This window comes from Sphaerodactylus townsendi, linkage group LG03 (assembly GCF_021028975.2).
Source record: "Sphaerodactylus townsendi isolate TG3544 linkage group LG03, MPM_Stown_v2.3, whole genome shotgun sequence".
In the NCBI taxonomy this organism is placed as follows: Eukaryota; Metazoa; Chordata; class Lepidosauria; order Squamata; family Sphaerodactylidae; genus Sphaerodactylus; species Sphaerodactylus townsendi.
Genome location: NC_059427.1, coordinates 91,296,862 through 91,441,040, shown reverse-complemented (window position 1 = coordinate 91,441,040; position 144,179 = coordinate 91,296,862). Strand labels below are relative to the sequence as shown.

The 144,179-nt window shown below is 40.9% G+C and overlaps 4 protein-coding genes and 1 non-coding gene across 9 annotated transcripts in view; 3 read left to right on the top strand and 2 right to left on the bottom strand.

The window, feature by feature from the left end:
* Positions 1–35,510, bottom strand: part of HSPA4 (heat shock protein family A (Hsp70) member 4) — a 44,252-nt gene extending 8,742 nt beyond the window's left edge. Inside the window, exons 1-13 of the mRNA XM_048488093.1 lie at positions 35,108–35,510; positions 27,253–27,310; positions 24,044–24,184; positions 15,175–15,297; positions 13,518–13,617; positions 12,228–12,361; positions 10,677–10,921; positions 8,861–8,937; positions 8,311–8,462; positions 6,767–6,873; positions 6,339–6,472; positions 3,640–3,821; positions 2,994–3,086 (exon numbers count right to left, since the gene is read on the bottom strand). Of these exons, the coding sequence (XP_048344050.1) occupies positions 2,994–3,086; positions 3,640–3,821; positions 6,339–6,472; positions 6,767–6,873; positions 8,311–8,462; positions 8,861–8,937; positions 10,677–10,921; positions 12,228–12,361; positions 13,518–13,617; positions 15,175–15,297; positions 24,044–24,184; positions 27,253–27,310; positions 35,108–35,214 (1,653 nt within the window). The 5' untranslated portion in view covers positions 35,215–35,510. The remainder of the gene's footprint in view (positions 1–2,993; positions 3,087–3,639; positions 3,822–6,338; positions 6,473–6,766; positions 6,874–8,310; positions 8,463–8,860; positions 8,938–10,676; positions 10,922–12,227; positions 12,362–13,517; positions 13,618–15,174; positions 15,298–24,043; positions 24,185–27,252; positions 27,311–35,107) is intronic.
* Positions 35,511–60,871: 25,361 nt separating this feature from the next.
* On the top strand, positions 60,872–74,508 carry ZCCHC10 (zinc finger CCHC-type containing 10). The gene is made up of 4 exons (XM_048491172.1): positions 60,872–61,010; positions 68,407–68,565; positions 70,859–70,900; positions 72,512–74,508. Exons 1-4 carry the CDS (start codon positions 60,940–60,942, stop codon positions 72,780–72,782), a joined length of 543 nt encoding a protein of 180 aa, XP_048347129.1. The 5' UTR covers positions 60,872–60,939; the 3' UTR covers positions 72,783–74,508.
* Positions 74,509–76,478: 1,970 nt separating this feature from the next.
* TRNAR-CCU lies at positions 76,479–76,550 on the top strand. The gene has a single exon. It is a non-coding gene; the product is annotated as a tRNA-Arg (tRNA).
* Positions 76,551–78,009: 1,459 nt separating this feature from the next.
* On the top strand, positions 78,010–139,959 carry AFF4 (AF4/FMR2 family member 4). Of its 5 annotated transcripts, XM_048487883.1 has the most exons (25): positions 78,011–78,355; positions 87,599–87,650; positions 98,277–98,338; positions 99,263–99,351; positions 99,755–99,881; positions 106,719–107,519; positions 108,576–108,620; positions 109,011–109,097; positions 112,782–112,818; positions 114,680–114,728; positions 115,428–115,448; positions 117,224–117,278; positions 117,659–117,696; positions 118,943–119,105; positions 119,641–120,555; positions 124,018–124,106; positions 125,699–125,933; positions 126,723–126,820; positions 127,794–127,857; positions 127,968–128,104; positions 128,404–128,475; positions 130,113–130,206; positions 131,685–131,728; positions 132,273–132,493; positions 133,825–139,959. In XM_048487883.1, exons 4-25 carry the CDS (start codon positions 99,347–99,349, stop codon positions 133,941–133,943), a joined length of 3,516 nt encoding a protein of 1,171 aa, XP_048343840.1. In that variant the 5' UTR covers positions 78,011–78,355; positions 87,599–87,650; positions 98,277–98,338; positions 99,263–99,346; the 3' UTR covers positions 133,944–139,959. The 5 variants fall into 5 exon arrangements, with proteins under 5 accessions (XP_048343843.1, XP_048343840.1, XP_048343839.1 ...); XM_048487882.1 differs by lacking the exon at positions 87,599–87,650; XM_048487886.1 differs by lacking the exons at positions 87,599–87,650; positions 115,428–115,448 and having other exon boundaries at positions 78,010–78,355.
* A 641-nt stretch (positions 139,960–140,600) lies between these two features.
* On the bottom strand, positions 140,601–142,996 carry LEAP2 (liver enriched antimicrobial peptide 2). Its single transcript, XM_048490526.1, has 3 exons — positions 142,894–142,996; positions 141,590–141,726; positions 140,601–140,960 (listed from the first exon to the last, which is right to left on the bottom strand). The coding sequence occupies exons 1-3, from the start codon at positions 142,948–142,950 to the stop codon at positions 140,924–140,926; spliced, it is 231 nt and encodes a 76-aa protein (XP_048346483.1). The 5' UTR covers positions 142,951–142,996; the 3' UTR covers positions 140,601–140,923.
* Positions 142,997–144,179: the final 1,183 nt, after the last annotated feature.

The window sequence follows — 144,179 nt, the reverse complement described above, 5'->3', positions numbered from 1 at the left end:
CAGAAAGGGAAATTTCTCAAAGATGAGGGGGATAGTGCGCAGGAAGCTGAAAGGGAAAATCAAGAGAGTCAAACATGTCCAAGATGCTGGAAGGTTATTTAAAAACACAGTCTTAAAAGTTCAACTGGAATGTGTCTCCACAGGTTAGGAAAGGCAGCTTCAGTCCAAAAGAAAGCCACCATGGTTACCACACGCGGAGGAAATTATTAGGGGAAAAAAGAGGTCTTTTAGAAAATGGAAGTCCAACTGAACTGATAAAGAATACCTCAGAGAGAACACAAAATGGTGGCAAAAGAGAAGCAAGTTAGCTGTAAGGGAGGCAAAAAAGGATTATGAGGAACGCATGGCTGTGAACATCAAAACCAGCAACAAACAGTTCTTCAAGCACATCAAAAGTTAGAAGCCAGCAAGGGAAGCGGTAGGCCCGTTAGGATGACAAGGGAACAAAGGGTGTGCTAAAAGATGACAGGGAGATTGCAGAGAAGCTGAATGAATTCTTTGCATCTGTCTTCGACCTAAGAGTGAGGTGGAGGAAAATTCCTGCACCTGAACCAAGCTTCTTAGGAGGCTTAATCCCCAGGAACTAACTAAGATAGTGGTAGATTGGCGAAGAAGTTCTGGCAGCCATTGATAAACTAAATGCCACCAAATCCCCTGGTCCAGATTGGCATTCACTCCAAGAGTTCTTAAAGAGCTCCAAGCATGAAATTGCTGATGTTCCTCACTTTAATATGCAACTTTATCCTTGAAATCAGGCTCCATCCCTGAAGACTGGAAGATGGCCAATGTCACACCAATCTTTTAAGAAAGGATCTAGGGGACCCGAAATTAACAGGGCCAGTCAGTTTGACATCTGTTCCTGGTAAATTAGTAGAATCTGTCATTAAAGATAAAATTATAAAACATGTAACAAAAAGCAAAACCTGCTGAGAAAAGAGTCAGGCATGGCTTTTTTTGCAGAGGCAAATCCTGTCTTACAAAACTTACTAGAGTTCTTTGAGGATGTAAATAGGGCATGTGGATAAGGGGGAACCAGTGGACATTGTCTACTTGGATTTCCAAAAGAAAGCTTTTGACAAAGTTCCTCACCAGAGACTATTGGAGAAAAAACCTCAGCAATGAAGGAATAAGAGGGGAAGTCCTCCTATGTGATTACAAAAACTGGTTGGAGAAACAGGAAGCAAAGAGTGGGTGTAAATGGGAAATTCTCACAATGGAGAGATGTGGGGAGTGGTGGGGTCCCCCAAGGATCCCAGTGATGGGATCCAGTGCTCTTTAACCTATTCATAAAATGACCTGGAAGTAGGGTGGGTAGCGTGGTGGCCAAGTTTGCAGATGATACCAAATTATGTAGGTGGTGAGAACCACAAAGTGATTGCGAGGAGCTCCAAGCTGACCTTTGATAAATTAGGTGAGTGGGCTAAGAAATGGCAAATGCAGTTCAATATAAAGCAAAATGCAAAGTGATGCAACATAGGGCAAAAAATCCAAACTTCACATTAAGCTATCGCCTACAGGGTCAGTGCTATCAGTCACAGACCAGGAAAGGATTTGGGCGCCTTTAGTTGATAGTTCCATGGGAAATGTCAACTCAATGTATGGCAAAGCTGTGGAAAAGGCAAACTCTATGCTGGGGATAATCAGGAAAGGAATTGATAATAAAACTGCAAAGATTGTCATGCCCTTTTATATAAAGTCATAGTGGTGCTAACCACACCTTTGGAGTAACTGTGTTCAGTTCTGGTCACCACATCCTCAAAAAAGGATATTGAAGAGATAGAAAAAAAGTGCAGAGAAGAGCAATCTGAGGGGATGATTGAGGGACTGGAAGTTTCAATCTTCCTATGAGGAAAGGCTGCAGCCGCTTGGGACTCTTTAGGTTTGGAGAGGAGACGTCTGAGGGGGGGGATAATGATTGAAGTCTATAAAATTATGCATGGGGTAGAAAATGTTGACAGAGAGAAATTTTTCTCTCCTTTCTCACAATACTAGAACCAGGGGCATTCATTGAAAAATGCTGGGGAAGAATTAGGACTACTCAAAAGGAAACACTTCCTCTTCACGCAACGTGTGATTGGTGTTTGGAATATGCTGCCACAGGAGGTGGTGATGGCCACTAACCTGGATAGCTTTAAAAGGGGCTTGGACAGATTTATGGAGGAGAAGTCAATTTATGGCTACCAATCTTGATCCTCTTTGATCTGAGATTGCAAATGCCTTAACAGTCCAGGTGCTCGGGAGCAACAGCCGCAGAAGGCCATTGCTTTCACATCCTACATGTGAACTCCCAAAGGCACCTGGTGGGCCACTGCGAGTAGCAGAGAGCTGGACTAGATGGACTCTGGTCTGATCCAGCTGGCTTGTTCTTATGTTCTTATGTTCTTAAATAGTTGTAACCTGATCACTTTTGGTGAGCCATGTTGTACATGTTACCTAGCTTCTGATGCTTTTTTACATTGGTTTCCTTTTCCAGAGTTCAGTTAAAGTTGCTACTTCTTACTTTTAAGGCTCTTTAACAACCTGTCTCCACATGAACCCACCCAGCAGCTTTGCTCCTCCCAGAAGGCTTTTTTTTACTTGACATTTACCTAAAGATCTGCAACAACTGTCATTTTTTCAAACATGAGCTTAAATCACAGCAGCTGCTATATTATGGAACAGCCTTCCAGAGGCTCCCATGAAGCTGTTCTCTCTCAGGAATGGATACAAGAGGGAGTACTCAGCTTCAGAGTATATTTCATGGCATTTGAAATAAAAAATAAGCCTGGCCTGCATCTTGTCTTTGTCCTGTGTATATGCTATTTTAGTACTGTAGTTTCAATTTCACTGTAATTTACTTTGGATTCCTTGTTTTTATTGAAATATATTTCCCAATATGCATGCTTGGGACAACAGCATAAAGTAAATGGAAACCCATGGATCTGAAAGTCTTACCTTCTCAGTATTACTTAAATAATCTGAAAAGCAAAATTTACTCCAAACAGCATATTCACCTCCATTTCCTCTGATTCAGCCTTGTTTTCAGGTTGTGCTGATGGTGGATGTTCCTCACTCTTTTGTTGTTCTTCTTGATCTACTTGCATCTTCTGAAAACATAAAGAAAGCCTTGTGTAGACTAAAGACAATTACTCTTGCACACATGGAAAGCTATTTTGCCCTATTAGAGAAGTATAACTCATTAAACCAAAGGAGGCCACAGCTATCTTAACTTTTGGGAAAGCGTGCTGTGTTTCCAGAGGACAAAGAAGGCTTACTTATGGTGTAGTCCCTGTCCTTTCAGTATGAGATACAACAAACAGTTCTAGAAGTTCAACTCAGCTGGAAAAACACTGGTGCAGTACTTTAATAGCAGCATATAATCTCTTGGCTTTTAGAAGGAACTGGTGGCAGGGGAAGACAGGAGGAGATTGTGGCAAAGGCTGAAGAGAAGTAGGCTGGAAAAGTCATGGATATCAAAATACTAGCTTACTAGCTCCAAAGGCCCAAGCACTCCTTTCTACTACAAGCAATGGGGTGGTAGTGTACACCTCGTGTATTTATTTCCTACAGATTTACCTGCATGAATTTTTATTCAGTAGTAGGAAACAAGAAGCTATTCCAAGTCTTTGCAAAAGCCATATTACAACCCAAAGGAATTACCTCCTCTTCTTTCGGGTGCTGATCTGTTTCCATGGGCTCTTCACCATCTTCTGATTTGTGAACCTCCACTAAAGATGCACTTGAAACACTGAAAATACCATGGATGTTAACTCGGACCTTAACTTTCACTTTTGAACTGGATCCATCCGCTTGTGGTGTTACCTTCTGAATTAAAAACTGACCTAAAGGAAAGCCAGACAGTAAATTATACATGGAACTATGGGTTATTACCTGAAAGTATGTGCTGAAATCAAACATTTACCATCGTTTCACTTTAGTATTTGTAAAGTTTCCTCTTTCAGCACTAATCCCTTGTTTGTGGCATGCATTCAAAAAACCCAAATATCTACAACTGTAGCACTGATAAAAGATGGGTCATGTGACAGTCTGCTTTAGAATGATCTCTGGTTTCAATTTGGGCAATGTATTCCTTCTGATTTTGTAAGATCAGTCTGCTATTTTAACAGAAGTAATCAGATTTTGTTGAACCAAATGGAGCAGGATTTTTGTGTGTCTGGGACCTCACTCCATTCATTTCAATTTCTTCTATCAGAGAAATGATAAGATTTTCATTGAGTATAATTCAGTAGCTAAGATGTGACATTCATTTATGGTACTGCTGCACGAAAGGCCTCTTGTCAATGATGAGGCAGAGACCATGTTTGCAGCTGAAGAAGCAACTGCCATGGAAGGCCAGAGCTAAAAAAAAACATAGCAAGGGAAGAAAGGCTGTTTAAAAAGAGATAGCTTAGAGATACAAGAATGAGGAAAGACGCATGAAGGAAAATACAAGCTGAGAGAGTTCAAGGAAAAAGGAATACCACAGACCTCTCTGAAAAAAAACTAAGTTGGCAGGATTAAAAGTCTATGAGTTCCCCAGGATGGGGAGAAAGATGCTAGCAAGGCCAGCCTAGATGTTGGCTTTCTTTATTACTTTGGTGGTTCTTTCTGTATGGTTCATGTCTGTCAGTGGATTTTTTTTCTGAGCTGAAGGCCATGGATTCTGGTTTCCGAGAGACACACCTAATGGTTAATGGCTGAGTTGCAGAAGTCTGTCAACTGAAGATGGTAGACACTCCCTCCAAACTGGAGATGGAAACAGCATCCTATTTATATTTATGTTTTATACTATATACTTGTATATATAGTCCATTGCCTCCCTGCATACCAGAGGATAACAATTTAAAATACACTACATAAATAACATAGATTGAACTGAATTAAAAACAGCACAATAGATAATGCTAAAAAGCAACATAGTACTTAGCGCATAATTTGCGGGGGCAGGGGAGATACAAGGTTCAGGATGACTGACAGATTTGCTGTGTATACCATTGCTGCCTTCAACTATATATGTTCTGCCTGGCAGAACAGCTCTACCTTACAGGCCCAACAAATCTGGACTAGATTGTTTAAAGATCAGGCCTCCCTAGGTTGTGTGTTATATCAGGTAGGGGTCAGGGCTGAGAAAGTCCTGCCCTTAGGCTAGGACACCTGGATAGCTATCAGGCTTTGGCCACCAGTAGATTTTCAGGTGATGACCAGAAGGCTCTTGAAGGCATGTACTGGAGAAGGTGGTCCCAAAGGTACAAGAATCCTAGGTCATGTAGGCTTTCAAGGTCAGCACCAAAACCTATTCCTGCTTCCAGGGATCGTGGGAAGGACAGTGCCTACACATCCAGACTGTCCTCTTCTCTAAGTGAAGAAACAGGCTTTCTAAAAGGGACTGATATGTCACCATTAGGTGAACTTAATGGGCAAAGCATTTGGAGGTGTTTGCTGACAGCTTCTCTGCTAAGAAAAAGCTTTCTAGAAGTAACTTTTATTATTGAAATCCAATTCAAAACCTTCACCCCAAACTGTTGACAGATCCAACAATGATCCATCCTAACATAAATTTCTGTAAGGTACCGTGTGTTGGGTTGTCTTGAAAACAAACTGGAGACTTGAGACAGGATGCAGCAACCCATACTTAATAGGCATTGAATACATTGAACACCATTCTTAGAGTAACTGCAATGGTTGCCTGTTTGTTTCCAGAAACAATTCAAGGTGTTGATTCTTTCCTTTAAAGCTCTTCGTAACCTGGAACTCATATACTTTTAAAGACTGCCTTGCCCTACATAGAACTGCATGACAGCTCAGGATCACTCATCTGCTTTTTGCTATGATTTCCTTCAAGCAACTCTGAACCTCTGAGGCAAGGTCATCTGCCTTTTCAGTAGCATTTGCCATTTTTGGAACAGACTTTCATAGGGGGTTTCCTCACATTCGGTTTTACAAACACTGCGAAGGAGTTCTTCAGCTAACTTTAGCAACATAATTTTGACAGACTTAACTACTGTGCTTATTAAGCAACAGATTATTTAATAGTATTTTATAATGGGAGGTTGACTATTCTAATGGAATCAGAATTTCTAAACCACTTTATATAAGCAGAACTTTTCAAATAAAGGTGTATTGGTTAGTAGCTCATCCTTGGCCCTTTCCATTTAGCATGAATCCTTCCACCAACCTATATCTGAGAAAATGCACATTCTTTTTCTATTCACCTGACAGTGGCAACAAGTACTTCACTCAAGCCTTGAGAAAACATGTAGCAACAAAAAAGAAAACTCCCAACAACAGATTGCATGGAGGAAGAGGGCAAAAATAACTGCCTGTGTCACACCAATGTTGCTTCCTATTGCTTTACATACCTATGGCAGGATCTGGATATGGCAATTCTTTAGGACAACTGTAATAAGCCTCCAGGCGGAAAGGTTCCTTTCGGTAGAATGTGAGAACCTTGGAAAACGGTGCAGCATGGTTTTTAGGGAAGACTTCACAATCACTGCAAAAACACAGATTGTGCAGATACAAAATATATTTACTTAGCTTAGCTACAAGCTATCAGAGATAAATATTATATTTTAGAAAATATTTGTTTGCTTATAAAACACTGCCTGCCAAATGGCATTCATGTGAAGGAAAATCACGAGCTTTGAATAAAACTGTTACTTGAAACAATTTCAAAAGATAAGGATTTAGCTCTCAAGTAGTTTCATATGAATATCCACATAAACAGATAGATCATTAGCTATTACTGTTGGCAGTAAGTTCTTCGCAAGTGCTTTTAAGATTTTACCTTGCTCCTTCTTCTGCTGGGGAATTCCATGTCAAAGAAATAGGATATGGTACCAAATCTGTGATAGAAAATTCTCTCACTTTAAAAGCTGGGGATAAAATAGCACACTGTAAGAAACAAAACATTAAGTTGTGTCAGATAAAAAAACACATGCCAGCTGTAAGGTCAACAGTTTGCTATTAAAAATGCATTTGGAAGCCTGAATTTAAAACATCCTGCTCATGTAGATCCTGATCGCAAACATGTCTATAAAACAGTAAGTGCAGTTCATTACGCTTCCAAAGAAGGAAAAGATTTCTGTTTTAGTCCATGAATCATAAGTAACTTTACACTTCTGTTCATTTGTGTTTGTGGGGGATGAGGGGAAGAGAGCAATTGTATAATTAAAGGTCATTAAGTAGAAAACTTATTTTATTGGGGCATAACTGTGCCAGCTGTGCTGTACATTGTAGTAGCTTGTATTCCACGCAACAGTCTACAAGAGTAACCGTCCAACAGAAAAACACAGAACTGTGAAGAGCTAGAAATGGACCCAGGAAGATTACACTGAACACTGTTTAAAGTACAAGCTGCAATTCAGAACCCTACAGTACCTCAGCAGGGCTACTATTTTCCCTGCATTACTTATTCCTTCAGTTTTAAATAATCTTGGGCTGCTGTGAACTGCATGAAGCATTTGAGCTAGCAGCAGCAGCTTCCAGACTGAATTCTATTCAGCAGTAACGGAAGATGCTATACCTTGTCTCACCAAAAGATACAAGTTCAATTGTGACCAAATACTCTTCTTCCTGTGGAATGTTCTTCAGTGGGTGTGATTCTTCAGGAGCAGACCTACAACCAGACCATTCCATAGGAAGAAGAGGGGTATTTGGTCACAATTGAACTTCTATCTTTCAGTGAGACAAGGTATAGCAGACAGTTCCTACCTCCCGCAGCAACCACCTTAAATCTTTAAAGCCATGAACACAGGAAGACAAACACCACCCTGCTATTTGTCTTGTAAGCACATCCTGAGAAGCATTTTTAGTACAGGAAGGACTGGTTCACAGTGCATTCCACAAAGGGGGGACGGGACCAAAAGGGCTCAGGAGACGGAGTGACCCCAATGCCAACATAAATGACCCTTACACTGGCGCAACTGACATTTATGCCACCACCAGCATTATACCACCACCTGAGTCCTTTCTGCCCCCATGCCCACCCCCCCACCCCCAGTGTATTGCAGTGTCAGTGTAGCAAGTCACAGAGCAAGGCTTTTCATGCATGCAAGTCCCCCAATTTTCCGCATCATTTTTTCAAGGCTTCTAAACCTCTCCTTGGACTAGGGCCGTGGTGGCGAACCTTTGGCACTCCAGATGTTATGGACTACAATTCCCATCAACCCCTTCCAGCATGACCAATTGGCCATGCTGGCAGGGGCTGATGGGAATTGTAGTCCATAACATCTGGAGTGCCAAAGGTTCGCCACCACTGGACTAGGGGAACAACCGGAAAAAACTGCCTCTTGTCAGTGCCCTGTCAGAAAATCCTGCCATAGTTTTTACCTGCAATGCACTGCCTCGAGCAACCGCTTCATCTGCATTCAAAGTTGTGCTGATTTCTTTTCCAAAAAATTTACTGACACGCTCTTTTACAATGGGTATTCTTGTAGTCCCTCCTACTATTTCTACTGCATAGATATCTTCCTTCTTTAATTCTGTAATGAAAAAGACATTTGAGACATTCTAAAGCTGAGTACAAACATCAGTATCAGTTCCACTCTGCCCACTCATTCACAATAAAAGTCTCACATCAAAATGAAAACTGCTGGCAATCAAAGCTGACTTCAAACATCCAACTGAGGAAGAATATGCTACACTGAACCATTGTTTAAGACAATGTAGAGGATAAAATAAAATATTCCACCTATTCCATGTTATTTTTTTGTTTTTTTTTAAAGTCCTTGAGATGACAGTCTTGAAGCATTTAAATGTTTGGCAGTCTGACCACTCAGAGCAACAATTATTGCTAACTTTTTCAATATACCAATTCCTATACAATTTATTTCAGACTACAGTTATGTGTAATGTTCTGGACACTAAAAATTCCACTTACTAGCTTGCTCCAAGACAGTGCGAAGAGGTGGTTCTATCCGAGCCAAGAGATCATCACACATTTCTAAGAATTTGCTCCTGGAGAGTTTGGGGGGAAAAGAAGGTTAAAATATATTTTATGGAAAAAGCAAAATATTGAATAGAATACAACTGTTAACATGGTATACACTGGAAAATTATATATGTAAAAGCAAAAATATATGTAAAAGCAAAAGCATGGACCCAGGGGCATACCGCCCACAGGGACTGGGGGTGGGGGCAGTTCAAATGACCCTGGGCGCAACGACGGGGAGGGGGCAAAATCACCCCCCACCCCGACCCGGCTTGGAAGAGCTGAGTTGGCACGGGGGAGGTGCCTAAAGACAGAGCTGGCCTGCTGCTGCGGCGCCTGTCCAAGCTGCCTCCTTCCCTACCAAGACAGGGGCGGCTTGGATGGCACTGCGGCGGCAGGCTGGCTCCTGGGCCACCCACCTTAGCACCCTGCCCCCCCCCCCGCCTCCCTACAGGCTAGCTTCTGTCCTCCCCAGAGCCAGGGGAGGGCAGGAGGTCGCCTGCAGGGAGGTGGTGGTAGCTTGGATGGTTGCCGCTGCAGTGCCCATCCGAGTCATGCACGCCCCCAAGCGCGGGGGGGGGGGCACCCGGAGCAGGTGTTGTCCCTGGACACCATTCCCGCCCCCTTTAAGCCTCTGCTTGGACCCCACATAGCTTTCCATGAGTGGAAGGGTGGATGAGATTTTTGCCAGTCTCCTAGTTATTCGGGGGGGGGGGGGGGGGGTCCATCCATCAGGCCCAGCATTTCATTTTGAGCAGGAGGGAACGATTGGTGACACATACACCCCTCAATTTGAAATGTTATAGTCGTCTTTTATCTTTTGCATATAATTAAGATGGATGTCCATTATTTCTTTGCATAAGAAGTTTCAAAACGAAACTGCATGGCAAAAAGTCTACTAGGAACAGCAAACATGTGAAAAGTATGCCCCCCACCCCCAAAAATACTATTACAACATGGTATAAATACCAGTTCATACAGGGATCATAATTTAATTAACAATACAGCAGAAATTCATTTCAGCTATTGAAATAGTGTGGGTTTTTTAATTTTATGTTTTTAAATGTTGTGTGTTGTGGGTTTTCCAGGCTGGATGCCTGCGCTCTGGTAGGTTTTATTCCTAAAAATTTGCCTGCATCTTCAGAGGTATGTCATGGTGAGATGTGTGTCTCTCTGTGACACAATCTTGTGCAAAGAAAATACATTTTAAAATGTTTTTAATTGCCCAAATGTTTTAATGTGTGCCGCCTTGGAGACTCTGATCAGGTGGAAAAGTCATAAAAATATTGTTAATAAATAAATACTAATACCTCCTTCTCGCTACAGTCACAGATGCAATATGGCCTACTATTTTGGACAATACCCCCTTCACCTAACCACAGAAGCAACTTTTAAGGGTACAGAATGATACTGGGTGAAATAGAAAGCAGTAAAAAGACAACTGTCTTACTTGTGAAAGCCTTGAATTAAACTGAAATTTGTGAACCCCACCATCATGAAATTCATAATGTGTTGGTTTATATCATTTAAGAACTAAAATAATGCTCTCCTGAAGCTTCTCAATACACAAAAGTTGTTGAAGCAAGAAAAGTGTTTTGTTCTAAAATTAGGATCTACTTCTCCTACCCTTTGTCCACTGGCTTTCAGCCTAATAGATATGTATACATTTGGAGCAAAAGAGGAACGCAAGGCAAAATGTTCACTTTGGTAAAGGAGAAAGATTTAAGAAAGAAGTTCTATTCAGAAATTAAAATATGGTACCTACCTGTTCATAGTCCCAGAAACATCAATATCATTCATGAAGCATTCGATGTTCATTGGCAGATCAGAGGCATTTGCACTCATTAACTTCTTCAGTTTCTCACATTCCTGAGACAGCCTCAACAGTGCACGAATTTTGGACTTTATGTCTAGTTTATATTTTTTCCCAAATTCTTCACAAAAATAATTTACTAACACTTCATCAAATTTCCTGCCGCCAAGGATGGAATCAAATGCTGTTGCAAGAACCTTCACAGTAAAGAGGAACAAAAAGTGTCCATTAGTCATTCCTCAGGAATCACTTAAGAACTAGATTACAAATGACAATTTTTTGTTATACACAAAATTCTACAAAGCAATTCTACAGTAGCAATGATACAATATCTCAAATAGGACACAACTCAAAGGCCCCCTCCACAATTACCGCCATACATTTTTAATCAACTTGCCAGGTTCAAAGCTTGTGTGTTAGCAGTTCTAGTCAGTGGTGAAACAGCCTTTCACATATTTAAAAGGTCCGCTGTCTTTCCAAAGACCTTCTTCACATTTGAAGAATCAGAGTTTTAAGAAATATACTGATTGCTTCACTACAAAGTATATAGTTGGGAATATCTTGAGACTGCTCCACCCTTGGAAGCTTAACGGCCACTGTATGTGGGTTTTAGAATATACACTATTGATTTATTGTATATTGTAATTTTATTGTTTTATGTTTTGAGCCACTCTGATCCCGCTACAGTGGAGGAGAGCAGGGTAAAAAATAATTAAATAAATAATAGAATAGGAGCCTCTTGTAAGTCAGCTTTTTATTCATATTTCAATGTGGGACTTACTGATTATCTATGAACCTGAGTTCAGGCCATTATTGAGCTATATTGTTAAATCTATTCAAAAGTATGGAGCAGTTGCCTACACTTTTTTGCTACAGTCTGTCTCTTTCATTAACCAGTATTTGGTATATACTTATAGCAGAAAAGAATGAGCATAATAACATTTTATTATTGCCTATGTATTGCATTTCTGACATTTTAATTTGGCCTTTTAATTTGGCTTATCTGGTGAATTAGATTAGTGAACTAGATTAATTTGGCTTATCTGGTGAACTAAATTAGTTTGTGCACTCCAATACATGTCAGCTGGGTGACCTTAGGCTAGTCACAGTACTTCACAGCTCTCTCAGCCTCACCTACCTCACAGTGTGTTTGTTGTGAGGGGGGGAAGGGAAAGGAATTTGTAAGCCCTTTTGAGTCTCCTTACAGGAGAGAAAGGGGGATATAAATCCAACTCTTCTTCTTCATGTATGACCAAAATGGGCAACAAGCCAGCAATGTAACTGAATAGGACTGGATGATTTGTGGAAATGCATGACCTTAAGAACTTATGCATTTTCTACAAGTGGAATACATTTATACAGGAAGGGAACAGGTAGCTATTCTTCATGCCAGAACTATGGCTCAATTTTGAGTTATCTTCATGCCCTACTTCATGGCTATTTCTGTTACTGCATACTGGCCAAAGCAGCAATGCCCTTCTTCAACATGTAGTTAGCCCTTACCTTCAGCTTCCCCTTGTTGAATGCACATACAGAAACCTGATAAGCTGAATGCCCTATGTCGACAAATACCACATTTCTTGGTTTTTCTTCAAGCGCAGGCAGATCTTGTTTATAGATTCCATATGCCAAAGCAACTGAAGAAAGAATTCAGATCACTATAAGTAGAAGTCATTCTTGTTCTTGGCTAGGTATACAATTTATAAAACAGTTTATGATATGTAATACAACTATCCAACAAACCTAAGGTGTGTACAAATGGTTCCTCATGATAAAATGCAAGCACCGTGTAAACATATGAGGCTGACTTGTATGAAATCAGAGCACTGAGTACCTAATTCAGGCACTGAAGCCTCTTCACACCTTAGCCAAAAAAATTTATTAGCCACAGGCCATGTGCGTGAATTCCCTTCAGGTTGGATTCTCAGTTATGCACACATTTCCCTCTTTTCAACTCACCGCACCCACAGATTTGAGAAGTTTATGAAAGTTTATGAAAGCTCTCAAAGTGCAACTTTTCAGAGAAAGCAAAGAGAATCAATAATGCATTTGGCTTTCTTTGGGTTTTCTTGTTCCTCCCAGCTTCCCCACCCACACAACAGCAGTTTCTCCTCTACATATTAAACAAGATAGTGGGGGGAGGGAGGGCCAAATGGTGGCTTGGCTGGGCTATGGACACTTAGCAGTGGGAGAAGCCCATAAAACAGAAAACCATGGGGAAAACTTCCTGTGAAGTACACAGTCACAAGTAAGCAGTGCACGCATAAAAACCCAGTGTGACTCCTCATATGATGCGATCTTCCACTGGCCCTCAGTATATTCCTTATCCTAGTATAGGATGATATCAAACTTTAATAGATATTCCTGAGAATGCTGCAAAAATCTCCTTCAGATTTAAGAATTTTCATTGGAATGCACCCCAAACAAGATTCACTGTTTAATACAGTTCAGATGAAACTACAAAAAAGCAGTTGTATATTTATGAAGAACCTAGAGAACCAGTTTAACATTGTGTGTTGGCTATATGTCCAAGTGAAGACTATGCATGAACTGAGAGCTGAGTTTAATTTTTTTCCATAGAAATAATTCATACACACCTACGTTAGGATCAGTCCTATAGTATTGTTTTCAAACTGTATCTAAACTAAATCAAACTAGATTTATTAAGAGATCATTCCTCCTTTGAAGCCAGTCCCGATGTCAGAAACTTTGTTGAAAAAATTGAACTTGAATGCTGGAAAATTTATGGAAAAAAGTACTGCACTTTATTTTATTTGGAAATGAACTAGCTACCTGCAGTTGTTTCATTAATTAATCGCAAACAGTTGAGTCCAGCAGTTTGTGTAGCATCCATCACAGATCTCCGCTCAGCATCAGTAAAGAAACAGGGAACCTACAAGACACAAACCATTTGTTTTAAAAAAAGAGATGCTTCTTTCCAGCAGGTTGAAAGATTGACAATTTTAAGGTTACCTTTTAGAAATGAAAAAGATAAAGCTGCAATTGGAATATGAAGAAAAGAAAAACAGTGTAGGCAATTGAAAGCAAGTAATTTCTCATTTTAACTATCCTATAACATAACTGCCTAAGGCTTAGAATGTCATTTATTTATTTATTTATTTATTTTTTAAGCTTTTATACCGCCCCATCCCCGGAGGGCTCTGGGCGGTGTACAGCAGAGGGAAAACAATGTAAGTACTTAAAACATTTTAAAAGCAGCGACAACCATAAAACATTCCTAATAAATATAATAATTTACAGTAAAATAGATGGCGTTCAATAATCTACTATTGTAATCTCATCCCCTCCCCCCAAAAGGGGGGGGAGGCGTCCAGCATTCTAACCTAAAAGTTCCCTCCCCCCTTCCAAAAGGGAGGAATGGCGAGTCTGAGAGGGCAGCTAGCCCAGATGTCATGACAACACATTCCTAGCCAATCACTATGCAGCCATGTGTGGAACTGATTCCTCTGCGGTGATTGGCCCATCATCAGTTCCCTGCTACCCTCCCCCTGTCCCAAAAACCAAGCCAGGCCCGGCATGTGGCAACTTGCCGTCCGCTGTCCCATTGGGCCTAGCACCAGCCTCCTAATTTTTCTGCCTCAAATACCACGCCGGGCCCCTTGGGGCAGCAAAACTTTGCCACCTGTTTCCCCACCAGACCTGGAAGAAGTCAAGTGATGATTATGCATGAACTGAGAGCTGAGTTTAATTTTTTTCCATAAAGATAATTCATACACACTCATGTTAGGACCAGTCCTATAGTCAGCCCCCACCCACCATCTCCCCAAGTGCATCTCCATCACCCTGGCCCAGCTGGACTCTGTGTGGCCCCCTGGGCCTGGCAATTGCTGCTCTCGCCAGGTTCCCACCGCAGTGAACACTACCCAACTGTCCCACACCAGCTGTGGACTGGGACCACCAGTCTTCGCAAGTCTCTCCCCCACACACCAACAGGCCCCCTGAAGCCCCACCAGCAGAGACTCACCATTGAGGGAGAAGGAGCCACATGGTACTGCAACAGGGGAAGGGCGCGAACGGTACCTTCTAGCCCAGAAACAGGCCTCATTGTCTATGTGAGGTATGGTGGCAGGGCACGGAGGTGGTGGTGTGGGAGGTGGGCTGCAGCCCAAAGGGACAGCCCAGAGAGCCACCCTGGGCCCTGAGGAAAGGGCCAGGAAGTGAGTCAGGGTCCTGATTGGCCAGGGTCCACACATCAGTTCCATAGGGTCCACACATCAGTTCCACACATGGCTGCACAGCGATTGGCTAGGAATGTGTTGTCATGACATTCCAAGTCAGGGCCCTGATTGGCCATATATTATTCATTTATAAATAAATTGAGTTGTAATAGTGTTCTTGTGCCTAAAAATATAATATTAGTTAAGTTGCTGAAATATCAAGCACAGACTGCTGGTGTTTTAAAAAAATAATATAAAAGTTATCTACTTACAGATACAACACAATCAACTACAGGTCTCTTAAGGGCATTCTCTGCTGTTTCTTTTAGTTTTGTGAGAAGCATTCCTGTTATCTGTTCAATGGTGAATATTCGTTCTTCTTCCATATACATAACCTTTAGTATAAACAACAATAAGGGATTGATATTAGAAGTTATAAAAGTTTTAATTTTTTAAGAATATCTATAGTGATATTTTACTGATGCCAAACTTAGGCTGAATTCAGATATCATACCTAATTGCGATTAAATAAAACTGTACACAGAAGTGACTTGATGTCTGCCTCACATACACATCTCATTCCTGAACCTTTTGTCTCATGCAGAGAATCCTTAAAAAAAACTAACAATGATTATCTGAGTCTCACAAATGTAGTAGCCACATGGGTCAGTATGAGGGAACAAAGAAGGGCTATCTGAAATTCTAATCCTGGATTCAATTCTGGTTACCTTATACATTTCAACTGAATGTCACTGATAACTGATGTTAGCTTTTAACTGCAATTCTCAGCACAAGGAGGGGAAGGAGCAAAGCATGTACACAAGTCAGGCAACAAACCAGGTCAGTGCATTTTCATTTAACCATATTTAAGTGTGACATTTAAATGTAGTACTAAAGCATGTACAGGTTTCTTCCATATTTTGTAAATACATATTAAACTTTTGAACATTTTAAAATATTTCAGAGTAAGTATGACAACAGATGGTACTTTGAATTAAATAGTATATCTTGGACAGTGTAAAAACAGAATCTTGGATATTTTCCATGAAGGTTCCTTCCGCTCTGAGGTAAGGAGAGCATTTTCTATCTAGGGTTATTCCTACTGGCTACTTAGGAAGAGAGGACTAAAACGTGCACTTCCTGTACCCCTGTTGTGAACTCGCAGATCAGTTTAGACTTTCCAAGCAAAAATTAAAAACAACTATAGGCAACAGAACAACATAGAACTGAGAGAACATTAAATAAGTGAAAACTGTATCATGATGGGATCAAGGCAAGCAAGAAGAAGACAGGACAAATGTAGATAGAGATAGGATCTCTCTTTTTTATAAGACATTGCTCCATATCAAATAATGATATGTCACTAAGTGAATGGTCTGTATCCTGTTTTTAGTATGAAGGATGTCATCTAGGAAGTCTTCTGGGATCCTCCTTCAGATGGGTAAGATGCCCTCCTTATTTCAGAGCAGAAGGAACCTTCATGGTAAGTATCCGTGGTTCCATTCTCGCTCTGAGGGCATCTTCTATCCAGGGAGTTCCAAGAGTGGTGTCCATGGTGTTCTGGGTGTGCATTACATCTCTTCCACCACTTGTTGAAGAACTCTACAACCCAAACTTGTGCAGGCAGAAAAAAAGGAGTTTATCTTATAGTGGTTGACAAAAGTAGAAATGGATGACCAGGTGGCTGCTTTGCAAATTTCTTTAATCAAAGCCTGGTGACCAAATGCTGTTTGTAGCTGAACTCTGCATGGAATAGGCAGTGATGCCTTTGGAAATGGATAAATTGCTGGATGTGTAGGCTAGTGTGATGTACTGTCTAATAGTGCAACTAATGGCTTCCCTGAACATCATTCCTACTTTGTTAGTGTGGTTAAAGAAATTAACAGGAAATTCCTTTTCCTAATGTATGCCACATGTATTATATAGATTCTAAGAGCCAGTCTTACATCCAGCATATGTCATGCCTTCTCCTCAGCATGTTTAGGATTTGGACAAAAGGATGGTAAGTGGATCTTTTGTCTTCTATGGAAGATGGAACTGACTTTCAGAATAAATGTAGGATGTGATCTTAGAACTACTTAATCTTTGTGGAAGGAACAAAGGCCATTTCTAGCTGAAAGTGCTCCCAGTTCTGACACTTTTCCAACGGAGGTAACTGCTGAAAAAAGTTTTCATTCATAACCACTTAAGAGGAACCTCTCTTAGTGGCTCAAAATAAGATTTGGTGAGCACAGAGAGTACCATATGCATATGGGGAATCTGTGGATGACTGGTGGATTGGTTTGGGTGACTTGTTTGAGAAAGCAGATGATGTGCAGATGTTTGGTTGCTGGTAAATTGGCTATTTGTGGGACAATGGTTGCAATTGCTGCATTTTGCTTATGTAAGATAAGATGCCTTCAGGCACTGATGGACCCTATCTTGAAGGAAACCTACAGCTGTCTCAGGGCGGGGTTCAGCAGATCAATCTTCTTACGACTACACCACCTGATTGCATCAGGCCTTACACAATGATAGCATCAGGCCTTACACAATGTGTTGCAGACATGGTGATTCAAAGGTTTCCTGGAAGCCTAGATGATCTCTGTCACTTCTGATTCAAGGTCCAGAACCAACAACCTATGACTTTCAATAGCCAAGAGGTCATACTGGGTTTGGATGTCAAACGAGACCTTGATGTAATAGACCTTGGCTCAGTGGAAGGCACCAGTGTAATTCGATGGAAGAGTTCCATAAGGTCTCTAAGGCTACTCCAGAACAATGAAGATGACCAAGATGCTCTCCAGTCTTACCTTCCTCAAGACTTTTGGGATAATTGGTAGGTAGCCAATGTGGAAAGATCCACTTTGGGCATTCTGAATCTTTCCATGACCACTTGTTTTTGCCCATCCAGTCAATCCGTCTGAGTATTGAGGGATCTCTGAATATGCTCTGCGGATATCAAGAGATGAGATTCTGCACACATCAGAATTTTCCTGGCTCAAGACCTGGCGCCCCCCTGCTTCTTTATGAGAGCTTTGGCCAAGATGCTGTTCATCTGAATCATGATGGATGGATTGTCAATCAGGTGTTGAAAATGAAGAAGTGTCAGTCTGATGGCCTGTAGCTCTAGAACACTGATGTTCAACCTCATTTCCTGCTGTAACCAGGATCCCTGAGCTGGTAGGTTGTGCACGTAAGCCCCCCATCAGATCAAGCCACAGCATGCTTCTCCTGATCACCAGGGTAAGGATCAGCATTCTGTCTTTCTGCACTATGTCCAGTTAGTGTGGCCGAACAAACAATTGCAGAGGACTTTCATGAAGTCAAATCCATGGGACCAAGTCTAAGCAAGAGATCACACAACCTTGGAGAAATGTCAGAGTCACTAGTTTCACTTGTTTGGCTATATAGATGGCTTTGGTTAGGTTCCCGTTGTTTGCAAGCTTTCTCCATGGGGAGACATGATTTGTCCTTTCAGGTGCCCATTAACACTTCTAGATGTTGGATCCTCTGAGAAGGAGACAGGTGGCTTTTGTCTCTGCTGATCAGGTATCTATGGTCCTCCAACATCTGGATGACAACTGTCATATTCTTGATGACCTTTTGCTTTGATGGAGAGCAGATCAAAATGTCTAGATACTGGTGGATTTGGATGCTCTGCTGATGAGTAAAGGACATCAAGGGACCAGGATTTTGCTGAATATCCTTGGAGCTGATGCCAACTAGAAGGGAAGGGCTGTGAATTGAACGTTTTTCACTTGGTATGAGAACTGAAGAAATCTTTGATGGTCCGGAAAAATTGGGATGAGGAAGTACAACTCTTGAAGGTCAATGAAGTTCATGAAGGCCTTAGTATCAGTGTCTGTTACTAATTTTAGAGGTTCCATGCAGAACCTTTTGGGGATCACAAAGCCGTTTATGTACTTTAAGTCAAATATCGCTCTCTAGTCCCCATTCTTTTTGGAAACAGTGAAAAAGATGGAGTACATTTTGGTTTGCCTTTTGTGGAAAGGTACCGGTTCTATGACTGCTAGCATTCTATTGTGCTTTCCTTTCTTTAGGGACCTTAAAGAGATTAAAATTCAGTCTGGGGGGAGACTGAAGAATTGTATGATGTAACCCATCTGAATAATCTGAAGCATTCAGCAATCTGGTTGTGAGTGCATCCATAGGCTTAGAGGCTGACCTGACGTAAGTGCATCCATAGGCTTACCAGCCCTGACCTGACGTAACTGTTTTTGCTTGCAAGTTCATTTAGGCCTGACAGGCCAAAATGACTGGAATTGGGAAGCTCTGTTAGGTCTGGACTACTGGTGAAATCTACCTCTGTTGCTGGACCAGTGTGATCTTGTCTGATTGGGTGCAGCATCTAGGCAAGGTATGTTAAGAATGAAAGGAAGACTGATATACAGATCTCCTGTCATCTCTCCTCAATCTTTTCAGCATGATCTTTTTTATCCTTAATATCCTCCCCCTCAAAAGGGGTATGCCATTAGACTGCCATGCCCTTAGCCATAGGGCTCATCTAGTGGACGGTGATGCTGTCATGGATCCAAAGAAGCATCTGCTAAAAAAGAAACAGCTTTGAGAATCCAATTTACCCCTTCCAAGACACTCCAGTTTATGGGGTGGTGATAAGCAAACAATAGAATTCCTGGAAATTAATGCTGAAGTGGCCACTGTCCTAATGACTAGAACCAAGGTTTCATGAGCCTTTATGGAGGCAAAATCTGCCTTCTTATCCAAGTAATCTCTCATATTAGGATGTTGTGGGTTTTCTGGGTTGTATGGCTGTGTTCCAGTAGTATTTTCCCCTGACGTTTTGCTTGCATTTGTGGCTGGCATCTTCAAAGGATCTGTTGGCAGTAAAGGAAGTGGAGTATATACCTATGAAATAGCCAGGGTGGGAGAAATACCATTTGCAATTGTTACATGTGTTAAAGGTGCAGTTTGCAAGTGTAATTTGCATGTGTTAAGTGGAATTCCCCCATTTTAGCATTTGTATGTAACACTGAAGGTGCATAATCAATTAGTAAGGGCATTCACATAGTAGTTCACCTGTGAATTTAAGTAATTTAGAATCCATTTTATTGTTTCCTGCAGAGAAACATCCTGAATCTGGGTGGTGTTCATTAACCATTTTCTTGATTCTAGTGTTTTTAAGTATTGGTAGCCAAATTTTGTTCATTTTCATAGTTTCTTCCTTCATGTTGAAATGGTCCATGTGCTTGTGGATTTCAATGGCTTCTCTGTGTAGTGGTTGTCAGGGTGGTCCAGAATGCCTGTGTTTTCAAATAATTTGGTGTACTGCTTGGTTTATAACATGTTCTGCTACTGCTGATTTTTCTGGCTGAAATAGTCTGACATGCCTTCTTTGATTCGTGTCTGGATGCTGCGTTTCGTGGTCCCTATGTAGACTTGTCCACAGCTGCAAGATATGCAGTAAACTCCTGCAGAAGTTAGAGGATCCCTCTTATCCTTTGCAGAACGTAGCATTTGTTGAATTTTCTTGGTGGGTCTGAAGATTGTTTGGAGGTTATGTTTCTTCATCAGTTTCCCTATTTGATCAGTGATTCCCTTGATGTATGGTAAAAACACCTTCCCTTTGGGTGGCTGTTCATCTTCATTCCTGCGGTTTGTTCTTGGTCTTGCAGCTCTTCTGATATCCATTGGCCTGTAGAGCCCAGTTTAGATGATTCAGTTCATCTTGAAAGAGGTAGGTTTTTCAGATTCTTTTTGCACCAACTACCAAAGTTTTTATTGTGCTCCTTTTTTGTCCTGGGTGATGACTGGAGTTTTTATGTAGACATCTATCAATGTATGTAGGTTTTCTGTAGACCGTGTGGCCCAATTGTTGGTTGGGTTTGCAGATGACTAAGACATCTAGAAATTGTAGTTTTCCCTCATTTTCTTTTTCCATAGTAAATTAGATGTTTGGGTGGATATTATTAATATGATCCAGAGACTTGTTTAGTTCTTCTCAGTGGTTCCAAATTGTGAACGAGTCATCCACATAAACGGAACCATTTAGTGGGGGGTTTTGGTGCTGTTTCCAGGGCTTATTTTTCAAAGTATTCCATGTAAAAATTTGCTATTACAGGGCTAAGGGGGCTACCCATGGCTACTCCATCTCTCTGTTCATAGAACTCATTATCCCATTGAAAGTAGCTTGTAGTGAGGCAATGTTGAAACACAGCAGTGATGTCCTTAGGGAAACTCCAGTTGATGAGTGCGATGATGTCTGCTGTAGGGACCTTGGTGAACAGGGAGATCGCATCAAAGCTGATCAGTTTGTCATCGGGGTTGAGTTTGAGGTTGCTGATTTTTTCTATGAAATGGGCTGAGTCCTTAATGTAGTGTGTAGTAAGTCCAATATGGATTTGTAATTGGGCAGCTAGAAACTTTGCCCAATCATATGCAGGGGATACAATGGCACTCACAATGGGTCTGAGCAGAGTGGAGTCCTTATGGATTTTTGGCAATCCATAAAGTCTAGGAGAGCTTAAGATTTGCATAGATGTTAGCTGAGCCCTTCGGGGGAGAATGGTTTATTAAGTAGAATGAATAAATAGAATGTGTTAGGATGAATTGAGGAGTTCTTGATAAAAGTGTTGGTTTTCCTGGCGATTTTGTTGGTCAGGTCCTGTTTCAGTTTTTTGTATGCTGTGGGATCCAGAAGTTGTCTGATTTTTTCTTTGTATTGTTCTGTTTTCATGATTATTGTGGCATTGCCTTTGTCTGCTGGGAGAATGATGATTTCTGAATTAAAATTGAGATCCTTAATGGCTTTTCTTTCTTTCCTTGTAATGTTACTGTAGGGAAGTTTTGCCTTTCACAGAATCCTTGCTGGTTCCCCTCTTACTTCCTCCGTGTCTTCTTCAAGGACATCTTTTTTCCTACTCTGTAACCAAAAGGTCAGAAGACTGCAATGCAGCAACTGTGATGTCTACTAGTGGTAACTGTAGCAACTCCATGGCATGAGGCACAAGAAACTATAACTTTTTGGTATAATTGGAGAAATGCCTGTTAGGTGGAGGCTTTTCCCATTCAGCCTCAATTATCTTTTGAAATATTCTGGGTGTTCCTTTATCTGAAGAAGTGAGCCTTGAGAAGAATTCCTTTGCCCCTTTGGGTCTTGTTGTTCATCCTTTAGGTCTTTCCAGGGACTGAGCTGCCTCCCAGCACCCGGGAGCCTGTTCCACCTCCCCACTTCTTGACACAAATGTGCACCCAGGGATCCTGGAGCACCCCACAACCGACAGCCCTGCCCCTGGAATCACCACAAGGAGGAGGGACCTTCAGGAAGCCAGCAGCAAGAAGGAACAGCAGAGAAATGGCAGGAGAGCCTGAGCAACAAGAGCAAGCCTCGGCAGTTTCAGTGGACAGGGTGGAGGCCCTAGCCAAGCTGCAACTCAGCAGCCTTAAGAGAGTGAGGTGGGGCTGGTACAGTCCCAGCCAGGCTGCAATCAAGGAGGAGGGCCAGGCAGACTGAAGAGCCATTTTCAGGCCTGGAGGGCAAGACAGACAGCTCGCCAGCCACTAGGAGGCTGGAGGAAACCTCCAGAAAAGGATTAAAGGGAGGCAGGGCAAGAGGGAGGAGGCTGGTGTGGTGCAGGGCTCAAGCTTGCCAGAGTGCTGTCAACTACCTGACAGCCGAGTTACCGGTATGTCCTGTTTGTTCCATAAGGGTAGCCCAGCTCCTGCGAGGCCAAGGTGGCCTACCCTGCAAGTGGCCAACAAAGGGGGGGGGCTCACAAGGTTCCTCAGCTGTATTCAGCTCTTCATATAGATCTAGGACTTTAATGACCTTGAAGAGGAGGGACTGGAAGTATTCCCCAGTGAAAAGCCTTGAAGGATGCCTGGGAGGGGAATTTCCTTCTCCTCAGGGGAGAACTCTCCCTCAATTTTCTCCTTGTCTGAATGGGAAGAAATAGTTGTATTGTCTGTGTTATGCTCAGGAGAAACACCTGAAGAGGAAGCCTTCCTGGCTACCTTGGTGGGTCATATTCTCCATGTCTGATCTACTTGAAAAGAATTGCCCTTCCTGAAGCCCAGATCAGTAGGATGGGAACTGGGAAGAAGTTTAGAATGGGAACAGTTGTAACCTCAAATTAGAGTTCTGTGAGGCAGATGCTTGGAGGCCCTGAAATTCCTCCCTTATAGCTCTCTGAACTGTTTCTGATATATTTATGACACAAGAGCCTTGAGAAGAATTCCTTTGCCCCTTTGGGTCAACTGTGAGGGGGAGGTCTGTACATTCCCCCTGGAGTCTTCCAGATCATTGAGCTCAAGTGAGGAGATATTTTCCTGAGAATAAGGCCTGCCATCATTGCTACCACGAGCAAAACTGGCTGTCGGGGGGGGGGGGGGGGCTTTCTCCAAGGGCTTTTTCACACCTTTTTAAACAGGCACAATAGCTGCTTTCATCTTTGCAGCAGAGAGTTTGTCCCCTGCTCTCCTTCGTCCTCTCCTGGATTTCATAAAGCCGAATCAGCTACTGACTGATGTGAAAACAGCAGACCTGGGCCACTGTCTTCATCAAATTAATTCATCTCTGATCCTAGTGCTGGGATTATTCTATGACTCCATGAGAGTGAGAGCAGGGGGTGGGAAGGAGAGACAAAAAGGCAAGAAAAGGGAAATCTGAAGTAAAAGACAGAGGTTCAGAGAAGGCATTAAAAGAGCCTTGGAAGATTCTACAGCAGAAAAGCAACTCCAAGGTATTAAAAGGTTGCAGAGCTCTTTCGAGGCTGCACTTCCTGTATGAGACAGGAACTGAAACTTCCATGAGCTTCCAACAGAGATACAGGAATTGGTTGTTTCCCCTCTAAGCAGCCAGTGGAAATAACCACAGTTAGAAGATGCCTTCCTAAGAGCAAGAATGTACTTCTCATATCAATTAGACATTGCCATATTTTACCTCAAAAAAGAAAAGAACACAACCAATAGCTGTTTGGGATGAATTTTCATGACTATCTGGATGGAAAGCATTTATGAAAAAAACACATTCACATATATTTCATTGACCTGATTTTTCTACAGTGCTACCATTTCCACTCCCATTAAATAGTCAAACACTGTTTTTGCACAGGCAAATGACATGGCCATACATTTTAAAGCAATTTAAACAGTTTGCTACTTTTTGTAGAACTGACTCACCTTGACACCAACTGAGCCAGTTGGTAACTGGGCAAGTTCATAAGCAAGTTTTGTTTTTTCATCTTGAATAACAGGATCCAAAAACGCACGCCCATGAAATCTTTTAAAACCTTGTACTGCATTCTTCGCATTTGAAATTACCTAAAAGGAGAGAAGAATTCAGTCACATCTGGCAGGATTTTCCTCTCAAAAATTCTAACATTGCTTCTTGTTCACTCATACTTGCAGTTTTTCTGGTCTCACAAAAATATATACAAACAGATTTCTTCTCTAAAGCCCTGTAATGTCCAGAACATTAAAAAAAGCAACAGAATACACAGCTAAAGACTATTGAGAGATATACTGAAGGACTATATAAAATGATTATCTTGACAGTTGTACTTAATTTTTATCTTTACTTGTGCTGAAGTGATATCCTTTCCCTTGAAGAACAAGTTATGATAAAGCCTTATCCAATGAACTATTTCACAACAAAATAGAGTATTGGATTGGCAATTTCACTCTCAGTCCTAATGAGCCCTTATCCCCCTCCTCAGACAGTTTGCTCTGTTCTCTTGGTCTGAATGAGAAAGGGGTATAAAACAATGACTGCACAGTTTTTAAAGCAGACAACCAACTCCAAATGCTAGCACACTATTTGGACATATACATTCAACTGTTTGTTGAAATCCACTGCATTTCAGCTCTAAGCAACCATCAATGACAGCGGTGAAAGTCAAATCTCTTATATAAATATATGTTCTCAGATCACAACTTTAACAAAAACATGCAAAACATGTTCATCAAGATTTTCAAAGCATAGCACAGAGTTCTTGAACCAAGCATAAATATCTAATGCAGGAGTCTTCACTTCTGCCAAGTTAGCTAGTACTTCTACAATTCACAGTTGTGAAACAGCTGCCAAAATGCAAAGCTGCTCAAGAAATGGTTACTGGGGAAGGTAGAGAATCACAATATTGGGAAGTTCTAAGTTAAGCATCTATCTATGACAGAGGCAGCTACTTCCAAATGGTTATTTTTTAAAGATGCAAAGGTGAAGCCTTCTTGGCTCTCCTGAAGCTCCTTGTCCACCAATCAAGTACGTATATACTCATGTATAAGTCGAATTTTTCAGCACATTTTTAATGCTGAAAAAGCTCCCCTCGACTTATATGCGGGTCATTAAATTTTTTGGTGTGTTTTTACTTTGCCGGCCAGCAGGGGGCGCATTTTTCATGCTAGCGGCACCAGAATTTCAGGGTACCCTCAGAAGACACTCCTGATGATACCAGCCAAGTTTGGTAAAGTTTGGTTCAGGGGGTCCAAAGTTATGGACCCCCAAATGAGGTGCCCCCATTCCCCATTGTTTTCAATGGGAGCTATTAGTAGATGGGGCTACCCTTTTGAGGGTCCATAACATTGGACCCTCTGAACCAAACTTCACCAAACCTGGCTGGTCTCATCAGGAGAGTCTCTTTATGATACCAGCCAGGTTTGGTGAAGTTTGGGTCAGGGGATCCAAAGTTATTGACCCCCAAAGGGGATGCCCCCATTCCCCATTGTTTACAATGGAAGCTAATAGTAGATTTTCCATTTCTGATAATATCCCTCTTAAAATCTAAGTTGGGTTACATTTGGACATACAGATGATGATGAGGAATCCAGTTTTGGAGGATTTTAACTCTTGTGTTTTAGCTTGGTTGCTGGTTTTAGCTAAGGTTTTTGTACTTTTAAAGTTATTGTTGATACCATATTGTTCTTGTCGACCCACTTTTCCACTTACAGAGTCAGTTTACTGTTTTTCTTTGAAATAAATATTCAAAAACATTTAACCTACTGATGCCTAAATTGATGTAATTTTATTGGCATCTATTTTTATTTTTGAAATTTACCAGCAGCTGCTGCATTTCCCACCCTCGACTTATACGCGAGTCAATAAGTTTTCCCAGTTTTTTGTGGTAAAATTAGGTGCCTCGACTTATATGCGGGTCGACTTATACGCGAGTATATACGGTAGTGGAAAACTGAAACTGCTTCCTTGCTTTGGAGAAATTATGCTATTTTGTTTCAGATTCCAAAGAAAATGGAAGGTTTGCTCCTGCAAGGCCATAGGGATAAATTAAGCTGCCTTAAGTCGCTAGAGAGATGGCGGGATATAAATACAATAAATAAATAAAAACCTAGTCGCAATATCTACATCCCTGTTTAAGCTGAGGTCGTGTAGCTATGATGATCCTGCCTGGGAACAATTTGGTGCTTTACTATACCCTTTTCAACAAAAATAACTAAGTAGAATTGTAACTTCATCTGCCATGTGATGGACCGCCTTTGTTTTAGAATGTTCCCCTTGGGTCCTAGTGCCTACCTAGTTCTTTTTGTTAAAAAGGGTACAGTAAGTCAACTGGTAGGAAGCAACCCAAATATCCCTTTTCTATTCCATTCAGGGATTTTTAAAAATGTTATTCCCCAAAACTCAAGAAGTAAATACACACCAGCAGGTTCCAGGCTGTTAATCTTTAGATTAGTGATTCTTAATGCCAGTTTCCAACTCATAAAGGTATGATTTCTTTAAAAGCCAAAACTTTAAAAAGAGACAATTATTTGTGTAAATAAAACATCAGCCATATACACTGTGAGAATTCAACAGGGAATTATGATAACTGTGTCACTAGCCTAGAATAAAAGCCAAGGAGAACCTCACAATGTAGAGTTTCTCAAATATGGGGATTGACAGACAGAACATATTTCTTTTGACATTCACAGTGTAGTTCAACAGACCCTCTGATATCTGTACATGGAAACAGAAAAAAAAGGAAATACAAAGTAATGGAGGGCATGATATGTTGACACAAACTGTTAAAGTAAGGTATGGTGAATTTATTATGTGTCTGCTTAAGTATCTATTAGAACCTTAGCAAGCACATTAATTCATTTATACCCCATCTTTCTCCTCAGTGGAGACCCAAAGTGGTTTACATTGTTCTCCTCTATTATATCCTGTGAGGTAGGTTAGGCTAAGAGTGTGTGGCTGAACCAAGATCAACCAGCAAACTTCCATGGCACAAGTGAAGATTCAAACCTGAGTCTCCCAGAACCTAGTCCTAAGCACTTAGGAACTGCACCTTAAAGTGTAGGGGTTTTTTTTTGAACTGCTGTTCTCTTTATGATTACATAAGTCCAGGTGCTTGGGGACCTTGCACAAAACATTCTTGAACACACAAAATCCTTACTTGGTTTTTAGCTGCAGCTCCAATTGAACGATTCTTAGGCCCAAAGGCTATACAAGACCTGGAATGATAAGAAATAGTTGAACAAAATCAGTTTATTTACAAACCAAAATAAAGTAATGAAAGAAGCTTAAAGAAGATCCAGTAAAATGAAATCTATTTACAAAGATGCTATGTAATACCAACCAATTCCACACGAGTTCATCATCTTAATAAACGAAAGTTGCAACAAAAAAGCTTTCAGTTTCTATAGATGTGAACTATGAAGTACTGAAAGATCAATGTAACCTATCTACAGTTTTTTTTCGAAGCCAAATGTCCTCTACTGTGTCTTATGAACTTAATGCTGCTGAACAAGCATATTGTAAGGAACAAGTAGGGATCTATGAAAAACTCATGGGGGGAGGGGAAGATGCTACCCACCTAAGCAGGACTTCACTTCCTCCTGGGACCTTCCTGAAAACCTGGAGATCCCCCACCCCCATCAGTAGATAAACACTCCTATTTTAATATGAGTTTATTTTATGGACTTTTCAAGATCAGTATTCAGAATTCAATATGACATCATTATATTGATGCTAGTGTAAAGAAAAACACTATGTTTTATGAAGGGAACATTACATTATATACCGCTTACAACATTTGAACAACACTTGCCAAGAATCTAAATGTTAATTAATGTAACCTGTCCTTAATAGAAATTATATAAGTAGTAAACTGAAGATACCACTCAAGATCCCTTCCACATGGGCCAATAAATGCGGGTGAAAGGCAGGTTACATGAACCTGCTCTTGCCCCAGCCTGTTCATATGGCTGACTGTCCTGTGGACAGTGAGCGCACTGGTTGGGATATACGCCTCTGCATGTAGGCACATCTTTTTTTGTTTTTTTTTTACCTGCCTCCGATGCGTAATCCTGCAGGCCACAATAAGACCCTGTGTGCCTTCGTGGCTGTGCAGATGGGAGCAAGGGAACACCAAACACACCAGAGATTCTTCTGTTTTAACATGCCTCCTGCCCGGTCATTTGTTCAGCCACAGCTGCGAAGTGCATTAAAACAAAAGAATCGCGATTCTTGAATAACTTGGGTTGGGGGGAAACATGAAGTGGATCCGCATTAGGAACGTGATCCATGCAAAGACACACACACACACCCATGCTGGTTTTTTTATCAGTGTTATCCTGGTGTAATTGGCCTGTGTGGAAAGGGCCTCACAGGCAATTGCAAAGTTGAGCAACCATCACCAATTCATCTGCAACTCATCTTTCCAAAATTAGATATGAACATATTGCTTTTCTAAAACGCTAACAGATCTTCAGGCTCTGAAACATTTTTTTAGATCTACATACTTTTTACCATAAGCATCAGTACAGTAGATGATTCAACACACTAGAACAGTGATGGCGAACCTTTTCGAGACCAAGTGCCCAAACTGCAACCCAAAACTCACTTATTTGTCGCAAAGTGCCAACACGGCAATTTAACCTGAATACTGAGGTTTTAGTTTAGAAAAAATGGTTGGCTCCAAGGTGCGCGTTACTCAGGAGTAAGCTTGGTGGTAGTTGGTGGCTTTGCTTTGAAGCAACCGTGCAACACTTCGAATGGGTGAATCATTTATTTATTTTTATTTATTTTATTCGATTTTTATACCGCCCCATCCCTGCCCCATACATCATGACCCTAGGAGGGTGAATCATGACCCTAGGAGGGTTTACTCAGAAGCAAGCCCCATTGCCAGCAACCGAGCTTACTCCCAGGTAAAGGATCATGCTTTAGTTCTTCCCATGAAAATCAGTGGGGTTTAACAGTGTTTAACAGGGTTACCTACACTGCTTCCCCAAAACTAGGTCTGAGGTTTAATGCTAATAATCTCCCTGAAATAATTACACTATTATCACACTGGGGGAGAAGGGGTGCAGGGAGAGAGGGAGAGGGAAGTAAAACTTTCGCTTTCTGAAACTCAATAACCCCACCACCACAAAATAGAAGTAAAAAGGCAGTCAAGGAAGGCAATCCTAAGCAAGAATGCTGTGTGAGGGGTGGAATAACTTCAGGAAAGCTAAATTTGTGGAGCAGCCATCTGATCTGCGGTTTTTCCATCATGCCATCACAGAACTTGACTTCCCACAAAAATGCAACAGGAACAGAAAAAAAAAGCATGGAGGATATTTTGAATTGGCCCCCTCTGTCCCACATTTGCCTCTGTCAGAATGGCTCTAATTCTGACAAGGGTGGGGTGGGGAAGGGATGCTCAGGGCAGTAAGGGATGCTCCTCTTCCTTTCCTGCCAGTTGGTTGGGGCCTGGTTTAGCTCAATTCTTTATCAGTGTGAAATGCCTTTTGTCCTTTTTCTTTGATCCTGTGGGAATGGGATTGGCGTCACGAGCCTAGGGACCTTTCAAGATCTCTCCACTGATTGCGGCATTTTCATTAATATATTTTCACTGCTTACTCATCTTATCTACACACAAACATATATAATGTTTAACTATAATACATTATGAAACCATTCAGTGTTTGTAATATTATAAAGTTTAGCTTAATATCCAAATACCCTGGTTATTCTACCAACTGTGACAGAGATTTAATGTCCAAACACTTTTTCACTGCAGGGTTTCCCCCCTAATTTCAAGTATTTTTTTCCTTATCTTTCAGATGGCAAAGATTTGCAACTCAGAAGTACTGGACATATTTGCAATTTTTCTTATAGAAAAGATATTTATACTATTTAATTTCATAAAATATGGCAAATGCTACAATTTTATATTCTAAGTTATACATTAGTCATTTTACTGTTAAATTAGTAAAGTAGTTCAGATTTAATAGAACTGCATATTTTTCAGGTTTTGCCTAAATTTGATTTTTTTTTCCTGGAGAAAACTAGAAAACACACTTCCCCATGGCCTTGAAATTTCCAACTATTTTACATATCTAGACAGACCACTGCACCATTTGCTAAGTTCAAAGAATGCTTAAACTGTGTGCTTTTTATGCAAGGCTAGCTTCTAGTTAGTCATAAAACAGTCATAGTTATCTCAGGGTTAGACTATTGCAATGTACTCCATGGTGGTCTGTCCTTAAAGACAACTTGAAAACTCCAGTTGGTTCAGAATGTTACAGCTCAGCTGCTATTGAGAACTTGACTTTAATGGCCTTGGTCCTACATACACATAGGATTATCTTTCCTGTCATGCCCCACTACTAGAGCTTTGCACATCTGAGCACCCTGGAAATGGGTAACATTGGCAACTGCCTGTTCATGTGCATTTTTTGTAATGGCTCCCATATTGTGGAACTGTGACTGAAGTTATCAGGACGGTCCTCAAAATTCTAGAAAAATGTGGAACACATAAATGTTGAGGAGGACATTTTTACAAAGGGATTAGGACTACAGTATGAAACAGCTCAGGGGGCTGCTTGTCTTCTACCTTTCTAATGAGCTTTATGCTTTACACTTGTCTTCCCCGGGGGTTTTTATGTGCACTGGTCTCCAATTCTGCAATCCTGTTCTGTATACTGGAGGCCTTTGCTATTTTTATACTTCTTAATCACTATGAATCCCAATGAGAAAGGCAGACAATAAATGAAATTTCTGTACATTTAAATTCCAGCAAGGAAGAATTCAAACAGGGAAAGAACATGTGAACTTGAAGACTTATGGCTCATTCTAGTCCTGCACAGGTTTGTTCATGGCATCTGAATGCCATGACTTTGTCAAATTAATATGCCTCACTATTACTGTTGATAGCCACCTTGGCAGAATGAGCAGCAATTTTTCCCAGGCCATTGTGTTACAATACAGTGGCATATGCATAACGGGCTTCTTCAGTACAATAGGCAAACAAGCCCCCACAGATGTTTAGGAATATGCTGCCAACCTTGCAACTCCCACTTACTTGCATTCACAGATGGCTTTTGCCACTACATGGTTACAATTCAGGACTCTAGCCCAACACAGGGGACTCTAAGACTTACTTATGTTGAAGAAATTTACTGAAGTCAACAGAACTTTATAGCTTTAGAAGTGTGCTGTAATTTTATTACAGCTAAAATCAAAGTAAATCCACTATGCAAAGAAACAAGACTGCTAAGTATTTACTTATTTTGCTTTCTTTTATACCAAATCAATGTTGCTCAAGTTTGAAGAATACTAGTGAAAGATCTGTGAACTCTGCTTACAACCTTCCAGTCTACAAATGACACGTTCTTGAGAACTCACTCCCTGAGGTTCCCGCTACATTATGTTGACATAAACTACCCATTTAGTAGTTAAGGGTTGGAATGTCGTGACAATGCACTTCCAACCAATTGGCATACAAGCCTGTTCATACAAGATAATCTCAAGAATACGTACCTCTGTTCACACAGATTCCACAATGTGTAGATTATACCAGAATATGTTTATTTAAATTAGCAAAAAACCCATCAATTAAATATGTATTTAATAATAATATTTATTAACTGGTTATTATATCCATAAAATATATTTTAAAATGGAATGCTGCCTTTATACAGCCTCGGAGAATAATTAATTTGTTAAATGTTTAGTTTACTAATTTTTACTATTTTGTAAATTAATTCTTAACACACTGCTTCTAACTTGAAATATTAACACAGTCATGACAGATCTTTGTAGAGACACACTGGTTGTAATCTATACTAGACAGTGCTACTTCTATTCAGTGCTAGTAAACAATCTCAACTAGAATCGAAGACAGACAATAGGATCAGGTTAGATCCTTGCTCTCTATGAAATGGAAGATAAATGTCAATTTTCTATGATTACCGGTAATACTTTCAAATGGGTATTAACATACTGAGCTAACTATACAGAGTAAGTTGTTCCTCAGCATAAAGTAGAAATATACAGATCTGCAGATGACATCTCAATTAATTTGGCATTTGTTGAACCCCAGTATCAAGCAATAATACAATCATAATGTTCCTTTATGAAATTAAATACACTGTTTTCTCAGTTTTTTATTAGCAAAGAAAAACAGTTGTCATTAGAAGGCCATATGAAATTACATGCTTGCATATACCGGAGAAAAATTTCTGTCCGCATGAGAAGGGGTGCAACTGGAGATGAAGACATAGAAGGAGGAAGCTGTTAAAAGGACAGTGAAATAGGAACAAACAGAAGAAACAGCCCTAAAGCACCAGGCCTACCATTCTGCTTAATCAAGTGTGGAGCTGCCCTCTAACAGAAGGGATTTAATAAAATAGTAGGATACAACCTAGTCCAATATTTTAAGATAGTTCACCCTATTAAATTCAATCCCATCTTTATTTGTTTTAATGCTGCACTATCACCACTTTGCCTGACCACCCTAAATAATTATAGGACAACACACACAATGTGTGCAACTATAATAAACTAAGCCTGGTAGTAACAGCAAAAGATTTTGTCAAAAAGTGACCATACAGATAGTTATTTTCTGACAATCTCTACTTATGCTAGAATGAAACCTTTTTAGACTTTAAGATCCTACTAAACCTCTGCCCATTTGTGCCATAACAAACGAACACAATATGTGAATAATCACTGTGTGAACTGGTGTGCTGATCCAGCACAAAGATAAAGTCTACTGACAATCTGCTGCAGGGTGGATAAAAATCAGTTATTCTTTCTACTAAAAAATTGAATTTTTTATTTAAATCAGATGTTTAAACTATAAAATGCTTTTGGAAGAAAAATCTAGACAGTAATTCTATTTAAATTGCATTATAGTTCAATTGTTATTCATCAAGAAATAAGGATCAGTTTTTAATTATGTAGCATGAGGTTGTATATTCATGCATGTTTAAATGTTTTGGTAAATGAATTTCATAAATCCATACATAATGTCATGTTCTTTCAGAGGTTTCAGGCATTTTTCTTTCTAGAAGATATTATCAGTTGCTTGGTTTTGCAATTCTCAAAACTGTGAATTTGTGTATGCAAAAATATCATGCCTCTTCTTCACAGAAAAAAATAATAAAATAAATAGTGTTGAGAAAAAGACCTTCATTCCATTGTTCTTTTGTAAATCGGTGTATACAGATCCCTTACCTTTTAAGTGGTAAGTTTCAAGAGGTTCACTGACTGGAAAATTGTTTGAATTGAAACAGATCTGCACAAGGAACTAAGTGTGAGGAAGGAGGGGCTAGAAGTAAAAATGCAAGTGAAACCTTTTAAGCAGAATACTCCACAAGTCTTGGGATTTTTGTATGTATAACCTGAGGTTTGTCATATTACTGTCTCCTTGGAGGAGAAAACCTGTAACAGCAGAAGTGAATAGTTTAATGAAGTTCTCCTACCTATGGGTAAGGCAGGCATGCATGCAAAATGCATACACTGTAATAAACACATGCAAAGCCTGATGGCCTGAATAAAACAATGAGAAGTGCTGTATATGTAGAAAACCATGACTAGTGATTTAAATAATGATTTAAATTGTTCCGATTTAAATCAAATCCACCCTGATTCAGAGCCAGCTCATGGCAACCCCATGAGGTTCAAACAAAAGAGATGAGCTGAGGTGCTTTGACATTCAACTCTGCATAACAACCCCAGTGTACCTAAGTACTGACCATGGGCAACACTGCTTAACTTCCAAACTCTGATAGTATCGGATTAGTCTGGGTTATTAGGACTATTAGCATAGCTGCTCTTACGTTAAACTGAAATGGTAGGCATAAGCTGTATGTCTTTCACCCTCCAGAGATTCTCAACATGAGCCTTCTGAAGGTATGAGTAATAAAGTTTTAAACTTTGCAGTTTGCATTTATGTTAATTTCTTTTTTCAGCTTCTGACAAATCAATAGAGCCTTATGCTAGTATTACAGAAACACATACCACAGATAAACAAATTAAGTCCTGTGCTAAAACCCTGGCACATCCCTGGGAATGTCAACCTTAACCCTGATAATGGGTTAAATGTTGATTTACAAATGTTTTCTGGATTAGGAAGAGTAACTGAATAACACATGAATTTGCAACAGAAGTCCTTCAACACACTAATAAAAGTGGGAAGGCCAGGCCAGCTGGCTAGCAGCAACTTAGTAAGACCTGGGATCCCTGCAGTGTAATCCTATGCAAAGTTACTTCTGTACTACAGTGTAATCCTATGCAGTGTAATCCTATGCAAAGTTACTCCACTGAAATGAATGGGTTTAGACTGGAGTAACTTCCCTTAGGATTTCACTGTTAGTTGCTCCTTTGTTACAAGTATTTAAGGCCCACTGGGTATGACCAGAAGCATAGCCAAGAGCTGAAAATAAGATCCACTAGCATAGACAGAGAAAGCACCTTCAGTACTGAGAAGACCCACCCAACACATACACATATTTTAAACTACTTTAAGTCCCTATGGGGTGAAAAGTAAATAAATACCTCCCAAATCCTGGACGAATAATTCAACAAATATTGAGAACTACACACTTAAAAGCACCCATGTCTCCACCCTCGCCTTATTAGGCACATCCCCCAAACGAACAGCACAGATCATGCTGAACCATTCACCATCTTTCTCTACGCTCACCCACGTGGGGGAGGGCACTTCCTTCCCCTCCACTGCGTAGTGGCTTTTATTATACCCTGATCAATCCAACAGCCGCCACTTATTTTTTTTCCCAATCACTCTGCTGTTCAATGTCGAAAACCACCAGCCCCCATCTCAACCAACCAGAAAGCAGCAAATAGGATCCGTGGCTGGGCTAGTCCCTTTCTCTACAAACTTGATTTAGGGTGATCGAGGTTGAAAAGTTCGCCGCTCTATGTCGACGTCTTCTGCCACCACAGAGCCCTTCGGCTCTTCCCTCTCGGCTTCAGCCCGCAAAAACTCCCCCTTCGCCGACCCAGGGCCCGTCACTTACGGGGTGCTCCGGTCGCTGTACTCGTTGGCGACCGTCTCGATGCCCCCTGCTCGGGCCACGGCCACATAACAGCTCTGGAAGCCCAAGTCGAAGCCCACCACAGACATGCCGAGAAGGGAAGTGGTTGCGGCAGCGAGGCGGGGGACTGAGAGGGCCAAAGAGCGGCGGGAGCTCGGAGCCGGCTGCTAGGGGCAGGCAGAGATGCCACCGGGAAAGCCGCGCTGTGAGGAAACGACCCGTCCGCCGCCAACTTTCCCTCCACTCGGAGCGACCGCGGCCCAGGCGGACCGTTTAAATGAGCGGCGGCGGCGCGCGACTCCTCACGATGAAAGGGGGCAGGGGGGGCGAAGCGGCAGCAAAGGAGAGATCTCGAAAGATCCTGTCCTGTCCCGTCAAGGGGCGGGTGGGAGAGAGGGATTGTCTCGCGAGATTTCCTATGGAGGCGCGTTAGCGTCATGACTGAAAGTCTATTGCTCCGCCTCTAGCGTCATGGTTAAAAAAAGACAGCAAGGTGGGATAGCCCAGTAGGCCGTCGGCCAAGGTTGGTTTTTGCGCGTGCGCCCATCATTCTTTTTGTAACTGGGCAAGGCAGAGTGTTGCACCTTCGTATGAAACCTTCATTGCGGCTAGGAGGTAGTAAGTTAGTCCAATGCAAAGAAGTCGGATGATACCTTCTTATTAGTTAATACAACGTCGACAGAGACCAAATAGGGTTTTCACTGCAGTGCTTTGCAGGTTTATTCAAAGTCCTTCTGAAGTCTATTCAAAGACGCTGACTCCCAGGAAAGCATTTTTGGATTTTAGTATTTGAGGAATAACTGCAAAGAAATTAAACTTCCAGGTTCTTTTCCTTCTAACGGAAGTATCTCACAATTAGCATTTACCTGCAGCAATAACAATATTTCCCACTGTTCTTGTGAGTTGCTGAGGTCCTATAAGGAAACATTTCCTTCCACCCCATGCTGGGCTCACCCAGCTCACCCATGAAGGGGATATCTCCTGATACCAGATGGATGGCAAAATTATGCTCATAATCAGTCATGCCTTGGCCAGTGAAATCTCTACACTAATCTGTCACACTGAAAAAAATAACATTCACAAGGCCCTAAGTTTGCTGTGAGTTGAAACATATCCTGACACTACCCTAACACCAAAGGGAATTTTAATGAATATATTAATTGATTTATTCTCCATTCTGGATCTTCACAAGGTAGTGTGAAACCCTTCGGGGATCGGGCGGTATAAAAGCCGAAATAATAAAATAAATAAAAATAGTGCATGGCTAACCTCAGTACAGCAATGCCTCTTTTAACGCTTCCTGAAAACAAAGTGCTAACTGACTCAGATCTCTATAACTTCACAGTATGGCCATGCATGAGTGACATTTGAGGCAGAAACCACAGGCTGACTGTCTCTAGTAGGGTCCAGTAATGGAGCATCTCAGGAAGCCTATCCAGGTTGCTTTCCACATTGAGTCTTCCTCCAGGAAGAACTACAGCTGCCTTTTTTCAACTCCATGACTCCTAAAGCCCTGGTCCTTGGCTGGTCCTTGTTCATTTCTTTGCAACTGCAAATTCATTCCACTGAACTTTGCAAATAGAATCAAAGTTATGACTGATCTCTTTGAGTTCATCACTGAGCAAAGTATTTGTGTCTTCAAAAAACTCCATAACAGTGACAATAAGATCAAAACATCATACAGTAGCCTTTTGATAACCAATGAACTTCTGTGTGAAGCAGTAAACTTTCAAAATCTTCATCATTCTCAACACAGAGCTTCTAAACTAGTGGATCATTGACAGTATAGTAATGACTTGTGGAGGCAATGACTTGTGGAGGGGTTTTTTGCAAGCAGATACTGGCGATGAATTACACAGTAAATGGTAAAAACATTCAGGACCGCCTGGTCAATCATACATAAGTGAACAATGTGGTTGAAGGGGCCTCCCTCCAACCCCCTCCTGCCATTGTTTTGCCTCTTAGAACCCCCACCCAGGTAATCCCAGCCCACCCAGGAAACAGTACCATTCACCTTGGGAACGACTGCTTTCAAGTCACTGAGGTTGAAGACTGCAATAATGAAACAATTTTCTAGGAAACGTACTGCATTTTTTTTTCTGTAGTAGAGGTTCTGCCCTCCCTTAGCAGTGTCTCCAGTCCAAATAGACCAAATCCAGAAATTGACTAAAGTGAGATCCTATCTGTGGGTCATAAAGTGAATGGACCTGAACAGCATAAACAAAACTGTACAAATGTACAGTTATTGTCCATTTTAGCTGGGTACATCGCCACAGAGAGACATTGGTGAAGAGGTTCTGGCGGGAAGTCCATTAACTGAAAGGAGCCAAACCATTGTCCCCTTAGAACAGTGATGGCAAACCTTTTCTAGACCGAGTGCCCAAATTGCAACCCAAAACCCATTTATTTATCGCAAAGTGCCAACACGACAATTTAACCTGAATACTGAGGTTTCAGTTTAGAAAAACTCAGAGGCATGTGTTATTCGGGAGTAAGCTTGGTGGTAGTTGGTGGCTTTGCTTTGAAGCAACTGTGCAACTCTTCCAATGGGTGAATCACAATCCTAGGAGGGTTTACTCAGAAGCAAGCCCATTGCCAGCAACCAAGCTTACTCACAGGTAAAGGATCGTGCTTTAGTTCTTCGCATGAAAATCAGTGGGGTTTAACAGCGCTTAACAGGGTTACCTACACTGGTTCCCCAAAATTAGGTCTTAGGTTTAATGCTAACTATCGAGCCCAGCGGCCCAGGCCAGCCTAGATGTGGGGGGAGGGGTGACTCTGTGCGTGCCCGCAGAGAGGGCTCTGAGTGCCACCTCTGGCACCCGAGCCATAGGTTCGCCACCACTGCCTTAGAACCATCTGAAAGAGTAACAATGGCCATTAGATAGGAGGACCAGGCACCTCAATAGCTTGAGTGTTGCTGCAGTTATTGTTCTCTAGAGAGTTAAAAGAAACTAGATTTGCAGCTCAAATTTTAATATGTCTATTCAACACTAATTCCCTTGAATTAGTGGAGTTTATATACTAGTAAATATGGTCAGCATTGTAACTTGATTGATTAATGTTTGTGAGTAATCAGAATTTTAATTAAAGTGTAAAATTTACCTTCTGTCAATCAGGGAAGAAGAGGCAGATTAAGGTAAAGATTGAATCCAGGTTTGAAACTTCTTAAATATTCAGGCTGCACAGACATGCTGTGTCTCTTCAACCCCCCAAATGAGAAGATTATGTTTTCTTTTCATTTGTATTCAAAGCAAGCAGGTAGCTAAAGAAGGGAGTATTCCTTCCTGTATGTGTGCTCCAGTGGGCCAGGAAAATTTCAGCTCTTTTTACCACCCCTTCATATGCAGTGCAATGTGAAGGTGAATAATGGCGGCCTTACTTATAATTAATTTTTCAATTCTAGGAGAACTAATAAAATACTACTGTAAGTACTCTTACAGCCCTGGTTTGACCATTAAGCAAAATAAGCCATGCTTAGGGCCTCAAGTAAAGAGGGCCCCATAGAGTTTTTTTCCCTCCTTATCTCTGCTAAGTATTGAAGCAAATTCGTTACAACATATTAATTTTGAGGCTATGATCAAAGACTTTACTTTTTAAAAAGGCAGGAGAAATTTTTTTGTAGTATAAAGTTGTAAGTAAGCAACAGTAAACATTATTTTGCATCTTTGATTTGTGTAAGTTAAAATGTTATATATCTTCAAGGCAAGAAAGCAATGGAATAACACATTTTGTTTCATAAAATAATGATATTTGTTCATTAGAATATATATTTTACAGTTTACTATTGTTAGTATTTTGAATTACATTTACTGTATATGGGGGTACCATAATCTTTTCAGTGCTTAGGACCTCTAAAGGTCTTAATCTGCCCTGTACTCTTGATTGATACTGGGATCAATCCTAAATGAGTCTACTCAGAAATAAGTCACATGTGACTGTCAGGAAAGTGTCCTTACTATTGCAGCCATTATAGCATGAAGCATGCTTCAAGAAATTCTAGGGGCAGCACTGACCATGGTGCTTTGAGAGATGGAACACTGGGTTCATTACTGATTATTACTGCAGTGACCTGGTCTTCATGCAGTTTGCTGTAATGCTTTCCTATCAATGAAAATGAAAAAAATTGGAACCATGAACATATTTTCATCTTTGATCATTCACCAGTAATGCAAGAACAGGTACCTTAGATAGTTGACATTTCTATAAACTTTTGCCAGTAGAAGCATTTTCTGGTAGGTGCTCTTTGAAACCTGTTCCACTCAATGGACTAACATCTGCTCAAAATCTTACAACAAATACTGCTTCCATATACATAATGAGTGCAATTTTCCTATGATAAACCAATTGAAACTGGGATAGCAATTCTTTACAAATTGCTGTTCTTGTGCTGGACTGCAGTCATCTGATTGCTGTCAGATTAAGTTCCTATCAACTGATGGGTGGCAGGAGAAGGGAGACAAGGTGAAGGGAAGGTAGTAGCTGATATATATCTGCATGACTTGCTGGAAGTTCTCTCCCTGGCTGTAGCTTCTCTAGTCAGTCTTTGCAGATGTGTCCCTGATGGTCTTTAAATACAGTACTTGTTTTATATTAATGCCTTATTTAGAGTATTTAAAAACAATCCAGACAGCAGGAAAAGTTATTCCTGTCCTTCAAAAGTTTTAGTTACTCACAAGATAATCCTAGACAGAATTTACAACCTTCTAAGGCAGCCCATGTTTTCACATTTGTGACCTCACTCTTCCTGTTTGCCTTTTTATTTTTATCATTTTCTGTGGATTTTTGTTGTTGTCATTTGGTTGAAATCAACGCAACATCAATTAAACAGCTACAGAGTATCAAAGGAATTAATCAATGAAGCATGATTTCAATTAATAAGAAAAAAATTAAAAATCTCCTCACAGCTGCCATGACACGTTTGGAGAAGGTGAGTGCAGATAAGCATTGTGGTAAAAAATGGGAATTGACTGGAAATGTTCTAGGTGACTTGTGTGGAAAATAGATAGATAATGTTAATTAATCAAACTCATGATTATGTAAACAGTCCCATCTGTCAGATAAACCAGACTTATTCCATCTTTAAAATGTAAGGTTTTTTATACATATTTGTACATATTTTAACAGCTTTAGTAATTTTTCATTGTTCCATTGGTCCTGAAATGTTTCCCTCTCTGAAAAACTCAGAGCACCAAATATAGACTCATTTCTCCAGCCAAATCTGTTTCAGATGAATAGTTGTGATTTACTGGTGAACATATCAATTAAAGATTTCTCAAATAGCGTCAATGGCCTCTGTGGGAAAATGGGGGAATGTTTATGCATATCTTGAAATGCACCAGTCCTTTATCAGCTTTTGGGTGCACTCCTAAGAACACTTTCCTGGAAGTAACCCCCACTGAAAAAAATGGGAACTACTTCTGGCCATTTCCCCACTTTGGTCGTTTCCCCTTTGCTGCGTGCTACTCTCAGCGCGCGTCATTTCTGGCGCGCACCAGGGCTTCCCCACGACCCCGCGCTCTGCGTGGGGGTCATCAAAAGGCGCCGTTTTGAAGAGCGGCAAGAATGACGCGCGCGGAGGGGGCGCGAGAGCGACAGCTTCGGGGCGGCTGCGTTGTCGCCGCCCCTGTAGTGGGGAGTGTCGCGGGACCCTGCGCTATTTGGGGAGAGTAGCGCGCAGCAGAAGGTAAGTGGGGAAAGGCCCTCTGACAAAAGCTTCATAGACTTAGCTATCTAAAAGGGGTATGAATCCTGGCCCGTTGGCATAACATGCCGAATGTCCAGAAGAGAGCCAACTAGCGTCAGCTCCTTCCTCAGCCATACTCTCACCACGTGAGTGTCAGGGGCAGGGATACTGGGATGCTGGCATCGCGCTCCATGTTCCAGTACCAGGAGGAGGGCAGTGGTGGGATCCAAAATTTTTAATAACAGGTTCCGATGGTGGTGGGATTCAAACAGTGGAGCCGCCGCCCACACGTACCTCCAGTCTCTATTGGGCAGGGAGGTTGCTTTAGTAACCCCTTCTCGGCACTCAGAAAAAATTAGTAACCACTTCTAGAGAAGTGGTGAGAACTGGTTGGATCCCACCTCTGGAGGGGGGGATGTGGTGGCTGCATGCCACCGGTTCTCCCCTCTGCCGAGGCGTCCCAGAAAGGATAGATCTGCTTGCGCGTCCGGCACCCTGCTCCCAAAGCAGATAAACCCCCTCCTTTGGAGGGGGCTGCAAGTCTGTTAGCAGTACCAAAAAAAAGCTTATCTGCATATGGACCACCACATGGAATTCTGCACCATCCCTGCTAACCCATGATAATCAAAGAAGAGGCACTGGTCACAGTCTTTATAGCAGGGCTCCGCAATCTTTTTGATCCTGTGGCACATTTGGAATTCTTGGCATGGTATGGTGGGGATAGCAACAAAATGACTTCTATAAAATGGCTGTCACAGGAGGCAGAGCCAGCCACAAAATGATCACTGTAGCTTAACTTCAGTAACAAGGCAGATCCTTGTGCTGTGGTGGCAGTTGCTGCCAAAACATTTTTTTTAAAATCTGCACAGCCAACATCCAATAGAAATGGTGTTGGTGGGTTCCATGGCATCCATGGCCACCACATTGGGGACTTCTGCTCTGCAGCAACACCAAAGTAACTACTGTTACCGCCCAGGAAAATAAACAAAATATTTTCCTGAGTCAGGTTGCCTGACTACACTGGCTCCATGCTAGGACACAGAGATTTGTGTGGTTCAAAAGCCTCCATAAGGTTAACAGAAAACGTATATGTATGACTGTGCCAATGCTATATGGTTTCCCTCTTGCTTATGCCATTCTAGGGTGTAATAAAAGCCCCTTTAGAGTTGAATTTATGATTTTCTTACTGCTTAGGATTTTAGTTTGACTAGGTCCCCCAGTTAGTTTAAGGTTTTGTTATTGTTAAGTTAGGAGAGTCTTTCCTATAAGCATATGTGTTTATCCCTTAAAGTTTCCCTAATTTTTAAGTTTAGAAATGTTATTTTTGAAATTTGTGTCTGTCAGCAAAAGCAGTAGCCTGTAAAGGCTGATATTAAGGGACAAGAAAGTTGGCTCTGGAATGCAGCTTAGACCAACACCCAGCCGACTCCTTAGCAAAGACAAAGACCCTCTTTGGACTTGCAAATCAAATCTGTTGCCAGCACCCAGAGGTCCCCAGCCGTTGGAAGACGTGCAGGGACCACCATTGGACAGTTTGAACTTTTCTTTGTTGCAACGATGAGAGGCGGGAGCCTCAGGGTATTACTGAAGGAAACAGCCATCTGATAAAGAAGATAGCTGGGTGCGGTAGCGAGCCCACCTGGATTTCCTGAATGAACTGTTATCTGCTCTCCCTTCAGCACCATTGCGAGATTGCGCGAGAAGACATTTGACAGCGGGATTTGGTAATCCCATTCAGAAGTTGTAATTGTATCTTGCTTTTGTATTGTTGTTTTCTTATTGGTGTTTGGTGAGGGACTTGCCCCCTCACCTCCCCTTTTACCTGCCCCTTTGCCCCTTTGAAGTTTGGGAATAAAAGTTCTTGCACTGGGTTGCAAGAGCGCGATTCTCCTGCCCGAGCTGTGACCATCACCTGCAAATAAAATCCTTTTGCTTTGAAGAACGTCAGCTTCCTGCGCCTCATTAAGTTGCTGAGCTGAAATCACTTATTGTTACCCGAGCAGCAGTTAGGTTTGCCAACCTCAGGTTTGCCTTGAGATCTCCCGGGATTACTGATTTCCAAACCATAGAGATCAGTTCCTCTGGAGAAAATGGCTACTTTGGAAGGTGGACTCTATGACACTATACCATGTTGAGCCCCCCACCCAGGCTCCATTTGTCAAATTGCCAGGAATTTAGTAACTTGAGCAGACAATTCAGTTCTCATATTCTGGCAAAAGCTGATAGGAATTCCAGTCCATTATAACAATAAAAGCTGCAAGGAGTACATGAGACACAGCAGCAGTGGCAGAAGATGGAAAGGTTAGCCTGGAAGAGCCCCCATCTACTCCAGGAATTATATACTTAACGAAGAGTTGATCAAGTCAAATGGTTGGTAACCAAAGAGTGAAAATCTTGAGTACAATGGAGCCAAGAAGTTATCTGACTTCACTGAGGAAGACTAAGACCATTGGCTTTGTCCCAAAAAAGATAAAACTGGAACATGTTTCCAGACTCCAGCAGAATCAGTCAGTCTCTACACCAACATCTTGGATTTACCGGGCAGCACCGTTCACTGATATAGTCAGAAAACTGTCTGCAGGCTATGGACCAGACACAGTGGACCAGACACCTCCCCACATTATGGAGGATAATACTGTCTAGAAAAATCATGAATATCATGGGGAGGACCACACATGAGACAGACCTCCTGAAATATTAAAGGTAGTCAAAAAGCAACAACAATGGTGTTTCAGACCTTTTCCAGATTCTGGATGTAGTAAGTTGAGTCTCCTCATCTGAAGAGAATATGTAATTTTCTTGTTGAATTTCTTAATATTCTTTAAGCCACCTTCATTTATTCATGATCTAGGAAGAAAGTATTTGCAAGATTAGTGTTTCTGATAAAGAAGATGAACTCTTCCTCACTCAGTTTTCTCACATGGCAAAAAGCATAACACGGCAGAACCATACTTAAGGCTTGCCTGCCCTCTACCTTCCTGGTTTACCTCCAGGCATTTGTAGCATGAACTGAAAAGCACTAATAGAAGCCAAATGTCAAAACAAATGTGACCCAAATATAAACCACAGTTAATGCTGGTCTCATGCAGTCCTGATGTCACTGATGTCTTAGGGTATCATTTAATGTATTGCTCATAGTGCTATTCTGAGATGTTCATGGACAAGTGGACTTAGGAGTGTCATGTTTCTCAGATGCCGTATTCAGATCATACTGTGACTAAGGTAATGCAGTAAACTGAATATCCTCACTGTCAGTAAAACTGAGTCTGTGCAAACTATTTCCCTCCAATACAAAGTTTCAACAAACTGGTTAGAAAAAGTAGACTAATTTTTTTTAAAAAAAACATGATTTCGACATTTCCCTCATGCTTTCTCTGTGTTTTAAGGGAACAATACAGGATACAATTATATGCAAGGCTGATTTATAGTGCCACAAACGAACTGATTAAAAAGTAAGTTCTAGATCAAATTAAGCCTAAATTCTCCCTAGAAGCGAAAATGACCAAACTGAGGCTAAGTTGAAGTCACAGCCCTCATTTTCCAAGATCAAAGCAAGGTTATTAATGACGGGATGTTTTGGAGGTCCTTAATTCACAGGATTGTCATACTGTTGAGTTCCCTGCTCTCCTCAAAACTCCCCTTCCCTATGCTCACATTTCTAGGAACTTCCTACCCCTGAGTTACAAACCCTAGCTGCAGCTTCTAAGTAGTTTTACATCTTCTACTAGTTATGGAGAAAGGCAGTTTGAAAAATCCAAGGACAAATGCAGCATGGGATAGGAAATAATTCACCCAGCAAGGGAAATCAGAATAATATTTTTAAATTAACTAATTAACACTTCCCTATGTTATCTAGCCAGCATGGTATATGGAAAAACTACCTCAGGGCTGAGGTAAGATTTTGGCCATTTCCGCAGTGAACATTCAGTGAAATTGTTTGCAAAATGTTTTCAATACCTTCCCCCGTCTGTTCACACTCACCTCCTTGAAACAATTCTTGACCACCATTTTGTGTGCACACAGGACGTTTCGCCACTCACCCCGATCCCCCCTATGCCACGCGCTGCTCTCAGCGCGCAGCATCCCTGGCGTGCGCCCGGGTGTCCCCACGACCCCACGCTCTGCGCGGGGTCATCAAAAGGCGCCCTTTGCAAGAGTGCCAGGGATGCCACGCGCTGAGGGGGTGCGACAGCGGCAGCGTCGGGGCGGCTGCGCTGTCGCCACCCCTGTCGTGGGGAGTGCCCCGGGACCCCGCGCTACTCTCCTCAAGTAGCACGGGGCTTAAGGTAAGTGGGGAAAGGCTCACAATTTTTAAAAAAGCCTTTGTGGATTTGATGCTTGAATGCCTCATGCTGTGATTTGCCACTGCACATGTAATTGAAGCTTCAAATAAGTAACCCTGCAAAATAATAATTAAAAAACCAGAACAGACAAAATAAACAGATGAGACAGCTAGCGTGAGCACAGAAAATGGTACCAAGGAGATGCGTTGGAAAGGTTTTAAGATATGCACAGCAAATTAAAATGCGGTTATAAATATAATCTTTGCCTATATAATTCACTAACATGCCTGGTGTTGTGACAGTGAACCCTCAGCCAGTGGCCATGCAGGTCTGTCCTGTGTGCCCATTTCAGGTTTTGGCATCATGTTCAAAAGACAGTGAGAGGCTGCCTGGGCACTGTGAAAAGGAAAATGAGAGGCTGGCCACCCTGTCATGCCATGGAAAGAACACAGTTGCCCTCCTGACAGGATGGCTTACAACATGGCTGCTAGGATGCCATGGAAAAGGCATGCCTGCTGTGAGTCTGCCTGGCAGAGAGTGAAAGGCTGGCCAGCCACCATGGAAAAGAGGAACCTGCCACAAGGCCACCTGTACACAATGGAATGGAGGAAGTGGCGTACCTGGGCAAACTGGAGCCCTCGGCAAAACCTGAGTTTGATGCCCGCCCCACCATGGGCGGCCACCCTCCCCCACCATGACCAAACAATGATTTTTTCCACCAGGTCGTTTCAAAGTCACCATCACATTATAGAACATGCCCCAACTCACAAATCTGAACACAGCAATGGGCCATGCCACACAGCAGAAATATTTTTGAAAACAATTTCAAAATGCTTTCAAAATGTTTTATTACTGCTATGAAAACATTTTATGGTGTTGTATCCAGTCCCCCCAATTGGGGGAAACAGCATCACTTTCAATGTTATTTAAACTGGGGACCTCAGATTCTCCCTTCAAGGTGGATTTAAAAGGGGAATCTGGGCTCCCTAGTTTAAACAAGTGATGCTGGAACCCACCCCCAAACAGCATCCTTTTCAATGGTGTTTAAACTAGGGAGCCCAGATTCTCCTTTTAAATCTTCCTTAAAAGGAGAATCTGCGGTCCGCAGTTTAAACAACATTGAAAGTGATGCTATTTTGGGGTGGATTCTCCCCCACCCTGAAACAGCATCACTTTCAATGTTTAAACTGGGGACCTCAGATTCTCCCTTTAAATTCATGCCGAAGGGGGTGGATTTAATAATAATAATAATAATAACCACCTTTATTAGGCATTGAGAGAATAAAAGAAAGAAAGAAAACAAGCATTGGCAGGAAGGGGTGGATTTAAAAGGAGAATCTGGGGAAATGTAGGGGGTGCCTGCTGTCAGGGGTGAAATTATTAAGATAGCAGCATCAAAATTTCAGAGTATCTTCGTGAGCCCCTATTGATGATACCATCCAGGTTTGGTGAAGTTTGGTTCAAGGGGTCCAAAGTTATGGACCCTCAAAGGTGTAGCCCCCATCTCTTATTAGCTCCCATTGGAAACAATGGGGGATGGGGCACTCCCTTTGGGAGTCCATAACTTTGGACTCCTTAAACCAAACCTGGGTGATATCATCAGGAGAGTCTCCTGAAAAATCCCTGAAATTTTGGTGCTGCGAGCCTAAAACATGCGCCCCCTGTAGGCCAGAAATGAGGAAAAAACCACTGAAAATACAAAAAAATCCCACAAACGAACCTGCATTTTTGGCGCCCACCACAAGGGAGCGCCCTGGGCAAATGCCCACTTTGCCCAATGGGAGGAACACCTCTGAATGGAGGCAGCCTGGAAATGCTCCCCCCAGCTCTGGCAAGAGCCCATTGCATTTCCCCCTGCAATAGGGTTGACTGCTAGTAAATAATAATAAAAGAATTGCCAAAGAAGAGGATGCAAATAAAATGTTTCCAGGCCAAAAATAAAACATTTTTTTGAGGGGGAAATCCAGAACTCCATGAAAGAAACATTTTATTTCCTGCCTTTTGGTTGTACGAAAAGGGCTTCCAATTCAGTGAATTCCAGTTCACATTCTTTAGGCCAAAGGCGTTCTTTTTGAGGCTGGAATCACAATTTGGGTAGCTTTCCAAATTGTAGATCGAGTCCTGCAGATACTTCCTGTAGTGGTTCCTCCTTTCTTTAATGCAAAGAAACTTTCCCCAGTGCAAGAACAAGTGGACTTGGGCCAGTCTTTCAATGTATCCAACCTCACTGGGTTCTTTTAAGCATGTTATGAAAGGCAAATGCACTCTCCTTGACAGGATAGCAGACCCAGTTTCTTCCAAGATAGTCTTAGCCAAAAACACCCTTGAGCATGCTGTTCTGAGGCTCATGTCAGCCCATAGAGTTTGTTGTTTTGGGTTCCAAAATGGGAACTTTCCTTCATTGGGCCAAATAAGGGGATGAAAAATAGCAAAGGAGACCAGTGCTTTTGACTTACTTCTTCTATTGCAACAGAGGGTCTTCAGATATGTGACTGTCTCAGTTAATTCAAGAGGTACTGAGTCCTTTCTGGTTGCTGCCATGTCCACTAGATGTCCCTGTTTCCATAGTTTTCAGTCATTTACTGTAGGGCTCAAAGTTCCTCTCTGGTTGCCTACCTAGAGGTAAAGTTGTTTCTTTTCTAGTTTTGTTTTGGCAACCCGCCAATGGCAAGGGAAAAGATCTGGAAATTTTTTTGCCTTAAAACAGATATCTCAAATGCCTTCTTCTCTGGGATTATATTTTAGTAAAGTATAGCTATATATAGCTTTCTTTAAACTCCTTTTCTACATTCTGCAGTCACTCATCATTCTGTACTTTGTAGGTTTTTGTCAGGCTTATCAGCAGCAGGATAAGGACTCCTCTTTCAATCTTTTAAAATCTTTATTCCATATGAAAGGGATAAAAGGCTGGGATGTTTCCTCCCAAAGGAAGTCAACGGCTCCATTTGGAAAAGACAGCTGCGTCCAGCTTCTCAACATCAGTGGACCACTAGGACCACAGGCTTTCCTGGCTCTCTCCTTCATCTGGAGAGGCTTATGCAGCTCTTTTCAGAACTTGAGCTTCAGTGCCTGACAAAGCTAGAGCCAAGACAGGCACAGCCACCAAGTATCACATTCTATACTGGAAGTCGGTAATGTTGGGTGTGTTGAGTGTGTGTGACTGGCCCAAGGTCACTCAGTGAGCACCATGGCAGAGCAGGGATTTGAACCTGGGTCTCCCAGATCCTCATCTGAAATTCTAACCACATTGGCTTTCATGGGGTGACTGCTGAACAGTAGCAAGCAGCTGGATGTTAGGAAGTTTTTGCAAGTTTGGTAGTAGGCCTGGCCTGATAAGCCCTTCCTCAAATGCCAAAATAGATGGGGAAAGAGTTTTGCCACTCCCTGCCTTTTATGGCTAGCAGAGGCGTACCAGGCGAAAATGGCGCCCGGGACATGACCAGCTCCCTGTGCCCCCTGTGCCCGGCTCCCTGTGCCCCCTGCCCAGATCCCCCTGCCCCCCCAGCCCAGCTCCCTGTGCCCTCTCCCCACACCCCACTTACGGCAGCAGGGTGGTCGGGGAGGGCAGGGCTCGGCAGCGGGCGGCTCAGGCAGGCTCCGCAGCAGCAGGTGGGATCCTGCCTCAGAGGGCAGGAGCCAGCCTGCCTTTGTGGCACCTGCCTGAGCCACCCGTTTGAGCTGCCTGCCTGAGCTGCCCACCACTGGGCACTGCCCTCCCTGGCCTCCTTGGGAAGGGCAGGAGCCAGCCTGCAGAGAGGCCGGGGCTCGGCAGCGGGCAGTGGGTGGCTCAGGCAGGTGCTGCGGCAGGTGCTGCGGCAGCAGGCCAGCTCCTGCCCTCCCTGGGGAGGGTAGGAGCGGCCTGCAGCCATGGCAAGCAGCTCAGCCGGCAAGTAGCACCCTGACATGGAGGGAGCCGCTGGGCACCGGCCAGCTTGCCACACTGCAGGAGAGGCCAGGCACAAGGACTTGACTGGCGCCCAGCACCCTCCCCCCAGTGACCAAATGGTGTGCACCCAGGGATATGGGATACCCCATGTCCCCATGGGCGATATGCCCCTGATGGCCAGAAACCAAGACCTGAAGGCTGGCAATACTGTTGTGGTTAGCTAGCAACAGCCACTGAGCGAGAGAGAGAGCGTGATCGTTTCTTAATGCTACAGGCACTGCTTCTACAATTTTGGAGGATTTTAACATCTTGTTCCATTTTCCCCCAATTTTTTCTAGAAACCTAGGGCTTTTCTTAGATTTGTAGAAAGAGCCATGCTCAGAGGCAAAGCTTCAAGGGGGCCAGGGGGTGTGCGTTGCACCGGGCACACGCTTGGGGGGGCACAAAAATTCAGGTTTGTGGGTTTTTTTAAAGTGTTTTTTCAGTTTCTGGCCTGCAGTTTTTAGGGTAGTGGCACCAAAATTTCAGGGTATCTTTAGGAGACTCTCCTGATGATACCACCCAGGTTTGGTGAGGTTTGGTTCTGGGGGTCCAAAGTTACGGGCTCCCAAAGGGGGTGCCCCCATACCCCATTGTTTCCAATGGGAGCTAATAGGAGATGGGGGCTACACCTTTGAGGGTCCATAACTTTGGACCCCCTGAACCAGACTTTACCAAACCTGGGTGGTATCATCAGGAGAATCCCCTAAAGATTTCCTGAAATGTTGGTGCTGCTAGCCTAAAAATTGTGCCCCCTGCAGGCCAACAACTGAAAAATACACTGAAAAATACAAAAAAACACAAATGAACGGGAGGGGGGGTGGTGGTCGCAAAACTCCGATTTTGCGCCGGGCTCCATTTTCCCTATGTATGCCTCTGCCACGCTGTGTTTGAGAAAATCATGCATCAAATGAGATAAATGGAGATGTGTCAGTCATTTTCCTCATAAGTGAAACAAGGAGCAAATTCCTTCTTGTTGCTGCAATCAAAATCTTCCAGGAGCATCTAGGAACCAGCAGATCAAATTGCTCCTGGAACCATCTGCAGTCCTGAACTGGCAGTTGGCCATCCTTCTTCTAACAGGAATGAGGAGAAGGAGAGAAGGGAAAACTGAGATGGACTGTTTGGTAGTGAGAACTGAACCTTACACACATGTCCAGATGAGTGGACGCCCATCCAAGCACGGCAGATCCTCAACCCATGGGCAGGTGAACCAATACATTTATGAACATATGCAATGGGAACAATCAGGGGAAAATGAACACAAAACAAACACAATGCTGTATATTAGTGCTGCAATGCCATGGCATAGTGTATTATTCAATAGCCCAACTTTTGTTATCACCTCCGCGTGTAATTATGATGATCTAAATAATCTCAATCAACATTAGTAACATATAAATAACATTTCAATAGTATATATAACAAATTGATTCAGTTTCATCAGGAATAAGTTTTCCTTCCTATTACATGAAAACGTGTTACAGGAAAAAAAGTTTTGTGTAAAGTCAACGTACGACTTGTGTTCCAGGCACATGTAGGATCCTGGCTGGGGTACAGTGCCATCTCAGAAATTCCAACACTGTTTAGTAACATAGCTGGTTCAATTACATTCCAGTCTACTTAAACTGAGACTTGTTGTATTGCAAGGCCACAGTCCTTGCCTGCAAGATGTAGTTTATCCACTGTATACCTACTCTGTTTGTTCCAGACCTTGCTTTCTCTTGAAGACCAGACCCTGCTAGGTGACCATCTGCAGGGTAAATCCTGATTCTTATGTTTTGTGTTTTGAAAAGGGAAAGTGGAATCAGAGCAAGTGTTTGTACTCTGATCCTAATAATCTCACGCAGGGCTCTTTTAGTATCAAAGGAGTAAAAGCCCTTGAAAGCACACCACATTGCTTACCGGGGATGGGCAGAGATGAGGGTCAGGAGAAACGTGCCTCAAAGCACACATCTCTTGATCCCACACTCCAGGATTCTATAAAATCTTATGGATGTGAGAGAGGCCAATTCTACCACCCCATTTTCATCTCCTAAAACTGAAAACTTACCCTCAACATCCTATGGGTTTTTGGAGAGAAATGAACAATTTCAACCTCCAATGGGACTTTTTTTCTTTTAAAAAATTATACAAGCCCCCCCCTCCCCCACATATCTGGGAAGTCCTTTAACTATGCAGAAACCTTTACTTTGTGGCTGACCACATTTAAATGACATATTCTGCATAGAACCACAAAGTATATTACCAAATATATTAACCAGTTGGGGGGCCATGAGAAATAATGGGAGGAGATAAACAGTCCCTTTGAAGTTTTTCAGCACTGAAGAAGTGTAAGAGAGAAACTACCACTAGTAAATACTTGCCTGCCCCATAGCTATAACACAGGAATAGTCTTAGGAGTCAGGTGTTAGCAAACCTATCATAAAACTACATATTGAATATGGATTAGTGCATATTAAACAGATTAATAGTTTGCTTTTTCTTCCTCAGTACCCATGTTTATCTACTCTCATACTGAGGTAGAGACTCATATTTCTATACAACAAACTGTATTCCAGAAAATAAAATATAACCTTAAAAAGGAGCCAAGCTGATGCATTCCAGAAATGTATTGAATGGTGTAAGTTTTTACAAGTTACTTCTGTTAGTCCTTTGTATATCCATATATTTCATTTTCCAGAGCTGTGTCATTTATGAACTGTTGACACACAATGATAACACTGTGTTCACTGAAATGTGAGTTCAGCATCTAAAAATACCACATATTTTTATAGGCCAGTGGTTAGGACATTCATCGTGCAAGTACTTACTAGGGAAACAGTCCGAAAGGCAACAGTGCTTCCACAGGAACACTACACTAATGTGAACTGGTAGTGTTAAGTTCACTGGCCATAATGTACGAATGTCCAGAAACTACAGAACAAAAACCAACGGAACTGCCTATGGGCCAGATGACTGTTATAGTTCAGTCCCACTCAAGACATTTCTTAAATCTGTACTATAAGTTTTTAAAGATCTATATAGCAAAGAGATTTTTGCAAACAGAAGATGGTAATTTTTTGCCAGCAGCATTCCCAGTGCTGCTTCTAAGAGGTCCCATTTTCCAACAAACAGCATTTCAGGGAGCGTTTGGCACAGTAGTGGGAGGAAGGAAATCTTTTCTGGATTTAAGCCAATAGTTCCATTCCCCCAATTTCTATAAAACCTTACACAATCAAATATGAAATTCATAAATCCTCCCACAGACTCCCTCACACTACTTTCTCCCTTAGCCTCATTTTTAATTCTATGATAAATGATGGACATTAAATAATTGAAGCATGAGAGCATTTTGTCATATGTATGTACTTGGTTCTGATATCTTCTGTTGAATCACTGAAAATTAGAGTTAGTTTACCTTTACTTGTTCAGTATCAATTCTCAACATTTGAGGGCACATAAAAACAATAAATCTATCCTGAAAAACTGATGTGGCAAAAAAAATGATTTCACCATAACTTCAGCAAGCCAAAAAGGTAACACAAAATCTGGCAATTTTATTTGTGAAAAGGGATTCTGTTAACTCTCAAGGTCAGTTTGGAAATGTACCAAATTGCTTTTGTGCAGAGCTCTCTCCACCCCCACCAAAGCCTTGAGAAAGTAAACCATGTTTTTTCATTCCATTGTGCTTTATATTCCGAGTGAATACGTATTTCTTACCGTCTGCCTGTGGAGGAGCACAAAGAGAAGCACTTCGGCCATTTATTTACTTGTAATCAGTACCTGCTTCCACTGGCTTACTTTTACCTATCATAGACCACCAGAGAAAGCCATCAGGAGTATTTCATTCTGTGCATGATTGCCATGTTACATAATGGACAGGAATAAAGGCAGTTTTGAGAAGGCCTGAGACCATTTTTAAAATACTGAGTGGGCAGTGCCACCAGTGCTTGAATTACAGAGGTCCCTCTCTGCTTCTTGTAATCAACCCCCCCCCCCCGCTTCTGTTTTAGAAGGCTCCAGGCAGCCTTAATTTGGCCCCCTACAGCTATTCAAATTGATCTTTCCATCATGTCTGGCTACAATGGGTACTCTACTCTCTAGCTCCATGTTGCTTTGTTTTCTTTCTCCGGTTTGACCCCCATCATGACCCCAAGTAAGATTTTGTACAGTTGCCTTCCTCTGGGCACTCTGGTGTGGTCAAGTATTTCCCCCTTACTTTCTTGTCACCCTAAGGTTTGGTACATACATGGTCAGACAGAGCTTTAAGAATAGACGAGATAACAAGTAAAAACAGCACTCCAGATGAAGCATATTTACTTATACAAATATATTTATGATATATGCATATGGCACACATATCTCAGGCATGCATTTAGTAAGACCCTTGTACCTAATAGCCACCAGCCAACTGCTTAATGTTCAGTTTGATTCTTGTTGAATGTGTGTCAGTTTAAGGTGCTAGAGAAGAAATCTAGGGTCAGGGGTTTTCTCCTCAGTGAGCATTTCACCCACCCAGAGTAAGCAGTTGATGTGCAACTGTCACCAGTGTATTTTTTCCAACCATTATTATTTTCCCAGCTGTGCAGGATATTGCTCTTCTGATCCAGGAGGATTCAGAAAAAAGTGTATCCTAACAAACAAGTGTAGAGACTATCCAAGATTCAATTTTTAAAGGAACTGGGACATATTACAAATACAAGATTAAGGTTCAAATACAGACCACACATGAACATTTATCTATTAATGAGTTATACCTGTTGTTCTTAAATACTAGGTTGTGACAATTTGTATGCATTAAGAAATTACAAGAAATAAGAACAAATTTCAAAAAGGGCTGATGTGAAAAGAGATACACTGAAATAAGATACAATCAGTTGGTGGCTAACTAACAATTTTAAGATCTGCTTGCTTTGGAAAGGGTTCAGAATTAGACCTAACGCAGCTTCTCTCTTTCTTAATAATTATTTCAGGTTGCTATTTGGAAACCTGGATAATCCAATACTCAAAAATAAGCAGTCTTTACTTAACATATTGTGGATATCTCAGATGTATATAATTTTTAAGTCTATGTACATACATTTCTGATGTAAAATGGAAGATTGGTTTATAATCTTCAGCAACAGAAAATATTTGAAACCTTTGTAATACAGACACTGGCACATTTACACGTAGAACAGCTTGGAGAAGGCTGTTCCTGCCACCATCAGGATAATTAAATAATGTGTCTTTTAACTGACATAAATGTGGGAGGAATGATGATGGGTTGTTTGTCAACATTTTTTGCAAAGCAGAAATCTAATGTTTAGTGACAGTCTCAAGTGAGTGTTCATTCTAAATCTGTTTCCTCCCTCCCCGATTCAGTCTTTTCACCAAACAAAACTGTAGAATAAACTTTCCTGGATGTCATTAGCACAATGGTGGTATCAAACACAAGAACCCGAAACAATCTCTGGTGACTTCATAGACATACATACTGAATAGAAGAGGTGACAAAACGATATCCTGTGAAACTCCACAGGAAACACCAGTCAGCACCCCTTTGGACCTTCCTGCTATGAGTAGAATACTTTAAGATCTGGTTCTGGAATGCTTGCCAGCTCATGCAGTGTTACCAGCCCTATCTTAACTAACGGTACCAAAGATTACACAAAGGTGTAACAGGATGAATAGGCCGCAGTTTGCCCTATCATTCTGTAGATGGAGATCATCATGCAGGGACATCAATTCAGTGATGTACGCAGGATGAAAACCAGACTGCTAGAAGACTATAAAACTGGTATTATCCAAGTGCAGGATGGTCAGGACGGTCTAGTTGGAGAAGAGTTTGGACTTATACTCCGCCTTTTTCTCCTGTAAGGTGGCTTACAAACTCCTTTTTCTTCCTCTCATCACATCAGGCACCTTGTGAGGTAGGTGGGGCAGAAAGAGTTCCAAGGAACTGTGACTGGCCCAAGATCACCCATAGCAGCAGAAGGTCATTGCTTTCACAACCTGCATGTGAGCTCCCAAAGGTATCTGGTGGACCACTGCAAGTAGCAGAGTGCTGGACTAGATGGACTCTGGTCTGATCCAGCAGGCTCTTTCTTATGTTCTATGTCCTAAGAATGCAGAAGCAAATCTAGTTCACCAGATAAGAGTCTGCCACTCATGTTGAAGAGTAGAGAATAAACCTTCCTGATTAGAGCCCACCTGCTCTTAAGCACTATACCCCACTGGCTATTCCAGACAAGATGGCATAGGAGAAAACTTAAATGGATGGAACTGGACAAGGAGCTCTTTCTAAGTGGCAAGCAACCCCAATAACATGCTGTGACAGGCCCCTTCATCCTCCTAACTTTTTGAGGCAGGCTAAATATACTCAGACTGAACTGGTCAGATTTCCTGCCTTTCCTTAGTGACTGAGCTGTTTTGGATGGTAGTGTGAAGTGATTTATAACTCTATTATTCAGCCCTGTAATTCCACAGAAGGTGAAAGAAGCATGTTATTTAGTCTATGGCAAATCCCCCTTATCAAGGCACCAGAGAATAATGAGGCAGATTTTGGGAACAGAAATGAAATTTATGAAACAGATGAGATGGGATAGGAGAAAACTTAAATGGATTGAAAGTAGGAAGGAGATAAATATATACAACTTCAATTTAGATTTCAGTTTTCAGGCACTGGCACACATCTTAATTAGACTTTATACATTTCAATTGCTTAAATGTTCTAAAGGTTTTTACTTCAGATGGTACAGTTTTATGTTATTGATGTTATTGGCTAATGGATTATCACAGACTTTGGATTTTTTAAATAAAATGCTTTTGGAGGAAAAAATTCAAAGGTTATTTATCATGAAATAAGGATTAGTTTTTAATTATGTAGCATGAGAGTGTATATTCAGGCAACATTTTAAAATTTTAGTAAATTAAATCCATTAATTCATTCTCCATTACATGATCTTACAGAGATTTATTTTGGGTCACTTTTCTATCTAGAGAATTTGTGTCTGCAGATATAACTTTTTTGGTTCTTCACATCAAAAATGTTATAAAATAAACATACAGAGTTGAGAAAAACTCTTAATCCCATTGCACATAGATTTCCAAAGGAACACGGAATCAACCCCTTATAACTCCAAAAAGCTAAATTACAAGAGGTTAAATGAAAAGAAGATTGTTTGGAGATGAATGATTCTGCACAAGGAGCTAAATTGGAGGAGGGAGAGGCTAGCAGTAAAAATTAAAGTGAAACCTTTTGAGCAAAAAATTAAAGTGAAACCTTTTGAGCAAAAATGTTGGGATCTCTGTGTATATAGTTTGAGACTTATCATACTATTGGAGAAGGAAACCCTGGAGAAGGAAACCTATACTGTCAGCAGGCCATAAAAGAAACCCAGTTTGGGAATATTTTAATGAAGTTCCGCCGTTTAGGGGTAAGGCATGCATGAGTGGCAAATTCACTACAATAAAGAAACCTGGTGGCCTGAATGAAACAATATCATGAGAAGTGTAAAAAACAATGATTGATTTTATTCTGGCTATCTATTTGATTTAAATCACATCCACCCTGCTTTCAAGATTTTGGTACTGTTCAGGAGATCTAGATTTATTTTCTTTTTGTAAATCTCTTAAGCGCCCTTCTTTTATATTCAAAAATTGGTATCAATAAAACTGTCTACCTGTCTACTTGGTATCATAGGTTCCTGTAGCATTAATATGGCATCCTGTGCCATATTATACATTCATTATTAATCACTGTAAAAATTACATCCCCTTGATGCAACAGCAAGCCAATTACATGCCTTACATACCGTTTAAACATGCCATTGCTTTAGTTGGATATGTAACTCTCTATGATAATTACTATATGACTCATTCCTGAACAGAAAAGCAGTTCCTATTTCTGAACATTTTAATTGCAATGTCTTGATGACTGCTTGTCAACCTTGTGTGATATTCTACTGCTTTTCATAATACTAAATTATATGTGATGTCTTGTGCTGATCTTGCGGTTACTCATATCTGATTCTTGCTGTCATCAGAACCAATCTGGTGCCTGGTAGCCAGTACTTAAATTATGGTATTTCCTGACCTGGAGCTGCCTAAATCACTGCTACAGATGTTCCTCTCGAACAGGCCAATCTGATGAACAGCTGCTAGTTTGTTAGCAATAGCAATCATTAATACATGGTATAAAAGGTTTAAGCATACTGCACAGAAATGACAGTGTGATCTCCCAGAATGGAGATGCAGAGACAGATGTCAGATGCCACACTGGGAAGACTACAGCCGTTTTTTTTAGAATGAACAAGATCCAGTGTTCACTAACCATTGCCCTAAAGACCAAGCTCTACCTATTCACCTCCACCTGTGATCTCAACAGCCATTTATACTAGTGAGACCTAGAAGGCATCAAGTATCAACAACAGATTCGATGTCTTCCAACAGAATCCTGAAGATTATGACCACATCACTAATGAAGAGGTGCTCCGAAGGAGCGGCATGTGCAAACTCCATACCATCATTGCACACAGAAGACTTCGACTGGCTGGCCACGTCCTTCGCATGAAGAACGGTTGACTCTCAAAGACGGCAATGAGGCGGATACCTCCTGATGCCAAACATCCCTGAAACACCTGAAGGAGAATATTTGAGCAAGACCTGAAGGCACTGAATATTGCAAGGGAAGAGGCTGAAACACTCGCCCAAGCCCGGAAATGCTGGAGAACACTTGTTGCCCAATATGCTACTTAGAATGTGAGGATCTATCTATCTGTATCTAAATGAGATTTCTCCCACAGATGTTACTACTTTATTTTTACCACCTTGAATTGTTTGAAGAAACAAGGGCTGACAACTAAATAAATTTGGATAACACCCTAACAACCAATCCAGACTGGGGTGGGGGAGTTCTGTTGCTGCCGGGGACAGGGCAGTGAAGGTCGCACTATGCCACCTCCAAAGGTGTTTTGGGCAGTGCTGGAAGGAAGGAAAGTCAACCACCTCCTGCCACCCAAATAGTCCCTTAGCCCATACAGTCTTATTCCTTAGTTTATTATGGCATAAGTCTGTGGCCAGAGACAAGGGCATGCCCAGGCTGAAAGCCTGGTAGAAGCTGACAAAAGTTGATTCAATCCCCAGGAATTCCCCTAGCCCACCCTCAGTTGCTCTGGTGTCCTCAGTTATGCTGGCTTAACGTCTTCCAAGTCGGGTGCTGTAGAGCTATTTGGCGCCCACCTGCCACCCTTTTGCACTTCCCACTGGCGTAGGTGCCACTTAGGCTGGTGAGGTGGGCAAATACATCAACATGGGCCCATGCCTCTTCCAGGTTGTGCTTTGTCTCCCCCCACCCCCCGTTCTGGGCTGCCCCACTCTCATCTTAAAGCTGTCCATAGCTGCCATTACAAAAAGCCTTGTGTATAATGACATACTACAGCAACAAGGGAAACGTGTCCCTTAAGACAGTTGTTATTTTATTGGATTTATATCCTGCCCTTTCCCATTCAAGGAATGGGAAACAGATTGCACTCTGCAATCGCCAAGAGTAGGATCATGCAAAATGCTTTCCTGGGGACTCAGAGGAGTGTGATACCCCACCAACTGGTGCATTTGGAGACATTGCCCTTCTCGGGGAACTTGACCACTGGTGGATAACAATTAAAATATTTAAAACCAATAAAATATAAAATTTTCTATAACAATATTACATGCTGAGAAAGAAGCATTTTAACTTAGAACCCCCCACCCCCACCCCAAAATAAGGCACAATTACAGTAGCACATAAATTATTAACTGGAATGTAAAGCCCAGATTTGAGAGGTCTGAACCAGAGCAAAAGAGAGATGTACAGCCCTGTAATAGCTAGGCCAGGGGTCGGGAACCCGCGGCTCGCGAGCCGCATGCGGCTCTTCCGCCGCTGTTCTGCGGCTCCATGAGCCGAGCCGCGGGGCCCATCTTCACCCGCCCTGCAAGGAGCAGGGCGGGCGCTTCAGTTGCCCGGCGGCCGGCCAGGCCGAGCCGCCGGGACCCTCTTCACCCGCCCTGCAAGGAACAGGGCGGGCGCTTCAATTGCCCGGCGGCCGGCCAGGGCGAGCCGCCGGGCCCATCTACGCCTGCCCTGCAGGCGGGGGGGGCCTTGGCGAGGCAGTGGCGGGGGCGGAGCGTCTGATGAAGCGGTGGTGGGTGAGCGGGGGAGGGTGAGCCAAATGGCTCTTTGAGGGGAAAAGGTTCCCGACCCCTGAGCTAGGCAGTATGACAGGAGTTACAATATCCTGTGTAGGGCTGCAAATACTCGGAATGGATGTTGACAAGAACCCTTCAGCAGAAAGAGTAAATTATAAGAAACATACTCTAAGCCAGGGGTCGGGAACCCGCGGCTCGCGAGCCGCATGCGGCTCTTCCGCCGCTGTTCTGCGGCTCCATGAGCCGAGCCGCGGGGACCCTCTTCACCCGCCCTGCAGGGAGCAGGGCGGACGCTTGCTTTGCCCGGCGGCCGGCGAGCCCGCGCCGCCGGGAACCTCTTCGCCCGCCCTGCAGGGAGCAGGGCGGACGCTTGCTTTGCCCGGCGGCCGGCGAGCCCGCGCCGCCGGGAACCTCTTCGCCCGCCCTGCAGGGAGCAGGGCGGACGCTTGCTTTGCCCGGCGGCCGGCGAGCCCGCGCCGCCGGGATCCTCTTCGCCCGCCCTGCAGGGAGCAGGGCGGACGCTTGCTTTGCCCGGTGGCCGGCGAGCCCGCGCCGCCGGGAACCTCTTCGCCCGCCCTGCAGGGAGCAGGGCGGACGCTTGCTTTGCCCGGCGGCCGGCGAGCCCGCGCCGCCGGGAACCTCTTCGCCCGCCCTGCAGGGAGCAGGGCGGACGCTTGCTTTGCCCGGCGGCCGGCGAGCCCGCGCCGCCGGGATCCTCTTCGCCCGCCCTGCAGGGAGCAGGGCGGACGCTTGCTTTGCCCGGCGGCCGGCGAGCCCGCGCCGCCGGGATCCTCTTCGCCCGCCCTGCAGGGAGCAGGGCGGACGCTTGCTTTGCCCGGCGGCCGGCGAGCCCGAGCCGCCGGGATCCTCTTCGCCCGCCCTGCAGGGAGCAGGGCGGGCGCTTACCTCGCCCGGCGGCCCGCGAGGCCGAGCCGCCGGGCCCATCTACGCCTGCCCTGCAGGGGGGGGGGCGAGACAGCAAGTGGGCGGGGGGCGTGGGAGCGAGGGGGGGTGAGTGGGGGAGGGTGAGCCAAATGGCTCTTTGAGGGAAAAAGGTTCCCGACCCCTGCTCTAAGCAGAGACATACTGTCTCCCTTCCTTTCAGTACTGTCAGAGACAAAATAAAATCTGACACTGTTGTCTCAGCTACAAGGTAAAGCTGGCTCACGTTGGTAAGATGACTGACAGGATTGAAGACTGAGGGAGGATTAAATTGTGAAGGCCATGAGGTGGAAAGGCCTCTGGAAACAGTAGCTGCAGAACTGAATTGAAACCTATCACACTGACTTGCATTTTTCTATCTTAAGGTTACAATCCTACGCACGCCGACTGACTTATTTTTAAAGTAAACACGCCGCTTCCTAACCTACCACCCCAGAGAAGCTTACAGTATTTCCCTTTTAGAAGAAATAGTAAGATCCCGATTCTAAGCTATGAGCCACAAAGATAGTGCCCACGTGCTCTGCATCTTCGTGTGTCTTTTTTACGCGAGCGCCTCCCTGGAACCAGAGCACAAAAGTGCTAAAGCAAATCCTTAAAATTGTCAACTCAGCCACGAGGTCTGGGGAAGACATTTGGGTGACCATAATCGTACATAAGGTCAGGGGGAGGAGAGGAAGACAAGGCCACGACGACGGAGTTAGCCAGTCCTCCCCCAGCTGCAAATGACCACAGCGGCTCCTCGTCTCCGCCCACCACGCCCAGGTCTTTCTGATGCTTTCACGGACTCCTCCAATAGAGCGGAAAAAGAGGGTGGAGCTCCCGGCATGCAATGGGCGTCGTTGCCCGCCTGGTGGCTAAAATGGCGACTCCCATGCATCGCCTTATCGCCCGGAGACAGGCGTGAGTTTTTTGGGAGAGGGGGAATTGAATTTTGGGTGCTGCTGGGAGTAATAATAATGTGGCGGATGTGGAGAAGCGACGGAGTAATCTGTGGGGGATCGTTAGGAAGCCGTGACTGCTAGTTTTTATGTCACCCGAGAGAGTGCGGATATGAGCATCGTGTAGCCTCTCAGATACTCTAGGAAATGCATATGTTTCGAGAATTAAGAATGTCATTATTCCCATGTTGTTCTATGATTCTGCAGAGGAAGAAATGTCGTTTGTATCTGTTTTCTGGAAAGTGCAAAATTTAAGTTTTTGAAATGTTAAAAACCCTTTAATAGAATATTCTACCCTAACCTTGGCTCAACAAGCTCAAAATGGTCACAGCAACGTGTATTTGTGTATCTTCCTGACACTACTAGAAAGAGATCTTTGGTTAGCATCTTTGAATGCACCTTAGTGACAATTTGAAAGAAGGTTGTAACCCTGTTTTCTTTTCCATTACGTTTAACTCGTTTGGCATATAAACTGCACCTGTTGTTAAATAGTGTTTTGCATGTAGGGATGTCACCCCTAAATCCCTTCTGAAAAGCGTTGTATTTGCATGCTATTAATTAAATAATAATTCCCCCCTGTGCTGTGCCACTAGAAAGCTTATTAAAACTGGTAACTAGTTCTTTAAAACAAAGCTAACTAATATGAACATACACCATTTCCTTTTGTTTGTCCCTTATGCCTGTACTCTATAGACCATGATTTCATATTTAAATTAGACTGTGTAACATGATGAGAACCTGGTTTGGGTTGATAGCAGTTAAATTCTGTAACTCCTTAAAGCAAATTTGAAACACAGTTTTTTTGTAGGATTCTCTTAATCAGAAGTGAAATTAACTCCAGTTTACTTTTAGACACACATGTACAAGGAGAGAGAACAAATGGTCAAGGGTGGATTTTTAAATGCAAGTGGTGACGCCTGTCATTTCTGTGCAACGCAGTACAAGATAAATATAGTGTGAAACAGACTTTTCTCTGTGATACGCCTCTGAAGATGTCAGCCACAGATGCAGGCGAAACATTAGGAACAAGATCCACCAGACCAAGGCCACACAGCCCGGAAAACCCATCAGAACCAATGCAGGGACTGTTTACAACTGCTATAATTATTGCTAAGGAACATTTTGAAGCTGATAGGCTGCATGTTTACTAATGCTGAGCAAGGACAATATTAATTTGCAAAGGAGTTTGTGTGTGCGTTAAATGAGTTAACATAACTGTTGTCACCAGTTTCCACTGCTGTAAAAAGTTACTATGCTACAAGAGTCCTTCTTTGTCCTTAAGAGGCTGACAGTGCAATCCTAAACAGTGTTATAAGCCTATTGACTTCAGTTGCTTTAGAAAGGTGTAACTAAATTTGCCCTGTAACATTGCTGTCCTAGTGAAATTAGAAATCATCAAAAATATGGTTAATAACCAAATCCTATGTTTCCTTATTCTTTGTGTCTTACTTCGAAATTCTTACTTAGCTGGAATGAGTTTCAATGAACTCCATGGGACCATTTAATTAAATATGGCTAGGCTGCAAGTTCCATAACTATGTATCCTCAAACTTGCTCACCAAAAAATTCTAAAGGCAGTATAGGAATATTATTGTTAAGCTTTGTTATTGAGCCACCTTTCTTATCTTTATGAATGAGTGAAAACATTTTGCCATGAAAACATGATCTGTTGGTTCTTAAGGCTTAAAGTAAATTGAGGTAAAGACATACAACTTCCTCCCAGCCTCTTTCATTATCCATTCAGTCATCATAACATCTTGGTTACTGTTCAGGGTACTGTTTGCTTTTAAAATTCAATATTTCCAACTTCATCCTTATTCACTGTTTAAATATTAGTATATAGAGAATTCATTACATTCCTACCCATTTGTGTTGGCTTCACAACATCTCATTCAGACTTTCTGAAATGTGTGTTCTGTTCTATACAGTTCTAGTTTCTCTTTCTCCATTCCTTGAACTCACATTACTAAGTGGCTTATTCCTCATCCATATTTTTGGCAATGATAAATAGATAGACAGGCAGTTCACTGTAGGAAATCTGATACTGGTGAGAAATCATGGGAAATGCTGAGATTATCATAGATGATTAGATGGTAGGTTTCAGAGATGTGTATATTTATGTGGTACTAAACTCCAAAAGATTTATTCTTAAATACACATGCATAAAGTTGCAGCCCCACAGTTCAAAGTATGCCTGTTCACTTATAAACAAATTTCAGTGAGTCTCCTTCCCAAGAATGTATGAGAATGTAGCTTTTAATATGGTAATGAGCATTTCAGATTGTGGTAGATTGTGTTTAACTGGGAGCTTAGTTAGATTTATCCCAAAGGTTCATGACTGATTACAGTGTGTTAAAATACATAGATGAGTTTCAGGCAACAAAAAAATAACACTTCATATAATGGAAAAACCAGTTAAAGCTTCAATTAGCACTTGTCATCTTCATCTGTTCATGTTTAGTTCTTTTGAGTTTATTCTTGTGAGATTAGAAAACCTGGGCTGGAAACCATTTTTAGTATTTGTTGTGTTCATTAGGGTTATGCTCTGAGTCTATATATTGGCCCCAGAGAGTCAATTGTAGAATTATCACTGGTGTCATTTAAATAGATTGTCCATAAAACATCAAGAACATAACCTACCACTATAATATTAAAACTAGTTTGAAGTCAGCAAGAATATGTTAGCTTTCTGCTAGTGACCTAGATCTTCTGACACTTGTTCTATGCACTAGCCCCTGGTGGCGAACCTTTGGCACTCCAGATGTTATGGACTACAATTCCCATCAGCCCCTGCCAGCATGGCCAATCATGACAGGGGCTGATGGGAATTGTAGTCCATAACATCTGGAGTGCCAAAGGTTCGCCACCACTGCACTAGCCAAAAGGACACTTTGCACTTTCTAGAAATAATCCCTGTGTGATAGGCATGGTAAAAAAATAAATGATGCAAAGAAATGGGAAGAAAAAAACATGACCCCAACTATATAAGTATTTCTATAAGGGTCTAGCTAACTACAGTGCAGTATTAGCAAATATATACTTAATTTTAAAATGGCTGGTTAAAGCATAGGTTCTAGAAATCAGATAGTATCACAGGGAGAAAAATAATTATAATAATTATTAGTATTTAATTTCTATTTAATAAAATAATTTTTATTTTAAAGAAGGGAAAATTAAAGATGGTTCTACCTCATTTGTTTGCACGACAAATGATGAAGCATCTTTCATTTTTAGGGGAGAGGGAATTTTAAATCTGGAATGCTGGGCACCAATCACATATTTCTAATTATATCTCTATTTACTGAGATTATTGTGTAAATTAAATTTCTAGTTTTATCGCTGCTTTTAAATGTTTAATTATTTTATATTGTTATTTTTATATGCTGTACACCGCCCAGAGCCCTTCGGGGATGGGGCGGTATAAAAACCTAATGAAATAAATTAAAAATAAATAAAATAAATTTCCCCCTTTTAAAAATAAAAATTACTTTATTAAATAAAAATTAAACACTAATAAAAATTTAAAATTTATTTCCCTTTTTTATTCAATTTTTGAAAGCAACTTCTGGTTTGGAGTTCTGAGCCTGGCTGTCAGCTGGGAAAGGGCAGGGTAACAAACCTAATAAACATTTATCCATCATCTGTTGAATATCTGGGTTTTTTTAATGTTATGTCATGGACCACTGAGGAAAGCCATAAGGACTGAAATGTGTATGGTTTTGCTGGTCATTTGATATATTCATCAATTGTAATGACACCTGTGTTATTTGTAAGATTTATGTTGTATGCACTGTATGTTGTACAACATATGTCCCGAATAGGCCACTGCATTCTGCAATGGTGGAGTTGCTGGAAGTCCCTGGCCCTTCAATAATGTGGCTGGCCTCTACCCAGGCCAGGGCCTTTACAGCCCTGGCCCCTGCCTGGTGGAATGCTCTTCCTCCAGCTGTCCGGGCCCTGCGGGACCTTGGCGAATTCCGCAGGGCCTGTAAGATAGAGCTGTTCCACCAGGCTTTTGGTGAGGCTGGCCGCGGACTGGCTGTCCCCTTGTGAGGCCCTGCCATGGTTTTATCATCTCTGGCAGTGCCCCCGCTGGTTTCATCTTTGGGCGTGCCAGCCCCTCCCAGCCTTAAGGCCGGCCTTAATACTGGGTGCCACCAATATGGGTAGTCTGTTATTATTGGAATTGATGCTGCATATTGCATTTAAATGTTTTTAGATGTTTTAAGTAACTTATTGGTTTTTATTATATTGTGAACCGCCTAGAGTCCTTTGGGGATGAGGCGGTCTACAAAATCTAATAAATTAAAAAAAAAAATAATCTGGTTCAAAGAACCTATGTTTTTAACTAGCTATTTTTATTCTGTGTAATGTGTATCCTAATTAAATATATATTTTATAATATGGTATTATCATTAGTTGGACCCTTATAGAAATACAGAAAAATAAACGACCTACTACCTCATTGGCTCATATGGTTAATAGCTCTGGCTGTCTTTTGTTTGTTGTGCTTTGGGACTGTAAAATATCTGTGTTATGGATTATAATAGTAAACAGGGATATTTAATTTCTTAAGACAGTTTCACAGTAACTTTCGTATATTTTGTGAAATATTCAGTTAAAGTAGCTGGAAGAACATGATTTAACTTTAAAATAGAATTGAATATGACCCACTGTGTAGTTTGACAAGAATACTTGAAAGCTTTGGCCCACAAAAGGCAGAGACTACAATCCAGTGCCCAACAACAACAGTCCAGTGATTCTAAGCAGAGTTTGATAGCATCCAAATGTGGTTTAACTGGTTTGTGGATAACTCATTTAAATACTTGAGTCAATGATAACTAATCATAAGAATGTTTTAGGGTAGTTATAAAAATAATTGGAAGCGTCTTACAATTAATAGCATAATTATAGCTGATGGTTACAAATTTAACAATTTTGAGGGAGCTCCTGGATATCAACTTCGTCAGTAGAATGTACAGAATTAAGCAGTAAAATGTCCTTAAACATCCAGGTTAGAGTAGCACCTTTTATATTGTTTTCCATGCAGACAGTGCAGAGTTACCCCCATTCACTTCAGTAACCTTAGAAGGGGTTAAATCTGTATATGATTGCTTTCCAAATTCCTTGATTTTTAGGTGTAACAGCAACATATGCTTTTGAGTGTTCTTGTTTTTCAGTTATATAAGATAGATAGCCCAGTCCATAGCCCAGGGCAGCTGGGGACAGTGCTGCTGCTGTGTCACTAGCTCCAGCGGGCTTTCCAGTTGCATGGGGAGGCAGAAAAAGAAATTTAAAATCCTGCCACTGGAGAGACTACTATAGGGCTCAATAGACTTACACCACCCAAAATGTTGGCTCCACTTCCAGGAACGCCCCAGCCTGCCCCCTCACACCCCATCTCAGCATCCAAGTGGATTCCAGCACAGCTCCGTGGCAGCCCTGACTTCCAGATTTTGCTGCGGGGGTGGGGGTGGGGATCGGCCGCCAGTAGAGGGGGCAAATGCATTGGCGCAACTCTGCGCCAGCTCCACAGTTCCATCCAGCCCCCTACCCCATAGGATTGCATTGACAGCTTGTGCAGACCAAATATTACATGCATGTCTTTCAGTGGTGACATGTAATAATTGTAAAAGTCCTACAGCAGCCTTTCTTGTACTCACAGTAAATTGTTTTGTCCTTAAAATCCTGTAACTTTATGCCCAGAGTATTAGACTTTCTGAATTGAATCCGAAATCTACAGGTGCCAAATGATTTGCCCTGTGCTGTTGGTGGGATAGCAGACAAATGGCCCTGATTTCTGTATTTTTGCTAATATTCTTACCAGTTCTTAAGATGCTTCTGAATTATATAGCATTTAAAAATAATTAAATAAAAAGCTAATTTTACATATACAATAACAAAGTGGGCTTTACATATCATTCAACAATATTTGACCATGATCTAATAAAAGGTGCTCAGTTGTAAAAGGTACTCCCTCTCTCTCTCTCTCTCTCTCTCTCTCTCTCTCTCTCTCTCTCTCTCTCTCTGCTGACCCATACATCTGTTAATCATATGTGGCATATGATGGCTTTGAGGAAGAAAATGGTTCTATTTAGAAATGTTTCCCTTCTTTATTAAATGTATCAGGTTTTTTTTTAAAAAAATGACTCCTTCCGGTTCTCTGATAATAAGCTAGTCTTGTCAGTATAGGTACACCAGATTTTCTAAAACTATTCATTTATAGAAGGGAATTCTACCATTGAGCAATTTCTGATTACTGTCTTGGTAATAGCTGGACTACAGTTCTTCCAAACATCTGTTTCTTGGAACATGTCCAAAAGATTTGAAAAAGCATTGTCCATATGAAACAAATGCAATTATGCTTGGTATAACTAATTTGTTTATTTGATTTTAACCCCACTATCCCTCGCTGCAGCGGGCTCTGAGTGGCTCACAACACTATAAAAACAATACAATTATAATATATAAAATTATAATAAACAATAATATGCTACAACTATGAAGATGGTGCTTGGTCCAACCAAGGATGGAACTACTCAGAAAGTTCCCAGCCATATATCCTAAAGCAAACTCAGTATAACTAAACAAAGGAATTAAATAGGGACAAATAAGGCTGTAAATTAAATATTAAATAGCAACAAATACAGCTGCAAATATAATCTAATCTAATAAATACGTATTTGATGTGTCACTCCCCAAAAATGTTGACCAAGGGATATACAGCATTAAAAGTTAACATAATAATGACAACACTACATGTGAAAGGGATCTGGGTGTCTTAGTCTACAAACTGAGCATGAGTCAACAGTGTGATGTGGCAGCTAAGAATGCCATGTGATTCTGACTGCATCAATAGGAATATAGTGTCTAGATAAAGGGAAGTAGTAATACCACTCAATTCCATGTTGGGCAGACCTGGACTATTTTGTCCAGTTCTAGGCACTGCAATTCAAGAAGGATATTGACAAGCTGGAGGACGACCAAAATGGTGAAAGGTTTGGAATTCAAACCTATGAGGATAGACGTAGGGAACTAGGTATGTTTAGTCTGGAGGAGAGAAGGTTAAAAGTGACATGATAGCCATGTTTAAATTTTTGAAGGGATGTCATGTTGAAGAGGGAGCAAGCTTATGTTCTGCTGCTCCAGAGACTAGGGCATGTAGTAATGGATTCAATACAGGAAAAGAGATTCCACCTAAACATTAGGAAGAACTTCCTGATGGTAAGGGCTGTCCCTGCCCACCCCTCCGCTCTGGATTGGGCTGTAAAACTGGAATGTTAGAGTGTCTCTGTGTTCAATAGCCTGCTTTTAAATCAAATTCCTCTAGTTTTCACCTCTGCTGCGTATTTTCACAGAGAGGCAAACAAGCAACATGTGAGATGTCAGAAGTGTTTAGAATTTGGACACTGGACTTACGAATGTACAGGGAAAAGAAAATACCTTCACCGACCTTCAAGGACAACTGAGTTAAAAAAAGCACTGAAAGAAAAAGAGAAGCAACTATTACAACAAAGGTAAGAGTAAATGTGTGAAAATGTACGTGCCATTGGTATATTAGTTTATTCATAAGATCCAGGTGTAGCTGAGAGCTGTAAGACCCATTGACCTCAATGGTGGAAAAGGCATGTTTCTCACCCAAACACACCGGGAGTAAATTCCAGTATAGTCACAATGCTTTCTGTTATGTTGGGAACAGATCACATGATTATATTTTTTCTTTTGCCCTTAACTATAGTTTATTGTGTCCTGTCATTAACATTATATGCTCATAGTCTAGTATTTGAAGCCAGGGTTAGTTTTACCAAACAACAATAGACCATAGGTAAGGACAGAAGGAGGAATTTGTGTGAGAAAGCAGAGGGACTTGGGGACAAATGCATGATGATCATATGACTGTACTTAACACCATTGATCCATCTAGCTCAGTTTTGTCTACAGCAGCTGTCTGGGTTCTCAGGTAGACAAATGTAATATATGCTAGTACCTGAGATCTTTAATTGGAGGTGCTGAAGACTGAACTTGAACTATCTGAACATAAAGCAGGTGCTCTACCATGGAGACTCTTGACCACCTGAATCTGCAGTCTGACCTCGTTCAACCTTTACTAAGGCTGAAAGACAATATATATTAAGATCTGTGCTGCCCCATAACCCAAAATTTATTCATTTGGCAGTAAGTTGTTGAACACAGTTTGCCTTTCTTCTGAGTAAACTTGTGTAGGTGTTTCATTGGATAAATACTTAACTTCAACTGAATCATACTTTAGGTTTGTGCCATATTCACTCCTGTGTGTGTACATACAAAAAATGGGGGCTGTTATTAAGCATTTGTATGATTTCTAAAAGAATAAATTGCTGTGCAGTTGACAGGGGTGGCAGCAACTGCATAAGTTAGCAGTAGCTGTTTTCCTGCTGCTTTATTTTATAATTGTGCAGATTGAAACTCATGTTATAGCGCTAACTATCAAGATTCAGTTTGAGCTGATAATTGTGACAAATAAGGCAACACTAGCATTTATACTATATCTATCAGTAATCTTGTTATAGTGTTGTATTTGTAAATTTATTCTGGCATATCAGTCTTGCTTTGTTGGCTAATATTTGCTGGAACAAAAAAATATAATTGCAGCTAGTGCTAGCAATCTGTATAGTACTGGGGTATCGTGCTATTTAGTTTGTGAGCCTGTGGACCAGGATGTAGTGTGGATTTCATTTATTTGAATGTAGTGTTTATTCATGAAACCCAGTCCTCTACAGTTAAGCCATGGGAATTGCCTAGGTATGCCAAAATCTGTATAAAGGACTGCAACTTCAATAGCTTCTTGGTGACTGAAAAAACAAAAAAGCGAGGATTTTTCTTGCAAACACTGGCTTTTTAATTTTCATTCTGATTTTCTCTATGTAACTATGTGTGTTACAGTTTTTGCCTTCTAATAATATGTAACATTTTTATTGCATACTTCGTAGAATCTCGGTAATCCTTAAAACAGAGTTCTACAGTAGGCCAGTATTGACTGTATAGTGCAGATAGGTGCTGAATCTGAGAGTTAAGTATTTATGCAGTAGCTTGTGGAAGGCCAACTGATAAGTTAATGGCCCAGGTGGTCTTTAAACTTAGATATTCCTGGCACTCACACTTAGGCACTGTGCTACCATATATGTACAAACTAAGAGTTTTACCACCATTGAAATATGGGTTATTTTGAAGAAAATATAAATAGGCATGGTGAGACCTATTGGCCAATGTGGTAGTTCTTCTGTCCATTATATGTGTAGTGCATAATGAGTGTGTTCTTCTTTTAAATCACCCACCAACTGTGGTGAAAACAAAATGGCATTTGTTACTCTGCCCTTTAGTTGAAATGGACATTTCTTTATCGTCAGCATTTCAATGTTTAATACAGTTTTGTTTGTTAAAAGCTTGTATATCCCACACTTTTGTCAGTATTTTCTCTGGAGAAGGTTTACAGGCAAAACTAAAACTTAGTAAATAGAGGTAGGAGAAATGTAAAAAAAATCAGCTGTGGTCACTCAGGTATTATAACTGGTCTGCTTCTTTTCCTTTTAATGGATTGTTTTGGAGTGACCAAAGCTACTTCAAAATGCATATAGCTCTATTAAGTTTAGTAAATGTTGGAAATCGACATGTTTAGATCTAATACCCACATCTTTGTTATTTAGTTCTTCTGTTTATCTTTTGCCTTGCTAGATACCTTGACTTTTCCAGTGCAAGTTCTGATGCATCTCTCCATTTATTTTGTTTTCACTTTTTATTAACAAAAGCCATTTTTTTCTCCGTTTTAACTAGCACTGGAGGAAGTACTACAGAGAGGAAGAGCAAGAAGAAAAGGTATGTGATGTGAGGGAATCTGAAAATGGAACAGTTATCCCTATCTGTTGCAGTGAATCTGGTGATAAATAATCAGCTTGATCAACAAGTAGATATAGGCTACAGGCCTTATTGAGAAACGATGTCCAGCAGGATTAATTTCCCAGTAAATGTGTTTAGAATTAAACTGTATGTTGAATTGGTGTTAAGCCCTTGACAATACAGTGGTACTAATAATTTATTATGATGCTTTTAACACATTTCATTCCAGTTTAAGTAAAATAGTTTAGTTTTCCTTCAGCCTTCCCCAGTTTACCTTGCCTCTTACTATGGTAATACACACCCACATATATATATTTGATCAGCAAGACAGATTAGAAGTTGCTGTTAAAATTGTAGAAGGAAAAATATGTTGTATACATCATTTAAAATGGAAAACATGAGGATTTACTGTTACATAAAATTTGTTTCTCTTCTGTTCTTTTCATACAGTCATATGTAAGTTATATTCACTGTTCTTAATTTTCAAGGCCATCTGAGATTTGCAAGACTACTGAAAAGTTTGGCCACTTCATGTGCCATAAATCTGCAACTTTGCTTTACCTATCTGAAGATTCTTTGGATCCTGGCTAGGGAAAAAAAAGCAGGATATAATTTTAAAATTTTGGTTTTAGAGAATAACATAAAGAAACTTCCACGTATCCTAGAAAATTGAATATTCTGATCTGAACCAGTTGTCTTTAACTATATTACAGGCTTGCTTTTTTCTAGAAAAGGAACAGGATAAATAATGGCTTTTTAGTGAAAAATGCATTTACACATGCAACATTATTTGAAGAATGTAATGCCAGAAAATTCTCTGGCCTCAATTTGTAAAGGCTTGAATAGTTTGTATCAGGGACTTAAAGGCTTCAGGGTATATCCAAAACTGCAATTTCAGCTTTTCTAGAATCTGAGATTAATTGAACCTCTTAGGCTCATTCCGCACACGCAAAATAATGCACCTTCAAGCTGCTTTCACAACTGTTTTTGCCATTCCGCACAGCTTCAAAGAGCCCTGAAAGCAGCTTGAAAGTGCATTATTCTGCGTGTGCGGAATGAGCCTTAGCTAAAACCTTCTTGTTTTTAGTGACACAGCTATAAAACTAGAAATCATTTTGAGTCTTCTCAAGAGCTAAGCTCCATTAACATTTGATTTTCTTATACATAGTGACTAGTTGGTTGGTTCATTGTATCCTTTTTGTAGCTCTTTAAGTAGCAGTTAGAAACGTTTAAAATCAGGGAAGCTATGTTCTTTATTTTTCCCATTCCAAACTCTTCCCTTGCTACTTAAAATGATACCTGGATATCTCCCCAATGTTTTGGAAACATAGTATTTTGTTTTGCTTTTTGACCCTGCCCTTCTTTCTGCAACCTGGATCCCATGCAACTTTTGTTTGTGCAGATTCCATAATCTCCTACATAGCCTTTTCTCCATGGTCACAGACAAACCTCTTCCTTTTTGGTCAGTGGAAAAACTGGCTAGGTCTAAAACATGGAAAGGATACTTAAAATCTGATTTGGTAGATTCCACTCACCATTGACACAGTGATCTTGAATAACAACCGCTACCCTTCTGAAATTTTTATGCAGGTCCAAAAGTGTCACAAGTTCCAGCAGTAGCAGCAGCAGCCTCAGTTCTGCTAGTGAGTCATCTTCTGAGAGTGAAGATTCTTCATCCTCCTCTTCTGATGACAGTGACAGCGATGAAAGCACTTCCAGTTCCTCCTCCTCCCCTTCTTCAAGTAGTTCTTCCAGCTCTTCTGACTTTGAAACAGATTCCAGTTCCTCCAGTAGCAGCAGCAGTACCAGCACAGACAGCAGCACAGATGATGAGCCACCAAAGAAAAAGAAGAAAACATAGTTTAATGCAGGGTCAGAACTCTGGTGTTGGCGTTGAAAAATTAAATGGCGCTTAAAATAGCATTTATGGCCAAACGAAAGGAATAGATCAATTTTTACAATTCGGGGGGGAAATGTAAGTGTTTTACAGAGTAGACACTAGGGTATTAAAATGTTGTTAAATGGCAAGTGATGATTACTGAAAGAGTATTTTTGTGAGCTATTGTTTAATAGGAAAGGCTACTTCATTTAATTTTTAAAGAAATTTATCAAATGTTTATATGAACTAAGTCCAGTCGCCCTGATGTTTACATGCTAGAAAGCAACTTTATTTCTTTGAACCATCCTGCGTTATGCTGTAGAGCAACCTTTATGCCAAGCAAGAGGGAAGGGGTGAATATGAAGTTTTGTTTCATTTGGCTAACGGTATAGCAAAGCCATATTAAATCTCAACTAAGAGTGAAAGAGGAAATAATGATATTGCATCAAATATAGATAAAATAAATTTACTTTTTTCCAATGGCTTTTCCGGGTCAAATATTAGTTGCAATGTTAAACTTCTGTCAGTGCTGATTGGTTGGTCAATATATTTGTGTTCATACGTTCTCACTTATCTTGTTCTGCAAACAGAAACTTCCTTCTGTTCACAGATTGCTGTTCTGGATGTGTTTTGAAAGTTCTAATTGCCTTTTGAACTTGGGGAGGCTGATTCCAGGTATCCGTTTCTCCTTTATAAGCAAACAGTTACTGTCAGTACTACCAATGGCCACCTGTTCAGCAGTGGAGATCCTTTCATGAAACTGCATACTCAGTGCTATGCACCAGAATCTCTGGACCAGGGCCAAATGCTTTAATCTTTTTAACAGGACCTGTGTTTAGAGCTTCTTATATGAAACTTTTCTGAGACAACTGTCATCCCTATAAATCATTACTTGCACAGTGCATAGAGAGAGAGTAGCATTAACCATTGCGACAGAAGTGTTTCATCTTTGTGCCTTTTTCATAAAGTTAGATATGTATTAATAAGGAAGATTGAAAACCTCATTGTATCTTTCACATGCTATTTTGAGTGCTATAACATATACGCCCTATTTTCAGTGAGGAAGAAAAATACTTTCATTGGGGCTGTGTAAAAAAGTGTTTCCCCCTTGTGCTATGTTTGTGAAATTATTAATTGTAAAATAAACTGGATTATATTGGTTGCACAACTTCCACCATAGTTTAAGTTACAATTGCTTGTGTAGATCCATTCTTTGCATAGCACAAATTTTATATAATCGTATGAAAATCTGATGGCAGACACTTATTTGCAAAGATCATATTGCAGTACATTTCTTGCTAGTTGAGAGAAGTGAACTAACTTGCTGTTCTGATGAATTTTAGCCATTGGCAGTAGTCACTTAATTTGTGATACAGTCTCCTTTTAGTTTCTTATTGATGGGAGTCTTTTTAAGAGGGAACATGTGGGGGGAATCTTAAAAATCCTAGTCTAGGTAAATATGAATTAACTATTGAACTATTTTTTATATTTTTATGAAAATGTGTGTAGACAGAATTTTGAATACAAATGTTCTATTTAAATGTTTATGTAAGTTGTGTGTTTTAGTCTGTAACCATTTCTATGTTTTGCAGAATTCAGATACTGTAATTCTAATACTACCAGAGAATTATTTGGGAGAGTCATGCTAGAGAATGTATCATTTAAGAGGACAGATTAATAAATTATTAAAGCAGATTAAAAATATTAATATTTTGTGTTTATGTACTGTGTGCAGTACCAAACCTATAGTTTTGTTTCATTCTGAAAAACCTGAAGCCATGAAAGATAATCAAGGGCAACTTGGAGAGCCAGTGGATGCTAGTCCCTTCTGGAATAGAATGAGAAGAACAAGAGTAGCTTGGATAATATGGGAGGCATTGCAGCAGTTCATTGGATTAGAATCAGAAATGTGTGTGAACAGTGTTGCCAAAGAGGTCTTTAACAGGAAATGAATTGGGGCACAGTTGCTGGAGAATTAAGACAACAGCAGAAGTAACAATCAAAGCTTTAAAAATAAAATCTTAATATGGATTCAAGGAGGTAGATGAGAATAGTTGCAGGTGTTATGTTCAACATACCTTGAGAAATGACAAAACAAAGAGTCCTGTGATATTTGAATCTTATACCTAACTTCCATGTGAAACAGTCAAGCAGTACAGTCATCCAGAAACATGACTACTTCAGACTACAGAGGGGTTACTCCTCCCTAATAGATACTTCTTGGTAAGGAAGTCTAGCATGTCAGGAATGTAAAGGGTTCTAGACTCCAGTTTTCTCTTAAATATTAGTATTCTGCCAACAGGGATTTTTTTTACCTGTAGCAACCTTCAAGCCACACAAACTAAAGTAGTGTAGTCTTGGGAAGTCTGTAATACATGCTTGCTTAGAATGGATACGCTGGTTGTGGCTTACTGACATTTCACCCCAGTTTTACTTGAGCAAACTAGAGGAGCAGACCATGTCATTAAGCAGTAGGAATCAACCACTGTTATGGTTGAGTTATGGGAACTACTTAGCCATTTTCACAGTTTTTCTCCATCTGCAGGTTCTTAAGTGTTGGTTGTGTACAAGGATGCAAAACCAACACTGTTACTGTTCTACTATTTTGCAATTTGAGGGATGTAGGAAGTAGAATTGGCATTGGTCATCAGCATATGATCTGACATTCTATTTGAGCAGATGCATGGCAGCATTATAGGTGATATTTCCTGCTAACTTAATGAAGAGGTTTCTAGCTACTTGCTACTCCTGTATTGTGGCCCAACCAGTTTAAGAGAGGAAGAATCTATCACTAATCTTTCCATATTGCGTAATAGTTACCCCAACAATAGTTTTGCCATCCTATTTAGTATCTAGAAGACATTATTTGTAGTGTTACTCAGAATAGTGCACATTTTAAAAGTTTTATGACTATGAAAAAGCTCTGAATGGATTTCTGGAATGATCAGACATAGGCATAAAAGATACTTTGAAAAAAGGTTCTCAATGGAATTTCTTCCTGAAATGTGTTTTTAGATATGAGCCTCTTGATATAACATTTTATAGACTGGTTTTAATTTATTTGGTTCTAACTTTTTTTTTAGCCTGGGAATTTGGCTCTTAACTTATTTTTAAGCCTGGGAATCAAAACTCTCATGCAAGCAAATTGTTTAATTTAGTTTGTTCTGTAATTATTGAAGCTAATAAATTAAGGGGAAACAAAGCTTTACCACTGAGTTACACCCCCTTCTCAAGAAGAACATTCTATATTGTCAAATTTGGTTCTGACTTTTTTTTTTTTAGCCTGGGAATCAAACTCTCATGCAAGCAATTTGTTTTATTTAGTTTGTTCTGTAATTATTGAAGCTATTAAATTAAGGGGAAACAAAGCAACTGTAAACTGATGGACTTGCCTATGACCATCAAAGCCTATTAATATCATTAGCTCTGCCATCTGAAACAAGCCCATGGTGTGCAGAGTAAAGTTCTAGCACTGCAGTTTGGCATTGATTCTTTGCTTTTGTATTTGGCTTTTCCATCAGAAGCTACTCTTAAATTAGTATCAAGTTCTTTACACTGTAAAGAAAAAAATTGGAGCTTGGACTCAGGATTATTTTCTTTTCAGTACACTTTTTTCTTAATCTTTATAACTGATGACCAAACAAAGGATTTGACAATATAGAATGTTCTTCTTGAGAAGGGGGTGTAGCTCAGTGGTAAAGCATCTGCTTCCTATGCAGAAGGTCCCCGGTTCAATCCCTGACATCTCCGCTTAAAGGATCAGGCAAGAGGTGATGTCAAAGACCTCTGCCTGAGACCCTGGATAGCCACTTGCAGTCTGAGTAGGCAATACTGGCTTTGACAGACCAAATGGTCAGATTCAGTATAATAGAAGGGGGGAAAAAGACTGCCCTAGTGGAGAGGATGGGACTTAAGAGGCGCAAGGAGCAAGGTTTGTTTAGCTCATTTAGATCCCTATACATTTCACCATTTGCTTTGTCGGGATCTTAAAAATGGATATTTACTATAAAGAATACAATTAACATATGGGACTCTTATGACTTGAGGAATTTTTGTCAGTGAACTATCCTGGTTTTTAAGATTTTTATTCAATGGCTGCTAATGAGAAATGTGAATATATATGTCTGTCTTAATAAGTGCTACATTAATACTAGTGTGCAATTGAACTTGGCCAGGAATTACACCATCATTGTTTGAAGATGTTTCATTTATTCATTATAGCTTGTTGTCCATAGATATCCTTCATTGATTAGAGTAATACCCCTACTAACCCAGTAAGCATAGCTCAGGTGCACATTCAATTATTTATGCATGCAATGAAATACTATTACTTTTCTTCTGTTGTGGTTACACTCATCATTTTAGCATTGGTATGCATACATTTCTTCCTTCAGGGTGGGCGTGTACATGTTGGGCAGACATCGCAGTCATTGAATATTACTCACGCTTGAATAGCTTTTGTTTTGCAGTTTCGTTTTGGCAAATTGCTGTCATAGAACTTATCATACTATGGACCAACCAAAAGACAAATAAGTTTGATAATAAAAACTGATAGGAAGGAAGCTGATTCATTTGAAATGTGGTGTTGGAGGAGAAGTAGTGTTTAAGTATACAGTGGACTACCAAAAAGATAAATGAGTTCGACGTCAAATTAAGTCTGAAGAAGCTAAAATTGTTCAACGAAGGCCATCGTCCTTTGGCCACCAAGACAAGAGTCTCTTGGATAAGAAAATAAGTCTAGGAAAAGTGGAAGGCAGCAGGAAAAGAGGAAGACAACATGAGGGGGGTTGACTCAATCAAGGAACCCACATCGGGTTGTAAAAACTGGGCAAGGCTGTTTGGAGGTCATTAATTCATAGGGTCGCCATGAGTCAGAAGCGACTTGTGCCAACACTAACCCTAACTAACAGTTTGGAGGCTGTCTTATTTTCTAGCAGTCTGGATGAAATAAGACAAAGGGGAGGAGACAGCGAGCGAGGGGGGCAGCGTCGCCCTACAGTCCCCGCGGAGAATACAAAGGTGTCATTATTTAATTCCCCTATAGGGGGCGCAAGAGAGCACAGTTTCTCCTTAACTTTCTTCCACTCCACCTCACGCATGACGTGAAGCGGCCCGGCGTTTCCTCTCTGGGCGAGAGAGGCGGAGCTCGCCTTCGACTCGTCGGACGGGAGGGATGTCAGGGGGTAGGGTTTTAGGCTCCGCCCCCCAGCCGCAGGAGCGAGGCGGCGGGCCTGTGTTTGGCGCGGCGGCTTCTGGGTAATCCGACTCCAGAGGGAAGGGAGGAGAAGGCGGCGGAGGGAGACGGGGGGGCCGACGTTACCGCCCGCCCCGTCCGGCCCAGCCGGGCCAGGGATCAGCCCAGCCGCCGCCAGACATGGAGTCCCGGCGAAGCCGGAGATCCGTCGTCGCGCCTGCCTCTTTTCGGTGATCCGCCGTGGCCTACCCGGCCCCTCCCCCCGCCCGCGGCCGCCCGTGGGGCCTCCGCAGCCCTCCTCACGCCCGCCCGGCGGCGGCCACCGGAAAATGGTCGGGGTGTAGCGGAACATCTAGCGGAGGTGAGTCACAGGAGGATCGGGCCGGGGGCCTCGTTAGGGCGGCCTGGGGGTTGGGGCGGGGCCAGGGCAGGAGAGGGGAAGTCGAAGTCTTTTGCTGGGCTGGAGGACGCTGGAACGTCATCCCCTCCCAGTCGTTGGCTATTAGCAGCCCTTTATCCGAGTCTGCCCCGCGCAGTCCCGAGGGCTGCCCACGTCGCCTCGGGCATCTCGGGGGGCAGGAAGGCGTTTTCTCGCTCCTCGCTCCTCTCTGTCTCCTTCGGCATCCCCTTCCTTTCTTTCGGTTGCTGCCCAGAATTCTCTCTTCGTGTCTCTCTCAAAACTCAGGGACGCTTCTCTTCTTGGGACGCTGCCTTTTTTCTTGAGATGTTCTTCAGAAGACCGTCAAAATGTAACACAAGCGGGATGTACTGAAACCAGTGACAGAAATACCCATTGGGAATAATGGGGGATTCCCGAAGCTCCAGTGGGCATGATGGGAGCCAGGAATGCCCATGGAAATACATTGCAGTGAACAAAAGTTACAACAAAAGTGTGGAGTGGATTTAGAAAAGCCTTCGAGGGCCTTGGAATGATCCCCCCCCCCTGTGGAATTATATCCTCTAGGCCAAGATAGAAGCTTTGGGACTGGAATTATAGCCCGCCAGAGTGAAATTACAGCCCCAGGCGTAGCACAAGTATTGTGTTGTACCAGTACCAGTACATTCATGACACTTCCAGGAACTGTCATTCCACTTCTGTGTGTGTGGTTTCAAGTCACAGTTGACTTATGGTGATACTGTAGGGTTTTCTAGGCAAAAGACACTCAGAGGTGGTTTGCCATTGCCTGCCTCTGCATATGCTGAGAGTTCTGAGAGAACTGTGACTGGCCCAGGGTCACCCAACAGGCTTCATGTGAAGGAGCTAAGAATCAAGTCTGGTTCTCCAGGTTAGAGTTCACCTCTTTTAACAACTACACCACTTCCAATTCCATTCCGGGGATAGTCATTCCATTCTGCCAGCAGTTATTTCAGTCCCAGAGCAGTTTATTTTTTAAAACTCTATAGGCCACTCTATATATTTTTGCAGGCTCAGGGCATCTTCCAACAATAAAGGTTCCAGTAAAATCCATAAACATTCTCTTGAAGCATGGGACCATTTGTTTCAATTAGTTAATAGTGTCTATATTATATCCCCTAAAATCATTATGCCACACATCACAGAGGAAAGGGGTGGGGGTGGGAGGTCTGCTAGATGGACACTGTTGCTACCTAAGCCATAAGTCCGGCAGAACAGTTTCATCTTACAGGCCCTGCAAAACTGTGCCAACAAGGCCTTGGTTTTATTCTACAGAGCATTTCACCAGACTGGGGCCAAAGCCAAGAAGGCCCTGGCTCTGGTTGAGGACAGCCAGACCAGTTTATCTGAGTCCAAGGTGCTGTTAATCCACTGTGGGAGCTGTCATTCCTGTCCCAAACCAATGATTCCAGTCGCAAAGTCTGCCCTTTTACTCTGTGAGGCTGTCATTCCAGTCCTAGTGTAGTTTGTCTTGGCCCAGGGACTTACATTCCACTCTGGGGACTGTCATTTCAGACCCAATTCAGTTCATCTGAGCCCAGGAACAGTCATTCTTCTGTGCTCATTTGGGACTCTGAACACTTCTGTCAATCCCAGGAATGTCATTCCACTTTGTGAGCTGTCATTCGTATCCCAGGACATTTTTATTTTACTCGGAGGGACTGGAAGTTTTACTCTAGGGACTTTCATTCTGGGCCTAGAACAGTCTATTTGGGCCCAGGGATAATTCCAGCATAATTCCATGCTGGAGGCTGTCATTCCAGGACATGTTTCTTAAAATCCCTTCTGTATTTTCACTGCAACTTTTGTTTACAGTAGTGTTTTTTAATGGATCCCATGTAAGTCGATTGATATCCCTGGCTTCCCTATATTCGGTGGGCTCTCAGTGCTCTCCCATTGCTTACAATGGGCATTCTGTCATTCATTTTAGTTCACGTCTGACATACACACCTACCTTTTACAGACATATATGACATGAGCATTTAATGTACTATTTATCTTTAAGCATATACTTGTGTGTCTCTAAGAACAGAAGTCATCTCCTACGTGTTCTCCTAGAAGTGCCTGTGAAATGGCCTGGGATGGATGCACCTACCTATAAGTTGCTTTTAATGAAGCCAGCTTATTTTTCTTTCTCAACATTCGTTGGAATCAATCTTTCACCATTAATTGACAAAATTACTTTTTTCCTTCCACTTTACTGTGTGTATGTAATATATCTATACATGTGATTAAAGCAGCTTTTGGGACTGATGAGACAGTAAACTGAAGGGAGGCCTACTTGATAATTTGCCCAGTTTGGAGTTCCTTTGTGCTTCTGTGTTCCGGGGATTGTGGGAGAGGGTGAAGTAAGTTGGCTCTCCTTAGCTGGGGCTAAATCCTGACTTCTCAAAAAGAAAAAAACACCTTTCCTCCCAGCTGGCATTTTATAATTTAAGATCTTTCACATCAGACTATGTTTAAGATTCTCTGATCATGGTTTGGGATTTGATGGTCATTTGACATATAGGTGCAGTAATCTTGTGTGTGCTCTCATACAAAATTCTAATTTGAAGTGTACTCTAGGTATAATGAAGAGGAGTCATTTGAATAGGTATGCTTATTTATCTGTAGTACTGAGAACTGGTGTATGCAGTGTGGCTACGTATGAGATGCCTCAGCTGTCCTTGGATGCAAGCATATGACTTGGGCAATAATTTACCTTTTCCCCAATCTGTTTGATTGCTAGAATTTATGCTAGTATAGTTCACGTGCTATTTGCCTGTACTTATGTAAATGTGTAGGAAGAGATAATGCTTTATTGAATCTGACAAAAATGGCCCCCTGACATTATAATTGGCTCTGCATTGATAAAAGAGCAGGTTTTTAATTGCATAGCCCTCTTTAGAAAGAATAAGCGGTGACTGGCTCAGATTTGCTTCCATGCCGATAGAGTTGATTCAGAGTAAGACTTTTTTTCAACACAAATGTAACGCTTTTGGATCAATAAAGTGAATTATGATCTGTTTTTCTACAATTCTGAACACATTATTGATTAAAGTTTTATATGCCATTGTTCCGGCATGTGTTCAAAGTGGCCTAGAACAGGGGAAGGAAAACATTAGTCCCCATGCAGGCACTGGGTCATTACTGACCCATGGGGTGACGTCACGTCATAATGTTTACGAGGCAGACTGTGTTTACAAGGTTTGCTATTGCCTTCCCCAGTCGTGTGCGCTTTCCCCTTTCAGCAAACTAGGTACTTGTTTTACTAACCTGAAGGTTGGAAGGCTGAGTCAATCTTGAGCCTGCTATCTGAAACTGATTTCTGTCAGGATCAAACTCAGGTTGTGAGCAGAGTTCTTGACTGCAGTACTGCAACTTACCACTCTGTGCCACAGGGCTCATACTAGGAAATATAATATAAAATCAATAAAATGATTTGAAAATATATTGGACAGTCAGAAAAGTCACTCTAAAATAGAAGATTTTATAGCCCATGTGGAATACAAGTGAAGGATAACAATTATAGACAGGTCATTTTATAACCTTGGGTGCATGGCTTTAAATACCCATCTGCTAGGGATGAGTGAGTGGGGTCTGGTTTGACTAATGAAGTTAGGGGCGAAGATGATGGAGGGAGCAACTGTCTTCAGGTTATGTGGATTTTAGCAATATATTGTAGGTGAAATCCAGCACTTTGGAACTGAAGACAGAGGTAAAGTGAGTGTAGTTGACAAAGCAAATGCTTGCATCTCTTGATATTTAGTGGAAAACTGTCTGCAGTATTTTGCATCTACCTCAGAGCTATTTTCAAGGGTAGCCCAGATAAAGTTCAATACAAATAGTCTAGCTTGGAAGTTACCGAAGTATGGATCAATGTAGCAAGGTCTCTGCCTCCCTAAAGAGGCGCAGGAGATGTAATTGACAGCCATGCTGCATTCCACATCAAGTAGCTTATCAAAACAAAGTTGTTCCAGCATGATGCCAAGGCTGTGAGCCTGTGTCTACTGAATAAGAGTAACCCCATCAATTTCCATATTTAACTCGTGACACAAGGATTTTCTGTCAGTATCATCCTTGTCTTCTCTGGATTTAGTTTGTCAGTGCAACTATGAACATTGCTGAAAGATATAAATGGGAGTTCTTACATGCTTAAACAACTCAGCATGATTTCTCCTGGCATTGTGATTTGAACTGGGAACTGTTCAACAGAAAGAATGGGGGTTTCAAGATAAATTATTGACCTCTTGTATATTTCAGGCTCCCCTCTTCCTTTCATTACTGTTTCTTACAATCTTTAGTGACTATTTTTGGTGAAACTCACCAATCAACTGGAATAGTTGGGTTTAAGATAGTCAACTACAGCCCATTCTGCACAGCCCAAATAAAATGTTTTCAGGACAGAAAAAAGGCATTTTTAGGTGGAATTTCGCATAGTTTTTGCTGAAAATGTTTTGAATATGTTTTATTATTTTCTCAAAACGGGTTATTTTAAAACACTAAACTAGCAATCTTTTCTCAAAATGTTTTGAAAACATTTCCTGCTTCCTGTGCGGAGAGCAAGAAATGTTTTATTTTTCCCACCCAACTATAAAGCTCTTACTTTTGTTTTCTCTGCCTTATGTGCTCACCTTTATTGCCTGCTATTTTCTGCTGCTTTAGTGATTCTCTGTGCTGCCTGCCATTTGCTGAATGTTTCCCACGAATGTTTTCTCAGCTGGCATCATGGGTGGCTGCCATTTCAGTGATGTAAGTACATGAATAAACTCAGTTTTGCCTGCTAATTACGAGAACGTGTTGTTTTTCTGCTTTTTAATTCTGTGAGATGTATTTGAACCTATGGAGACTCAATATGAGAGTCGGCAAGTATGTGCAGATTTCGAGTCTCCATAGCTTCAAATATACATCACAGAAAAAAACGGAAACACAACACATTCCTGTCATTGGCAGGCAAAACTGAGTTTATTCATATACATAAATGGTGGCCAGCCACAATGTCAGCTGGGGAACGTCTGTGGGAAGCATTCAGCAAATGGCGGGTGGCACGGAGAAGTGGCAGAAAATGGTGGGAAAAGAGCAATTTTCACCTGAAGCAACAAAAAAGGTGTCCAAAAAGTCAAAATGGTTCTTTTTAAAATGTTTGCAAAACATTTTAAATGGGCTGTGCGAGAAGGGCCTGCATTAAAGACAATAGTATCAAGGTAGTTTAAATCTAGAAACACTGTTTTAACTAGTCATGACTGGTTCCATCTTTGTTGAACTGATATTATGAATGATTATAGAATAGATATTGATTGTTTCACATAGATTGAGTTACAGTAATCTAGCCTGGAGGTGATTGTTGCATGGATCACTGTGGCCAGATCTGTACAGAACAGATGGGGGAGGGGGGGGGGACTACCTGGCCTGACATAAATGGAAAAAGGACATCCTGACCATATGTGTGACCTTGGTCTCCATGGTCAAGGGGATTTCAGGATTACACCCAGGTTTTATAAGTAAGAGTCCAATATTGTCAGTTGAAATCCACAGTCCAGGCCTCCTCATCCTTCCCACAGGACCTCCATCTTTGATTAATTTAATTTCAGCCTGCTCTGATGTTACCATTCCACCATGGCCTCCAAACTATCCAGGTCAGCAGCCGGCTGGCTTTCCATCAACAGAAAAAGCTTGGTGTCATCAGACCAGCTGTGCCAGGGATTGCATATAGATGTTAAATAATATTGGGGAAAAGATTGCACCCTGAAGAATCCCACGCACAAGCTACAATAAACCAATAGTCACATGGTTTAGTCTACAGTAAACAGTATACTACTCTGCCGTCCACCAGAACTGAAGTTCAATCAACATTGGAGCAGAAGTTACAAAATTATATTCCAAGTTGTAACTTTCTTCACATTCTCAGTTTTCTACTGACTATAGTCTCTCTGCATCCTTCCTTTTCCAGTATTGAGATCTCAGTTCAGTAATTATCATTCAATTCCTGGCCAGCATTTGTTATTAAATAGCTTTAATCAGGGGTCTCCAACATGGTGCTTATGGGCATCATGGCACCCGCCAACATCTTTTCTGGCACTTGCCAAACGGTTTTAGAAAGTTGTCAGGGTCAGATGTGCAGACACTTTGAACTTGCTGCTTCAGTTAAAGTTTGCACTCTGCATTGACAGTTTTTTTAAACACACCACATAATTATTTCTGGTTCTGTGCAAAATATCGGAAACTTTAATATGAAAATAAAAGCTGTATGTGGATCTACTTTAATATTGAGCTGGCTCATCTATTACAGTGCTATTTATACTGGCAGCTTCATTCCAGTTGTCAGGCAGAAGTCCTTATTAGCCCTTTTACCTGTCATCTTTACATGGATTTTTTACATATCTAGTGTTTTTCTGCTGCAAGATGAGCCCTGGTATACCCGACTGTGGGTCTCATATATACTTGCACCCACATCTTCCATGTTACATATGCTCACCCAGCGCTTTGGGTAGGCTGTGCTGTTTAAAAAATGTTCAAGAGCGAAGGCATACTTTATACCAATTTGGACGCAATTTTTTGCTTGAAACATTGCTTTGGAGGGCGGAGTGCCTTTGTGATTGCCACAAGGACTAGACAGTTATTAAGTTGCACAGGCAACTGCTGTTGAAAACAGGATGAACTGGTCATTCCTGAACTTGATTCTTTTAAGGAGGTTGCGTATCTGGCCAAAAAAGGATGAGAAAAGCAGACTTGTTAATCAAGATATGAGAAATTCTGAACACAGCCTTGGTATAGAGATATTGGAGATATGGCATAGAATCCAGGCAAAGTGTGTTTCTTATCATGGAGCTGTATCTGTAGCTTTATTTAGCAGATAGTGTGTTGAACTTGGAGTCCAGTAATCTATTCTTTTGATCTTTTATAGTTTAGCTATATTTCCTGTTTGCCTAAAATGTTTTCTCTTTCCTTTTCCTTAGTGAAGATCTGCACAATAACAGGGGACCCTGCTTACTCCTCTGTACCATTTAGTGCAAAAGGCAAAGCCTAACTTTATTGTTCTTGTAACAGTCGAAACACAGCAGCTTTTAAAATAATGCTTTGTTCAGTTTAAAATTTTCTCAGCACTTTGAAGTATTTGAATCTTTTTGTAGGTACTGAAATTGCTAATGGAGAATTCACTTGTGACTCTATCTAAGATGGGCTTCGTCCCACAGAGTGAGCATGAATGTGTACTAGAGCTAATGAGAAAATAGGCTGCACTCGTGGGAGGAATTTTAACGTTTAGGCACTTGGTAGCATTGGTCCAAATTAGACCAGAACTTGGGAGGAGTGATTGCTTTGGATCTCCTTTTATCTTTCATCTGTTGTAATGCTTGCTGTAGATTTAGCAGAAATATGTGTAATAATGGAAGATTTAGATTCAAAATGCAAAGGACACAAGTTATCTGTGTTTGGATGTTCACCATGGTTACTCCTTGGACTACTCATAGATTCTGGTTATAATTATATAAATACGTTGACCTTATATTAGTGGGCAAAATCATTTGTGTAAAGTCTTTGTGTCCCCCACACAGCTAGGAGTTCCCAGACACTCTAGCAGTTCCATTCTTGGAACTTAATTCCTTGCATTCATGTAGACCTGACTCTGATCTGGACTGTTCAAGGAAGGGACGTCACCCTCCTCTGCCCATGTTATTTTCCTGACCTGAAATGTCCCTGGGGAGCCAATATTTGCCCAAGGGGGGGCAAGGAACTTGCTTTACTGAAGACACATCAGTTTCTCCTGGGGACAAACAGTGGGTCCCTGGGGCCAGTTTAAGTGGTTAAAAATAGCATGCAGGGAATTGGAGAAAGGCACCCTTGTCCTCATGGTCCCAGTCCAAATTGGCTCCATGGAATTGAAGCAAGGTGATGGAAGTGTTTGAAATAATTATGTCTACCCTTTTCCCAAGAATCCCTCCAAGGTGTTTTACAACAAATGCACAGCATATGATGAACAAATTAAACACTCATCTAGCAAGAGCTTATTGACCAGATTCTCGCAGATCTTTGCTTTGAGCACCTTGTGGATCTAGTGTCTCCTAGAGAGCATGCCCTAGTATCTGACAGCTGTAAACCTCTGAAAAGTTTTACACAACCATTGGTTCTATATAATAAGCTGGTTATGATAATTAAATGTTATTATAATTAAAGGTTTTGATGCTCTGAACTAACACTTAAACTTTCTAAACCCATCCCCATCAGTAGTAAAATAATAAGAATTTGTATTTTTTTAAAAAGCATGATGCTTTCATATGAGAATTAGTCAATTTTCTAGAAACTCAGTGAAGGGTAGACATTTATGTGGGTGTGTTGACAATATGGTAAAGTGTCATGGTCTATATTCAGTCGATTACAGTAGTGTTGTTCATACTTTTCATGGTTATATTAGCTCCACCAGGGTGAAAGCTTCATGATGAGTATAAAAACAGATCTTCTAGAAATGGTATTACAACAAACACTGATTTGTGTGGATGGTAGCTAATATGACTTCCTGGTTGTTAAAAGCTATTGTATCTCTGTTCTTAGAAAATTTGAATAAGTATACCTTATTCAGTTGCTTTCCTATTGAATATACCCATCAAATAGGAAATTTTAGCACTTCCCTATTCCTAAATATAAGGGAAGACGTCTGCTGAATTTTGAGTATTATGAACACTATTTCAGGAATTTTCCATTATGTAGCTACGTTTTAAATAAAAGTACATACTAACTTGTTGCTACATACAAAGCATGTTGATTTAATGCTGAGGCTTTCTATAAATTCAGTGTACATTTCTTAAATCTTAATAATTTTACTGGTCTACATACAATAAATTGGTATTTAGTACTTCTAAACACAAAGTCTCTGTTATAATTTGTATCTATGACAAGTTTTGTTTAAGAGATGCTGACTGAAATCTATGCTAAACGGTGCCTTTTCTTTCTCATATTCCTCTTTAGTCTTCTCTTCCCTTCTCCATAATTGGTAGCAAGGAATGGTATAATTTCTGGAAAGATAAGGGATGGATCCAATGATGTCCTGGCACAAGGATTGGGGATCTTCTCTTCTTTCCCTTCCCCACAAAAGCCATTTCTGACTCAGGAAAGTTAATTCTTGGGGTTGTAGTACCCATGAAGACAAATAGCCATGCAGTTTGCTGTGCTGCAGTGAGCAGGTATGAAATCATTCCCCTCTCTCTCTTGTATCAGCACAGCTTTTCTGGTGGAACAACGAGCTCTGGTAATGGAACGGACAGGAAAGGTAATTTTGCTTCCTTTCCCCTCCTTGCTGCATCCCACCAGCTTCCAACCATCAGCTGCATGAACTTTCAGCAAAAGAGGACATTCCAGTGACAAATGCATAAGAACAGGCAGGGTTTTTTTCTCAGGCAACCCTTCTTACTTCACATAGAGGAGGGTCAGCAATTATGATCTCCACATCTTGGCAGGACAGTAGAGGAGGAAGTGGTCCTTTAATTACGGGGTCCTGGAGCATGTTGGACCTTTAGTTCAAAGCCAGCTCTTTGATTTGGGCTCACAAACTAACAGGGTAAACGAGAAAGGTTTCTTAACTATGAGGTGTTAGCTAGCCCTAGTTAGCAGCTGTGTTCTGAACGAGTTGAAGCCTTCATCAAGCTCTTTTCAAAGGCAGACTCATGAAGGACATATTGCTGTAATCTAATCCAGAGATGATTAGCTCATAGATTACTGTGATTAGACTAACTCTGGTTATGAATAATAGAACACACCATGGTGACTAGATTCTGAGCAGATTTCGTGTGCTACTGAAAGATTATGGTTCAACAAACAGGAGACTTGCAAGGACTTGCAAAGGGCCTCTCATTCCTCCTCACTTCCTCCAAGAAAGCCAGCATGGTGTAGTGTGGTTAAGAGCAATGGACTCTAGTCTGGAGAACCAGGTTTGATGCCCTACTCCTTCACACTAAGCTGTTGGGTAACCTTGGGCTAGTCACAAATCTCTCAAAATTATCTCAGCCCCACGTACCTCACAAGGTGTCTGTCGTGGAAAAGAGAAGGGAAGGTGTTTGTAAACTGCTTTGCGACTCCTTAATGGTTGAGAAAATGCTGGACAAATACCTAGAAGCTGCCCTGGGCTGGATGAAGGCGAATAAATTGAAACTGAATCCCAGCAAGATGAAGGCGTTTTGTGTGCCAGATCCCAAAGTCCCGGAGATTAAGAAGCACCTGACAATGAATGGAATGATTTTATCCCAAAAAGGTAGGTGAACAGGACCTGTGCATTATTCTTGATCCATCACTGGCACTGGAATCCCACGTGGCAGTGATGGCGAGGAGGACCCACCAGGTTCTCCAGCTGGTTCGCCAGATGTATCCTTACTTGGACCAGGGTGACCTGGCCACAGTCACCCATTCACTGGTGACCTTCTGATTAGACTATGGAAATTCACTCTACATGGGACTGCCCTTGAAGACAGTCTGGAGCTGATGCAGAACATGGCAGCTCGACTGCTAGCAGATATCCTTGGACGTCTGCACATAACAGCTGTCCTGAGGAAACTCCACTGGCTCCCTATTTGCTGCTGGGCCCAATTCAAAGTGCTGGTACTGATATACAAAGCCCTACATGGCCTGGACCCTATATATCTGAACGAATGTCTTCTCCCATATAGAACTGCTGGGTGCTCAGGTCGGCCGGGGGGGAAGGGGCTCTCTCCTGGCAACTCCATCGCCTTCTGAGATTTGATTTTCTGTCCTTCCCTTATTGGTAGTCTCTTGCTGAGAAAAGTCTGGCCAAATTGCATGATGCCAGCAGTTGGGCAATGCCCAGTTGTGCATCGGGGAACCCAGAAGGACTTGTGGCACTTCAGTTTCCTCTGACCCTCCTTTTCCCTCGTGTTTCCTCTTGCTCTCCTCCTGGCAACTCTCATATCCTCAACTTTTCCTCTTTCCTCTCTTTTTTGCAACCCCAATCAACTTTCCTTTTATCTGTCCCTTATCTTCAACTATATTTATTACTTATTTACTACATTGATATCCTGCCTTTCTTTGCAATGTAAACCCAAAGCAGCTTACACTTTCTCCCAACAGCAACCTTGTGAGATAGGTTAGTCTCCTAGTGAGCTTTCACAGCATCATGGGGATAAGAACCTGGATCTCCCAAACGGTAATCTGAAACTCTAATGCAGTGGTTCTCAACCTTCCTAATGCCGTGACCCTTTAATACAGTTCCTCATGTTGTGGTCACCCCCAACCCTAACATTTATCCATTTTACAGATGGAGAACACTGATGCAGAGAGTCTTAGGTGACCCCTATGAAAGGGTCATTTGACCTCCAAAGGGGTCCCGACCCCCAGGTTGAGAACCACTGCTCTAATGACTACACCACGTTGGTATTGGTGTGGTGATTGCTGTTGAGTGGCCTAGATAATTTATTGAAGTTGTGTGGTAGCAAGTCATATGGATACTGCCAAGCCTGGACCTAGTGAGTCCTACCTTGAAGGCCAGAACAACCTTAGAAAAGGCCTTTCCCTTCATCCTGCCTTTTAATGACCGAAATTCATGCTGGGATACTGTGGTTGCTTAGCAACAGCCACTGAAGAAATCCATTTCTTATAGCTACAGAAACTTCTTTTCTCATTTTTGGGTTTTAAAACCCCAACATATTTTTTTTAAGATTTCACATTTTCCTTAAAACATGGGGCCCTTTTCAGATTTGTGGAATGATCTGTTTTGAAAATTCACAGCTCTAATATCTTAAGTATCATTAGCCAACTTTACTGTTAGTATGTAGATGATGATGTCCAGCTCTTGGATTTCATTTATTGCAGTATATTCATTTATCTTTGGCCACTGTAACCTCTGGAGCGTCAGTGATCATGATTTCTGTTGCCTTCATTCAACAGAAGGTTAGCTTTGGACAGTGACTGACTGTTACCCTGTATATTAACTTGTGACAACTAGAGGCATCCATTATTTGAAACAATGAACTATGTTGCAGTGGATTTAGAGAATAGCCCAGACTGATTAATTAGATTAAAATCAGAATTCATAATCAAAATTTAACATCTGGTTATTAAATTGTCTCTCCTCATTGACAGAAATTTAGTGTTGACAGAATTGTGGAAAATTATGTACAAGATTTTAATAGTCACTTGCTCACTGACTATGTTATTAACTTGGATATCTACATAACAAGGCATGTATAGAGTTTATAGTTATTTTAATCATTTATTAACAGTTGTGAACTATTTTAAAAACACCAAAATTATGGAAACCATACTTTGAAACATTAATAACTTTTTCAAGGGTGAGAGATTTAGAGCACAATAAAAAGTATGTTTGTTTATCTAAAATGGTGCTGATACATATGGCACTATGTAAACTGGACAAGACTTAATCTTTACCTGTGACTGTAAGCAGTTATAGTGTATATCTTGTGCTTACTGTAGCCAAATTTACCTTACTACTGAACATTCCTCCTGGTCCCACTTTACACATTGCTGCTTAAGTAAAATATATTTGTCAATCCTATGCCAATATAATGCCTATCTATGGTGCAAATGACACATAGTTGCCCACACATAAAGTATAGACAGGTACAACATGGACAGCAAAAACTGGCTGTGTATCAGAGTCCAGCAGAGGCGTTCCTCCCATTGGGCAAAGTCGGCAGTTGCCCAGGGCGCCCCCTTGTGGGGGCGCAAAAACTGCAGGTTCGTTTGTGGGATTTTTTGTATTTTTACATTTTTGTTTTTACATTTTTGGCCTGCAGAGGGCGCAATTTTTAGGCTAGCAGCCCCTAAATTTCAGGGATGTTTCAGGAGACTCTCCTGGTGCTATCACCCAGGGTTGGTGAGGTTTGGTTCAGGGAGTCCAAAGTTATGGACTCCCAAAGCGGGTGCCCCATCCCCCATTGTTTCCAATGGGAGCTAATAGGAGATGGGGCTACACCTTTGAGGGTCCATACCTTTGGACCCCCTGAACCAAACTTCACCAAACCTGAGAGGTATCATCAGGAGAGTCTCTTATTGATACCACCCAGGTTTTGTGAAGTTTGGTCCAAGGGGTCCAAAGCTATGGACTCCCAAAGGGGGTGCCCCATCACCCATTGTTTCCAATGGGAGCTAACAGAAGATGGGGGCTACACCTTTGAGGGTCCATAACTTTGGACCCCCTAACCCAAACTTCACCAAACCTGGGTGGTATCATTAGGAGAGTCTCCTAACAATACCCTGAAAGTTTGGTGCTGCTAGCTTAACAATTGCACCCCTGACAGCAGGCACCCCCCAAATTTCCCCAGATTTTCCTTTTAAACCCCCCCTTATTTGACATGGATTTAAAGGGAGAATCTGAGGTCCCCAGTTTAAACATTGAAAGTGATGCTGTTTCAGGGTGGGGGAGAACCCACCCCAAAATAGCATCACTTTCAATGTTGTTTAAACTGGCAACCCCAGATTTTCCCTTTAAGGTGGATTTAAAAGGAGAATCTGGGCTCCCTAGTTTAAACACCATTGAAAAGGATGCTGTTTGGGGGTGGATTCCAGCATCACTTGTTTAAACTAGATTAGCCCAGATTCTCCTTTTAAATCCACCTTAAAGGGAGAATCTGGGGGTCCCAGTTTAAATAACATTGAAAGTGATGCTGTTTCCCCCAAGTGGTGGGACTGGATACACCACCATAAAATGTTTTCATAGCAGTCATAGCAGTAATGTTTTCATAGCAGTTCATAGCAGTAATAATGGTGGGAGTTCATAGCAGTAATTTTCATAGCAGTAATTTTTTGAAAATGTTTTCAAAAAAATTATTTCTGCTGTGTGGCAGGACCTATTGCTGTGTCCAGATTAGTGAGTTGGGGCATGTTCTATAATGTGATGGTGACTTTGAAACGACCTGCTTGGTCACAGTGGGGGAGGGCGGCTGCCCATGGGGGGCGCCAAAATCCAATTTGCCTGGATACACCACTGGGCGCTTGGGGGGCATCAAAGTCAGGTTTTGCCCAGGGCTCCAGTTTGCCTAGTTACGCCACTGGAGTCCAGAAAATGAATGATCCAAGTAATGTTTTTCTGTGATAGCATTCTTTTAATAATATAAAATATAAAAATGTATTGGTGTTTTCTGTTGACCTTAATGAGAATCACTTTGCGCCATGATGAAGTTCTAGGGCAGTGGTTCTCAACCTTCCTAATGCTGCGACTCTTTAATACAGTTCCTCATGTTGTGGTGACCCCCAACCCTAACATTTATCCATTTTCAGATGGAGAACACTGATGCAGAGAGTCTTAGGCGACCCCTGTGAAAGGGTCAGTCGACCCTCAAAGGGGTCTTGACCCCCAGGTTGAGAACCACTGTTCTAGGGAGCACTGATCGGTTAATACCTCCGTTTTGAATTCTGCTTCCAGAAAATGGAACTAACACATTCAGCAATCCTTACCATCATTGTGGGTAATTTGGCAAACAATTATTCTGCTTTTCATTGACTGTTACATTTCTTCAGCTTTTCATTTCAAATAGTCACTTCTGTAAAATCAGTGTACAAGCATTGATAAGCATTTAAAAAGAGGCACCAAAGAACCTTTATGCAACCAGGAATAACTGGCCTCTGCCAGAAACACATAAGAGCGGGATTTAGTTTACCCAGCATTTTCATGCAGGTCTTCTAAATTATCTCATTATACTAATATTTCACCTTAGCTTTTCACCTGCAAAGCTTGAGCTTTTTTTATCCAAAGGGTTGTTGACATCTACTTTTGTGGTATCAGTATTTACATAATTTTTTTTATGCTTTGTAAATTTCACTGCATAATCAGTAGTTCTGTCTAATGGGATTTTTGATCAGTAGACAATCTTTGAGGGTGTTTACAAGTGTTTAATGTAGCTCTTAAAGATGGGAGTACCAGAGCTAGTTTATTTATAGCTGTACTAGAAATTATTTATCATTCATAGAGAAATATTGACATGCGTGACTCAGGTTGCCTCATATCTAGCTCATTGGCACTGTCTGTGATGAGCCATTTTTAAAATCACCCAACCAAAAGCCCTGAAAACTCTGAGGTGGTAGTATCTTTGCGTTTGTATGATTTGAGTACCTCTAAAAGGTTTCAGCAATGCTGCAACAGCCTGTAGAACTCTTTTAACTTGTGCTATGAGAGGAGGTGGGAGAAAATATAATGGCATAGCAAAGTTCAGGATTGGAATTTGATGTGAGTACCCTTAATCTTATGAAAAAGTAGAGAATGTATGTTCCTTCTGGGTTTTGCTACATGTTGCTATGCAAATATAAGCGGACTTTAAGTATCAGATGCATGCTTATGTGATTGGAGGTAATGGAAACAAAATGCAAAGCATGCCATGATAAATGATACATTCTTTCTCTGAGGTGGAGGACGTCTTCAAATGTAAGTTATTCCCATTGGCCATTCAGGGAGGCAGGACTAAGCTTTTGTTATCCCCCTATTGGGCTGTTGCTAGCCATCTAGTTTCCTGCCTCGCATTGGGAGAGTGACTTAGCGAGGATTCTCTTCAGCGGCCTATAGCTAATCTTTCTCGTTCACTTTCTGTTCTGCTTTTTCTTCTCATACTTACTTCTATACCTAGTGTTACCTATTTTTTAAAAAAAGGACCTGTCCTATTCTTACTTTTTCATTCCTTAAATCTCTTCCTTGCCTCCACTGTTTCTCCCACGGAGCCAGGCAACATGGAACAGGAGCATGGAGTTCTGAAAGCCCCAAAGTAGAGATCCCTCTTCCCTTCCTCTGCCTTCCTAGTGCAGATCATCTTAAGCATTGAAGCTCAGCGTATTTGTCCTACCTCTCATTTGAAGATACTATCATATATGTAATTCTGCACTTGGTCCTAGTGCAGGGGTAGGGAACCTGCGGCTCTCCAGATGTTCAGGAACTACAATTCCCATCAGCTCCTACCAGCATGGCCAATTGGCCATGCTGACAAAGGCTGATGGGAATTGTAGTTCCTGAACATCTGGAGAGCCGCAGGTTCCCTACCCCTGTCCTAGTGTGTCTGAAAAATCAAAGAGAACAGGGCTAGATAGGCAGCATCCAACAGTTTTTAAAATTGGGTGTTTTAAGGTCCCTCCAAAATGGAGGTACATTGTCTGTGCTTGTGCAGGCAACAACAAGGAAGAAGAGACCTCACATTTCTTTCTAGGCTACACTCCCGCTTTCCCAAGAGAGAAGGCAGAGGTGGCTCAGGAGGAGATGGAAATGGGCAGTGCCTCTACTGCTTTTTCTCTTTCCTCTCCCTCCACTACCTTGGAAAGAAGATTTTAAGTGGCAGAGGAGTATGAGCAGTCTGTGGGAGCTCCCCTTGCTTTTCCTATGAGTTCCTTGGCAGTAAGGAGGTGACATGGAGGGCAGATGAGCCAGGCATGCAAAGGTCTACTGGCCTGGCATTGACTGGAGAAGCAGCAGGGAAAGAAGGGAGAGGCTGTGGGGAGGGCAAGAACGGTGCCACTGCTGGGTTAGCCCTGGAGGAGAGTTAGTGGCTGTAGTAGAAGGGCAGGAGAAATTAGGTAAACCTAAGGGAGAGATAAAGGGGAAAGGTTGGTGGAGGGAGAGAAAGTGTGATAAAAGGATGTGGCTCTCCCCATGACTCGTGGTCCTCTTGACTTCAGCTCTACTGTCAGATTTCTTTGTCCTGTGTCTACCCAGCTTCCTACTGAGTTTCTTGTTGCCTGTTCATTTATGTTTTAGATAACTGCTTTGTATCCAGAAGGTTTAAGCTAAAAGGATGAAACAGTAGGCCAAGTGAAGGAACTCAGTCGGAGACCCTGCTGCCTGTCCAAATAGACAGGACTGACCCTGATAACTGATTCTAAATTCTCCTCACTAAGAATTATTCACCCAGTGAAGACAGTCAGCATTTTGGAAAATCAAGATGGGGTTTCATTTGTCAACCCCCCCCCCCTTTCTTAATTCAGATGGTTGATACTGGGGAGAGAATAAATTTAATGCCATTTGTAATGCTTAATGTGTGATCTAACTTTATTGTCAGTTATAATTATAATTCTATTTCCAAGCATATTTGACTGCCTGAAGACAGGTTTAGGCTTTGAAAGGTGCCTCTCATGTTGGTTAATTACAAATTAAAGTTTGGTTCTGTCATAAACTCTCTAATTCTGTGAATAGCCAACTACTGCAGTCATTTCACTGGGCCTCATAAATGCCAGGCTTGATCCTTTGGGGAACTGAGGAGGAGGGGGTATTGTCTCCAGACACCCTCTCCCAGCAGACCTTTCACTCACCAGTGGCGCTTCTATATTCTCAGGATTAAACTTCAGTATATTAATCTGCATCCACTCCAAAACTGCCTCCAGGCACCAGTTCACATTTCTTCAGCCTCCCTTGGATCATCTGGAAGTGTGAGATAGAGCTGGGTAGCACCCATATATTTGGTGTCATCTCAGCCCAGTTCTCTAGATGATCTCACCAGCAGTGTCATGTAAATGTGTAAAAGCATAGTAGGACAAGATGCAACCTTTTGGGATCCCAACAATCAAGGAGCTGAGCAACAGTACCCCAGTACCACTTCCTGGTACAACTGAAACTGCCACAAAACAGTGCCTTCCAATCTCATTATGGAAAGGTGGTCCAGGGAAATATTGCGATAATCCATTGAGATAATCCAGAAAATCATGCTTCCTCTAGCAATCTTTTGGAACACCAGAGTCACTGAGGCTGTTTCAGTCCCACAATCAGGCCTAAAACCAGATTTGAAAGCAGTCAAACCATTTGCTTCATCCAGTAAAGCTTGAAATTGTCCATCCGTTGCCCAATCAATCACTTTTCTTATTGATATATAGCTATTGGCATCTCCTGGACCACAGGTAGACTTCTTTAGAGATCAGATAATGAGATTTGTGAAATGAGTTTGAATTCAGAAACTTGCATAAGCTTCTGTTTTTGCCTTGGGACTGGCATATTTCACAAAATTTAGGATTCTTTGAATTACTTTTTGAAATCTGATTATAGGATTTAAGAGGAGACTAAGCTTCTTTGACAAAAAAGTCTGTTCCTGTTAAGTGCTCTTGAGCCATGAAGTGATATGTATTTTATACATGAATTCATTCAAGATCTTAAGGATTAAAGGACAACATTAAAATTGTATTGGATATCATATAATAGTTGGAGAAACATAATGAACAACAAGTTGCTTTAATTTTTCTAAATGCAGAGAAAGCATTCAATAATCTGAATTGGTGTTTTTTGTTCCACGGTTTGGGCAATATGAATTTTGGAGATGATTGCATAAAATTGATGAAATTGATTTATATTTTGCAGTCAGCACAAATAATTGTTAATGGAGATTTAACTAATCCTTATGAAGCATTTTTCAACTCTTTATTACCCACTTCACATACTCCAAGTATTTTTACATCGATTTGGAGACCCTACCACGTTAGGATCCAGTTTCATGCTCCAAATATACTTAGTTGATTAATTAATTAACTCTTAATAAGACCCTAAGTGAGGATTGGATTTTGGCTGAAGTATACAAACTGAATGTTCATTTGTGGGTCCCACTATGTACTGAAACTGACAATCCCTGTGCTATCTTATCCTGTATAATTCAGTCACATGCAGATTGTCCGGATGATGAACCCTAAAACAATGGGCAGGCAGGAGACTGTCCTGCCTGCCCATTGGTTCAGGGTTCATTCTCATGCTCAAAAGAGAGCAAGAGGCCAACTGCCTACTAGGCTCGCCAATGGCCTCCCACTCCACCCTCCCCTCCTGCTTCCCACACACCCTTTCCCTGACCCAGCAAAAGCCTTCCTATTTCCAACATGTCCTTTCCCTATCCCCAGACCAAGCCTAAGCGAGTGGTACAAAAGCAGTAAATTCCCCTCCCACATAGTTTCCCACCCTTTCCCAACTCCTTACTCAGAAGCAACCTGCCAGTGTCAGGGTAAAGACAGCCTTGGCCTGGAAAAAGCCCTCCCGATTCCCCCCTGCCCTCACCCCACCCCCAGGCCAAACCTGGCCCAGTGGGCCAAAAGCACCAAATTTCCCTCTCCCCCAGCCACACAATAGCCCTCCTGCTGCTCCCTACCTTCTTCCAAACACTAACTGTTCTCCTACCAGCCCTGGTATCCGCGTCCCTATTCCCCACCAACCTCCCCCCAACCCACACAAAAATGACTACCTACCTGGTGAAAAGGAGGACTTGAGGCCTGTGGTAAGTCTGGCTGGGGCAGAGCCTGGTGTGGCTGTGGACACTTGGGGGGGGGAGGAAGGGGGCAGGGGGATCCATGGCTTGCCTTCCCCCAACCCCACTAGAGCCCACTAAGTTAAAATGGGCTTTAGTGCTAGTCCCTCCTAATTGGAAACAAAGTATCATTGATCCCAGTTTTTAAAAAGGCAGTTGCAGCTATCTAGCCAACTATCACTGTATAAGTCTTTTAAATATTTCTTACAAACCATAAGCACACCATTTACTTAACAGGTTGAAAAATAGCAGATGTCGTCAATTTACTCTGTTCTGAAAAGGGTGGTTTAAGGAAGGGACACAGCATGATTGACCATCGCACAACCCTGCCTGGTTTAGTTCAGAACTACACAAATAAATTTGAGTAACCAGCATCTGGTGGCATTTGTAGAGCTCTCCTGAGCCTTTGACTTTATTGATCATGTTAGATTATGGTGTGAATTTAATAAATCTAGCATTGATAAAGACTTTTAAGGCTGTTGAGGAAACTTTACTCTGATATCAATGTTAGGATTAGAGCAGGAGCATTAAGCTGGTGCTTCCTCTAGCATTTATAGAATCAATCCTGTTGAGGAAAGTGGTTAAACAGGGTTGCTTGCTAGCTCATTTCCTATTTAATTTTTATATCAATGACTTAATTCAGATACTGAATTGACAAGGTAATCCTCTTCCTACTCTAGCTGACCAGAGGATGCCCATTTTGCTCTGTCCTGAAGATATGGTGATTCTATCCCTTACAAAGGTAGGACTTAAAAGGATGCTAGTCAGTCTGGCTCCCTATTGTAATAAGGAAAATTAATTATAAGACAAAAATATGGGTTTTGGTAGATTATTCAATTATGATTTGTGGATTTGAGAATAAGAAGAATTAATAAATAGATATAATAGAGAAAAGTTTGAATCTTTTTAGTAATGATAATTATGAATTAATTCAATAATTGTAATTAGAAGGCTAGTGGTAAATTTTAAATTGTGTTTATATTCGGCATAGAGGAAATTGGGAGCCCTCCCTTTTTCCCTTTTGTAATGTGGTTTTTGTATGTGTTTTTGGTAGTAATGCACACTAGTCATTTTGCTGTATTAGTTAGGTGCAGTTTGTTAAGAAAATATTATGTTATGATAGACCTAAGAGGGGCCTTTTAATTTTAATTTCTTTGTGCCAAGTATTTTGATGGTGATATATCTTCTAACAAATAAAGCTAAAACCTCTAGGGTTTTCAGTACTTTCTTGTATCAAAGAAAAAAGGATCCTTTACAGAAATAAACCGTTATTGAGAATAAGCATTTGGTAATAATGCTTTAGCAAGCACACTGAAAATCATTGATTATGTAGAGATCTTTAGTGGCATAAATTATGGTTATTGCTTCATGAATGGCTTCCACAAACATAATTGTTAATATCATTTAATATCTAATCTGGCTGCTTACTTCACCTTGAAGAGAATCTTCCCTTTTGTAGATTTATAGCTTATATTTAGATAGATCACTAGGTCAAATAAGCAGTGTTTTGTTACACCAGGCTTCAGTTGGCCCATTCTATTAAGGGAACTTTTCCATGTTCTTCAGGCTCAGAGATCATTAAGTGTAGGCATTTTGAGACAGTTGTTGCTGTAACTTTGGTGATGTATACTGAAATATGTATTTAGAATAGAAATGTCATTTTTAGGGAACGTAAAAACAGCAGAGCTGAGAGGCATGCTGCAAAGGATGGACACCAAGGAAGCTGTGTTGGGAACAGAAAGAAAGAAAAATGAGGTAGATCAAAAATAATGGCAGTTGTTGAAACTGAGCATGTGGGTTCATATGTTGGCTGGTGGGACATGATCTGAATGTAACAGTTGGTACCAGGAAAAGGCAAAGTTTAATTTTCTAATTAAGAACATTGCTTCATAGTTATATTTTCTGTTCATTTATTTGAAATTTGCAGGTAACATGACCTTAGAGAATGTTTGAAGTAGTTGCATAAGTATTAACAGTGTTGTAACTGTCATCCAAATTTTGAGATAAAGGCACCAGTGTTTTAAAGAAAGCTCATTGGAGTGTCTTTAAAGGGAAGGTGGAATTCTTAAGATGCTTTGCATACTGTCTAGGGGGGAAATCTCTGTAACTTACCTTCACGGCATCTCCTTTTATGTAATCAAATTATTTTTGTTCATAGCAACATGAACCGTGAAGACCGGAATGCGCTGCGTATTAAAGAAAGAGAGAGGCGTAATCAAGAAATTCAACAGGGTGAAGAGGCCTTTCCACCTAACTCTCCTCTCTTTGCTGAACCATATAAAGTTGTAAGTGCATGTGGTTTTTCAAATAAGCATTTATGACAGATTCCAAAAAAGATGGTTTAAGGTTTTTGGGGTTTTTAAATCTGACTGTTGGTTTGCACTTATAAAAAAATTCTGGAAAATGTTGTGCATAAGCCTTCTAAGCCTTGATGTGAATCATAGTCCTCTGATGTAATTTGGTGTTCATAAGAGGCTTGAGAGAAGGATTATGATTTTTTGCCCTTGATGATAACCAAGTCAGAAATGTTATTATATGGTTTGAAGTGTTTTTAACATAACTGGAGATGAAAGATTTGCTAGAATTTTTTGACTGTTCTGGGATTAATGCAAGCTTTGGATTCATCAAATCAACACTTTTAAAAAAGAAAATATTGAACTTCTTCTAAATAGTATCTTAATACATCTAATCTGCATGTGAAACTGGTTAGCTGTTAAACAGTATATATGCAGCATGTTAGTATAGAATAAAAACTCTGAATAAAATTTATTTGCAGAGGTTATGTTATGTTATACTAACGGTTTGTTTTGTTGCAAGATTCTATATAAAAACATTTCTGTCTTCTAGATTATCTTCCATGGAAGACAGAGGGTTGTTAGGGCTCGGTGGTTTTAATGTCTAGTTCCTTCTTGGTTTTTAAGAGGCTTATTGTGATTGATAATGTAATCCTGCATTGCTTATATAGTTAAATAATGTTTAATTGTAGTGGTTGTAACTGTGAATGAACCAAAGTAGAGAAGAGACTGGGTTACAAAAAAGGGTTGATTTGAAAAACTTGGACTTTGGGTTTTTAATTTATAGACTTCTTGTTTATGAAACTATTGCAGATGCATCACTGCGGCAGATGTATCACAGAGTATCTCCTTGTTTCTGTTGTCAGACGGGTCAGAGGTCAGGAACTGAAGATTATGCAACTTGGAACCACATTGCCTGTTTAGCTTAGAAGTCATTTTGAATGCTATAGAATCAGGATTTAATATGGGTTTATGGATCTGTTTTATATCTCACTCTTACCCTACTAACACCATAGGCACTCCCCCACCTTAGATACTTTCGTTTGTTTGTTTCATGTCATGGTACAGTGATTGTACAATTAATTGTTCTGAATTTTCTATTCTACTAAGCATAAACAATTATTTTGTGACATTCATTCTAACAAGTTTTGTATGAGGTACAGACTGAATGTTTTGGGCTGCATTAGTAAAATTTGTGCATTTACTAGCAACTTAACTAAAATGCATCCTTACGTAGGTTCATTTACAGTTGTTTACATTATAGAGTAGATACAGCTCACCTGCGCCATTCTCAAGTTTATCAGTTACCAGTTCCTACTATACACTGGCAATCTGATGGGGACCTAGAAACCCGGATGGCCCCCTAGTTGTACACTGTGAAGGACCTCAAAATGAGATCTTCCATTATCCTTCTCAGCTTTGGTAAGGTTGGAGAAAGAGGTGCATCTGGGACGGAGAGAGAAAACGGGAAAGAGAACGCATTAAGATGACTTCCCATCTTGTATCCTTCTCTACCCCTTTAAAGGACTATATCAGATATTTGGAACAACTGCCCTCATATATGTCCAAACACAGCTTGCAGATGTACTACTGATGAGGGCCTGAACAATTTGGGGCAGGCTTTTTTTTTCTCTGTCCAGTGGGAGACCATACACTATTGCTAGAAAACCGTATCTTCAAAGAATAATTTATCTACCTTGTTTGCTTCACTCCACCTTTTGAAAGTAGTCAAGGAAGATGAAAGGGAAGTTTTGTTTTTAAAAAATGCAATTCCCTTTTCAGTCTTGTGGTTGGAAAACTGAAGAAGTTCAAACTTGCAAAGTTAACAATGCAAACAAGACGGAAAGAGACTGATGAAGTGTAGTGGCAGACTAAGAGGAGTGAAGTCAAAGCTTCCACAAACAGTCAAATTAATCAAGACTACATATGCATAACGGTTTCTTGGAATTTAAATAGTTTTCAAAGAATCAACTCTTGTATGAGTATTAGGAAAAACCTGCAATGGCAGGAATTGCTGTTTTTCTGTTCTTTGAAGGGTGATGATTTTAAGTTTCATTTCCGTATTAGGTCTTTGCTACTTTAAGACTTGAGTGGTTCTTCAGTGAGTGTTCTAAGGGAGAAGTCAAACTGTTGATTCTGTTGTGCAGAACTGTAGAGTCCTCTGAGTGGAACAGAAGTAGTGTGGCTGAAAGCATTCTTTTTTCATCTGAGAATCTAAGTAAACATGACTTGGCTTAAAAATCTCAACTCAGGAATCCTGGGTGTCTGTGGAAATACAGCACTATTACTATTATTCCATGTCTCAATATGTATCAAAGGAGCCCAGGGTAACGATATGATTATCCACCTCCTCCAATAACAGAAATGTGACTTGCTTAAGTCCATGAGCTTCATGGTGGAGTGGGGATCTAGAACTTGATATCCCTGGACGTATTACTGTAATCTGTCCCAGTGAGGAGCCCCGTGTATTCAGATAGAATGCCCTGCAGTGTGTGGCAGACAGTCATTTGGCCTTTTTAATCAATAAAGATAGAGATGCCGTTTGAGTGTTGTTGTTGTTTTATATCGAAGAGTGGTGCTTACATTACTGGAATGATGAATATGATAATCAGTTTTTATTTTTCTGATATAAAATACTGCTGCTATATAAGACGTAGTTACTGTTTGTTATTTTTAAAATGCTGACATCAGAAGAGAAGATTTTACTTCATCCGGTTTTGAGCATATTAAACGAAAGTAACCCTTAAGTGTACTGTGGTTTGCAGTTTAATAAGCTACAGATTATTGTAGAAAAATGCTATCTTTAACCTTATCATGGAACTATTGGAATATTTAGTGAGTTTCCATAAGCAAAATCATGTTTTCATTATTGCAGAAGATCTATACAATGAAGTATTATTGACATTAGTTTCAGCTGGACACTGTTGGAATCTACATCTACAGTTTTTACTATTGGAAGATAAGGCATAGTAGTTTAACTTCAAATGAAAAATGGTTCAGTTTCTTTTTATTAAAGTGTGATGCAAGGGAAAGGCAGATGTAACCTATTACGACAGCTCTTTTAAGAGACCCAAGTCCTAGAACCTTTGTTGACTATCCAAAATTGAATTTGTAGCTTAGCTTTGGTCTTTGGCACAAATTAATCAATGCACTTGGAGTTGATTGGTTGTTGGTTGTACTTGTCTCCTTAGATTCCCTGTGTTGTCAGCAGGGACGTATAGTGGGATACAGATCTGGGAAGGGGTGGTGGCAGAGTTTGATATTAGTTGTGGTCTGAAGTGAATGGTTATTTATGCTGTTGTATATATGAGTTGTACAAGGGAAGCCAGCATACAGTCAGAGATCCCTGTGATTGGGGGATGTGGGAAGTATGGCAATGGGAGAAGGTATGCTAAGGGAAGAAGTCGGAGATGTGACTATGCTCATTCTTCTTTCAACCTTTGTTCCATCCCATGATGCAAAGATGGTGAGGCAAGGAATTCAAACCCTTTTCTGACACTGAAGCTATACAATGCCAAGTCCGTTAATAATAAGATCATTACCCTGCAGAGTTACCTAGGAGGACAAAACATTCACCCTGAAAGAACTAGCACCCCCTCCCCCAGGGTTTGGGTCTTTCATCAGTCTTGGACAAAGGCGGTGATAATGCTTATCCGGGAGCCTTTCTTCTTCAGGGAACTCCCCATCCCAAAGGTTTCGGGTGCTGATTGTATGGGTCTGGCATGAGACACTGAGAAGAGTCTGATTATCTGATTGGTGTACCAATACCTTAATGCGTCAGCCAACACCCTGTCAAGCTTGTGGGAGGTGTTGTTTGGTTGAGCCTTGGAGTTCCCAGGCTGATAATACCAGGGGATTTCAATATCAAATGCTAGTGTGGCCACCTTTACATGGGCTTTGGACCAGGTGTCCTCCATGGTGACACTGAGACTTTTCTCGGTTTGTATCAAATCCCATATACCAAGCAGGCCTCACCCTGGATTTGATCTTTGGCATGGGGGATGGATATTGGCCCGATCTCTGTTGACAGAGTATCATATTCAAACCATTTTCCCTGAAGGCCTGTGAATACCCCAGCCCCTCAGTATAAGCGGTGAGCTGATTTATGCTTGCTTGTGGAGACTTATGGATCCTTTTGATGTCCAGAATGTTGTGCAAGATCCGCTGCCTTCCAGCCACCCTTTAGATGAGCTCCCTGATGTCCTCTTCACCCTCAGTCCAAATTAGCCCCTTGGAGCCATGGAGGGAAAAAACAGGAGCTTAAACGATTAGAGCGAGCTTGGCAGAGCACTTGTGGCAAAGTGACAAGAGCGTTTTATAAGACACTTTTGAAATCTTATGAGCTAGTGGTGAGAGCTGGGAAAAACTATTATTATGTGACTATCATTGCATCTGCTAGGTCTTGCCTGGTGCAGTTGTTTATGGTGATTTGTCACTGAGGAATTTGACAATTAGCTATGAGGTATATGGGAGCTTTTGGGGGGATAACATCTTTCTGCTCTGCCAAGACCTCCTTGCCAGTGTGGATACTGTTAGCAAACGGACATCTTAAGGTCCTATGTTGAACAAATTCAGCCATCTCTCCCAGTCTGATACCTACAGGTTCCTGGTGACTGTGAAGCCTACCACCTGCCCCTTGGATCCATGCCCGTCTTGACTGGTAAAAGCCAGTGGAGATGGTGTGCGGGGGCCTTTGAAGAGCATTATCTGTCTCTGAGTTCAAGGGTATTTCTAGGGGTGGGGTGGGGATTGAAAGAGATAAGGCCACTCTTGAAAACCATCTCTGGATCCTCTTGATCCATCCACTTTCCATTTTTGGGTAGAGTAGTTGAAGGACAGGATGGGGAACAGCTCCAGGTTTTCCTGGAGGACACATTTCAGTTGAGTTTTTGACATGGCTGTGAGATGGAGATAGCTTTGGTCATCCTCACAGATGATCTCTGGAGACTACTGGACCAAGGCAGGTTGGTGCTGCTATTGTTACTTTATCTGACAGCAGCATTTGACATAGTCTCAATATTCTGACTTTATATATATATAAAGTACTTTATATATATATATATAAACATATATATATATATATATGTTTATTATTATATATAGGTTTATTATTATTATTATTAATATTCTGACAACGCCTTGCTGGGATACATGGAACAGCCTTGTAGTGGCTAATCTCATTTCTCCCAGGTTGGGAATGAAAAATAGCACGAGAGAGGACTTTGCCACGTCACCCGCTGGTGTGTGGAGTCTATATGTGCCCTCTTGCCAGTTAGTCTGGAGTTTTGGGCTGGGTTGTCACCAGTACCCAGCTATACCTGTGGATGGGTGGATGGCCAGATACCACCCCAGATATATTGACTAGCTGCTTGGAGGCCATGGTGAAGTGGTTGAAACAGAGCCACCTGAAATTAAATCCATTGAAGACTGGTCCTGTGGTTGGGCCAGGGGGATTCAGGAGTGAGAGGCCAGCTCCTGGCTTTTGATGGCATGCAATTAATACCTATGCAGGCTGTCAAGAGTTTTGAAGTGATCATGGTTGTCTCCTTGTCTGCGGAGGCACAGATCATGAATGTGGGCAAGCTGATGTTCTTCTATCTTCACCAGGCCAGGTTGCTGGCATCCAACCTGTCTTGCCTTGACCTAGCCACAGTGACACATGCAACTGTCACCTCCAAATTAGACTACTGTAACTTGCTCTATGCAGGGCTTCTCTTGAGCCTGCTCTGCAACTCCAGCTGGTCCAGAATGCAACCACACCGGTCCTTACAGAGACACTATGGAGAGCTCATATCCAACCGGTGCTCTGCCAACTGCACTGAATCCAGGTGGAGTACTGGATCAGGGTCAAGGTTTTGGTATTAACCTTTGAAGCCCTAAATCAGGGGTCTGCAACCTGCAGCTCTCCAGATGTCCATGGACTACAAATCCCATCAGCCCCTGCCAATTGGCCATGCTGGCAGGGGCTGATGGGAATTGTAGTCCATGAACATCTGGGGAGCCGCAGGTTGCAGACCCCTGTCCTAAATGGTCTGGGGCCTTCATACCTGCTGGATCACCTCTCCCAATATATCACCCAAAGGAGCTTTCACTCTGCTAATAACAACCTACTGGTGGTCCCTGACCTGAAAAATGTCTGGCTGTTCTCAATCAGGGCCACATCTTTTTTGGTTCTGGCCCTGCCCTGGTAGAACGCTCTTTCAAATGAGATCTGTGGGATTTGTGTTTTTTTACATTTGTAGACCATCCTTCCCCATACCGTTTCACAGGGCCTGTAAGACTGAGCTGTTCCACCAGCCCTATAATTGAGGACTGCAATGGTGTCCAACTTGGCTTGCCTCCCATCCCCTCCCCTTTTCTTCCTCCTTTTTTCTTTTTTTGATTGATTTACATTTTAATTATTAATTCAAACCCTCCTCTGTTTTTTTATTATTATTATGGTTCTCTGGTTGGATTGTGATGATGGATTTTAGTTTTGTAGTATTGATTGTTGTAAGCCGCTCTGAGCCTGTCCAAAGGAGTAGGGTGGTTTATAAATCTAATAAATTTAATGAATGAAACAAAACTGTATAACTTCATCTTCTTGTGTTTTCATGGTGAAATGAATTTTAATGAAACTATTCATCAGTCATGATATATATCTGTTGTGGATGAGTGCACTGGTTGCTGAATTAATTTTGACAAAGAACAACTAAGTGGTTAGAAAAATTATGTAAATAATTAGCATTCAGAAATGTATCTGCTTTAAAACTAAATTATATAATCACTTACAGGTATATTGATTTATTTTGACATACCTTTTCATTGTGGTTTTCATTACTTATACAGACCAGCAAAGAAGATAAATTGTCTAGCCGTATCCAAAGCATGCTTGGAAACTATGATGAAATGGAGGATTTTATAGGTGACCGCTCTCTTCCGAAGCTTGTTGGAATGCCCAAACCAACAGTACCATCAGCACCAGATGAAAAATCAACCCAAAATTTCTTTGGTGAACAGAGACATAGTACTGGCTCTCACCAGAGCAGCAAATGGACGCCTGTAGGTCCAGCGCCTAGCACTTCTTCCCAGTCTCAGAAGCGGTCTTCAGGTTTACAGAGCGGACATGGCAGCCAGCGCAACAGTGGCAGTAGCACTAGCAGTAGTGGACAGAGACATGACCGTGATTCATATGGCAGTAGTGGGAGCACCAGTAGCCGGAAAAAAACCCAGCATGGTTCAGAACACTCAAAGTCTCGTTCTTCCAGCCCTGGAAAACCATCCACTGTTTCTTCTGTGAATCCCAGCCGTTCCAGATCTCATGGAAATGATCACCACAGCAAGGACCATCAGCGTTCTAAATCTCCACGAGATCCAGATGCCAATTGGGACTCACCTTCCCGTGTACCTTCATTTTCTAGTGGCCAGCATTCTAGCCAGTCTTTCCCACCCTCACTTATGTCTAAGTCTAACACAATGTTGCAGAAGCCCACTGCCTATGTAAGACCCATGGATGGTCAGGAGTCCATGGAACCAAAGCTTTCTTCTGAACACTACAGTAGCCAGACACACAGCAACAATATGAACGAACTGAAACCTAGTAGCAAAGCACATCTAACAAAGCTGAAGATTCCCTCTCAGCCTCTTGATGTAAGTTAACTTTTTTTTGATAGTTACACAGCATGTATCCTAAAACTAAATTTCAGTGATTCCATGACTAAAATATACAGGGCGAAGGGGAATGACGGAACTTCTGCTGATATCACCTTCCAGAGTAAGGAAGCTTCTCCTGCTATGAAATAAACATTCCAATGTTTCTCTTGATTAATATTCTCACAGGATTAATCTGCCATGATTAATATTGTAGTAACACCAAATATTATCTAAGCACTGATCAGACATCACAAGCCCTTGTTTGCACAAAAATTTCATATATCCCCCCAAAACAAATACTGTGCTAATTAAAAAGAAAAAGAAAAAAGCAGTGTATATAAGTTGGCCATATATCTCAAAATACCACTGTTTGCATCTGTAGTGTAGCTTCCTACACTGAGCAAAAATTTAGGTAAATTGGTAGCACAGAAAACAGATTAATATCTTTTGTTCTACTATCAACTCTGAAACATAATAACTGCATTGGCAAGTTGAATGAAATAACTCTTCATAGACTTTATGGCCCTTGACTCCGGAAGAAAAACAAGAATGGCTGTGAAACTAATAGGCGTGAAAACTTAATTCCATTAAAATATTTCAAGTATGGTTTAAGAAAGAGAAACAGAAAATTATGCTGCTGTTTATACAAGGACAGCCAACAAAATTTTAAATAATAGAATTAATCTTTTAAAGATACAGTAACTTTAGAATTTTAAAATGAGATTGTTTCAAGTTGGGGTTATAAGAAAACTAGGTACACTTTGAATTTCAACAGATGGAGAGGAAGTAGTGTGATGTTTCATTATGACAGTTTTGTGACATGACAGCTGTAACTCTTCAAAGGTAGGATCCAGATCCTTGCCCTGAACATGGAAAATGTTTCTGTTTAATGTTTACTTCACCATGTGAGAATGGCAAACAGAAGATTTTCCCTATGTAGGAAGGTCTTGATGAAAACTGAGGGCTATTGCTAGATCGGTGGTGCTGAAAAGTTCCTTTACAACCATCATGGCAGTGCAAATAGAACAATTAATTCTGAATCTTGATTTATAGGCATCAGCATCTGGTGACATGAGCAGTGTTGATGAAATTCTAAAAGTAAGTTGTATTTTTTTCTGTCTCCTAGTAATTTCTTTTTGTGTGCAGGATGGTGGCGATGTATTTTATTCAAAATAATTTGACCACGCCCTATCAAATTTTTTACATTTTACAAATAGCGAAGAATATCATTGCAAAGTTTTAGAATTGTTAACATAACAACTTGATTGCTTTTGGTTCTTTTGTTTTTGCTTGTAAATTTAAAGGAATTATAATTTGCTGTTCATAAAACTTAGTATGTTCCTAATTAGTTTTAATTCTCTCAGCTGATAGTGAGGGTGAGTGAGGTCACAGACAGCTTTTTTATCACACATATTCAAATATGAAGTCTGCCTGTTCAGTTTGCATTAACATAGATCTGTAATAATTTTGGGCTTTATGTGATTACAGGAGATGACCCATATTTGGCCGCCTCCACTGACAGCTATTCACACACCTTGTAAAACAGAACCTTCGAAATTTCCATTCCCAACCAAGGTCAGTAGACAGCACACACAGTGTTATAACTGTAGCTGAAAGTTTAATAATATTACAATTAGAAAAACTCCTGTAGAATACTACAACGTTCACAATACAGTGTATTTCAGAAATTGTACTATTTTTGTGTGTATTGGCATTATCTTCTTTTGTGTTTCAAATTCTGTTCTGGCTTTCTTTTCTTTTTTCCTCCCTTAATCCTGTTGACCTTTATAATGAATTTGAATTCATGCCCTGCTTCTTGGTGACTGGTCAGTTGAGAAAAAAATTGCTCTTAGAAAAACGCAGAACCATTTCTTGCATTCAGAACATTAGGTCATAAATTGTTCAAATTGTCTTCCTGTTAGGAAGCTCCAGCTATGTTGTTTTTGTACTTAGTCCTTTGTTCTCAGAAACATCTTAAAATCTTGCACAGCCAGTCCGACAATGAATGATCAAAAGTTGCATTGTGTTATTTATAAACAGCAATTTAGAGTGAGCAGGTACCCGAGCTGATTCTTATATTCTTCCTAAGGTGTATGCTGTCTATTATGTAGCACAGAGATAGCTTACTGGATTTTCTTTGTAGGGTTGCTGTATATAGATGTTTAAAATTGACTCTCTCTTTTTTGCCTGTTAAGTCACAGCTGACTTATAATGACCCCAGTAGAGTTTTGAGGCAAGAGACATTCAGAGGTAGTTTGCCTCTCATCATGACCCTGGACTTCCTTGGTGGTCTTCTATCCAGATACTAGCCAGGGTCAACCTTGCTTGGCTTCTGAGATCTAATGAGATTAGGCTAGCCTCAGGTATCCAGGTCAGGGCAGAATTGCTGCAACTTATCTATAATGTGCACTCACATTAAAACAACTTTGTTTTGGACAATTCTAGTTACATTTTCATTTATCGTACATACTTGTGCATAAGTCATGTTTTTCAGCCCTTTTTTTGGCTGAAAAATGCCCCCCTTGACTTATACGCAAGTAAGTGATTTTTCAAGGGTGGCCCCCGGGACGCCCCCCCCCTTACTTTAGCAAACGGAGCAGGCTTGAGAAGAGGCCTGCCTGTGCTCCCTTCCAGGCTGATAAAAGCCTGCTGGGAGCTAAATTTCCCAGGAGACCCTGGGAAATGTAGTTCCCACCAAGTCGTTTGAAGCTGGAAGGGAACAGAGGCAGGCCTCTTCACCAGCCTGCTCCGTTTGCTAAAGTAAGGGGGGGGGGGGCGCCGCGGGGGGGGGGGGCGCTGAGCAGGGAACCCCCTTTGCCCCAGGGAGAAGGCAGCTGCTTTCTCCCTGAGGCAGAGGGGGAATGGCAGCGGCGCCCTGCTCTGTGCCTCTGGCTGCTGCATTTCCCACCCTCGACTTATACATGACTCAATAAGTTTTCCCAATTTTTTGTGGCAAAACTAGGTGCCTCAACTTATACTCAGGTCGACTTATACACGAGTATATATGGCAGTTCAGATTTTCATGATGGTAAATGGATCCTTTTTCTGTTTAATAATAATTTTTGGGTGCAAAAGCAGTAATTTTGTTGATTCAACCCTTTTTGTTTTTTTTCAAAAGGAATTTTAATGACTTGCTGAAAGAGAAAGCTATTCCTTTTGATATGAATGTCCAAATTAATATCATGGGTTGCATCCAAATGATTTCTGCATCTATAAGAGAGAAGGAGAATTTTTGCTGATTCCACATCTTCCTGCTACAAACCTCTTGTTTACCCCTCATGTTGTTCCTGGGTACATTCTTTTCAACAAAAAGAACTAAGTAACTTTATTCGCCATGTGCTGGACCATCTTTGTTTTAGAATGTTCTGCTGGAATCCTTGTGCCTACTTGACAGGACTAGGTAGGCACTATGACCTAAGTCAGTGATGGCTAACCTATGGCACGGGTGCCAGAGGTGGCACTCGGAGCCCTCTCTGTGGGCACACACACACAGAGTTCATCATGTGGGGGGCAAAAAATCACTTCCCGCCCACACACACATCTAGGCTGGTCTGGGCCTCTGAGAACGATGTGCGCACACCGCAGTGAGCAGGGAGGACTTGGCTGGTGGGTCTGATGCCTGTTCTCCGGGTGACTGCTGCCCGAGGGGGGGGGGGGTGCAGAGGAGGCAGAGATGCTAGAGAGGCACAGAGCAGTGCGCGCAGGACTTGCTAGAGACTAGAGCAGGCTGGCCCCTGCTCAAGCGGGTGGGGCGTAGGAAGAGGGAGCCAACCAGTTTTTTCTAAACTAAAACCTCAGCATTCAGATTAAATTTCCGGGTTGGCACTTTGCGATGAATAAGTGAGTTTTGGGTTGCAATTTGGGCACTCGGTCTCAAAAAGGCTCGCCATCACTGACCTAAGCAGAGCATTCTAAAACAAAGACAGTTCAGCATGTGGTGGATGAAGTTACAATTCTTCTTAGTTATTTTTGTTGAAAAGTGTATAGCTCTTGACCCACAGGAGCGGCATTTCGGAGAGATCAGTTTGTTGCATAGAAGAAAGGAAGCAGAGAAATTTAGGTTTGCAAATGATAATGGCTTCTGTTAGAGGAAATGATTTCCTAGATCCAACTCTTAAGTACTAACTTATTTCCTGGAGAACAAACAATAGCTTTGCACTGGGGTCCTCATTTTTATTACTGTGGGTGAGTATTTGTCTCAATTTCATGAATATGTTGTGTATGCTGTCCATTTGTCTCATCCCCCCCAATTCAGTTTTCTTAGTTTTAATAAAACTACATAAATTACCAGTGACAGTGAGTTTCATGAAATAATCATACATGGTTCAGTTTTTTGTGTTATTCATTTAACCCCATCTTGATAAGTGCATAGGAAAGTTATTTGTTCACAATTCTACGTTGTTAAGCATGAGTTGGATATTTACTGGCTGGTTCAGGCTTGTCAGTAGCTGATTATTTGTGGCAAGTTAGAATTGCTTCCAGGCTGGGAAGCATTTACGGTTTGTATGGTTATTGCCTGCATACATACCCAATCAAAGCTTATGTCCTACAGATGGCTAATGTATTAGAAGGCAGGCCAGTGCTGACTTTTATGGGCTAGTAACTTTCTGGACATAATTGCAGACCAACTCTACCTTGGTCCATATTGTTTACAGGAAATTTGATATTTAAGGAACATTACCTTCATAGTAACATGTGTTAGACTGTTTATGGTTTTTATTCTGTCACAGTAAACTTTTTCTCCCAGCATTAGCTCTTTTTTCTATCAGTGTTTTTTCATTTTTCATGAGGTGACTGAACATATGCAACTGTATTTATCTGAATGTGGATCATTATGAAACACAGTTTCATATGCCTCTTGAAGTAGAGTGATTGACAGTGATTTATTTCTGATATGCTTCCTAGACATATGGTTTTTGGAGCAGCTAATAAACACTCAATAAAACAACTCTTAAAATTTTGTGTATCCTCTTTATTTTGGAATAGGTTCAGATAGTCTGGGATTAAAATTCCAGCTAGGGAATATAAAATTAACTGGAGACAAACATGACTGAAACTGTATTTCTACTGGAGGGGGAGGACATCTGGATGTGTGTTTCCCAGCTCGTTCTCAGGGAGACAGGATGTAGTTTTTCGTCACTTCCTGGGAACCGGCTGGGCGCCCATCTTGATCCAGTTTAAATCCTGTCTCTGTAGGGAGAACAGTCTTTCAATACTTTTTTACCTGTAAGAGAAAAGTAACTTTTGGTGTTTTTTCAGGAAACTCAGCAGTCAAATTTTGGCACTGCAGAACAAAGTAAGTTGCTTATATATATCATTTTTATAATCTATGTTATTTAAGGAGCTTTATTCAAAATATTTTTGTTGTATAAGACTTATTATCTGAATAAATGTTTACCAGTGGTATTCTTTCAAGCAGGGAAAATTTAATTAGTGTGAGTTTAGAGTGCCTGATTTGGATGTTTTAGGAAACAATAGTTATCTCACACCAAAAAGGAAAGAAAGGAAGATTTCTCTCCCTCTCAATCTCATGCACAGAAGGCCATAGAAATCAACCTTTAACTTGATGACATCTGGACCCAACCATTGTCAAGCTGCTTATTCTGAATGCATATGGAAGGAAGCCCTTTTGGTGGTGCCATGTGTATACATGACATTTATTGGGGGGGAAAATACAAGAGCACAGGCTGTTGGAAAACACCAAAAACTATACATGATTTGCTGGTCATTATTTGCTTACTGCCACTGAATCCAAACTCGGTTCAGTCTCAGTTGTTTTGATGCACTATGAGAAAAAACTTTACTAGAAACCTGAATTTGAAAAAGTCACTGGAGAAAAAGCTTAATATTTGTAACTCACAGTGAGAGCCATACCATAACAAATGTTTGGTACTCCATTTGTGCACCCACTCAGGACATGGGGAACAGTATGCTGCTAGCAACCAACTTACCCTGCTCCAGTCCAACTACATTGGCACAGTCTAATGACAGTTGCTCACATCCACTTAGAGCCCTTTTGGGAATGGTAATTAAGTTACTGATAGCAGCATAATAGTGCCTAATGAATTAGTAGCATTTTCCAATTTTTTTGTAACTTGGCAGTCCCACAGTACTTACAGTCCTACCAGAGCATCTTTTAACATCACAAAATGTGTTAATATACTCCATCTGAGATAGACATGGAATTCAAAACAAGTCCTGTTAATTATTTCTGTTATTTTTGTTATTTGTTGTTATTTTTGTTATTTTTTGGCGAGCATGCAAAAATGAGGCATGTTTGCAGTACTACATATTACTTTTTGTCTTGGAGATCCTTGCTTAGTTAGCTGGTGAGGTGATAATAATGCTGCTGTGAGTTTTTTGATACTACTGGATAAACGCATGGAATTAGATAAGTGTTTCATCTGTTACAGTGTCTAGCTTCTCTCAAATGTGGAATTAAGTGTAGAATTAAATAGAAATAAAGCTCTGTAAAATTTTACTCTGTAAAATAGCTCTGTTAAATAGAAATAAAGCTCTGTAAAAATGGCGAAGGGGGCCAAAAATATAGATCCCGCATAATGCCAATTTTTAAAGCAGTTTTTGGGCTACTTTGACCCCTCCGCCATTCAATTTAAAAAAGACTGGGGGAAATCTTTTCTCCCGCTTACTTATCTGTTGGCCAAGTCAGTGCAGAACTCTCTGGGCTCCATGTGGGGTTCGGAGATAGTGGGCCATGCAAAGCTGCATGTCGGGCTCAGCTAAACCAGGCCCAATGTGCAGCTCTGTTCTACTGCCACTTCTGGGTCCTCATTGTGCACCATTAGCCGCCACCTCCAACCTCTATATGGGGCTCAGTGAAAGCACCACGGCTACTTCATCCGAATTTTACCAATTTCTTTTCTCGCACCCCTAGAATTAATCTGTTCTAGAGAAACTTGATTAACGATATGCTAGTTATTAATGAGACAAAATTGTAGTAATAGGTCTTGTGCATAATTGATTGGTGAGTCAACAATGCTGAATTATGCTACTTAGGGTGCTGAGTCAAGAATAAAAAAAGACTATTGCATCAGGACTCAGGTGCATTGGCAGACTGTGCTGGACAACACCTGCTTGCACTGTGTCTTTATGTTGTCTAATTAAACTTCAAGCAGTTATTTTCTTTTTACCTTCAGAAAGATACAATCCTTCTTCAAAAGCATCCAATAGCCATCAGTCTAAATCGTAAGTGTTCATCATAAAGGAATTTCAGTTTCTTTTGCAGTGTTTATGAATATTTTGTGCAGAGATTCATGGTGGGAAAATCGTCTTCTTAGAAGTTATAGAGTTGCATCGTCAGTAGTGTAACTTTTACAAAGAAGCATAGGTTGCTTAGCATATAGTTTCTAATTTCCTCCTCTCAGTGCATGCTTATGGTAGAACTGTTATTCACATTAATAAGTCAGCCCAGAACCAGATGCTCTTGCTGCTGCATTAATTAATATGCAAGTCTGAGCAGGTCACATGAACAGTTTTTAAAGCTGATTCCCACAATTTAAAACAATTGCTTTTCTGGGTTTTCCCATTACCTATGTATTTGCAGAATTTACTCATGGGTTTTTTCCCCCATTTTGAGTAGAAACCTGCTGTTGCCTTGAAGGTTTCTGAATCACTCCATATATGTGACACATTCAAATATATGTGACACACTCAGAGGTATGGAGTCTGGGCCAGATGGGTATAGTGTAATATTTGTCCACTATCTTAATGATGCTTTTGCCCTTTAATGTTGAAGTTGAGGCGACTATATCTCTTTACGTGGCTTTTGTGGGAAAGATTAGCCAAGTGTACTAAATTGGTGTAGTTAGAACCTATTGTTAGTTCCAAAACTACCTGTCATGTTGAACATTTTAAACCCTATTTTTGTTTTTCCCCTCCTTACAGATGTGAATCAAACCAGCGAGAGTAAGATTCTATGTTTTTTACAGTGTTGTCGAGCGTGGCTCTTAAATCCTTGTTAATACTGATATTTTGTTTGGTTGCATTTGTTGAATGAAATGTTAGAAGGGCAGCAATATAGTAAAGAATGAAAGAAATTTGGTTATTTCCTATCCCTTCAGTTCTGTTTAGTATATTTAGTATATTTCAATACAGTTTTTTAGATAAATGGTGAACCGAATAGTTTTCTGTCATTACAGTAGCTCATTTCAGAGATGCTTTTAAGAAGCCTTGGGAATAGAGAGCTCATGCATCCCTACCTCCTTCACATGGGACTACATAGTTAGGTATTTCCTGGTTCATAGCAAACCATCGTTGGCAAGTCATGATTAGTTTTTGCCTTATAAACCAGGATTCTAAACTACAGTAGCCCAATACACACAACTTTTCAGCATTTTCAGTCAACACATGGAGAGCGAGTATGGTGGACCTGCTCTTGCCTCCAAGGGGTGTGTGGTCATTGGAGGCTATTTTGTTGGTTTTAAATTGTGATGATTTTAATTATAATTTGTAAGTTGCCTTGAGCCAAGAGGAATGGTAGATGTAAATATTTTAATAAATAAAATTACCAGCATGTGAATATGACACCTATGCACGGAGAAAGTGAAGGTGCCACAAGGTGTTCACATAGGGATGAGGCCAGCATACTTATACCCAGACCCCCTCTGCATGTACTGACTGAATGCGCAAAAGTATTATGTATATTGCTAATAAATTCTCAGCTTGGAATCTTGGTTTGTGAGACTAGCATAAACCATATTTTACCAGTATAGATGCAATGGCAAACTGTAGTGTGCTGCAAACGAAGAAGTATCTAAGGGAGCATATGAACATGAAGATCTCCCTAGCTTGTTTATGTAACAGTAAATTATACTTTCTCATTTTCTGAAGGAAACCAGATTTTTTAATAGAGAACCAGATATTATGAGTGCTGCATCAATCAGGCGATCAGCTAGACCAGCATTTGTTGCTTGGCCATTTATTCAGTTTTTATCATTCGCTATATTCTACTGTCTCCTTCCTTTTTATGACCTTATTCACTTGTATTCTGTGTCAACAACCTTTCCTGGTGTAGACCAGACTTTATTCTTTTTGTTTTTGCCAATTGTATCTTTGGAAGAGTGCCTTTGCACTTGGTGCTCATGCTTTCAGGTTAAATATTCATCTCTTGTGGTGGGGTCTGTAGTCTTGGCAATGTGGAGAAGATTCTGTTTGATGCTCCCACCCCCTATGCAGTCCACACCATGTTGCTACTTTATTTACTTTCAGATTGCATGGTAAAAAACTTCCTAGTCCAATTGAACTATCCAAAGACACTACACTGATGAAATATCCTTGTTGTGGTTTCTTGTACCACTGCATCACTGGCTCATGGTGTTACAAGATACAACTATGCTTGCATCTAGTTCTTCATGCATTTTGTTTTGTAGATTAATCTGATATAGTGCTGATTGGATTGTTGCAGTCCTAAAATGAGTTACAGTTTTTAAAAATCCATTGAAGTCAGTGGGCATAGCCAGGTGTAATTGGATAGAGTTGCACTACTTATGTCCTGATCTCTTGTAATATTATCTTGTAATGTGAACATTTCAGAATGTTTTGTGTGCTCTCATAAACACAGTATGAAAATAGAGGAAAATTAATGGCATTGTCATACAGTGAGTTAATTTCTTAAAACATTATAGTAAATAGCAGAAAATGCTTTTTGAAAACCTTGTCCCCCTTTTTTTTCTCTTACCTAGTGTGCTGATAAATGACCTAATAGTTACCAGTAGTGAAGACAGTGATGGTGAGCAGGTACGTGCTAGAAGTATTTTTGAGAGCATAATAAAAATAGTCAGAGTTATTTTGGGAATGTAGGAGACAAAGCCATATTGTACATTCTAAATTGACAAACATGGCCTGTCAAGAGAGACTGGAAGTAATACCATCCTCCTTTAATTGATCTTTTGTTGATATCTGTCTATTCTTGAGTTTAAAGATTACCAAATTAAAAACTGTATTTTCAGTTTCATAAACTATACTCTTATGAACAACACTTTATGTGGGTAATAATTATTGCATCTTTTCCCTTACCATTGAGCAGCATTTTATAGATGCTAGAGTAAGGTAGACGAGATGCTAATTCTGTAATTTTCTCTTCTGTTTTTATGGATAATATAATGCTTTAATTACAGGATTCTGATAAGACGGTTCCAAGAGGTACACCTGGGAGGTAGGCATTATTGATACAGCATTATTGTTTATCTGTGTCATGGCTTTACTTTGAGCTGTGTGTATAAGGTTCCCTCTTCTAAGATTATCCTTGCAACACCCCTTGGAGGTAGTTTAAACTAAGAGAGAGTAACTGGTCCAGGGTATCCAGTGAGTCTCACTAATGATGAGAGATTTGAGCTTAGGTTTCTCTTGTTAGTGAAGAAGAAGAGGAGTTTGGATTTATATCCCCCCTTTCTCTCCTGTAGGAGACTCAAAGGGGCTTACAATCTCCTTGCCCTTCCCCCCTCACAACAAACACCCTGTGAGGTGGGTGGGGCTGAGAGAGCTCCGAAAAGCTGTGACTAGCCCAGGGTCACCCAGCTGGTGTGTGTGGGAGTGTACAGGCTAATCTGAATTCCCCAGATAAGCCTCCACAATTTAAGCTGCAGAGCGGAGAATCAAACCTGGTTCCTCCAGATCAGAGTGCACCTGCTCTTAGTGAAACTCAGGCATCCTCAGGCATCGTCAGTGCACCAGACTGACTTTGTGGAAATACCATGGTATTTTGTCATGATCTCAGCCACAGTGCTCCCATCACCGCAGGGACCTTCCTCGGGTCTCAGATATTCTCAACCTGGGTAGCGTCCCTGTGAGCTGTGGCTAGTGGTTGACTGGCCTTACAGCAGGTAGCCACCAACTAGCCTTCTCCTTCCTGACCTTCTGGCTCCCTGAAGTAGCCATCAACTTCCTTCTCCCCTGTAGCCCTACCCCTGAGCCCGCCCCTTTGGTTGGGCTCTTCCTGCTGGCCTTTCCTCTGCTCTTTGCCTCCTGGGAGGAAAGGGCTATTCCTGTTACTGGGCCTGTTTCATGCTGAGCGGGGCTCTGGACAAGCTCCACCTTTGCTGGCCCTGGCCTGGGATAGCAGCTGCCTGACTCTCCCACCTCCTTGGGCTGCTGCTGCAGCTTGCCAAGCCTTGCAGGTAAGTGGCTTGAGGAGGGGTTGCTGGGGCGGTTGGAGAAGTCCAGAGGTCTAGACCCCAGACAATTTAACTATTCATGAATTCACATTTAGAATTTTAGTTCTTTATTTAAAAGAAGAGGTAATCAGGATTTCATCTATAGCTGCTTGTCATATTCTTCATCTGCTTGGGAAAATCACCAACAGCTTTTCTTATTAATCTTTATATTTATTACATGTCAAAGTTACAGTGATTTTTTTTTTAAAAAAAGGTAACATAACTTTGTGTTCTTTTATCATCTCCCAGTAATTCTGAGCCATCTCAACATACAAGTGAAGGGGCGGATAATTCCAGGGATGACTCGAGCAGTCATAGTGGATCCGAGAGCAGTTCTGGTTCGGACTCTGAAAGTGAAAGTAGTTCTAGCGACAGCGAGGCCAATGAGCCATCACAGAGTGCAACTCCAGAGGTAGGGTTGTTGTTGTTTATGGCTTTCAAATGACCAGTGAGGTATCCTTTTGGTATTAGTAATTCAGACATTAAAAATATAGCAATAATTTTAAGGCTGGCCTTATCAGTGAACTCAGTCTTTCATCTTGCATCACATATTATTCTCAAAGGACTCTTGACCCATGGAAGGTGCTTTTCAGGTGTTATTTAAGAGAGTGCTGCGGGAAAGAGGAATGCAGAAAGATTTGTTTTGCCACCATATCTATTACCTAAGATCCAATCCTAAGACTGCCGAGCAATTTGCTACTAATTTGTGTGTCTGAGGAGAGAAGCAGTTGCTCCCAGATCTGCAAACAAATGGCAAATGGCTTCCTGCCCAGGAAAATACAGTACAGAGTTAAGGCAAGAATGAGAGGCCACATCCTTCATAGGTAGCAGCCTCCTCAATGCTGCTGTGATTTGCAAGACTGGAGTAAAATTGTGATTTGTTGTTTTATGCAGTTTATTAGCTGCACAGGATATCTCATTTTGCCAATGTTCCCCTCTTTCTTTAGCCTGAACCACCTCCAGCAAATCGGTGGCAGCTTGACAACTGGCTGAACAAAGTGAATCCACATAAAGTATCACCAGCTTCTTCTGTGGACAGTAACATCCCTTCCACACAAAGCTACAAAAAGGAGGGCAGAGATCAGAGTTCAGGGAGTGGATATACAGATCAAAGCGGATCTAAAGATTCCATTTCTTCTACTCCTGGGAGGGATTCCAAAGCTGCCCAGAAAGGATCCGAGAGCAGTCGTGGTAGACAGAAATCACCTGCTCAGAGTGAAAGTAATCAAAGGAGGACTGTAGGGAAAAAACAGCCCAAAAAGGCAGACAAACCATCTGTGGAAGAGCCCCCTAGAGGGGGGCTGAAAATAGAAAGTGAAACCCCTTTGGACATGGCAACAAATATACCTTCTAACAGACATAAGGCCGCCACTAAGGGCTCCAGAAAGCCCAACATAAAGAAAGAACCCAAATCTTCCCCTCGGCCTACAACAGAGAAAAAGAAATGCAAGGTTGCAGGTAAATCGTCCCAGAAATCCAAGGAATTTATAGAAACTAGTACCTCATCTTCTGATTCTGATGAAAATGAGAGCCTGCCCCCTTCATCACAAACCCCCAAATACTCTGAGAGCAATAGGACTCCTGTTAAGCCCTCCATGGAGGAGGATGACAACTTTTTACGGCAAAGAATGTTCTCTCCTATGGAAGAGAAGGAACTCCTTTCCCCACTCAGTGATCCTGATGAAAGGTATCCCCTTATTGTGAAGATTGACTTGAGCCTCTTAACTAGAATACCAGGGAAGCCTTACAAAGATGCAGACCCATCAAAAGTTGAGAGGAAAAATGTGTCTGAGAAGCATCCCAGAGAGCCTCAGAAAACATCTTCGGACAAAACTTCCACCAAGGGCAAGAGGAAACATAAGGTATGTCAAATCTGTCTTCAGTACAATATTTTCATGTGGTATGATATTTTCAGTACGATATTTTTCATTCTGTACGATATTTTCAGTACGATATTTTCATATGATCTTACATGTGGTAACGTGTCTTGTTTTCAAAACAGAGGACTAATGAGCTCTGCTAACGGTTGAGTTTATTTGGCAGCCTTCATTTTAGCAAGACATACCTTCAGCTCCATGATTGTAAGGAAAATTATTTTAAAAGAAAGGAGTGTGTTGTGGAACAATTGTTGAGTGAGCTGATATTACCAATTTACTAATGAGGCAAGGAAAAGCATGTTTCTAATGATAAGTGTTGCCACTGATAGTTTAGCCATTCTAATCAAAAGGCGTGGTGGTATTTGCTTCAATATGTATCTCTAATTTGATGGACAGCACATCTATTAATTGGTAATTGTGTTAATGGAGTCTAATGGACTTAGAAAAAAAGATGACAAGCAAAATCCCTTGGGTGATTTCTATGTATACTAAGAAGATTTAATTTTTAGAACATCTGTGTTGGCAGGGAGAAGGGCTTCCATGATCTCATTAGTTTATTGCATTGTAGACTTCTGCAACTTTATCACATAAACAGTTCCTGATTACTGGGACTGATGCTTGTCTTTTGTTTAAAGTTGTTGCACATTTCATTGTGAAGAGAGCCTAGCAATGCTATCCCATGCAGAATTATTCCAGTGTTAAGCCCATTGCTGTGATTTCACTGTTGACCACATTTCCCTGTTTAGATTTTCTTTAAGGATGCCACTTTGGGGTATGTTTTGCCTGACTTAGTAAATCCAGGATTCATTGGTGGCTTTACTTTCAAACAGTCCCAGGCTTTTTATGGTTGCTTAGGATATATTTTGGAGTTGAACCAAGATTTATTTACAGATTTACCTGGCTATTTGTATATGAATTCTTACGTTGAACTGAGGTACATTATGTATCTTTTTCCTTGAAAAGGCACTGTCAAGAAATAACAGCTTTATTATGGTAGTGGCAGTAGATAGCTTCCCTTTCTCTTGCTAGTTGATTACTGGGGCTGGGAAACATTTTCTAGTATTCTTTCCAAATACACTTGATCCTTGTGCCTTTAATTTCAAAAGCAGGACGCACTTTTAGCCCTAATATCGTATTGATGACCAGTGTTCATTCTAATTCTGTACTCCTATATATGAATCCAAAAAGAAGGTCAAGCAGAGACTTATTTGGTTATTTTCTTTTACCTGGAAAACACACGGTTAAGAAACAAAAGGCTTTATTATGATAGCGACAGTGGGACTGTTATGAACCAGCATCTCCCAAACCCATCTGGTAGCTATGATCATCAGTACTATGACCATTTCCCATATTGTCCAGCTCACCAATTAAGATCTGCTTCACAAACCCCATTCTCTGTGCTCTGCCTTCATAGATGAGGTAAGTGGCAATCAGAGACAGGGCTTTTTCAGCAGTGGCACCGTGCATATGGCATGCCCGTTGAGACTCATCTGGTGCCTCTGTTGCTTTCTTTTAGGCGTCAGACCAAAATGTTTCTGTTCACCTCAGCTTTTAATTAAAGGGTTGAACTTCTAATGCTATTGTAGTCTAGAAATGATTATTTTAAGCTGTCAGTGGTCTGTTTCTGTGGTCTATAGTTTTATGTTGGGCTGGGTTTTTGTTGCTGGATTTTAATTAATATCTTTTAATGCTTTGTATTTATTATTTTTGTTTTGTAAGGCAGTTCTAAATAAAAATGTAGCATTTATATAGCCTTTAGGGTGTTTAGAGTGCTCCACATATGCTAGTTCATTCGTTACAACAAGCCCTTAGTCATATTATTATCCCTGTAATGCTGACCAGGGATGTGAGGCTTAGCTTTATCAGATGGCCTAGAACTCTTCCTTGCTAAACTGAGACTTCTGCTTACAAAACACAGACCTAAAAAGCCGTGTTCCACAATTAAGTGCCAAAATAAAGGTAAATGCTCTTGGTAGTATATATGTATCTTCTTAATTTCAACTGTATTGGCAATCTTGTTTTCTGATCAGATTGTATAGTATGTTTGTACCACATTAATGAATGTGGAAGAATAATTTTGTCCTTTCCCCTGTTTTTATGATTGAAAGGTTTAAAACGTATGCTATGAAGAGAAATTTACAAAAACCGAAATTATTGGCCATTTACGCAATTGTGGTCTCCTTTGCTTAAAGCATACATTCCCTTTAAGTTAGAGTTTGGTTTACCAGGCCTTTTCCCCATCTTCTGCGACCGCGCAGCATGCCTGTTAGATTCCTCTCTTCCTCTTGCTCGTTCCTCCCTTTCCACCACCCCCCACCCCCACCCCTGCTCTTCCCAAACCAGCCTGTCTCTTCTCTCAGTGAAGTGAGCTAGTGAAACAGAAACATTGGAGGGGGTGGGGGTGTTGAGAAAATAACTACTTTGAAAACTATTTTTGCATCATCACTCTTGGAAAGTCAGTGAGCAGCCTTACTTCTGTCACGGGATTGAGGAGAGCAACAAAAGGATTTCTTTTTTAACAGCTCCATTTAAAAAAAAAATTATAGGAAACCCCAGACTGCTGAGCAAGACCCTGGGAAAAGAAAGGTGGCAACATGAGAAATCTTGCTTAGAACTGGCAGAAAAGTTACTTTTAGGAGTTGACCTTTTGTTGTTGTTTTCCCGCATGGTCAATGAGCTATAAAAAAATGTGGGATTAAAAAAATTAAATTTAAAAAGGCAGGCAACTTCCCATCATGCACAGGGAAGAATCAGACTTCTAGACAAAATGGCAGATTGGGCTGAGGAGAGACACTTCGGGGATGGGAAACCAATGAGAATAGAAGGTCCCTGGGGGGTGGGGGAAGGCTGTGCAAAATGGAAAACCTCACCACGAGGCAACGATTGAGGATCAACTGCTTATCAGCTGCACGGCAAGTAGTAAGTTCACAAATACCTATTGATGTAGTTTAAAACATTTTGCAGTACAATTCCATGCAGAGTTATTCCAGTACAGATCCATTTATTTTGGTTGGTGTGAACTGGGATCACTCTGCATAGGATAGTTATGGTTTTTATTTTACTGTTACTATACATTTCCTGTTGTCTTAGTGGATGTATCTAATGGAGGCTTTTGTGTTAGCAGTGTCAGGCCCAGTACTGTTTTGATAGCCTGTAGTGGGAGTAAATTGAGCTGTTGTACATTTGCATTCATGAACTCTTTAAGTCACGCTTCAACCCTCTTTGTACTGCTCAAGTAAGATGGCTATATTTTGTTGCTCTCTATTAGTGTCAATAAATTCTGCTGACAATAACTACGTAATATTTTTGCAGAGTTTTTCTATTACTAGCTGGCTGATTTTAATGCTGTAAATGGCTTGCTAACTCACTGTAGTGATCAGTAAAACATAGCTGCAGGTAATTAATGTGAAGTGACCATGGATATATCTCGTGATTGTTTTATTTTAGAATGCAGAAGAAAACCGAGCTATTGAAAGCAAGAAAACAAAACTGGATGAAAAACCTTCATCTGTTCACAAGACTTCCAGTAATAGAGAGTGAGTGCTGATAAAGTATTGATATAACACTTTTAAAATACCAAATTTTGACAAGGTGTGTTATCTGTATAAAGGGAATTCAGGAAAATGTACCCCCCTCTCCACTGCTTTTCCTTTTGAATTCTGTGTAGTTTAAATGGCAGCTTGGAAAGTCCATGACATTGTAAGAGCAATTCTCCAAAAATTGAGAATGGGGTGCTTATCGGAATCATGACCACTATTTTTTATTCATTGCTGTTGTCACTGAGAGAACATAATGATTTGTTTTTATCACTTATTTCCTTATTTTAAAAACACAATCATGCTTACATGCCTGCTTTTGTTAGTGATGGGTCAGAGACCTCATAATAAATGTGGCATTATCTAGGAGGGTTTCACAGTTAGGGGGCATATGCAGTCAGGCAGTCATTTTGTGCAAGTATATTTCCTCGTTACTGTACTTGTTGCATACAGAATTAAGAAGAGAGATGTAACTATGTATGGAGTATAATTTCTTGAAAGTGAAACTGAAGCCATGCTTTTTACCACACCTTGATTAAAAGCTGAGAAGGATGCCTGGGGCAAAGCTGAATTTTGCCACTGAGCCACAAATAAGCTCTCTCTGTAATCAGGGAAAATGTTCTGTTGCCAATCAATGATCCAAAGGAGTATGAAGGAAGTTTCAGTGAGCAAAATATTAACCAACTGCAAATTGATGGAGGATGCATTTTAGCCCCTTTGCATTACCAGTGTGATTCACTTTCCCTGACACCCCCCCCCCTTGCTGGCTCCGCCCTTCTGCCGCCCAGCTCCAACTCCGAGGACTGGTTGTTGACTTCAGGCTGGGGAAGAACTCCCAACTCTTTTCCTGCTCTGGCTGCCAGGTTACCCAGAGCATCAGGAACCTGTCAGCTAAGTCCTTCCCTCCTTGAAGGGGCTGCTTAATTCCCCTCCCCTTGAAAGCCTCAACCCAGCTACCTCCTCCTCCATCTCCTGGTTCTCTGTCCTGACCCAGGATTGCACTTCTCTGACAGTCCATCTAAACTTCTCTTACACCCTCTGTCTTACCTCCCTTAACCCCACCCCCAGCTCCTGCTGGGTTCACTTTGCCTGGCTTTGATCAGAGAGGGAGGGACTTGGTACCTTGTCTCCCCTGGGCCAAACATGCTTGATGCCAGATGCGTTGAGGCCTGGAGCAGGCCAGTTCCTATGCAGGTCACCTCTGGCCAGTGACCTGGCCATCTGAGCTTGGGAAGACCTGCTGCGCTGCCTTGGCCCACTTCCCTTTTTGACCCCTGGGGCCACCACCACCCTGGGCTTGTGGTGCACAGTCTTCTTTGTTGCCAGGTTTCTTCTTTTCTATGTGGTGCTGGCTGGTGAGTGAGGGTGGGGTCGGGGAGTCCGAGCCAACAACCAGGCTGTAATGTTCTTTTAGATCATCTCCTTTTTGTTCAGTCTGGTGCCTTATTGGTTAATTTTTCAGGTGCTGTTTGAGCTGAAAACCATTGTCTGCTTTTTCAAACTGAAATTTAATAGTGTGGTAAAGCAAGTTATCTGCTTTGCAGTTGATGAAGCAGGAGAATGAAGAGAAAATCTCCTTGTCTTTTTTGCAGGTCCTCAAAGCAAAGTGCTGTTAAAGAGAAGGATCTTCTCCCTTCTCCTTGCGCCACCCCAGCCATCCAGAAAGATTCCAAGCAAGAGCACGTCTCTCGGAAAAGAACCATCAGTCAGTCTTCTTCCTTGAAATCGAATAGTAACAATAATAAGGAAGGCGGCAGCAGCAAAAGTAGCTCATCGAAACAAAAGAAGACTGAAGGGAAGTCTTCTAGCAATTCTAAGGAAACAAAGGTAAGAACTTTGTATGTCAGTTGTGGCTGTATTTTTCTGAGTCCTTTGTGGGAAATCTGATTTCTTATCTGAGTTCTCTTCTGTAATTTAGCTCAGCCAGGGGAGTATATTTCTTCCTAATATACTTATTAGCATATATTTATGAACATAAATATGCCTTTCAATAGGTAGAGTTGAGGTGTTTGGCACTGGAAGCATTCTAAGGGACAACTGTTACTCTAAATGGCAAAAGGGTTCTTCTAATAAGCATGGCAGTGTATTCTCAACAGAAAAGTGAAAGTGGTGGCTGAATTTGTGAATGGTAGCTGCAAGTGGCACAGAAGGTGGCCATATGAAAATCTTTGAATGCAATTCTTAGATTTGTAGCTTTGTTTGGAAAAATGATTACAGTGTAATGTATCCTGAGTTGGTGTACTGCATTGTCAGTCAGTGGACATATTTATTCTCAGCTCAGTCATCTGGCTATAATTTGATCTTGCTTGCATGGTTCTGCAGCAGCATAGACTGGTGACCTGATAAAGCTGTGTCGTAAGTCAGATAGGTTAAGAATAATGACTTCTACTGTGGGCAAATCATATTAACCGCTTCATAATCAAACAGCTTTCATGGTTTATGTTTTGGATTTGCTGTGTTTGGTGTAGCTATGGCCATGTCTGGAAAACATGGGTGATGGTGCACATCTGAATTGCATTTAACCAGCCTTCAGTCATCAGGCAAAGCCTAAGCAATGAACATTTGTTTGACAAAATCATTCCGTTAACTAACAGTGGTATGTTGTTTTCTTTCAAGGAAAAGATTTTAAATAATTCTTCAAGCTGCTCTTCTGCCTCCACTACAACTGCAGATAGCTCAAAATCCCGGAGGGCAAAATTAGTGTTTGACGACAGGTGAGAATAAAAATAAAAGCTGGGCAATTCACCAGTATGTTAGAAAGAACCTATGATTGATGTTTATATCTACGTGAAGACTTTTTACTGTTCTCTTCTATGTCGGTGGATACCTGAGCTCTCTTCAGCCAGAGGGAGTTACATAGTTGCCAGGGAAGAAACAGGTTGAAGATTGTCTTTGATCCATTTGTTTATGTTGCATGTTTTGTGTTGGCCTTCCTGCAAGTCTTCTCTGGGCCAAGCTGGCCTTTTCAAAATTTTCTACTTTTCACCTGTTAGAGGAGAAACAGTTGCCTTGAGTTGCCAACTCACAAGCATGGCAAACTGGTGTCACAGTCCTACTGTTTTAAAGTCAGCATTGCATACTCTTCATTTTTAGAGTCACATGATTAATTCTCTTTGCTCTTGCATAGCAGTCAGTCATACTAAAAAAAAAAAACCTAAAAACAAATCCCAGTTGCAGTAAAATATAGGTAAAATTGCAGTTAGCAAAGAGCATGCATTTGGAGCCTCATCCCAAATTCCTGACATGTACAGGTGCATGGTGGGGGTGAAGTATTTAGTACCCCAGTACCATCTCATCCCCTTTTCCCACTATTCTTTGAGTGAACTGAGCCAAAGCAGCAGTCACCCTGAAAGTTCCTGCCTTGCATGGGGTATCCCTCAGTTGAGTACATTGACCTGTGCCAGGGCAGGAGGAGATGCAAGAAGGGTGTTTGAATGGAACTACCATAAAATGCTGTTTGCTCCTCATTCTAAGAGCTGCCAGAGCTCTTGATACCAGTACAGCTAGGGGCTTTTGCAAGAGCTTTCTCTGTTCTGTAAAAGTCAAGAAGCATTATCTCACCTGGGCTTCATTTGACCTAATATTAGTTTGTTTCTTCATCTCCCTCTGCATATGGTGGGAACTGCCCTGTATGTAAGAAAACTCAGCTGATTTTATCAATCTCATTGATTTCATTTTGTGTTTCAGGACTTACTCAGCAGATCATTACTTACAGGAAGCAAAGAAGTTAAAGCACAATGCTGATGCATTGGTAAGGGCAACCCCCCCCTTAAATTGTAGTGTTGTTGCTCTATGTTCATGCCTTTTCTCTGTTATAAGCTTCCCTATTATTGTTGATTTTCAAAGATTGGTGTTCTTCAGTCTGACAGGTTTGAGAAAGCTGTGTTGTACCTTGATGCTGTAGTGTCATTCATTGAATGTGGGAATGCATTGGAGAAGAATGCTCAGGAATCAAAGTCCCCGTTCCCTATGTATTCTGAAACAGTGGAGTTGATCAAGTAAGTGATAAAGAAAAAGTCAGAAAAGGGTCAAATAATTCAAGCTTTTTAAAAAAAAATTGTGTGTGAAGTTAAAGTGTTACATAAAAGAAATACTCATGTTCCTTGTTGTAATTAATGTACTCTTATCAAGATTAGTTTTCCTCAGTAGTCTTGAAAAGCAAAATTCTATGCCCTGCTGAAATTAAGCAGAAGGTTTTTGGTCCAGTGAATGCAGCATAAACCTAAATTAATTTTTTATAAAAGAACTGCAAATAAAAACAGAATGTTTGGGTGTATTAATTGTTTTCTGGTTGCAGGTACACTATGAAACTGAAGAATTACTCAGCACCAGATGCTGCTGCTGCTGACAAAAGGCTAGCAGTACTGTGGTATGTATGTGTTGAATGTAATTAGGAAGATGTAAACAACTAAATCCAGAGACTGGAGCCATGAACAGACAAGACAAATCATTCCATACACCTGAAAAATACTCCACCTGAAAAAATACATTTGAAATCTAAAAAATAAAACTCCAAAACAATAAACAAAAACAATAAAAGTAGCACCTGTAACTTTAAGAAATTAGAAAGAGAAGAGTTTTTTATACCCCACTTTTGTTTCAGAGCAGCTTACTATCACCTTCCCTTTCCCTTTCCACATCAGACACCTTGTAAAGTAGGTGGGACTGAGAGTTCTGAGAGAACTGTGACTAGTCCAGGGTCGTCCAGCAGACTTCATGTAGAGGAGTGGGGAAACAAACTTAGCTCTCCAGATTAAAAGTTCCCTGCACTTAACCGCTACACCATGCTGGCTGTCATGTTATAAGTGACTATCACTAGGCAATTGCAACACTATTGCTAACCTTCATGCCTTGGTTTCCATCAGTAAAAAGCAGGAAGTGTAGGGCCATTTCAAGAGCTATTTTTGCCTTTGAAGGGGAAGACTTGTTGGGACCAGGCCTTGATGCAACCACCAGGCTTCTTCTACAACATGACTTGCATGTCTCACCGAGCCCCACCTACTCACTGTTGTTCAAAAGCAGCAACTTCACAAAAAGCAGTGGTTTGAATTTTAGACAAGGGTCTGGGATTACCCACGTTCAAATCTTTTCTCTGTCATGGAAGCTTACTGAATGACCTTGGGCCAATCACATACTAAACCACTTCACAGGGTTATTGTAAGGAAAAAAAGTGTAGGAGAATGATGTAAGCTAGTTTGTATTGGTATTTTTGGATTTTAAAATGTTTTATGATTGTTGTTGTAATTTATGTTGTGACCCACCCTGAGCCCTGCAGGAATGGGGCAGGATAGAAATAAAATAAAATAAAATAGTTGCAATTGCAGAGAAAGGTGAGATACAGTTCTGAATGAATAATACATATAGCTGAAGTTGGAGGGCAGATAAAAAGAAGGTTGGTTGGCAGAGGATAAGGAAAAGAAGGAGGCAGGAAAAGGTGAGGGAATGGAAATTGCCAAGAGGATGGAAAAAGACATGTTCTTGTGGAAAGACTTTGTGGGTTCCCTGCCATACAAGTCGGCCTGGCTTGGTGGCCCGCTGTGCATAACTAGGTCATAGTTTTTCCAGGAAGAGGATGAAAGGACAGGGGGAAAGCTGAAGATGGGTCAGTTGAGGGAAGGCTGGCTTGTGAGTGAGAAGGAGAGTGGGAAGCAGGAAAAGGGAAGATGCTATGGGTGTTTAGGAAAGGGAAAAAGGAAATAATGGGGGTCCCCTCCTTGTAATATGTAATATCTGAAATAAATCCGATTTCTTCCCTTACTGATTATATGACTAAAGTTAATTCTTCAAAGTATGAGAAATGTAATGCTGTGGTGGTTATCATTAGCTAAGAACAAAGTCAAAATATTAATGTGCGTTGTTTTTGATAGTTGATGGTATCAAAGTCATGAACATTCTAGTGTTAGTTTAATATGGGAAGTATATTGCATATTTTTAGAATGTATGACTGATATTACATGAGCTATTACTAGCAAGATCCTAAAGTAATATTGCTTTTTCTTTTACTAGTCTTAGATGCCAGTCCTTGTTATATTTAAGACTTTTCAAGCTGAAGAAGGAAAGTGCGTTGAAGTATTCCAAGACACTAACTGAGCATCTGAAGGTAAAAAGTCTACTGTTGCAAATTGATGAGAAGGAATTCTTCTCACCTAATGCTTAATTTCAGTGAAGTCAGCTTCCAGAGTAGTTGTACTTCACTGCAAATTAATCTTTATCAGATTGAGAAGTAAAGTAATATCACGAATAATTCTAGAATTTGGCAATTCCAGATGTTAATTGATCAAAGCAAAATAAAACTGGTACCTTAAAAGGAAAGACAGTTTATTCCAGCCATAAGTTTTCTTGAGCTACTAATATCTTTATCAGTTTTGGTAGTTTTTTTAAAATGCTAAACTACTATTTACAGATATCTCCATAATTACGCTTTGCATTTTTATGTGTTTTTTTTCTTTCTTTTTCCTCCAGTGGTAGCTTGCATTGTCCAATTTTATTCTCTACATCTGTAACTTTTTTGTGTGAGGGCCCAGGCCCAAAAATTATATCCTGGCAGTTAATGTAGTTCCCTCTTTACATCCTGCATTGTTTATCATAAAACTTCGAAGTTGCTATTTCCTAATGAATTACTTTTGAACTATCTTTGGAATCAAATAACTATACTGAGACTATATTTATGTTGTTTATCTCTGTGAACTGCTGTGGATGCCTTTAATTGGATACAAAGGTAGTAGTACAGCTAAACTAAACACCCTCGGCAGCTGTTGGATGTGAACAAGAAAGTTCCGCACCATATCTTGCTCACGCATTAGTTTCTGTCCTCAGTGTCACACACCTTTTTAAACTTTAAAGTTCAGGTATTCCTTACGAAGAAATTGTTTCGAAAACAAAAGGGTTGTATCACACAGGTGTCAGTGGTTTCAAGTGAAGTAGGTTGCTTTCAAGAATTAATGTTTATTGGCCATTGGAGAAATCTGAAACGTTGTAAGAAATTGCAGAACAAATGCCTGGAAATAAAGGACTGCTGTCAGTTACAGAACATTTCAGATTTAGGCAAGAAAGCTTATAAATATCTTTGGGCTAGGGATATGAATATAGAAACCCTAGATAAGTTGTTTCTAGATTCTGCATTAGTTAATCTTTTAGGGAGACACAGGACTTTCTAGTAATAGTGTCAAATGACAGAAAACTTCAAGTAAGATCTTGAAATCTAATGCTTTGAAGTATTGAGAGTGCTTCGGTGATCATACAGATTTGGAAAGAGTGTTCTGGTATACTCAAGCAGCAGATGTCTAAATCTAAATATGCATTTCATATGGTAAACAATAATTGCTAAATTTTGTGTCCATAGTCTTATTCTGAAATCTTTGCCTGACATTTGTTGGGAAAGGGCAGGATACAAATCTAATCAAATAGTCACACTTTGTGTTGCTGCTTAGTTACCAGATCTTATTGCAAGTTGTCATAGCAACAGTCTTGAATAACTGTTTCAGTCTTGCAGGGATTCGACTTCAGTCATTTCTGTGATTTTTCCCCCCTTATCAAACAGTTCTATTAAAACCTTGTGATTTTCTTGTTCCTAAACAGAATTCTTACAATAATTCTCAAGCTCCATCACCTGGTATGGGAAGGTAAGCTCTTATTCATTATAAGATTATATTGTTTCATGTGACCATTAATTTGAAAAGAAAGACCTGAAGTTTATGCATTTATGCGTTCTCCATGTTCTGTAAGGGTTTCTGTATTGCAATAATCACTTTTCCACACACATACACACCCATGTGAGTGTGTGAAATGTATAAATATAAAGAGTATGTTTGATAGAGATTGTTGGAGTAGACAAATTCCTCCATCCTGCTTTGCCTATCCATGTTGTTTCTGGGGACTCCTGCCCCAACCCTTCCACCTTCACAAGATAAGCATTTTGGGGAGCTTCATGGACTGCACTGGGAGGGTGGAAAGTTCCATCTCATCAGCAGAGCTCCAGTCATGTAGCTGGGGATACTACACAGGAGAGCCTGGCTGGCTTAGTTTCTTGCATGCATCCAACATATTCATAGCTGATGTCTTGGTTCAGTTTTCACATGCTGGAACAGAAACTGTGGCCACATTTTCTGCCTTGAGTAGATACAGGGCAGAGCAAGCAAAACGTGTACTTGTGTTTTTACTTGCTAGCAAACCAGGCAGTATGCCCTCTCCAGTCTCTCCAAAGTTGTCTCCGGGGAATTCAGGAAGCTACTCTTCAGGGTCAACCAACCCTCCAGGAAGCACTTCTTCAGTGACTATTCCACAAAGAATCCACCAGATGGCAGCCAGCTATGTCCAAGTTACTTCTAATTTTCTGTATGCCACTGAAATTTGGGACCAAGCAGATCAGCTTGCCAGAGAGCAAAAGGGTAAGACAATACAACATTATTTTTCAGTCTGCTGGATGCTGTCACATTCGTTGACCTAGATATTTCAGTATATTATTATATTTCTTCCCTCCCATTTCATTTTCAAACAGTGCAATGGTTTGGATCGTACAGACTGTCAACAGGAAGTACTGACAGTCCTTGATCTTTCCCTACCCCCCAGTGCTATTTCCAAGAGTTTATTCCAAGGAAAGTTTATTCCAAGGGTGGAGGTATTTGCATGTACTAATTGCCAGGCCTCCGGGGAGGGAGAAGGAATTGAGATCACTCTTTTTGCCTTTTGCATGAGTGGAGCTCTGTTCACAGAAGAGAAAGGATTGAACTCACTCTCTTCCTTCTCTCCATTGCAGCTCCCCAACCAGTGCAGCTATTAGTACACACAAGTCCCTAAAACCCAGGAATACACTTTCCTGGTATCAGAAATAACTAAGGGGAAAGAGGGTGGGGGAGATCCTGTAAACCCTTCACCCATTTCTTGTATATTTTTCATCTGTATTGGCTGATCTCAAGGTCCACATGCCTCATACTTCCCCATGCACAGTTATGAGTGTCCATAAGCTATCTAAGTTCCAAAGAATCTTGCCCATTTCTGGAACTAGTTCACAAGGTCAGACTTGCACACAGTTTAGAAATTTTTGCAATTTTGGATCGCTTTTGGAATTTGCCATCTTAAAGTGCAAAGTTTATTTTACAATTTGACTAAAACTTTTCTGGTCACCCATATCAAAATTACCAGATGCCCAGAGTAACTTTGCAGATGTTCGAGCATCTGTTAAATTTGTATTTGTTGCAGCTACGTAGTCTAAAGCAATCTGAAATGGCTGGAAACATTATTTTAATATAATGTATGGTATTAAGAAGAGTTGCTTCTCTCCCATTCCTCAGCTGAAAAAAGGAGTTATGTGGCATATTGACTACAGGGTAGACAAAATATTTCCCAAATAACTTGCTTAGTTGGATTGTCAAGCTCAATATATTTAACAATATATTTCTTCATAAAATTAAGAATTTAGGATTTGAGCCTTTGAGTGGTGAAAGCTTCCCATTATGTGGCATTTGACATGTGTAATCAAGAATAATATTATGTTTTGATAATGAGCCAACTTAAGTGGCAATTCAGACATTCCTGGGTCTTCAGAAATTCTACCTTGCCTTTTTGTGTCATAACTCTTTCGGCCTCCTGAATTAATCAGTTTAACACAAGATTAGTAATGCAATCAGAAAAAAAGTCCATCATGTGAATTCTTTATCAGTTTCCTGTTAGGAGATGTGTGGAAATGTATGTATCATTCCTGTTTTTTCTTTTTTTGTAGAATTCTTCACAGAGCTGGATAAAGTTATGGGCCCTTTGATCTTTAATGCAAGTCTCATGACAGAGCTAGTACGTTACACTAGACAGGGACTACACTGGTTGCGTTCAGATGCCAAGTGATACCGGGACTGCTGCAGAAATCTTAAATGTAGAAGACACTTTTCTTGCTGCCTCTGATTTTTTTTTTCAACACTGTGTCATAAAAATAAGGAAGACTGCCATAATGCATTGCTTAGTGGAAAATATGATTAAGGAATGCTTTCATACGTCTCCCAGCATCATGTATGTGAGAACTTGAATATCACGTCTTTTTCATTTGTCCCCTTTTTAAGATATTTAAAATATTTTAAACTCTGCAACATTTTAATATAATATGGATTCATTAAGCTGCAATTGGATAGAAATTCTAGTGATTATGCCTAACAGATCTGTTTAAAACTTATTTATTTTAATTTTTTTAAAGAAAGCTCTGTTTTGGGGCTGTAAAGATTTAGCCGTGTTTTCCTATAAATTTCCCCTATCAAGTACTTAGTGGAGATTAAGTGTAGACACTTTATTTAAGTATTTTGTGAACTTTGTTATTCTGTAATGTCTTGTGGTAGTAGAGCTTGTAAAAGAAATAAGGGTTGATAGATTCTAAAATATAGGGACACATTTTCATGAATATCTGACTCAACCCCTAAATGACAGCCACAGTTTTACGATTATGCTAAGTATTAAGTTCCAAGGATATTCTTCTATCCATTAAGCCATCTTACTGAAATGAAATATAAAGCTGAAAGGAAAATTAATTTCAAAAATCATGTCTTAACACTAACAATCACAAAACATTACAGGAAGTTGCATTTGATGCAATGTCAGTGATGTGGATCACAATGAGTTTCAGTCTCCAGGTGTGGACTAGAAATTGTTTCAAATAGACAATCTTATGCTTTGTGCAGCATCTTTATTTCCTTGCTTGTCATTGTTAGACACTGAAGCCACTAACTTTAATGCTTACATGGAACTGAAGCTTATCTCTTTTCCAGCGCTTAGCCAGAAAACATGAACAGTGTCTTCTGTTGAACTTGAGTATGCAGTGGGAAAGATGGGGTAGAAAGTAGGCCTATGATTACAGGGACATTGTAAACTGTTCTTCCCAGTTCATTTAAAATTAGTTTTACTCTCACTTTTTTTACATTGTCATTAATGTTAAATGTTCATAATGAGAATAGTTTATTAATTTTAAAAGGAAATAACTGTGATCAGCAAGAATCCTCCATGGAATTCTAAATGACTGCTTTAATGTTTCTAACCAAAGTACCTTTCCATAGAAGGTGCTTTCCTGAGGTAAAAAAAAATTCTTACTGTCCCTATCAAGTCTGGTGTGCCTTATGCCTTTTTAGATGAAGATTTTGAGTACTGTTTACAAGAGGTTTACATGTAGGACCCAGTATATTGTGTCCAGTTGGTCTCCTGCAGTACTTTGCTAAAATTCCACTTCCTTTCCCCTAATACTAGTGGCTGTCATTTTCGGCAATACATCTTGGTTGTCTTTTAGAGTCAAACTCTGAACCCCTTCAATGTGGGATTGTGGAATGCTGCTTTACCTGCCCTTGTCCCTGAATCCTGTCCCGGATACGAACGTGCATGTTCAAGAAAACGATTGCACTAAATTTATGTCTAGCTGTGTAGCTATGTGCCAAAATGATGGCGTCCTTTGAAAGAAGGAATAGAATTCTACATTAGTACTGCAATATGTCCTTAGGATGTTAAGAAGCTTCATTACTTATGGTAACTTCAGTGAATATAGGGCCTTGTATTCTGATGTGGTTTTTACTTCCAGAGAGTCATAAATCCAACCCCCAAACTTGGAATAGATTCATTTGAATCGGCACCCTTTGGGTTTGAATTCATAATCAATAATAATGTTTCATGTTGCACTCTACCCATAAGAATACACTGAAAAAGTGGATAAAAAACTAGTCATATCTATTCCTACTGTGTGGAATTCCTACTATTCCTACTAAAAAGCTTAGTAGTAGATCTTATGCTTTGCCTGCAAAAAGTTCCAGGCTCAACCAATAGCATCTCCAGTTAAATTATCTCCAATAGCCTGTGCTACGAAAGACCTTACTTTACTGGAGAGTTGTTGCCAGTCAGAGTAGACAATACTGTATTAAATGGACAAAGGTATAAGGCAGCTTCATATGGCACATTGCATCATAAACTGAAGAGTGTTCACTCTATAAACATTTGCTATGTGAAGTCCAAGGCTTGGTTAAACAATGAGGGAAGGGGCTGTGACTCATGGTTGAATTTCTGTTCGGCGTACAGAAGGTTCCAGGTTCAATCCAAGACATCTTACCAATAATAAAGCTCTAAGGGATGGAATGTCCGACGACAAACCCTCCACCAATAAGGGAGCAGGACTCAGTGAGTCTTGCTTCCTTATTGGTGGAGAGTTCGTCGACAGACATTCCATCCCTGCCCTGGAGCAGCAGTGCCTTTCTGCCCCTGCTCCAGGGCTTCAAAAGCCCCCTTGCCCTCCCCCACCCACAGCAAGCTCTCCCAGCCTCTACCTGCCCTCATCCCCTATCTAGGCCTTCAGTATTTCTTACTCTACAGCAGACTTTACTGCTAGTCTCCGGATAAAAGAATTGGGTAGTAGGTGAGCCTGGAGAGCCATTGCCAGTCAGAGTAGACTCTGCTGACCTTGATGGACTGTTCAGTATAAGGCCGCTTCATGTGATTCATGATTAGTACATCCAAATATCTGTATTTAAATTGCTGCGTTTCTTACAGTGTGTGCACAATGTGTGCTTCATAAAGTTGAAATTGTTCCACTGGCACACAGTTCATTGCATTCACAGGCTGGGAGAGTTCTGGACTTTATATTTGAAGTAGTTTTAAAACTGGGGTATTTTTATGTCCCTTGGCTCCAAAAGGTACAGCCCATGTATTCCAGCTTTAATCCATAGGGCGGTTACTTTTTCCTTAATGTTCAGAAGTGCCTGGCACAGTATCATGTTGAAGCCTCTATCTACACTGTTAAGAGCTGGATTATATAAGCTCTTTTGCTGTGTAGTGTTGCAGTGATCTGCAGAGTGGTTTGGCTTGCTTTTGTATCCAGTTACTATTCCTGTCAGTGTGGATGTCTGTCTTTCCTCAGCCCTTTGTTTTGAAAGAATCTTGTTTTAAAACTTAAGTCCATAGCATCACATTAGAATTTAAAGAGGGAAAAAAACTTCTCCAAATGATTCTTGAATAATGGTCTGTTTAATAATAAATCTAGCAATGCCTCTCTACTTTGTGGACCTAAGGAAGCATACACTATCTGTTCCAATATGTGCCCTCCTGAGATATTATCTGTATGCTCTAAATAAATGAGTAGTACTTTGTTTCCTAGTAGTTTTTAATCAGTTTTATAGGAATCAACAGATAAAAGGCCATCTAATGTACTCTCAATTCCTTTTTTATTGAAGTACATTAATATTTTGCCAGACTTTAAATACTGCAGTGAAAATTGTTGTAAACTTCTACTTTTCTTTCCAAAAGCAAGTGAACAACCTAAGGCTGCAATGCTGATAATGCACTTACCTGGGAGTAAGCCCCCTGGACCATAATAGGACTGGCTTCTAAGTAGAAATACATAGAGTTATGCTGCAAATCTGCCCTTAAAATAAGGAAGCATCTCTTGAGAACTGTCATAATTTGTGCGATTGTCTTCATTTTGAAAAAGATTGCATTGTTAAATATAAGGGGTTAATGATTGTGTGTTACACATATCAGTGTTTGTAGTTCATCCCAGTGGTGAGCCTTTAAAAATGGCTTAGTGGTCAGACTGAACTTGCTCAGGCGTTCACGTAATGTTGAATTTACCATCAGCCTTGCAGCGTCATAGGAGAGCAAATCATGAACAGTGTGTGAGATCCACCAGTGAGGTTTTGTGGATATTGCACCAAGCTGCTGGCAGTGGGTGTGAAATACAGTGCAGCACAAAAAGTTACAGAAGTTGATTCTGTGGGTTGGGAATGAAGGGGAAATTACATACGTCCCAAACTCAAGCAAAATTCTGATGGCAAGTCCATAGGAATCATGGACTTGCAGACACTTGGCTACTTCATTTTGTATCTTAAATTGAACATTCAGGGTACCAGACCAAGGTGACCCACATGTTCAGTGTGATTTAAATCTCTTGGCTGCAAAGCAGAGCTGACGGCTCTTGATCTTTAACAGTAGTATGCAATTTGTAATGTACATGTTTCTAATACATATATCTACATACATATATAAATGAATGAACTCAAATCTGTCCAAAGTTTGTGTTAGATTATAGTGCAGCTGACTATCTTGTTATATTTAATGACTCCTGAGCCATCCTCATTTTGGTGGTGGTGATAAATTTTTCATATACAGAGTGCTTTGAGTTTATTATAGAGCAATGAGGCTTAAATGCTGTGATTTTATACAAAATTACCCCTGTAATGTGTGTTATGATCAGCCACTGCATGTATGGAGTCTATGGATATAACTGAATGCTTGCCAAGCGCAAGTAAAACACAACTTTCAGAAGATAACTGTTTAGTTTGCCAAATTTGGCAGCTAAAGGGAAAGACTACCTTTTGGTGTAAATATAGTTTTCCCTGCACTGTAAAGTCTGCAGTATTTGTACTGAAGTGGCTTAGATGAACCTGAGCAAGTCAAGATTGAATACATTTTATCCATAGAGGAGTAAATAGCATCCAAACCATTTGGTAGAGTCCTAAATGGCAAATATTTCATAAATATTTGGATCAAGGACTAAATGACTTTAAATTGAGTGGAAGCAGTATTGCAGAAAATTGTGGTTTTTCAGTAAACATTAATGTTGAATATCTTTTTCAACAAAGTGTAGCCATAGCCTTTATGAGTGAGCTCTATTAATCAATTTGTCCTTTCCTGAGACAATTTCCAAGAGAGAGCAATGCAGCTTAACAATACCAAGTATTGTATTGGATGATTCTTGGGTGTTTGTCACTTTAATGTAGCAGTGATGGGCCATTAGAAGATTTTCACTGGTTTGAGACTATCCTGGAAAGTTCAGACATTGGTTGATACAAATATGCTTCCCCCCCCTTCCCTAAAGGGATACTTTTTAGCTCTTGTCAGCTCATCTGAGATTAAAGAACTTGGTTGAAGACATCTGAACCAACTGCTGCAGCTCAGATAAGGGCCAAAACTGATATAACATTGACTTCACTCCTCAATCCCATCAGTCAATGCATTGGCAAAACATCTGTACCTGGTACAGTTCACATAACCGTACGAACGGATTCTGGCAGATTGGTTTCACAATGTTCCCTTTCTGTTTCAAGATGGTTGCATTGAAATCTCCGAGAACTTGGCTTCTGCAAGCACAGTTGCTGATGTTTGTATCTGGTTCCCCTTTTAAATGGTTTTAAGAAGTTTTGTATATGGAGGATAAAGTGCTTATATATTTATTAAAGATCCTTTATCTTATTTGAAATTATTTGGTAAAGCAGGTTTTTCTTTTCTTTTTTGTGTGGGGGGGTAAACTTTAGAAGTGGGACGGGGGGAGGTTTTTTTAAACATGTAACTTATCAATTAAAAAAAACCCCTTGTTGAGCATGCAGCTTGGTACTGATCATGAGTGGCAGGATGGTTCACTGTCGTATGCTTTGTACATGACATGTCCATGTCTTATATGTTTTGTAACTTACCAACCTATTTAGTCATCTGTTTTCAACCAAAACTAAACTGAAAAGAAAACTGTGATTTCCCCCCCTTTGCAATACATTTGAAATTTCAAAAGGGTACTTTGGGACTCCAGATTAGGATTTCTAAGTCAGTATGTGCATTTCACGTATGTTAATGGTGAGCAAAGTATTATATACTAACTAGATTTTTTTTCCACATCTGTATAGTATATTCTATGTATTTTGTGGTATTGAGATTATAGAAAGTTTAGTGTCCGAAATATGCGTTTAATGTGTATTTTTAAACAAATTTATGGCAATTAAATATTTGGAGAAAAGGGTATCACATTTCAATTTGTAAAGATCTTTTTAACTACTGTGTCATTAAAATGCTTTGTACAATGCAAAACTGTAACTGGAGAAACTAAGTTTAATAAATATCAAATAGATTTTCTGTATTAAACTTTACAAGTGCAGTGCTTTTATCCTTTATGTACAGGCTTTTCTGTAGAGGAAATCTTATCAGGAAAACATAATTGGGAGATGGGGTGGAACGGTCGGTATTGTATTCTGGTAGGCCAGTGGTGGCGAACACATGACACTCCAGATGTTTGTGGACTACAATTCCCATCAGCCCCTGCCAGCATGGCCAATTGGCCATGCTGGAAGGGGCTGATGGGAATTGTAGTCCATAACATCTGGAGTGCCAAAGGTTCGCCACCACGGTGGTAGGCTCTGTAAAGGCAACACACACTTTGTATTTTTGTTCCTCTTTGTCCAGTTAAAGTTAATAGTTATATCAAGCTGATTGCAACCTTACTTCACCACACAGTGAATATCTGAAAGCCATGAAATTGTTATATATTTGCTCATCTCCTTCAATCAGCATTAGTGTTCAGGGAGATGCTTACTATGCTGTTTCTGGCTCACAGGGTTATTTTATTTATTTTATTTATTTATTAGATTTTATAGACCGCCTAATCCACAAAGGGTTCTAGGCGGTTCACAATGCAATAAAGCTAGAGGCTTGCACATTGTTAGCTTTGTAAAAGGTGGGACACAGTTCCCTTAATTTCTGCAAAATGGTCAAGATCTATAGTTCAGTTTTGCTCCATGCACCTTCAGTTTATTTCCAGTTGGCTGATCATATGCAAGATAAATAGTTGCTCAAAGAGCTCTTTAATGTCTTGTTAAAAAAATACAAAGTATAAAAACTAAGATAAATTTAAGCTACTAAAGTTTGGCTACAGGCTCACAGAGGTATAGCCTAAAACAGCTCCCAGCCAGTACATTTACATCTGTTCAGAGGTTTGAATTGCAAAACTTTAAATACATGCAGTGGTTCTAGGGTGGTAATAATAAATAAACAAACAGGAAAATTGTGAGTTGAATCAACAGCATTTTCTTCTCCACAGTGAAGCATCATTCTTCTGATATTGCTACAGAACAGCGTTTACTCCTGCAAAAGAGAAAAGTAGTCAGTTTACATTTTCTTAGGCCAGTTTTAATTGAACACTGCCAAATGAAAGCAAACTTGTATGAGCCTTTCACTAAAGAAGTGATTGTTCCCTGTGGTTATGCATTTTCAGAGGAAGGGCAATAAGCCCCCCATTATTTCATTATCACAAAGTGGTTTCTTGGATTTCATTTTTAGATTTGCAATTCTGACATGAGATATTTTTTCTTGGTGGTGATTGTAGGTATATTTACAGGAATTTTTTAGCAGCTGGTCAGTAAAATCCATCTGTTTTTAGTATCTTGAGCCTAATTGATTTCCAAATCAGGAATCTGATAAATCATTTGTAAGATGTAAGGCAAGCAATTCAAACAGCGTCAAAAGCTAGGGCATTGTAGAGTGTTTCAATTGCCTAATTGAAATAGAAATATTCATAAAGAAAGGATGGATTTGGTATACATGTCAACCTGTTCCATTTCACCACTTTTAATCATGCAAAACTAATTTTTGCAAGAGACATTTTTCTGATAAATAGGCTAGTTTTCTTGCAGAAGGCATATCTGAATGGAAGTGTAGGCTGCCCAGTTCTGCACGAAACACAGGAGCTTGGTTTCAAAGCAGGACAATATTACCTGCATAGTCTGCTGAAGCATTCACTGTCATCCCTGCATGGTGCTCCAACTGGTCTCGTGACACCTCTCCAGAAAGGTGTCATTCTCTTAAGCCTAGTCAGCTGAGAGCTTTGTGGATGCAACGCAGCGCAGTGTGTCTGAAAAGCAAGTGCAGAGTGCCCATTACACTTTCCAACTTTATTTATTTATTAAATTTAGTATACCGCCCACCCCCGAAGGGCTCTGGGTGGTGAACAGAATAATCAAACATTAAAATCACAATAACCATAAAACCGTAATTAAACAAAAACAGAACAAGATTACAGATGGTGATAAAAATCCTGTCAAAGTCAGAAACAATCAAGTACAGCTCCTTATCATGGGAGTGGTCCAATGATGGAAAAATATGGATGGCAATCAACGGTTACTCTCCTCCAAACCCTCGGCGGAACAGCTCAGTCTTTTGAGCCCCACGGAACTGGCCAAGGTCCCTCAGGGAATGGTTGGTTGGAAGAGTGTTTCACCACATTGGGGCCAAGGCACTGAAGGCCCTGGCCCGGGTGGAGGCTAACCGAATCATGGAGGGGGCAGGGACTACCAGCAAATTGGCCTCTGCAGAATGCAGAGGCTGAATGGGGACATAGGGGGGAAAGCCTCAGGACTCTTATCCTCAACAGTATTTCAGCGTGAAAAGTATTGGAATGGATCCTACCCCTGTCTACTAAACAGTTTCCAAAGGAAGAGCCAATGAAGTTGACAGAAAGCTGCTCAGATGATGGTTGGATTCACTCCATCGTTTCCTGTTTTAATACAAATTACCTAAGTCTGTGGGAATGTTAAACTATTACCCATGGGGTGAGCTTCACTCCAGCTGTGGCCTAGGGTGCTTGTCTTCCCATTCCCCTACAACCAGTCATCTATATGGAAGAAAGTGGCTTGCTGTGTGCATAGGGCTGATGATACAGTGAGGTCAAAATTCATCTTCGGCTCCTGAAACAATGATCCTACCCACAACCAATTCCAGACTCTGCAAAGAAGTACAGCCTGGATTGTCTGCAAAAGCAAGTCTTGTAAATATAAAAGTACACTATGTACCTTTTACTGGCAGATATTTTGCTGATTTTGAATAAATAGCTACTTGAACAATAGTGCTAAGGCTGCAGACATTACCTTCCCTGATATCTTAATACTCCAGTAACTGGAAGACAGCAGTAGCTAAGCATTTTCAGAACTATTCCAATGCAACAAGTCATGCAAATAATACTCAAACCATCATTTTACTAACTAGTGATTTAAATGGTGCAGTAAGTTTTTTCTGTTCTTACCTGAGTCAGCAGGACTGAACAAGCTAAGATGACTGCTGCAATTTTCAAGCACTGCATAATCTTTGGATAGCTTTCTTCAGGTTAGTGTGTCTAGAGAACCTATGGGAATTCCTGAACATACTTGCCTAGCTGGCTTTTATAGAGTCAAAGCCTCTCTGTTGCATCAGCTGCCAACTTATTAAGGAACCAAAGTTCATTGTAGGAAAAAGAGGTTTAATAAGTTATCTACATTGTTGGTCCAAGGTCTGTCCACTAGGCTAACTATATTTACTTTTCCAACACTTGTACTTTGCCTGTTCAGTGCACTGAACATGCCAACTATTTCTTTTTTTAAACTTTGTTTCACAATGTGCCTACAAAGGCAAGTGACCAGAGCAGAGTAGAAACGAGCCATACTTTTTAGTTTCCTAGAATTTAATGGAAAATAACAGTAGTTGCCTCATGAGAAGAGAGAAGGGGGAGAGTATTAATTATGATCTAGTTTCTTCCAGTGATGCATGAGATGTGTGTTTAGCCAACTTCTTCCGCAAACTCTCAGAGGTAGTATAATTCTGGCTGTTTCCTCCATGCACCTGTGAGTGTATAGATGCTGTGAGTGTATAGATCTACCATTTGTTTTCTGATCATATGAAGTAGTTCACTGCACATTGAACCTTTTCTGAAATACTTATCTGCAACAGCCAACAATTGGAGGCAAATCTTTAAAAAGAAAAAAAAGTAACGATTTAAAATCCTGTATGTGTATGTTTCTTTAAAATGAAAAGTAAGTTGTAGGAAGATGGGGAGGAGGGAAAGCGAGATGAGAGAATGAGATAATTGATACTAGAAAGAGTCTGTGAAGGGTTTTGTTCAGAGAGATGGGGAGAGTCAGTGCTAAACTGAGAGTGAGAAGGGGCTAAAGTAAACTGTATAGAATTTGATACTGACAGCCTAGAAAGCAGATTTCTGACTGGAGTTTCGAAGTGTTATATGAAGTGCAGAACTGTCCCAAGAAATATGTAGGAAACACTGGGAGGAGCTAGAAATGGAGTCAAATCCTAATATGGTCTCAGAGATGTCAAGGAGTAAGAGAATGGATTGATGTGAAGCGAGAGTTACCTCAGCAGAAGTTGTTGCCTCGGACTGTTTTATTCTTTGTAAATTCTTTCTTGTAACCTTTAAACTAAAAAATTATATAAAATTTTAATTTGTTCAATTTAACCTGGAATTCTACACTTGTAACTTCCTCAGGAATACAGCCCTTCAAAACTGCTTTAGGAGAAATTAAAAAGGGGGTTGGAATTAAA

Excerpts from the sequence above, each read along its gene's own strand:
- AFF4 (XM_048487884.1), top strand. Across the intron at positions 107,520-108,575 it reads TTCCCTCTCAGCCTCTTGAT|GCATCAGCATCTGGTGACAT; the intron begins GTAAGTTAACTT and ends CTTGATTTATAG. Across the intron at positions 128,476-130,112 it reads AAAAGGCTAGCAGTACTGTG|TCTTAGATGCCAGTCCTTGT; the intron begins GTATGTATGTGT and ends TTCTTTTACTAG.
- ZCCHC10 (XM_048491172.1), top strand. The coding sequence starts at position 60,940 with ATGGGCGTCGTTGCCCGCCTGGTGGCTAAAATGGCGACTCCCATGCAT. Across the intron at positions 61,011-68,406 it reads CTTATCGCCCGGAGACAGGC|AGAGGCAAACAAGCAACATG; the intron begins GTGAGTTTTTTG and ends GTATTTTCACAG. Across the intron at positions 70,901-72,511 it reads AGGAAGAGCAAGAAGAAAAG|GTCCAAAAGTGTCACAAGTT; the intron begins GTATGTGATGTG and ends ATTTTTATGCAG.
- LEAP2 (XM_048490526.1), bottom strand. The coding sequence starts at position 142,950 with ATGCAGTGCTTGAAAATTGCAGCAGTCATCTTAGCTTGTTCAGTCCTG. Across the intron at positions 141,727-142,893 it reads GTTCAGTCCTGCTGACTCAG|ACACACTGCGCTGCGTTGCA; the intron begins GTAAGAACAGAA and ends CTTGCTTTTCAG. Across the intron at positions 140,961-141,589 it reads TGCTTCAGCAGACTATGCAG|GAGTAAACGCTGTTCTGTAG; the intron begins GTAATATTGTCC and ends TCTCTTTTGCAG.